Below are 144,179 nucleotides of genomic sequence, written 5' to 3'. Positions count from 1 at the left end.
GACATGAGCCGCACGCAGCAAAAGACTGCCCTACGCAGAGGAAGACCTGTACCAACTGCGGGATACCTAACCAATTTGCCACTGTGTGCTGAAGAAGGAACAGAGGCCGAGATCATAGGAACCAAAAACCCCCATCAATGGCGGTACGACAACTATCGGTAACAGAGGGGACACCGTCTGAAGAGGCTCCAAGGAACAGTCGGAGATACCAAGGACCAATCGAGGAATCGTCAGAAGAGGATGATGAAGAGGTATACCTGATATCTTTCACACATGAACTCAAGCGACGCCGGAGGCCACAGCCAACCTGCGTGATCCACATCAATAGCACAGAAATAAAGGCAGTCATCGACAGTGGAGCGACGGTGAATGTAATGGGCCTCCAACAATATCGACGTCTGCGGCCATGTCCACCAGTGACCCTGTCAAAAACCAAGATATATGCGTACGGAGCTGACACACCCCTCCCGTTGAAAGGGAAGATATCAGTCCCCATCAAAGTGGAATTACCTGGATGTCACAGCAATGATCCACGTGATCGACAGAGAGGCAGCAACCTTACTGAGCAGCCTAATAGCAGAAGACCTAGTTTGCCAGGCGAATCCAAACTCATCAAGTAGAGGAACTACTCGGCCAATTTCCTTAACTATTCCAGGGGCTAGGGTGCATCAAGTGTGACCCCATCAAGCTACACATCGACAAGATGTCACCCCAGTTGCCTTACGACACATAATAATACCATTCCATCTAAGGCTGCTGGTAGAGGAACAACTAGCAACCCTGGAAGAGCAAGGCATCATCGAAAAAGTCTAAGGGCCGACGCCGTGGGTATCCCCGATGGTCATCGCAGAAAAACGGAAGCAGCCAGGAGCAATACGCCTCTGCATCTATATGGGACTTCCCAATAAAGCAATCAAACGAGAACATCACATCACGCCAAAGATGGATGACATCATCACAGATGTCAACGGATCAAAGTGGTTCTCAAAAATCGATCTGAATGCAGGATACCACCAGCTGCCACTGTCAGAAGAAAACCATTACATCACCACTTTCAGCACTTACCTAGGGTTAAGGAGGTACAAACGGCGGCAGAGGTGTTCCAAAACACAATAAGTGCAATGCTATCAGGTTTGCCATGGGTGGTAAATGTCAGCGACGATATCGCATTCAATCAGCAACCGCAGCCGCTCACCACAAACACCTCCGCAACACATTGAAATGCCTAAGCGAGCAAGGGGCAATGCTTCACAAAGATAAATGTCAGTTCTCCCAATCATCGCTGGAATTCTTTGGATATGTGTTCAACCATTAAGGCATCCAAGTGGACCCGAGGAAGGCCAATGCCATGAAGAACTCCCCCGCTCCGACAACACCCACCGAAGTGAGAAGTTTCCTATGGATGGCCAGCTACTGCGGGAGGTTCATGCCAGGACTAGCAACCCAAGCAGACCGCTCAGGGCCCTCACCCGGACGGACACCAAGTGGCCAGAAAGAAGAAGAGGCGTTCCAAGGAATAAAAGACGTACTCCTAGAAGAAGCCACGCTAGCGTACTTCGATCCGACCAAGAAAACTGAAGTACTCGTTGATGCCAGCCCGGTAGGACTGGTTCAGTACTGGCCCAAGAACATGAACCTGACGGATGGGCAGCCATAGCATTCGCCAGCAAGTCACTCACTCCCACTGAGATGAGATATGCTCAGATTGAGCGGGAGCCGCTAGCCATAAAGTGGGCCTGTAGCCATTTTCATCTATACTTAACAGGACAGCCCTTCACCATGGTTACCGACCATCAGCCCTTCGTTCCCCTCTTCAAAGGGACTGCACCTCATCCCCCACCCAGAATTGAGCGATGGGCAGTACAGCTGCAGTCATATGAGATGGAAGTGGTATACCGGCCAGGGGCCAAAAACCCAGCTGACTTCCTGTCAAGACACCCCATACCGCAAGATATGCAAGAGGACACCGAAGGGACCGAACAGTACGTCCACATGGTATGCGCTGCTGCATGCCCACAGACCTTGACTCTTGACGACATCAGAGAAGCAGCCACTACAGACGCTGTGCATGTACGAACTCTCTGAGCCGTCCAGGAAGGGTCATGGACGGATTACCTACAACAAGCCAACGCCTGGGCTCTGTAAGACAGAGAAAATCTCACAAAGATATGGCGGATAAGGAACTAACTCTGCGCCACAGAAGACGGAATCCTGCTATGAGGGTCGAGGCTGATCCCTCAAGCACTGACACACACAGCATCTCAACTAGCCCAGGGAGGCAATCAAGAAGCAACAAAAATGAAAGCACAAATGAGGGAAAAGGTTTGGTTCCCAAAACTAGAGAAAATGGTCGAAGACTTTGTCTGCCGCTGCCTGCTGTGCCAACTTACAAGCGCCCCAGAAAGGCCGACACCGATAATTACCAAAGAAACATGCACCGCCCCATGGTCTAAAGTGAGTATTGGCTTCGGAAGCTTCCCCGGAGGGAAACACACTCTAATGCTGGTAGATGCATTCTCCAAATACCACCTAGTATTGTTTTTATTTTTTTTATTTAAAGAGTTTTATATAGCGCAGACTTGACCCCTGGGTATCAGAGCGCTTAACATTTACATTTTGAACATAATTTTGAGACAATTGAGATACATAGCGAAAAGCAACATTATTATAAATAATATTCCTGTACATGACTTTCTTATCGTTTTCAGCAAAAATAGATTTTACAATGTGTAACAGTATTTCTATCCACAAGGTTCTGATGTGCTTTCCGTTATTTCTACCGCAGAACCGGTTCATGATCAAACGTTTGGGTCATAGACATGATGATGAAGTGTGCATCAACTGCATTCAGCCATGTAGGCCCTGTCCTGGAAAGAGTGTTCACCATGTTTAGTTTTCTCCACGAAATCCGCAGTGACAACGGGCCGCCGTTTCAAGGGACAGAGTTCACCACATTCCTAAAGCAACGAGGAATACATCACCGCCGGGTCATGCCTCAGTGGCCACAAGCAAAAGGTGACATTGAAAGGTTTATGCGTACCTTAAACAAGATGTTCTGCATAGCGTTGGTAGAACAGGCTGACCCTGAGAAGCGACTCCATGAGGTTCTGAGAGAATACAGAAGCACCCCCCACTGCACCATGCAGAGAAGACCTTGGTCGCTAATGCTACAGGGTCCAAGGAGAGACCTCCTCCCCACCTGTCCAGGGTGGATGTCCCCGCCTCCAGAATCTGAGGAAACACAAAACCAGAGGGCACATCAGAACTGGCGAGCAAGCACTGAATGCTGGGCATTACCAAAAACACTCCAAACAGGGGCAACTGTCCCTCTTAAAGAACGCCAGCCAGGAGGGAAGATTAGAACAAACCTTGAACCAGGCACCTGGAAGGTCATTGCCAGCAATGAAACCATGGTAACTGACCAAAAAGGAAACAAAGAGGTGTCCCGGAACATCTCATGGTTCAAGGAAATACCAGCTGACTGTCCGACAGAACCTATTGAGGACCGACCAATTGGCCCAACCATCTTAGCCCCAGAGGATGCCAGTGCAAGATCAGGGAGCGACAGCGGCACAAGGGAGCCAGAAGTCAACATCTCGCCACCCACCTACCTGCCTCCCAGCAGAGTATCAGCCGACAGCACACGCCAATGAGTCTGTCTTCAGGGATGCAACCTGTGGCCCAATCCTCGCCCGAATTAACGTCTGCGAGACTTCGCCTGCTGATGATGCAGGGACCAACACTGATGCACAGTCTAAAGGTATCCCGAAACTGTGTGCACGTCACTAAGACTTACTGAGCTGTTGTTTGGGGCGAGCGCACTACATCCGCAGGCCAGGCGTGGCCTGTGAAATAAATAAATAAATGGAACCACTCACTCGGGTTGTACTTTAGGCACATCCACACAAAAGTGTTGTGTCTGTTCTTCGTGCGAGCACCAGTACCTGTAGGTCATAGCGGCCTCCACACTACCGCCAAGCGCATCACCACACACGGGGGCACTCCCTTGGAGTAACCAGGTGCTTTATGAATCTAAAACTCATTTATTCATTCATAGCTGTGGGTTCATTTTGAATGGTCTCTCATGGATGGCATAATACATGCTACATCCCATGGGAGACCCCTGGGATACCTATGCCTCGGGTACATGGGTACCATATACTCGGGACTGACAAGTATACCCCAGTATCCAATCTGGGATGTACCTAAGTACATAGCATAACAGTTTAGGGAGAAAGCAGATAGAGGGTCCTGATTAGCAGGATCCCAGTCAGACTAGTCAAAAACAGCATTACATCCTGTAAAAAGTGGGGGTAACCATAAGAAGCAGATCCTATTTTCCTACAGTGGTGATAACAGGAAACGAGGCATGACATACATTAAGTAGAGAACAGACTAGTAATAATCACTTTTCACTTATACTGTATGTTGTGTAAAGAATTGTGACAATAAACCAGAACAACTAGAAAATCAGCAAGAGACCTGGCTGGAAATTAGGGCTGCGAGACAGCTAAAAGTTAAAAGAGAGTGCAGACACACCAGGCGGTAAAGCTGAGACTTTGAGACAAAAAAGGAGGGATAAAGAGACTGAAAGAGACAGTCAGGTACAGGCTTGAAACACACGCCAAATAAGGTGTTATCATGCCCTGAAAGACACAACAAAAGTGACAGAGGAAGACTTGACCATAAATACTGAAAGATTGATGCAGTGGCAAAGAGGCTAAGTTACATCCAGGTAGAAATTTGCACAGCCAATGTGAGAGCAGAAGTAGTAAGAAATATGCAAGCGAGTGAGAGGCGGGCATATGGGTTTGCCTGTAGTGCAAACATGCACAGACAGGTTTCTATGGTCATGGACACACACACCGCTGCCTTACCATACTTCGGCTCCACAGCCTTGCACAAAGTGTTATGCGGAATGTCTGCTACCTTGGTCTATCTATACTACCTTTCCACTCCATCCTTCCTGTTGCGCACTTACTGTGTGTCTGTAAGTCGCCTATCGTCTCCAACAGGAAGCCAGCAGAGCATACACTGCATGGCCAAACACATTCAATACTACAAGCGGCAGCACACTGCCCTGCGTCACTGCCCTTATCATTGCAAGACCATACAGGGGCATCACTCTGTCTAGTATGAGAATATGAAAACATGCCCCTTTTATGTATGATGCCATTCCATGTTAAAATGGTGCTGGATCCCATGGAGTGTTAGTGCTGAATGCTGATTAATTCCGCCAGCGAAGCAGTAGAATTTATTAGTAATTCCGTACTACAAGTAATTCAGAACTGCTAAATTCCTTCAATTCCACCAGCGGAATCAAACCCTTTGTAGTATGGCCTAGGGCCTGCTTTGCGTGCATGTTATGTTAGCATGGCTTATTAGAAGTTTAAACGCCATTTTACCTTTTGCTGATTTTGCACACAACACTGCATAGCTGTTTTTGTAAGTTAGCCTTCACAAAGGTGTACACATGAGAAAAGGTTTGTTTTTGACATCTCTAGACTTACATTGTGCCACTAGTCTGCACAGTGAGTGCTAAAGCCGTCAAGGTTATCAAAACATGTTAGTTGTTTTTCGACATGTTCGGGTAACGTTTTCTAGACACAACATTTTGGCAGCTGTGAGCCAAGTAAGATTCTGGCGTCCTTATTATCACACACTAGCCATGATTTCAGGCACTTGGAAGATTTCCGTTTCCAGGGATGCAGAGAGTCTATGCTGATCCAGATGTAATTTACTCTTACTGAGCAGAAATGTAATGGGGTCCCCCAAAACAAGCCTTATAGATCTTCTATAGTTTATAATACATAGTTCCTATATAGAGGGTGTTAAAACTAGGCGCTATAGGACCTGTTTTCACCATCATTGTAATATGATTTCTCCTGTTGTATTTTATGGAATTGTAACCATGCTGACCATATTATTTTTAATCATATGTCTGCTTATGTTAGCTAAGATACTGCACATGAGATCACGTTGTTGAAATAAATATTTTAACCTTACCGTGTCTCTTATTTACTCCTATTGTGGACTGGTATGAGAGTATAACAAAAGAGTGTTCTCACTTCCCACCACTCCTGAGATGGTCCTAAGTCGCATGTTCTAGGTCGTCTAATCATTGGTTACTTTGCTATATGATGAAGAGCTAATATGACACTGATGCTAGATGGTTGGTGTTTTTCTAGGTATGGAGGTGAGTTTCTTGTACACCACAATTCACTGACGTCCTACGTCTCTGTGCATAGTTCTGTGTATAAGCAGGATCCCTGCAACATGACGCCATCAACAACCGTAGTCTTATTGTGAGACACTTGAGTAGTTCTTATATCAGTCTACGACCCCCTCACTATTGTTTCCGCTTGACAGTAGTGACGGATAAAACCTACCTATAGTAACATAGGTCTTTTCAAGCTTGATATTTTAAAACAGTTTTCTATTGAATTACTACCCAGTTGTGCCTTTTTCTATTGCATTGTACTTCTCTATCACTGTGTCTTTATGGCTGCGGTTGATATCCCAGCACACAGTCGCTTGGCTGTGCGGAATCGCTTGCAGGATTACCTAATTTCATTAGAGGGGCAGGCAGTAGTTTTTGTTGTATCAGCTGATGCAGTGTACCCGTTTGAGTTGTTCTACTTATGAGTCATGTTTCCTGCAGTGGATGCTGTGTCAGGTGTATTTCACACTTCCACCCCAGCTGCCGCGCCTGCAGAGTACGCTCCATATAGAACAGTGGCAATTCCAATTTCTGCTTGGCAGCATGCCGGTTGGTTTAATGGCGCCCTCCCACACGTAATAACAGCGGTCATACAAGGGCCGTTGTCAATCCCAGGCGCTGCTTGGCCTGTTTTAGCTGCTTATACCCCGCATCCTAATGCGGGGATGTTAACACCTCCGAGACCCCTTTATGCTGTGTCAGTTATTAGAGGTCTGCTTCATTACATAACCCGCAACCTCCCAGGTGGGGCCCCGGGTGGTGCAGCGCATCCAGTTGGAGAGGGCGGGCTGAAACTTAGTCCCATTATGGTTAATGCGGTCATGGGCAAGTGTCCCCAGGATAAGGATGAGATGCCTTTTTGGCTTGCCGAGAAATTCGACCAACTGGAAGCAGTATTCCCGAATACTACTCCTGTGTAAAAGCACAGGATCCTAACCATAAGTTTGCAGAAAGACTTGGTGCCTGACGTAAATGACTGTACAACTTGGGGTGTAATTTTTGCGGCAGTCTATACTAGGTGCTTCGGCACCCCGTCAATGGCTGTCCTGCCCTCCGTCATTAAGCGTGTTCAGGATGAACAAGGGCCGGAGGCGGCTGTGGAGTTGGGAATGCGACTCGTGGGAGCGGTTGACATGGTAGGCAATCTTGTCCTTGCAAATGTCGGTCTTACCGACAGGTGGAGGAGGCAGCGGCAGAGGTCGAGGCACCCAACAGAACCGTGAGCAGCCTCCCAAGCCTGGCAGAAAAGGCAAGCAAGACGAGTCACAGCGACAAAGACCCGAGTTTCAAAAGAAGAAAGTTGCTGCGGTAACAGTGAGATGTGCCACAGATAGTGAGAATGCAGCTTCTGAATCTGACATGGGCGCTGATGCTGTTGGACAGCGCGGCGGAGATTACCATTTTGTGAGAGGCCCTGCATCCACCTCTGAAGGTGACAGCGACTGACACCTTTGTTGTAGTTGAAACAGCAGACACAAGAGTGGCTCCCCCTGATAGACTTTATGAAATAGTCCTTGTAATTGAAGGTGACATAGAACGTACCATAAATGGGTATTTTGGGAAAATCTTACTACTACCTATGATATTTTGTTGGCGGAGGTCAACTGGCGTCCACCTTTTGTCTTAACTGCTCCCCAAGAGAAGGAGGTCATCCTCCCTAGTTTCGTGCACACAGTGCCGAAAGAGCAGGCACTGCATTTTGCAGAAGATTGGGCTAAGGCATTTGCACCAGCTTTGTACCGTACTCACTGTGGGTGGGACAAATTTTCCCATCGACATGAGATTCCTTTGCGGTCAATGCCACAGCCTCAACCCCAATACGCCATGTGGCGAGAAGCAAAGGCTTCCGTTGCGGAAATCCTTGAACAATTGGAATATCAAGGTGTAATTAAAACGTCTATGTCTCCAATGAATAACCCTCTTTTTACTGTGACCAAACCAGATGGTTTGTACCGCTTGGTATTGGATTACCGCCATTTAAACTCACATTGTCGTACGTGCGCAGTGCAGAATACTCACAGTTCTGCTCTTGTGGATAGTCTTGTGCGTAAACGGATCAAAATCACACTTGACATATCCAATGTTTTTTTTGCCCACCTTCTGTCCCCACTTACTAGTCAATGGACAGCTTTTACCAGTGGTGGCAAACAGCACCAATTTCGCCATTTGGCTATGGGCTATAAGAATAGTCCTGGTGTCTTTTCCACTTGCGTTGTCTCTCTCTTGGAGGGGATCGACACAGATGCATGTTCCTGTGTGGATGACATTTATCTCACGGATGACAAATTATGGCTGCATCTGTTCCGGTTGGACAGCATAGTTTGCAATTTTGCGGATTTTGGCTACAAAGCAAAACCTCACATTGCAGAGTACACAGTGTTGTTCCTGGGCTAAGAGCTCAACAATGAAGGTCGAGGTTTGGCTCCTCACTTCCTGGAGAAATGCGTTTTTTTGCGAGCTCCCACAACACTGAAGAAACTACAATCCTTACTAGGCTTTTTGAATTTCGGGCGTACCTAAATTCCTGAATATGCCCAGCGTATGAAGCCTCTTTATGCTTTGATACAACCTTCTATTTCCAAATCGTGCTGGCTGCCTGAGCATTCAGCCATCTTGCAATCTTTGCAGGCTGATCTACTTGAATCTAAATTCTTGTTGACACATGATAACCACACCATCCTTGTAATAAGAATCATGCCGGGGGAAGTGGGATTCACGTACCTCTCTTTTAATGAGGGTGACACAGTCCCTATCGCTTACAAGTCACACTTGTACACTTCGGCTGATTTGCGGTTTTCCACTGTGGAAAAAGTTTTGACAGCAGTGCAAATGGCAATTCTTTAGGAACGTGCACTGTCGCAGGGAAAATGCATTTTGGTTGTTACTTCGTATCCTGCCTTGGATGCAGTGACGAAAGCCAGTGTACCAAATTCGAAAGCTTTGCACCCTCAGTGGATACAATGGGCCACGTCCTTGACATCTCCAGATGTCACATTCATTTGTTATTCCTCGCTGCAGACTCAAGAATACTTGCAGTATGAATTTGTTCATCCTGCTCCTTTGACTAGGCACCCACTTAAGGATTTCCGTTATATTATTTACACTGACGGAAGCGCGCAAGCGGCTACGAGTTCAAAGCACACATATTCTTCGGCCAGCGCAATTGTGGTTGGTACTATGATGGATAGTGCATTCAAGTCGGATGTCGTGCATACTCAGACATTAGGGGGCTGTACTGCCCATTTGGCAGGGCTCAGTGCTCTGATGCTTGCATTGGAGTACACGGACCCCAGTGTGACCACTCTAATTGTAAGTGACTCTTACTACTGTGTTCAATCCTACAATGACAATCTACACTTCTGGACTCAAAATGATTATCGTGACTCCAAGGGGCGCACAATAAAACATAAAATGATCTGGGTTCGAGTGGCTGAGCTTAAAGAGAGGCTGCCACTTGTCTTTGTAATTCATACTCTGGGTCACCAACGTATCCGAGTTCACGCTGTTGGCAACTGTCTCACAGACGAGGCTGCAAAGACAGCAGTTGCAACATATGCAGTAGCGGCGGTTACATGTTCCAAAGGTAAGATTGATGATGACATCTTGGTAGCTATTGCCGCAACAGAAAAGGGAGGTAATTACCCTAGGGGTTTCCCTTCTAAATACTCTTATAATTTAAGCCCTGATAAAGTTCCTTATGTGAGAATTAACGACGTTGGTGACAGGTTAATACCCAACGCAGACCGCAGGCAGGCTTTGATTACAGCAGCCCACGCCGGGATGGCTTTGGCGCATGCCGGCGTGTCAGCTACTGTTTCTCTTCTCCAGCAACGGTATTAGTGGGGGGGGTTGTACAAACAAACGCTTGATTATGTCCTTCAATGTGGCATTTGTCAGCAAATTAAACCTTCTACTGCTGCACGTCCGCCCCAAACTCAGTTGTACATTTCTAATAAACCACTTGCATGTGTTTATTTGGATCACTGCGGTCCTTTCTCACCTGATACTGCGTATAATTACATCTTAGTACCAGTTGACTCTTGCACACGCTTTGTGTGGCTATGGCCTCAAAGGAGTGCTGATTCCAGAACCGTCGTAATGGATTTGCGTGTCTTTGTGGGAATTTTTGCGTGTGGTACCTTCCATTCGGGCCAGGGTCCCGCGTTCGCCTATAAGGTGTACAAGGATGCCATGGCTTCATTGGGGGTCCATGTCAAATTTTCGTCTCCATACCGGCCTAAGGGTAATAGTTTAGTGGAGCGGATGAACCGTGACCTAAAGCAATTCTTGACAGCTAAGGCATTAGGTACTGGCAGAGACTGGCTTAACCATCTCAATAGCGTACAGCGTGCACTAAATATTCTCCCTAGAAGGGCTCTGGGTGGGCGGACCCCATACGAAATGCTCTTTGGCATCAAATTGTTTGTCCCGGACCTTGATGCCGCTGCATCCTTTGACTTAGATGAACATTCTAATGTTTTGCAGAACCTACAAAAGACCAGAGACAGTCTTGCTAAGGAACACTTGCCCTCCACATCTGATGCTGCGTTGCAGATTCTGGTAGTCGGTTGGCTACCCCAAGTTGGAGAACTGGTCCGAGAGAAGATCGACAACAAGAAAGAATGTGGTCCTTCCTATCGAGCTCTAGTTGCCGTGCTTGGCGTGCAGGGTACAAGAACAGTCATTTTACCTCCTCTTCCTGGGTGAAAGGGGAAAAAGTACATCTCCATTGACAATGTCAAACTACACAGGGTGGCTGATTCTTCATAGTATGACTCCTGCCATTTCCTGACCAGCAACGGTGCAACACTATGTTTTTGTCCCGGATCCTGCCATCTGGCCTGATGTTGTTATTGAAATGCATACAGTTGCAAATCCTTTATTGAATTCAATTGCTGATGATCCTCTTAATGATACTGAATATACTTACCCCACTGACTTGTCTATGCCTGATTTGGAGACCTGTGTGGCTAATCAATCCAGTTTTTCATTTGACACTGGCTCTACAGCATCTAAGGCCCCTTCAAAAGTTTAGATTTTTGCTACCTGGTTTAAAGAGCATTTTTTGATTCTCCCTTGGACTTACATTTGGCTGGTACTTTTTGCAAGTTTTTTTATTCATGGTCATCGGATTTGTGGTGTATTTCTTTAGTTTTATTAATGGACACTACGTTCAAGAAAGAACTTCAATTTAGACTGATTGATGGAACTTTGGCCCCCCCACTCCTCTTCGCACAAAATGAAGAGGGACCAGACATTTGTGAATATAACTGCTTGACCCGTTTTAGATGGGATTCTATGGAATGCTGTAAAGTTCCAGATTCATGGTCCCACAGAAGTTATTGATGTTCCCAATGTACTCTGTGTTTCTATGGGGGATGTGGCTAAACAAAATATTCGCTCTGATGATTGGAATGTCCAGGCCGTAGAGGCTTTGTTTTCTGATTTGAAATATTATGCTGCCTTTGATGCTGAAGATTTATATTGAGAGTCTGCAAACTATATTGATTTGTATTGTTACCAGCATTTTGGCAATCACTTTCTGCATAAAACAAATTCATTTAGGACTGTGGTTAACTACCCACAGTGGGAACATTGTCCCGCACCAGTGGAAGGCAGCTCACAAATGCTTTTGAAAAAGTGTTTTTATTTCACTGATTTTAATCAATCCAACCCTGATGAATTTTGTTTTAAGTTGACTGAGAAGTCCTCTTCCAAGGTTAGACTTACCCACACTAAACTACTGTATTCGAAGTCCTTTATTGACCAGTTGGCTGTTGGGGCTATGAACTATGGAAAGATACAATTGATCTTAAATCTGTTTTGGGTTCTAAAAGTTGGCACTGAGGCTTTGCATCGTGCATGTCTGATCCCGAAGCATATGTTGTTTCTGAATGCTCCTTCATTTCCTGATTTGGGTGAATTTCCCCATTGGAATAATTACACCAGTTCTTCCCTAAGTGATATACAAGCCCTGTTGAAAAATTCCTCTTTTAATGTCTCCAGCATTAATCCCAAGGCTGGTTCCTACGGCAAAAAAGTGCAGATACCTGCCAGCACCGTTTTCTGGGCCTGACTCCTGGCTATACAGCGGTTAGAGTAGATCCCCGTTTTCAGACTCAACATTCATTTACCACCTATTCTGTAGGCAAATTATGTCCGAGTTGGCTCAGACACTCGACCTTAGCGCCTGTTAAGTTGCATTTGTCCATGCTGACTGACACCGTTGACTTAAATGATTTTGTTAAAGTTCCTGCAGCGGGCAGAGCGAATAGATGGATATATGCTGCTTACAACGAGGTTCGGAAACTGTCCCAGATTGAAGCTGCTTCTAGGCTCAGAGCTATAGATCAGGCCAATTTAGAAAAAGTGCTTGCCATTGTAGATATTAGCATTAACACCCTTTGCTCCCGCATTTACACATTGGATAATATCGTTCCATCTGTTGTTGATATTGTGCAAGAAGACGTTTAGGTACTGTATCATGGGCAGAATCAATTGCATTCTGTTATGCAGTTTGCTTGGACTCTTCAAACATTGAAAAAAAGGCAAGGTGCCTTTGGATTACAAGAACACGAGCCTGTTATTTTTGCCTTTTAATTTGATTGTTTAAAAACAATTTATGTCAAAGAAGGATGCCACATGTTCACTGTTGCATATTGAAAAGTTGGAACCATTACCATTTTCGGTGGCCGAGTCGAATTCTGCAGTTTGGCTCATCCATGGGTTGGTAACTCTACCTTTTCCCCTATTTAAATTTGAGTCTTGCATGAAACACTATGCCATAGGTAGATTTGGACCTTTGGGTAGTGCTTATCTTCATGAAGTTTGGAATCTCTCATTCACATATAGGTGCTTGAGGGAAGGAAATGAAGTTTGTTTGAAAGGTGAAGATTGCACATCCACACCAGAACATTCATTAGTCTGTAGAAATCTGCAATTGCACGGTTCTTGCAAAGTACAGGCACCAAATCTTGCGTGTGTTTTGAAAGGCACCCCCACCCCGGCTATTACACCAACTTTCACATTGCTTGCAAACGGTATGTATTTGTTATTAAATAATGAAGCTTGCTGTGGTATGCTTGCCGGTATTCTTATATTGGTACAGTTTCCCAGCGTGTAGTTTGCTGTAAGAATGTCTTGTTTCCTCTTCCACATGGTAGGCTCGATATTTCCATCTGGCCTTCTATCCTGACTTTGAAAGCAGAGTTCAACAAGATGAGTTGAATAAGAACTCTTTTGTCCTAGAAGGAAGCCCCCCTTACATCTGCCATGAGACATACGACCTTCACAGTGCAAATACTCGTACTGAGGTGAATGCCTTGTTAAACACAGACCTGCCCCTGCTTATTGGTGCTTTGATTAAAACAATCTTTAATGCCTCGTCGACCACGGGCCTGGCACACTTTTTTAAAGTAGTATGTTCTGGCCTTGTGACCTCATTTCAAACTATATTTGGTGTGATTCCTGCATTTTTTCATTACATTTTTTCGAGTGTCTTCAGCGGTTTCCCATTTATTCTCGCTTTAGGAGCGGGCATACTGCTGTTAATTTGTTTATTCCAGAATGGATGCACAGTCTGTGCCCCACGACGATTTACTCAGGCTGCTCCAGCTTTGTAACCGGATGCTAGAATACTATGGATCGCTACCTCTGGCGACTCTGAGTGTGGTGTATGGTTTATCTTTCTTTTTTTCATTTTTCACTTGCGTGCAGACTGTTTTCCATTGCCTGGATTGTGGATTTGAATGGGCCCTGGATTTGTGTCTCTACAACACGGTGTCTCCTGACCTGGATTTTAATCTACTAATGAGTCCCTTAGTGGCTCATGAAATAGATTGTTCTAGTTTCGGGATTATGGCCTGCGCATCGACTCATGGGGTTTTAGGCAATTGGAACATTTGGACTGCTGCCAATGACTCTCTGTCGCGCAGTTATATTGAAGTAAGCCAGAGTTGTCCTCTGATGGTACTAGAGGCTCCGGCAATTGAAGAGCATGTATGTTCATTTCCATTACTTAATTGGATGGCTGAAATGTTCATGGATGATGACAACAACTTCCTATTGGAGGCAGTTGCAACGTATGGTGCCTATAAGCTGTTGGATTGAAGTGTGAATTTTTCTGCTGACATATACTGAACTCGTGAAGAATTATTTTCTCCCCCTGGACTGCCTTAATGCTTTTCTTAAATTTTGAGGTATTTTTTCACACCATGGCCACCCGTGATTGTTTTCACTACCTTGGTTTCTTTTTAATTCGGATTTTACTCTCATTTCTCAAGGTTGGGAAAATTCCTGAACTTGGTTCTCTCTCATTCGAACTTGAACTCTGAGGTCTATGAATCTTGCCCCCTTTATTGTGCGTTCCCTGATCAAGGGAGGGTGGAGAATGGCCTAGGGCCTGCTTTGCATGCTTGTTATGTTAGCATGGCTTATTAGAAGTTTAAACACCATTTTACCTTTTACAGCTTTTGCACACAACACTGCATAGCTGTTTTTGTAAGTTAGCCTTCACGAAGGTCTACACACAAGAAAAGGTTTGTTTTCGACATCTCTAGACTTACATTGTGCCACTGGTCTGCACAGTGAGTGCTAAAGCCGTCAAGGTTATCAAAACATGTTAGTTGTTTTTCGACATGTTCGGGTAACGATTTCTAGACACAACATTTTGGCAGCTGTGAGCCGAGTAAGATTCTGGCGTCCTTATTATCACACACTCGCCATGATTTTAGGCACTTGGAAGATTTCCGTTTCCAGGGATGCAGAGAGTCTATGCTGATCCAGAGGTAATTTACCCTTACTGAGCGGAAAGGTAATAGGGTCCCCCGAAACAAGCCTAGAGACCTTCTATAGTTTATAATACATAGTTCCTATATAAGGAGGGTGTTAAAACTAGGCGCAATAGGACCTGTTTTTACCATCATTGTAATATGATTTCTCCTTTTGTATTTTTCGGAATTGTAACCATGCTGACCATATTATTTTTAATCAAATGTCTGCTTATGTTGGCTAAGATACTGCACATGAGATCACATTGTTAAAATACATATTTTAACCTTACCGTGTCTCTTATTTACTCCTGTTGTGGACTGGTATGAGAGTATAACAAAGGAGTGTTCTCACTTCCCACCATTCATGAGATGAGAGTCGCATGTTCTAGGTTGTCTAATCATTGGTTACTTTGCTATAGGACGAAGATCTAATGTGACACTAATGCTAGCTGGTTGGGGTTTTTCTAGGTACGGAGGTGAGTTTCTGGTACACCACAATTAACTGACGTCTTAGGTCTCTGTGCACAGTTCTGTGTATGAGCAGGATCCTTGCAACACCCCCTCCCCCACGCTGAGTATCTCTATGGTGTATTCTCTGGCAGCAGCACAACTCCCCTTTTTATCATTATCTTTAGACTTCAAAGTGCAGTTATATGTTAGAGGAATATTTCTGATAGTTTATTATGAAAAGTTCAGAGAAAGGCAGCAGACCTGCCTAATTGATTGTGAAAAGCATATGTTAATGTCAATAGGCATTTACAGGTGGATTTCGATTACTCTGTATCAAAACCTTCAAGGAGGCATTTTGTTACCTGGAATCTCACAGATTACGGCAGAAGCTAAGGGTTTTGGTGTTGGCAACCCCCTCTCATAAACCAAAATAATAGAATATTTTCACTTTGAGAATCTATGTTAAGAACTCTTGGGAGATAAAGTAGTTTGCTTTGCCAACTGTAATTTTGTATACACGTGTGATTTTCACTGTATGCCTCACAGATGCCTTGTGGGAAATCTTAGTCTCAATATAGAAGGCCTAAGTAGGTTATTGTGACAAGCCAATGATAACAAAAATAGGCCTGATTAGTGCAAAAGGAAGAGTTATGCCAGATGCAGTTTCTTATGAAAAGTTCGAACAACAATCAAAGCGAAGAAGCCTTTTACGGTGGATTGTAAGCACACTGTGTTACAGCTTGTTGACAGGTATTTGTTTACATGTAACCACATAGATTACCATAGCAGGCAATTGTTTTGATGTTGGTCACCCACTCTGACAAACCATGGAAGTAGACCTTTTTCTCTCTGATGAATCTTTTTAGGCCCTATTAAGAAGGGTGTATATTGTCTTTCCAACTGTAGTTCTCAATTTATACACACCTCAGGGGGCCTGCATGTCTTAAAAAGGCTATAAACCTTATCGGTTCACTGGGAAAAATTATTTCAGATCCATAAGGAATGTTCTGTTTATAATGAAACGTCAAGACAAAGTAAAAGGCCTGACTTATGTGTTGTGATAAACATATGTTTAATGCAATAGATTTTTACGGGTGTGCCTAAATATTTTGTAGGGGTATGCAAAATTCATGTCATTTGCTTTTGCTTAATTGTGTGAATTTCAGGCAATTACACAAAATTATGAGTAATTATGTGAAGTGCAAATCTGTCATTTAGCACCATATTTATCATGAACAATGATGCAACAACACAAAAATGGTGCAAAAAACTGCAATATGTATGTATAGGCATTTATATAGCGCACTACTTACCCGTAGGGTCCCAAGGCGCTTCGACCGCTGCGAAACCCTTCCTGGCTTCCCTGAGAGATGGTCCCTTAATGGGTATCTCCAGGGTGAGACCAGGCATCCCCGGCGGTCTGGTGGGGCCGTTAGTGAAGATGAGGCAAGCTAATGCCCAGAGTTGCCGAGTGTGAACGCTGATCAGAGTGGGCACCGAGGCGAGAGAATTATCGAGTCCGCTGACCCTGGTCCAGAAACCTGCCGCGCTGGGAATCGAACCCTGGTCCCAGGCCGTCCTCTGCTCTCGGGTCTGCCGCCTCTAACCAGTGAGCCACACTACTGCAAGTGCAGAAAACAACAGCTGCTCATGGTTAGTTGCATTTTTCCTGTGATATAATGTTACCACAAATGCAGGGTAATTACGCAAAGTTGTGTAATGGCATAATGTTGGGAATAATGTGAAATTCCCAAAACTACACAAACTATGCCAGCATTATTTAAATTTCACATGGGCCTAATTTGTTTTTGCACAGAAACTCCTAGATTACCCTAGTAGGCAAGTGTTTTCGTGGCCTACTCAAACAAACCATGGGGCTGAAGATTTGCACTATGATGATCCTAAATAGGATCTACCAGTAGGGATTTTTATTGGTTTGACGACTTCAATTTTGTACGTGTGTCATTTCTTTTGAGTCCAGGTGTTGTAGCAGGTGAGTTGAAAGTATTTTATGTCCCTGAGATTTCAATCAGGAGGTAAGCCAGCAAGCCCTTGTAGTCACTCTTGTTCTGTGTTGAGGAGATGCAGGTCCAGTCCTTCTCACTACAAGGCTAGGAGAGCATCATGCAGCAGGTCAGCATAGCAGAGCAGGAGTCCAGCAGATTAGCAGTCCAACAGAGTGTCAGTCCTTTCACCAGCCCAGCAGTCCTTCTTCTTGGCAGAGTATCCACAGGTCCAGAAGAGTAATGAGTTGGCTGTGGCAGTGTTCCATTATTTATACCCAGTGGTACCTTTGAAGTGAAGGAGTCTTCAAAGATAGGCCTTTTAAGTTCACAGCTGTCTTGCCCTTCCTGCCATGGCTTCAGTCTCACTACAGGGGCATAGTCAGCCCTTTGTGTAGGGACAGGACACAGTCTATTCAAGTCATCCTCCTTCCCAGGATGGCCCATAAGGATATGGCTGGCCCATCAGTCACACCTAAGCTGCCTTTGTGTGTGGTTGTCTAGAGGGAATGCACAAAGCTGAATTGTCATCCACCCTAGACATGTATTCAGAGATAGGCAGAAGACGCCAAATGGCTAAAATAGGAAAATGCTAACTTTCTAAAAGTGGCATTTTCAGAATTACAATTTAAGATTTAACTTCATCATAAGTTGGAATCTTAGATTGTGATTCCAGAGGTACAAAACGTGGGGGTTCCATCTCTTCTCAATTGGAAATTACACTTATAAGATGTAATAAGTTAATCAGAATGTTAACCAATGGGAGAGATAGACCTAGCAATAGTGAAAAATGAATTTCTAGAGTTTTTCACTACTAAGACATGTACAATTTAAAGGTATATGTCCTACTTTTTGAATACATTGCACCCTGCCGTTGGGTAGTTCAGGACCTACCTTAAGGGTGACTTATAGTATTAAAAAGGAAAGACTGGGCCTGGCAAGAGGGTTACCTTGCCAGGTCGACATAGCAGGTTAGATCTACACACACAGGCTCTGCAATGAAATACGGCCAGAAATATGTTTAAAGGGCTTTTGAAGTAGATGGCACAATCAGTGCTGCAGGCCGACTAGTAGCATTTAATTTACAGGCCCTGGACAAGTGTATCTCAATTTACTAGGCACTCATAAGTAAATTAAATACGTAAATTGTGGATAAGCCAATGTTACCATGTTTCAATTAGAGAGCACATGGATTTTAGCACTGGTTAGCAGTGGTACAGTCCCAAAGTCCTAAAACCAAATATAATGAAATCAGCAAAAAGGGAAGGAGAAAGACGAGATTTTTTAGGGTAACCCTTCAGAAAGGCCAATTTACAACACCTAGCAAACCTGCATATTTTTAAAAAATAGACACATAAGGGAATCTAGGGTGGGGTGACTTGCGTGGCTCTCAACCAGTTTTCTTACCCAGAAGCCCTTTCAAACCTTAAACATAGACTACAAAAGGACATGTTCCTCACATTTCTTTGATGGAAACTTTTGGAATCAGCAGGGAGCAACTAGTTTCCTTCAACCTACCATTTCCCCACATCTCCCAAAAAAATGGTACCTCACTTGTGTGAGTAGGGCTGGTGACCGCGACAGGAAAGGAGACTAAAAAAAGCAATATGGACACATGACCAGAAGCAAGTCACTACACACACATCACCAGCCAAACGCCTGCTCACACACACCGCCAACCAGAGGCCAACCACACACACAGCTAGTGCACACACCACCAACCAGATTCCAGTTGAATCACAGCAATCACACCTCCTGGAAGCTGGTGGAATGTATGGAATGGCATTTCAGTGGCGATGTGTGTGTGTAGTGGATTGCTGCTGGTCACAACACACACACTGGAAGTCAAATACCAGTCTACACACACTGCCAGCCAAACACACTGCCAGCCAAGCACCAGTCCACAAACACGGCCAGCCAAGCACCAGTTCACACACACCACCAGCCAAATGCCAGTCCATGCGCATTGTCAGTCAAGCACCAATCCATGCACACCGCCAGCCAAGTACCATTCTACGCACACTGCCAGACAAGCGTCGCTCCACGCACACCGCCAGCCAAGCGTCAGTCCATTCACTCTGCCAGCCAAGTGTCAGTCTACACAAACCACCATTGCATTAAAAAAACAAACAAGGAAACACAAACCAATTTGAAGGAGATGAAAAACTAACTATGACTACAAATATAACAGGGCTAAATAAATACATCAAAGAGCCACCAAGCGTGAAACTGAGCAAAAAATATAGAAGGATACTCACCAGTCATTTCGCTTTTACTCTCACAGTTGCTCCTAGTACTTGTGTTGTTGTATGTAGTATGATTTAAAACATGAAGGCCAACATAGGTCAGGACTAAAAGAACACTTGGGGCAGTGTATATGATTCCCCTTTTACACAATTCTTCAGGCAAAGGCTCTACATCTCCTACATGGAAAGTCTCTTTTGGGTGTCAGTGGAATGTAATCAGGGAAGTGGCAATCTTTCAATCTAGACATATCCTCCGCCACTCCAACTGTAGGAACACTTGCCTGCTGACTTACAACATGGCTGCTTATTACAGACTACTGAAACTGGAAATAAATGTAATCCTTAAATCTGAAAAATGATCCTTGAACGCTGCCAAATTAAACAAATGAATAGCAAACCTCTAATACCAAATATATGACTTACAAAAAGCACTGTAAGGCTACAAACTCTGATCTACTCCATCTGCAACACCCATGTGCTTATTTTAGTCTAAAATACACACAGGTTTGCGTACTTCAGAAACCTGACCGCAAACAGTCACAGGTGAAATAATTTCATCATGAATGGTTGTCAACATGTGAGCATCTTTCCTGTCTGAAAATTTCACAGTTAGAAGTTGATCACTATGCAAGGCGCTGCACTGTCCCCTCTGAAATATTTCCATACAAGTGCTTTAGAGTAACCTTTTCAGCTAGAGTGGATTGTGCCACATGCAATAGTATCAACTTTGAACAATACCTCAAAGAATTGCACACCAGAGTTGAAAATAATTTCTATAATTTGTGACCTCTACAAGTTACCACACAATTTTCACACAGGGTCAATAGAAGAAGCCCTATCAGTGGCCATCCTTAACTTATAGACATATCCAGTACTACTCTCTGACAGCATATAAGTCCTAATTCCACAGCTTGCCCTCTTGCTAGGAATGTACTGCCTTAAAACCAAATGACATTTGAACAGGACAAAAGACTAATCCACACGTATATTGTTCCCTGGAACATAGATCTCGAAAAAGCTATCTACAAAATGATCAAGGACAGGCTGAATTTTGAAGATATGGTCACAATCAAGGTGATCACATGGCAATGCTGAAGCATTATCAGCAAAATGCAGCATCCGAAGCAGAAGCAAATACTGATCACAACTCAATGTTGCAGGGAATATAGCAGTTGCCATCAAATGACTAATCGACCAAAATGAAGACAGTGATGGCTTCCTTATTAATCCAATCAAAAAAGTTAAACGCCAGAATGTCTTTAACTCTTTCAGATTGGTGGGAGGCCACCAGGTAGTTCTAGAGTGGGGCTTAAGTTTGGCACTGTTGTCCCTCAAAAACTGTTCAGCATACAAATTAGTCTGGTCAACAATTTCATCCACAAATACACCAATCATAAAAAGAATGAAAGAAATGTATAGGCAAAAGGTTTTCAGTATTGACTCTACACCCTGCAACATCATTAAAGGCAGGAAAAATATGCTGCACCAAATTTGGGGCAACTCAGAGTTCAGCATTTCGTATGCAAAGCCTGTCAGCCCCAGGCTGCAATCCAGATTCCTCCTGCTGCACTATTGGCTAAGCATGGGCGGATTTTGCGGATTGGCAATCCGCGAACTTGCGTATTTACGGATTCGCAATCCGCGAAGATCCGCGAACTCTAGCGGATTTGCGGATTTTTCCGTTTTTTGTGTTGGCGCGTGTTCGCGCCGATTTTGGGACAAGTTCGCAATTGCGAACTTACTTTTCGGCTTGCAACGGCCGCGACTATGTTGTTTCTACGTCTGGTTTATCATCACAGGTTCACAGCACCCTCTGTTTCACCACTGCCACCCTCTGGGACACCCATGCCACCCTCTAGTACATCCTCACAGGCACCTATTAGGTTTATTTATTACTGTAGATTATGGTGGTTGAAAAAAGCTAGCACACCTGCCCTTCTTCAACTGCCATCAATTAATTTGTGTTTCATTAATGTGTCAGTAATTTTGAAAGTTCCAGTCTGGCTGGCACCTGCTTCCTTCCTTATCTGTAATTTGCTTTTTGTTGCAGTGAAATTTTTTTTTACAGGACCTTTATGGTGCTATTCTATGAGCCTGCTGTGTGCTGTTTGGGTCATAGCAGGGTCATAGAATTGTTGCAAACTCTGGAGGGGCCCATCAGGAAGCACTACCTTGAATGTTACTAATGTTAAGTTTGAACTTTTGCACCTGCTCATTGCTTTCATTTTAGCTAAAATCGTTTTTTTTGCAATTTCGCGCGTTATTTGGGGCGCGAATCCGTGCGAGATCGATTTCGGAAGCCGCGAATACGTGCGAATACAAAATTGTTTTTGTTGCGACGTGTATATTCGCGTGATCTTGCTCGTGTTCGCGAGGCGCTTCTAGCTATTCGTTTGCCAAGTTACCCTATCGGTCGTACACGGGCGCGGCCATCTTGTTGGCGTGACGTAATTCCGTTTCCGCCCGCTATGTGTAATCTCGCAAAGTGTGCTGCTCGCGAGTACAAGTTCGCGCGTACTCGCAAGGAAAATCTCGCGCGAACTTACCCACGCGGTCGTGAACGGGCGCGGCCATCTTGTTTCTCATTCATTGCTATGGTTCTGGGCATGCTTTCTCTATCCTCTCTCAATCTCTGCCATCCTTTGCTTGTTTGAAGTTTTTTTGATCTAATTTTACTTATTATCTAACCCTCTATTTTTCTAGCTCTATATTTTTGTGTTTTCTGCAGCTTTTAGTTACTTTTAAACTACTTTTTTAAACTCTTTTCTTTTCTTCTTCACTATTCTATTTCTTCTTTATCATTTAAGTTTATTTCTGCCCAGACCATGGTAAAGGGAGCCGGGAAGCACCCTGAGAAGGGGAAGGGTCCCGCACCCCGTGCCCGGCTCCCGTGCGGGCGTTTAAGGGGGGAGCAAGTGGTCCCGAGGGAGATCTTCAGCGCGGAGGAAGTGGCGGCACTGATCTTCCATGTCCAGCGCCGCCTCCCCAAGACGATCCTGGGAGGCGGCAAGATCGCGACCGGCTATGGCATCCGGGAGCGCCGCCAGCGGTGGGAGAAGGTGTGCCGGGCCATGTACAAGATCTCTGGGGTCCGGCGCACATATAACCAGGCCACCCACCGCTGGACCGATGTCATGGACCGGGAGCGGGACTTGCTGGACGCGCTCGGCGTAGAGGTCCCCGGGCTTGGTGAGTAGTAGTAGTAGTCCATTTACTACTCTGTTTTATCCTGCTCTGTTATTTGCAAATCTTTGTTCTTTACCAAGAGCAATAATGCTGCCGATTACATTGAGGTAAATTATATTTCAAAATCTTCTATGCATTTCATTTTCAGGTGCACTGCTCTCCTTCTCAGTAGCCTTGCTTGCTACTATGCTTCTTTGTTTTGTATGTTGTGTTCAGAAGCATTTCATTGGCCTGAGAAATTATGTATCAGTGTACTGTAAAGAAAAGAACTGCGTAATGCTAGACAGTAAGGGTCATATTTTCAATTACCGGCGCATCCCTGCAAAGTAGCAGGGATGCGGCAGTAATTGTGTGCCATGCCACCACCACCCATTGGCCCAAAACGTCACAGAAGCCTTACGCATCTGTGCCGTAAAGGCAGCGCATTGCTGGAGTTGCGTGCCAACGATGGCGCAGCTCCAGCAATGCTCTGGGGTACCCTATCTCCCCAATGCTGCATCAAGCCGTACGTCGGCTTCAAGCGCGCAGGGTTTGAGTCATGCATCATTGTCATAAAAATGACTGATTGACATCTTGTAGATTTCCCTCAGCCACTTTTAGGATTCGTTCCTGCGCAGGTACGCCCTCCCTTGCGCCGGAACGCCCCCTGATGGTGCAGGGCTTTACAACGTGATGCATCGCCCATATGCCCATATGTGTTTTTTTTTTTAATATATACGCCGCACCAACACCATGGCGAGTCTTTTGTTCTGCCGCTGCGTCAGAAAAGGCACGCAACAATGGAGGAAAATCAGCCGCAACTTCCGCAAGGGACTTATAAATCAGCCCCAACAGACTGAAGTCCAGTGTCCTTCCTTTAGACAGTCACATGGCTATCAGAAGAAATAGTGGCGGTGGTGGCGGGTGGATTGATAGTTTGAGTATTCACTGATCTGCAAGCAGGATGGACTTTGTCTGTCACGTGTTGCGCACTACTGCCTGCAGTGCCAGGCCTAGGCAAACCTCTTTAGTAGTCTGTTTATTGAGTTACATAGGAACTTTCTAAGTCAACGTTCCGCAAATCAGGCAATACGAATAACGTAGTATACCACATGAGATAGATCCCGTGGAATAGTTGTCTATCTATTTGCTATTTTTCCAAAATATGTTGTTATTGTTCTTTTGAAATGTTTGATTTGGTTGAAAAATCTCATCCATGTTTTATGGTTTTTCTTTCTTTCATGTTGTACATCAGCTCCCCCCAAGGGCAAGAGGACACAGGAGGAGGGTGCTGAGGATGCAGGCCAGGATCGGGCAGGCGAGGGCTCCTTTGCTGGCCCCAGTAAGTTTACATTTTACTAAACAGTACCTATTTTTTCCTAGCGTTCCTCATTCGATTTTTTCTAAATCGTCTTTGATCTTCTTGTAGACTGGATATAAATTCTTATCCTGCCTCGAATATGACTCCCTGTGGTATTACTAGACTATTCTTATTAGTCTGTCTGTGTAGCTAACTAAGATTGGACATTTGGCAATTCCATTGGACTCCCATTATATTCAGCAATACCTCTATGCACTGTCTCCTTACTGACTAGATAGTGTGGCAGAGTCATTCAGCTCCCGAAGTCACCGATTATAGATCCCCAATGATCTCTAGATTATCGTACGCAGGACAAGAGAGTAGTACGGAGTCACAGCACAGTCAAGAAGTGTCAGAGGCACTCATGCTTGCAAAAATTCCAAAACCTTTAGCTCATCCACTCTAGTCTGGAGGAACAAAAACCACAGAGTCTATTTAAGTTTAAAAGCTTTATTAAAAGTAAACACATTTATTGAAATCTACTTTGTCATAAAACTATTTAACTGTAAACGGAAAAGTGGTTAGTGCTGACGATTAATTGGACACATTTCTTGTGGTCGAGCCGAACTCTCACCTACTTTGAACTTGATCCTGGTCGTGTTCTTAGGACTCAGGAGTCAAGCTTCTGTCTGTTAGGAGAAAAAGTGGTGCGTGTTAAAAATCAAAAGCAAGCATTCATCAGTTGTGCATAAAAGTGCAGCAAGACAACAGCCTTCCCTGGAAAATGGGACATTTTTACTATGGAGTAGACAGTCACAAATTATTACATTGTATTCTGTTTTTTTAACATTTCTCCTAGACCAAATATTATATAGTAGTGAGTGGTGTATTCTAACTTTCTTAAATGTACTTTGTAGGTGTAACATCTGGTGACGGGGCCAGCGCGGAGGTGGCTGATGTGTTGGACTTGGACTCGGAGGCCTCTGGGGAGGATGCGGCGGTAGAAGAGCTGGTGGCCGTTCCTGTGGGGGATCAAACGGTGGTGGCGGAAACAGGTAAGCTATATATTCCTTACTTATTGAGATTGAAGACTGCATAGTGTGCTTTCTGCACGGGTGTATTACAATTACAAATCAACCAGGTAGTAGCCTCCTCGAAATGTACTTCGACTTAGCTGTGAAGTTTTTGGTGAGAAGAATCCCAATAAGTTCTTAGACGAACGTGATGGATGGGATGAACGAAAAGCGAAAGAAGGGTGTAAGTAAGTGGGACGCGAACTTGTATGATGGCTGGCAAAGAAGAACGATATGTGTTTGCTTGGACCCAGAGGTGGCTGGGAAGGAAAGAATATGGTATGGTGCATGGCTGGGTCAATGATGAAGCAAGGATGGGTGGAAGGACAGCAGCCTGGGTGGGTGAAACAGAAACTGTATGTGTGCGTATACTTTGAATGAATGGATGCCTGGAGCATGGTATTCTCTGACTCTTACATAGCAAATGTGTATCTAGAGAGAGTAGATGGTCGCCAGGTGAAGTAAGTGTTACCTTGAAGAGCATGTACCACCGCACCCGCACGTCCGTCCCAGTGCAGGGAAGGCAAGGAAAAGAAATTGTAAATGTGTCCAATACTACCATGAATAGTAGCAGTACTTTGTATTGCGTTTGCATTCACAGCATATATCTGGTTATTACGGTGGACACTCCGTACCTCTCTTAATAACTTTAGTTTACTTGTAGTACGTCATTCATGTGTGGGTGTATCACTGTGTTCACTCAATATTAAGCAAAGCACCTAAAGTCATCTCATCTGTCATTAAATACGTCCCATGTGAAGTGATAGATAATCAAATTAGTTAGCTTCTTCAGTTTCCTTTTCTAGTACTCATTTGCACTGTAGGGTGAAAGGTAAATTAATTAAGCAGTAGCCCTTGTAACAGAGTATTCTCAGTGCCACCCGTAATAGAAAAGTAATAGCTTCACCACCTGCATGTACTGGACCGGTACAGTAACGCAAGTCTGTCTCCATCATCATGGTGTGCAACTTTTTTTCTCGGGTGCAACTTCACTGTGCTGTGTCCATGTCATTCTGCCGGCTTGCATAAGATAACGTACCCATTTCCCTAAACAAGAGAGAAGAAGAAGAATAAGACTGGTGTACTGTCATAGTCGACTGTAATGGAAGTCCATAGTGGTCGTAGAATTAGTTCATTAAACTACCACTACTGTTAGAGCAAGGATGCAGAAGTGGGAGGTTACATAGATACTGTCCTCAATAGTTATGTACTGTGCTTTCAATTTGCTACTTGTACTCTGTGACCCAACTTTCGGCTCAATCACTTTGTGTTATTAATAAGGAGCATTGGTTACAGACTATGTCTTTCTTTCTTCATATAGTTGCTCCTTCCAAATCAACAACAAGGAGGGAGCAGGCTAGATTGGCCCGGCAACGGAGGCTGGAGGCCACAGTCGCCGAGTATCGGCGGCTGGTGGCCCTGGAGGAGGAGGAGGACACGCAGTCGAGCGGGGCAACATCTTCGACTGTGACCACTGCATCCTCCTCCGTGACTAAACCAGCGGGACCGAGCCGGGCTAAGAAAGCCGACCGCCACCGCCAAGCACTCGAAATACCAGCTGCCCCCCACAGGAGCTGCAAGGAACGCCAACACCGCCTACGAGTCCGCATGTCCAACCTGGAGCAGGAGGTCCTGAGGTATAAGACCTTGGTTAAGGGCCTCCGCTCCGAGCTTGCCACCCTCCGCAAGGAGTATGATGCCCATGCCGCATCATGCACCAGCACCAGCACCCTCCAGTAGTGGAGTGTCCCTTGCCCTTTTTTTATAGACTTTTGGGGGGTGGGATTTGGGAGTTGGGATCGTTTTGGGACGTTTCAGAGACAATCGTTGGGGTTAGGGTGGGTGAGGGAGATTATTTTGTTAGGGATAAATAAATATATTTTTCAACTACTTTATCTGACCATACCTGTTTTTTACTGCTTTTCAGTCTGGTGGGTGGGGGGCGGGGGTGTAACAGTAACTTTGTTTTCCTGAACAGTCGTAGGACTTTAGTAGTACAACCGTCAATCTCTTGTCTACTCCGAAATAATACTCCATTATACTACCTCCCACCAAACGCTTATCTTACCTGTAATTTGTGTTAGAAATTAGGGCTAGGCCCAGGGCTGGCTCCAGGTGAAATGGGGATTAACGTTGTCATTCCTGGGCGGGTGACATTTCCTCATTGCGGTGTTACTAGTGGTGTGACACAGTGGCAGTTGCATGCCTATGGAAAAAAAGAAAACGAAACCTTGTTTGTACTCCTTACTGTAGCATTACAACGGTTACGGTACGATCGAGAAAATAGCAGGTGACAGTACACTAGAACAGTGCCATAATGTAGCCTAACAAATGGTAAAGTATTGCAAGTATAACTAGTACTTGCGTTGAATTTATTTGACATTGGCTACTACTACTAGAAGATATAGTACTGAAGCTGAGTAAGTCTAGAAGATATCCTCGTATTCCTTCACCAGCCTGTTGCTGCTATCACCTTATCCTCCCCAGCAAGTGTGTGGAATTATTGATGTCATTTTAGTCAGACATCAAGCAAAACAACACAGCCCGGGGGAAGAGGGTTAGGGTTTGTAAAATGGATGGGAATGGGGGTTTCTTTTTGGGTAGGTTTTGTTGAGAGAAGAAAAAAAAAGCAGAGCATGGACAAACAATAATTGAAGATACAGAGTTTACAGACAATCTTTGGTTACAAAGTAAAGGTAAGCACATGCAGTCACACTCATAGAATAAAAGACAACAATGGATACTGTATCTGTATTGCGTATGTTGTTGGAGTTGTCCTGTTGAAATTGGTAAGTAAGTTGCATGCAGCAAACAATTCCTCTTATTGGCGGCACTCCTCCATTCCAGCTGACGCTTCGTCCATCAATGTGGTGGTGACCACTGACAGAAGAGACACCCTGTCCACTGCCTGCCTGGCGGATGTTGACTGAAACCCGGCCTGTAATTATTGAACGGAAAACAGGAAGTGCTATTACAATACCACTGATAAATAAATAAAAGGTATGTACGCTGTGTGGTTCAAAAAGTCACACTTTGATTTCCCTAATAGACAGTACAATATTTTTGAAATTGCGTGCTCTGTCTGAGTCACCTTTTTAAGGATCAATAAGTATGGCCAAAATATTATAGCGGATCTTTCCCCTCAAGGTGGGTGTACTACTGTGTTTTAGAACAAAATTTGACCTTCCCAGCAATGCTCCCACCAAGACCCTTACTAAAGCCAGTCGCAAAAATGTAGAAGAACCCAATCATATCTCCAAAAACGATGCCTAGCAGAAAAATGGTTACAAAACGTACTTTGAAAGTAACAGTAGACCCAAATACAGACCGTGGATTGTATTCAAACCACTTGCCTGCAAGCAAAAGTATCCATAGCCAGCATCGCTCCAACAGTGCTCTACAACAACAGAACCGCGTTGCAATAGAACCCCCCTAAACACATGCAATCCTGCTGCTAGGGCTAACCCTAACGAACCCTAACTTACAAAAAGTGCAAAAACTGGTGTTTCCTTATGGATTTTGTCCAACAAACTTCTAGCCGGTATTAGACCTTCCCAGGAATGCCCCAGGCAAGACCCGCCAACCCACCCGCAAAAAAACACGCGACACAACACCACCAAACAGCGAAAAAGCTAAATCTCATACTTACAATGTCTCTCGGCCTTCGGTCCAAACGCGGCGCTGTGCAGCTAGGTCGTCATCATCATCAATCATCATAACTCCTGTTTTCCACCACGGATTTCCTGAAAAGCAAATGCAATCAAGATTAGACTGTCGCAGCAGTGCTTCGACAGAGACCCCGGCCGCAACCCACCCACGAACAGCAGGAAGCCCCCCAAAACGCTACATTGAGCAAGATGTCTGAAGAAATGGCAAAAAAAAGGCTGTTCCTTATGGATTTTGTCCAAAACACTTGTATCCGGTATTAGACCTTCCCAGGAATGCCCCAGGCAAGACCCGCCGGCGCCAACCCACCCGCAAAAAAACACCCGACAACACCCCCAAACAGCGAAAAAGCTAAATCTCATACTTACAATATCTCTCGGCCTTCGGTCCAAAGTAACGCGCTGTGCAGCTAGGTCATCATCAATCATCATAACTCCTGTTTTCCACCACGGATTTCCTGAAAAGCAAATGCAATCAAGATTAGACTGTCGCAGCAGTGCTTCGACAGACACCAAAAATTACACACAAACCCCCGGAACCCCGCCAAAGAGCACCTCAAAGGCAAGCAAGTCAGCAAAAACGGCAAGAAATTTCCACCTCATATTTGGTCCAAAACACTTTTGTCCATTATTAGAGCTTCACAGCAATGGGCCCAAAACCGTCAACTCACCCGCAAAGAAGTACAACACCCCCACAAGTGCTGAGTCTTTCTTCATTGTGCGTAATCCAGCACTCTGCTTGGAGGGAAATCGCAGTCTGGAGGAGGAGGATAGAGGAGTATGTTCTTCAGAACTTGTGAACCTGAGGAATGTAGACTGCGGCACCTTCAAATCAATAAGCAAACAAGTGAAGACAGTTCTGATGATGGTCTTGTTTTTGGGATTAGGTGATTAAAGTTTGAATTAAATTAACTGTGCAAAACAAAGAAAGAGAGACACAAAGCACACAGGAATAAAAGTGAATAAGGACGAAAAAGAAAGTTCTTGATTGATTGTCTCATTTTCAGGGCTCGGTGTCAGGGAATAAGAACAAGATTTCGTCATCATACTCTGCGAATTCAGGCTGGATGAGGTCAGTGGCACCGAACAGAGAAAAAATCCCCTCATCTACGTTGCTGTCCTCATCGTCTTCATGTGGCGTGCTTTCTCGCACTTTGTAATCTGGTGGTATGAGGTGCTGATTCATCTTGATCATTGTCAGCCGCTCCACATTTTTGGGCGATAGGCGGCTCCGTTTGGCAGTTACAATGCCACCAGCAGCACTGAAAACACGTTCAGAAGACACACTTGCGAGTGGGCAAGACAAATAGTTTATAGCCAGGTTGTAGAGCTGTGGCCACAATTGTTTTTTGCCATGCCAATACTGCAATGGCTCCTCATTAAGAAAGACCACTGTTGAGTCATTCAGATAGTCCTGCACCATCGACTCAAGGTCATCAACTGTTCCTCCACTTTGCTTACTTTTTGCTGTGCCTGTGACATTTTTTAGAGAACCATACCCCATCAAACTTAGCCAATCCTCCTCCCCAGCCACTGTTAGTGTTGTCATTGTGTGTGGTGCAGATGATCCAGTTGCCGGTGTCTTTAACGGCTGAGAGGTCACTTGTGCCCCAGCCACAGGTGCAGAAGTGGATTCTTGTGACTGCGGATGGCCTGCTGATGCTGATGCTGATGTACTGGCTTCTCCTTCAATAACCTGCCGTTCTTTTTCAAACCTCTTGGCTGACCAGGCTAACCAATGTTTGTACTTTTGAACATCTGCATCAGCGAAAGGAAAGAATGCGTTGTCTGCCAGCGCCTTTTTGTAGCGTGGATCCAGAATAGTAGCACAAATGTAATGCTGATCTGAGTTGATGTTTTTAAGACGTTTATCACCACGTAGGCGATGTAATAATTTCTCAGACAAAATGAAATGTTTTTTTTTTTTTCATCTTTTTCAAACTCAGAAGAAACCGCCATCAGTTGGTGCTCCAGTATGCACAACAATGGGATAGCTTTTCCCAAATTACAGTCCTCCTGGCTGACTGCACGCGTGAAGAACTCAAAAGGACGAAGCATGTCTGTCAGGCTTTTAACTATGGCCCATTGCGCCTTACTCATCCGCAGGTCCTCCTTCTGAGATGTAGCCTCTGTCAAGAAATAGTGATCGAGTACCGTATACTGCTCATGCAGACGCTCAAGCATGTAGAAGGTTGAGTTCCAACGTGTTGCCACCTCCTGGATGAGTGCTTTCACTGGCATTCCACGTTGAAGTAGCAGTCTCCGCAGATGCTTCCGGGCCTTAAAAGAATGGCTGAAATGGTTGCACATTTTGCGGCAGGTGGCCATTACCTCGAACGCTGGACTCTCTTTATCACTCAAGAATTTTTGAACTACCAGGTTGATACAGTGCGCCAAACACGGCACTCTAACATGGTGACCCTGTGACATGGCCTTAACTACATTGGCGCCATTATCCGTGGAAACATAACCAATCTTGCGTTTTAGGGGGGATAGCATTGACAACACCTTTTTGTCAAACTCTTCCAAAAGGTTTTCTGCTGTGTGACTTTTCTCCAAGGCAAACATGGCTAGTGTTGCATGTTTCCGAGCAGCTTTGAAAACTTGGTCCGGGTCAACACCTGCGTTTAGCTTTGCTATAACACCTGAAAAAGAGACCCAGTGTGCAGTGATGCACATGTAATCATCGCCTGGGCCACTGGTCCACATGTCTGTTGTCAGATGTATTGTGTGAACAGCACTCTTCTGCAAAGCTGCCCCAATCGCCTGCAGCACATCTTCATGTAGTGCTGGAACCGCAACTCTGGCAAAATAGAACCGGCTCGGAACCTTCCATTTAGGGCAGAGCGTTGCAACTAATTCAAGAAAACCTACCGCTTCTACAAAAGAAAAAGGTAGAAGGTCCACAGCTAGCATTTTAGCCAGCTTAGTGTTATACAGACGCGTCAGTGGGTGGTTGCGTTCATATGGCACGTCTGAAGTAAGCATTGTTCTAATGTTGGCCTGGACCAAGCATTTACGGGCTGATAATGACTTCGTTGACCCAATTTTGCTCGCTGGTGAACTTTTGTGCGTTGGTGTCTCACTCGCTCCAACACTCTTAGTGTGCCTCACATTGGGTGTGCTGCTGAGAGGGGTACTGGGTGTAAGGGAAGTGTTTGACACGTCTTCTTCCTGCTCGTCAACATCAGATGAAACATCAACGTTTCCTTGATTTTGGCCTTTCTTGATCGCAACTAGGTGCGCAAACCATTGGACAGCGTGCTTTCTGTCAAGATGACCACTCTGGCCGCCGGTACCATAGTTGCTACCTGGCTTACCACGACTAACTGCAAGCTTACAAAGGGTACAAATGGCAAACCTTGGATTTTTGGGACAAACAGTAAAGAAGTCCCAAACTGGGGACTTGAAGTGTCTGTGGGACCTGGAGGAGGCGGCGATACTGGTGGTGGTGGTGGTCATGAAGCTAATGCCAGATGAAGTGGAGGATCTGGATTGGCCAACTTTTGTACGTTTTCCACTTTCACCGCCACTAATTAAGGTCGAGGTTGACGCAGGTCTCTTCTTGCCAGAAAGAAATATGGAAGCGGGACGAGTTGGTGTACTACTTAACTCCAATGATTGTGGTGTTTCCACTGCCTCCTCATCGACAACATCATCATCATCATCATCATGCGCAGCAGCTCTTCGGGCTAGGGTCAAAATGTCTGTTTGCTGCATGCCCGCTGGGGCTGCAGTGACCTTTATGATGACTGGGTCGTCGTTGGCAGAGTCTTCATCAGCAGCAGTATCCGCCACTTCTTGTTGAGCCTCATCACACTCCATAAGTCTGAGACTTTGGACGAGCTTCCTTTTACGCTTAAGTACCTTTGTTGGATCATGGTGTGCCTCACTCTCAGACGGCTGTGGTGCTGGTTCCCAAGTTTGATCCGTATCATCAGAAGGAGGTGTGCTTGAAGAGGATGTAGACACCACCCTTGATCTCTTCCTTGCTAGGGTTGTGGAAGACAATGAAGGATCATCAGGAGGAGTGGCTTCCTCAAATGATACCTCGCCTTGATTGTCGATTTCCTGATGTGCCCCTACTTCGGGAGGAACAACTATTGTGGGCACTTGTTGTGACCCTCCATGCACCTCTGCATGCGCATCTCCTTGCGCTGCCTCTCCTTCCACATGTACTTGGGCTTGTACTTGCACATGTGATTGTTGTTGCCGCTGTGGTTGTTCAACACTCGTCAGATGAGCTACAACAACCTGTGTTGATTGAGGGACATTGCTGCTGCTTTCTTGCGATGAGCCAACATCACTGGTCGATGGTGATTGAAGAAGTATACTGGCTGCCTCTGCAGCACTCAAGGGCTTGGACTTAAGTTGGCGTGGTGGTGGTGGTGGCACTGAGCCCAATGGAGCGGGGGTGCTGCTGCCAGCTTGGTCCCCAGCAGATCCCGCTGCAGCTGCTGCAGGCATACTTTTTTTTTTACTCACAAAAAAAGGGGCGGGCGGCACACCAGTGTCCTTGGTAACTTGCTTCTTCTGCTCCTTACTGGCACCTTTCTTGCTAGAGGAGCTACGGGTTACTTTTTTTGGGGCCATCTTCTTCAGAGCAGGTCAGCAGGCAGCAGTTGCACGAGTTGCAGAGGGTTCTGTGTCCAGACGTGACGTCGCGTGACGTTATGCTGCACACACCGCTGCAGGACTTCTTCCTGGCACTGGTGGTTCTATTGAGTCTTCTTGTGCACCTAAAAGCAATGGAAGACAGAGGAACATCAGTTCAGTTATACACCCCAAAAAATCGACAAAACACAGAAAAATGAGCACAATCCCATGCCATCCATGATGTTTACATTGAAGACACCCCACAGAAAGACTAGGGACATGCAAGTATGCAACACTCACTACCCCTGGGCATAAGGGATGAAAAGTAGGCAAAATAAGTGCAGGCCTCAGACACTGCCTCTCCTCAAAATGGCCCCCTTACACCCCAAGCACATGTTGCCTGTACCAGCCAGCACTCAAGATGGCCACCACCACCACCCACATGGCCAGTCCACATCAACAGTACACCCCCAAAAAACAGAAAAACAGCCAGAAATCACCACAATCCAATGCCATCCATGATGTTTACATCAAAGAGAGTGAGACAACACCACAGGCACACTCAGTCCATGCACCACCACCACCCCTGGGCAAGCAAAAGGCCACACCAGCAGCCCCCCAAAAACGACAAAAAACAATAAAATAAGCACAATCCCAGCCCATCCATGGCCTCAATTATGTTTAAATTCAAGAAGACACCCCACAGAAAGACTAGGCCCATGCAACACTCACCACCCCTGGGCAAAGGGCCACACCAGCAGGCCCAAAAAAACGACAAAAAACAATAAAATCTGCACAATCCCAGCCCATCCATGGCCTCAATGGTGTTTAAATTCAAGAAGACACCCCACAGAAAGACTAGGCCCATGCAACACTCACCACCCCTGGGCAAAGGGCCACACCAGCAGGCCCAAAAAAACAACAAAAACCAATAAAATCTGCACATTCCCAGTCCATCCATGACCTCAATGGTGTTTAAATTCAAGAAGACACCCCTCAGAAACACTAGGCCCATGCAACACTCACTACCCCTGGGCATAAGGGATGAAAAGTAGGCAAAATAAGTGCAGGCCTCAGACACTGCCTCTCCTCAAAATGGCCCCCTTACACCCCAAGCACATGTTGCCTGTACCAGCCAGCACTCAAGATGGCCACCACCACCACCCACATGGCCAGTCCACATCAACAGTACACCCCCAAAAAACAGAAAAACTGCCAGAAATCACCACAATCCAATGCCATCCATGATGTTTACATCAAAAAGAGTGAGACAACACCACAGGCACACTCAGTCCATGCACCACCACCACCCCTGGGCAAGCAAAAGGCCACACCAGCAGCCCCCCAAAAACGACAAAAAACAATAAAATAAGCACAATCCCAGCCCATCCATGGCCTCAATTATGTTTAAATTCAAGAAGACACCCCACAGAAAGACTAGGCCCATGCAACACTCACCACCCCTGGGCAAAGGGCCACACCAGCAGGCCCAAAAAAACGACAAAAAACAATAAAATCTGCACAATCCCAGCCCATCCATGGCCTCAATGGTGTTTAAATTCAAGAAGACACCCCACAGAAAGACTAGGCCCATGCAACACTCACCACCCCTGGGCAAAGGGCCACACCAGCAGGCCCAAAAAAACGACAAAAAACAATAAAATCTGCACAATCCCAGCCCATCCATGGCCTCAATGGTGTTTAAATTCAAGAAGACACCCCTCAGAAACACTAGGCCCATGCAACACTCACTACCCCTGGGCATAAGGGATGAAAAGTAGGCAAAATAAGTGCAGGCCTCAGACACTGCCTCTCCTCAAAATGGCCCCCTTACACCCCAAGCACATGTTGCCTGTACCAGCCAGCACTCAAGATGGCCACCACCACCACCCACATGGCCAGTCCACATCAACAGTACACCCCCAAAAAACAGAAAAACAGCCAGAAATCACCACAATCCAATGCCATCCATGATGTTTACATCAAAGAGAGTGAGACAACACCACAGGCACACTCAGTCCATGCACCACCACCACCCCTGGGCAAGCAAAAGGCCACACCAGCAGCCCCCCAAAAACGACAAAAAACAATAAAATAAGCACAATCCCAGCCCATCCATGGCCTCAATTATGTTTAAATTCAAGAAGACACCCCACAGAAAGACTAGGCCCATGCAACACTCACCACCCCTGGGCAAAGGGCCACACCAGCAGGCCCAAAAAAACGACAAAAAACAATAAAATCTGCACAATCCCAGCCCATCCATGGCCTCAATGGTGTTTAAATTCAAGAAGACACCCCACAGAAAGACTAGGCCCATGCAACACTCACCACCCCTGGGCAAAGGGCCACACCAGCAGGCCCAAAAAAACGACAAAAAACAATAAAATCTGCACAATCCCAGCCCATCCATGGCCTCAATGGTGTTTAAATTCAAGAAGACACCCCTCAGAAACACTAGGCCCATGCAACACTCACTACCCCTGGGCATAAGGGATGAAAAGTAGGCAAAATAAGTGCAGGCCTCAGACACTGCCTCTCCTCAAAATGGCCCCCTTACACCCCAAGCACATGTTGCCTGTACCAGCCAGCACTCAAGATGGCCACCACCACCACCCACATGGCCAGACCACATCAACAGTACACCCCCAAAAAACAGAAAAACAGCCAGAAATCACCACAATCCAATGCCATCCATGATGTTTACATCAAAGAGAGTGAGACAACACCACAGGCACACTCAGTCCATGCACCACCACCACCCCTGGGCAAGCAAAAGGCCACACCAGCAGCCCCCCAAAAACGACAAAAAACAATAAAATAAGCACAATCCCAGCCCATCCATGGCCTCAATTATGTTTAAATTCAAGAAGACACCCCACAGAAAGACTAGGCCCATGCAACACTCACCACCCCTGGGCAAAGGGCCACACCATCAGGCCCAAAAAAACGACAAAAAACAATAAAATCTGCACAATCCCAGCCCATCCATGGCCTCAATGGTGTTTAAATTCAACAAAACAGTTGTATCATGCACCCATAACCAACCCTGGTCCTACTGGATACTGTGGCTACCCACAATATAATTTATTTAATTTTCTGAAAAAGTTCCAAAATTGTACTTGCAGCAACTGTAATGCCCCAAACAAACTTACTTGTGAAAGTTGATTTCTAATCCAAAAGTGATCCAAAGACAGTCAAAAAGGCCTCAAATCCAAATATCCAGCAGCACCCACAAAAAGTAATCCTTCCAGCTCCAGATCCAAATGAAAGTGACCAGGAGATGGACAAAGCACTGGGAGGAGCCTGCTGGACAGGAACAGGAAGTTGGAGACTGTGGGGCACTTCCTTCCTCCCCCCCCCCCCAAAATGGACTCCTTGCAAAAAAAAAGGCCATGCAAATGTCAACCTGAGGAGTGATTCTGATAAAAATCATAATTTTCTGAAGGTTTATCCTGTTTGCTGGTGATTTTCTTGTGCGAAATTGCAAAATCTCTATTTCGCAAGTGCGAGATTGTTCCTTTCCACAGCAACTACATGTTCGCAATTGCGAACTCTCGCGAGGTGTGCTGTGCAAGGTGGCAAGCCGCGAGTACGTATTCGCGGGCGACAAACTCCCGCGGGAACACGCAGCAAGATCTAAAATGGCGCGTCACTCGCAAAGAAAAACAACTCGGCAAACGCTAAAATGACGGAAAGTGAACGCCGTGCACCACGCCGCGCGCCGCAACCAAGCAAAAAATCCGCCGCGAGCGGATTCACGGATTTTCGACAAATTCGCGAGCGTTCGCGGATTGCGGATTTGCCGAAAATCCGAAAAATCCGCGAGCGGAGCGGATTTTACGCCCATGCTTACTATTGGCATATCAGTGTCCTCCTATAAAATAGGTACTTCCCTGGCACTGATAGAGGCTTTATCATCAGATTATTCCTTTTAGCCAGAAAATTCACTGCCAGAATCTTGGACTTTCTCTTCTGCTTCAGATGCAGAGTCAGTCTCATAAACATTGTCAGAGGAAAAAAAAAAAAAAAACAACAACCTGCTGAGCCGTTAACCTGCAGTTAGCCATAATCCTTGCTAATAAACATAACACCACCAATAAGTCAACAATAACCAACACTGTTTAAAATAAATAATAAACAAACTGTTACTTTATCATACAGCAAGTAAAACTACTAGCATATAGTAATATGGAAGGAAAAGTCAATCAATACAATGCACGCAAAGACCTATATACTCAAAAATGCTATAACTCACTTGGCAGAGACAGCAAGACTAAGAATCACCTGCACCTACTCTGCACGGACACAGCAAGCACCAAAGAAAACCCACTGGAAGGAAGAAAAAAACACATTACACATATCACAAGGCAGTACGCAAAATGAATTTGAAAGACAATCACACAAAAAGCTAAAGATTCAAACATTAGTACAGCAGTAAGAAAAGTAAATACACAAAGATGCACATTAGATGAAAAGATTACAAAATGAGTTGTTTACCAACCACAACTCCACAAACTACAGATCTGCCAATGCAGTAGCCACAAACAGGATTCACTCCAAGACATGGGAAATAATTGATTCTACAATTAAATACAAGAAAATGAAAACACGACTAAAAATGATAAGAAAACACCAGAAGACACTGATTTTCCCCCCGAAAAGGAGGCGTGATGAAGGCAGAAAACACCATCACATAGAACCAAACCTAACACCAGAAACTAACCCACATACATAAACGTATTCCCAAGTGACTCAAATGTTACCAATCACACTGAGGCCCGATCTACTAAAAAAACTAAAAATCTAAAAGAAATCTGCCTTCAAGGGGAAGGGTGGAATACAAAAATAATTCAGCCCCCACAGAGAGCAACCCTTGCCCAAGGGTATGCTCCAATACGAAATCTGTCTTTGAGGGGGTGGAGGGACGGAATAAAAAAAATATGGTCCCCAAGGGTCACTCCCCTTCCAAGCATAGTTCCCTGGTGTCTAGAACAGATTGGCCACAAAATGGTTGATATGTCCTCCAGGGGAGAAATACCAAAAAATAAGTTATCCCCCAAGAGGTGCAACCCGTGCCCAAAGGGTTGCTCCTCCTCTAAACATAATCCCTGGTTTCTAGTGGCCTTCTGCACCCCACCCCATCAGAAGGCAAAATGGCCTAAAAAGGGGTCACTCCCATTCAAAAGAATATTCCCTGGTGTTTAGTGGGCTTCTGCACTTGCAGAGGGAAGAGTGGTCTACAAATGGCTATTCTTCCCTGCTAGGGGGCGGAATATACAAAAAGTTATCCCCAAAGGGGGCGACTCTTGCTCAAGGGCTTGATCTCCTGAATTTCATAACAAAAATAATCCCTGGTATATAGTGAATGACCCCCACCAAGGTGGGCAGATCAGCTGAAAAGAAATCCAAACTAGCCCCTGGGGGGCCGTAACATGGATTAAATATATTGCAACCAAGGGTAGAGCCCTTGCCCAAGGGGCCGTGTCCCGAAATTTCATAAGCAATATAATGCCTGGCATTTAGTGCGTTTTGACCCTCTCCCTCAGATGGCAGCTCAGCTTTTAAAAAACAGCTGAACTAGCACCATCAGTGGGGCAAAACGTGGTTGGAATATGTTTCTTCCAAGGGAAGTGACCCTTTCTCAAGGGGTCACTTGCTGCAATTTCATAACAACATAATGTCTGGCAGCTAGTGGGTTTTGGCCCCTGGATGAAAGCTTGCCCCAAGAAATTAGCTGAACTAGCACCGAGGGGCAAAAACATGCATTAGATTTTCCCTCAGGGGAGCGACCCTTGTCTAAGAGGCTTTTCCCCAACAACACAGAAAGCCCTGTTGGTCAAGAGGATTGGATTCCTGCTCCAAATCACGACCCAACCTGTGATCATAGAACAGTAATCCACTACATATAGACATGGGGGAAAGGAAAAACTCTTTCCTTTACCCATGTGTCTGTATGGAATCTACCCCCCCCCCCTCCATGGAAGGACTTACCAACATATGTCCTCTCTCTTGGATGCAATGGAAACAATGGCTTCCAGGGAATCCCCAGCACCATCTGATGACATTGGGGCACTGTACATGGCATGATGTCATCAGATTGCCGAGGGGGTTAAGGGGAGGCAGCGGAAGTGCTTCCACTGCCGCCCTCTATGGAAACATCTTGCGGGGGCCATGGAGGGAATGAAAGCACTCCTAACACGGTCGGGTGACAGGACAGCCTGGAACTATCTTTAGCACATGATCACCATGGCTGAGGGTGGCTCCAGGTCAACCTGAGTAATCAAGGGAATATATTTGCAAAGGGCGATATGTTTGATGGTTATGGCTATTTACTATTGTTGTCTCAAAATCTAAGATACCCTCAAATTCAATTCAATAACAAAGAAGGCTTCTTCACATTATATATAGCCCTGCTACAATAAACATATTTTTGGATCAGTTACGATTTTTTTAAAATGTCCAAAAACAACGTTTTAGTAAAACGTTAGAGTGTTGAAGCGTATAAGCACTGTGAGAAATGTTGTTACTGGTAACCCAGGGCGTAGGACTACACTACGCTTGCGTAGTTTGCATAGTTTGCACAAGTACGCGCTACACGAATTGCACATAGCACAGTGCAAAAATGTGTAGTGTAGAGGGCATTTTTTGCTTGCTCGCTGGCCTCAACGTCAAGTTGGCAACCGTGAGCGAGCAAAATGACATCCCGGCGAGACTTTTTCCTCATTCGCGATCAGCAACATCAAGTTGCTGATCGCGAGCGTGGAAAATAAACCTCCCAGTGAGATTCTCAACGCGGGGATGTTAGGTTTCTCATTGCGAGAGGTCGCGTATGCTCGCGACCGCTCTCGATGAGAAACTACCAGTCCAGGTTGAGAAAACTGCAGCTCGAGTACAAATCTACCTGAGCAACCGGAAATGACCGCTTGCACTGTGCAAGATGCCGTTTGCAATGATTGCACAGTGCGGACAAGCATCCGGCACTGTGCAATCAGTGCGAACAGCATTTTCCCTACTGCACTATGCAGCTTGTGTAGCTACGCTTAACTTGCATAGTGCGAAGTGCACTTCGCGTCCCGTAGCATAGCGCTACTATGCAAACTATGCCCAGGATTAGTTACTGGTTGACTAGAGTGTGAGACCTTGGTCAAGCAGCAACCACAATCATAGTCAGGGTAAGGCACAAGCAAACCCCAAATAAACCTTTGCTCAACCCCTTGGTAGTTTTGCACAGAGCAGTTAGGCTTAACCTAGTGGCAGTATGTAGAGTATTTTTGCATCTCTTCAAACATTAAAATGTTGAAAAAAAACCACAAAACGTTACAACAAAAGTTAGAAAAATAAAGTAGAATTAACCACTTTGCTGCTAGGCCATTCCCCCCTGTGCTAAGTCTTTTTTTGGCTACTTGGGGTAGTTCACGCTTAGGCCCCTGTACCTTTTTGACCACATAAGGTATCCATGCCAGATTTGCGTCCTTTTTTTCCAACATCATGGGTATTAAAAAGGTACCCATGGTTTGTGGATTCCCATGGATGGGACCCAGAAATTAGCCAAAATACAGCAACATTTTGGTTTCTGGGGGAAAAATGGGAAAAAAGTGCTGCAAATGAAAGTGTTTTTTTTTCCTGCAAATGGTATCAACAAAGGGTGTGTGGGGCTGAAATCACGATTTTACTAGCTTTCAGGGACTGGTAGACTTTTGTCAGAAAACCAAAATTTATTACACAGTTTTGGCATTTAAGTGGGATATAGCCTGTTTGTGCTATGGTTTGTGCTTTCAACATTCTTGGTAGAAATGGGTATGAAAGGAATAATGGATCCTGTAAAGCTGTACATGTTAGAAAATTACACCAAATTCTGAATTCAGCAAGGGGTCATCTGTGTAGATCCTTCAAGGTTTCTTTATAGAAACTAACAGTTAAATATAGAAAAAATTGAAAATTAGTTGAAAAAAACAGCCATTTGTGCCATTATTTTCACATGTAACTTCTTCTAATAATGACAGGTGTTTGAAAGCAATATACCGTTACATCCACCGGACCTTTCTGGTTGTGTGATATATAGGACTTGAACCCAGAGCCAATGACTGAGCAGCGGCGTGCATTTTATTTTATTAAGTACCGGGTAATAATAGCAATTAATTTGGGAAAATATAAATATGGAAAAATCGGTATGAAAGACACCTATGTATTTCTGAAATTAGAACAAAATATAGAGTATAGAAACTGTAGATATTTGCACATTTCCGAAATTGTGAGTACCCATACTAGCATGAGAATTATAGGTCATTTTTCAAAGTGACTTCTTTTTTACAAATTGTCTTTCATTTGGAAGGCAGAAATGCATCAAAAGTCAAAAGGTAATAACAGTTGCTCTACAATTCTGTGTCACCCTAAGTCTCCCAATAAAAATGGTACCTCACTTGTATGGTTAGGCCTAGTGCCCGCGATAGGAAAAAGCTCAAAACTCAACACGGACAGACTTTATTTTATACTATGAAAGCTGACACTTTTTTTGCCAAGTGCCTACTGTAGATTTTTAACCATAGCTCGCTGGCACCAAGTGAAACCTATCACACCTATACATTCTTTTAAATTAGACACCCAGGGGAATCCAGAATGGGATGACTTGGCTGGCTCCCACCAGGTTCTGTACCTAGAATCCCTTAATAACCTCAAAATGTGTCCCAAAAAATAACATTTTCCTCACATTTCTGTCCTGAAAATTTCTGGGATCTGTGTGGATTCACAAAATTCCCGAAAGTCCTCTGAGAAAAATGGTAGCTCACATGTATGGGTACACCTACTGCCCGTATTAGAAAACGGCCCGAAACACAACGTGGACACACCTCATTTTCACAGTGAAAAGGGACCCTGTTTTTACAGAGTGCCTAGCTGTAGATTTTGAACCCTAGCTCTGCCGGCACCTAAGAAAACCTAGCAAACCTATACATTTTTGAAAACTAGACACCCAGGGGAATCCAGAATGGGATGACTTGTCTGGCTCTTCCAAGGTTCTGTTACCCAGAATCCCTTGCGAACCTCAATTTTTTTAAACACATTTCCCTCAGATTTCTGTGCTAGAAAGTTCTGGATCCACAAAACTCCATCCATCCCGCATTTTATGAAGAAGACTTAGCGTCAGATGACCTTGATGGATGGGTTGAACGAAAAGGGAAAGAAGGATGGAAGGAGGAAGGATGGGTGAGATGTAATATATATGACTGGCACAGAAGAATACTTGCCACGTGGGATGTATGCATGGGTGGCTGATAGGAATCATGCATGGGTGATTGAAGGATGGTTGGAGGGTGAAAGAAAAAATGCCTGCCTGGGGGAATGAAACTGTACGGGTGATAGCAAGAATCCTCTGGGGTGTTTCATGGGTCAAACTCAAAGGCAAGCAAGGAAAGAAGGGTGCATGGGAGGTGGTTTAAAAAAAATGTTTGTTGTTGTTGAAACAAACGGTTTGTTGAGAGGTTAAGAAGAATGATAGACATGTTTACTTTCAATGGATGGATGCCTGGATGGTATTCAACATAGAATAGGTGGAGACTGTCACTGGATGAAGAGTCTTTGAAGAGAATGTAAAAGGAAAAGAACTGCGCTAGAGTAGCAAAGCCAAGGAGAATAGAAGATGTATTTTGAGAATACTCCCTTGATTCAGAGTAGTTTGAAAGCACAGCATATATATTGTGTATGTATCAAGCACCTCCCTCTGACTCCGAGGCCCACTCACTACCTATGTTAATTTATTTTCAACTGTGTCAGCCTGCCATGGTTGGCCTATCGGCTGCATGGTTCAATCAAAATAAAGTACCTCATGGCGTCCCATATATATAAGCAATGATCATTTGGATCAGATATCATCTGCCTTGTTGTAGTAGTCAAGGCAGGGTGAAAGTGAAATTGAGCAGTTGCCCATGATGTAACAGAGTATGGCCAGTGTCACCCCTAATAGAAAACATAAGATGATTGTGTAGTCAGCTGCCTCACCTACAGACAGTAGTAAATAAAATTAACGTGAGTATGCATCATGAGTATGTTTGTCTTGGGCACAAGCTAACAGAGCTAGCATACACTAAAGTTACTTAATTTAGCTAAACAAGAGAGAAGAAAAAAACGGTGTACTCGAGTCCACAGATACCACAAATGTTATGTACTGTGCTTGCTAGTGCTACGGTGCCACTATTTGTAGAATTAATTTTGTGTTACTGTTTTGCTAACAGTTTCGGGTACATTATATATTTTTTTTCTTTTTTGATATAGCTACTCCTTCCCAACCAAAAAACAAAAAACAAAACCAGACAGAAAGGAGCTGGCAGCCATGGCCCGGCGCCGGAAGCTTGAGGCCATCCGCGAGGAGGAGGCGGCAGCAGCTGCAGCCTCCTCTAATGACTCGGGTCCCAGCCTTGTATGGGTGAATTTTGCAGATACGCGGTCCGCAAATTCGTGCGAAATGGCCAAAAAATCCACGAGCTCGTGGATTTTCCCGCAAACTCGCGGATTTGTTTGCCATTTGTGACACGTGTGTCTGTAACTTTGCCACCGTGCCGAAAGGCGCCGAGGTCCCTCGAGTGAGCTGTCCATCATAGTGAGGAAAGGGCGGGAAGACGTTGCATACCCTAGTGTGTGTGGGGGGGCTTCTATACGAGTTCACATGCCTCTTGTTTTGAAAGGGTCAGAGACCTATCACCAGATGAGGCGAAAGCAGCCTCCTGTTCACAGGAAGTACAAGGGGATTGCGCTGGAGAAACTCGTGGATGCAGACCTCCATCAAGGCTTACATCTAATTGTAGGTGGTAGAGATATGGGGAGGAAGCACACCAGCCTAGCCTCGACCGTGCTCACAAGTTGTTTGGGCGCCGAGGTCCCTCGAGTGAGCTGTCCATCATTGTGAGGAAAGGGCGCGAAGATGTTGCATACACTTGTGTGTGTGTGGCGGGCCTTCTATGCGAGTTCACATACCTCTTGTTTATAAAGGGTCAGAGACCAATCCCCAGATGAGGAGAAAGCATCCTCCTGTTCACAGGAAGTACAAGGGGATTGCGCTCGAGAAACTCGTGGATGCAGACCTCCATCAAGGATTACATCTAATTGTAGGCGGTAGAAATGTGGGGAGGAAGCACACCTGCCTAGCCTCGACCATACTCACTAGTTGTTTGGGCCCCGAGGCCCCTCGAGTGAGCTGTCCATCATTGTGAGGAAAGGGCACGAAGACGTTGCATACACTAGTGTGTGTGTGGCGGGGCTTCTATGCGAGTTCACATGCCTCTTGTTTATAAAGGGTCAGAGACCGATCACCAGATGAGGAGAAAGCAGCCTCCTGTTCACAGGAAGTACAAGGGGATTGCGCTCGAGAAACTTGTGGATGCAGACCTCCATCAAGGATTACATCTAATTGTAGGCGGTAGAGATGTGGGGAGGAAGCACACCTGCCTAGCCTCGACCATGCTCACTAGTTGTTTGGCCGCCGAGGTCCCTCGAGTGAGCTGTCCATCATTGTGAGGAAAGGGCGCAAAGACGTTGCATACACTAGTGTGTGTGTGGCTGGGCTTCTATGCGTGTTCAAATGCCTCTTGTTTATGAAGGATCAGAGACCGATCAACAGATAAGGAGAAAGCAGCCTCCTGTTCACAGGAAGTACAAGGGGATTGCGTTTGAGAAACTCGTGGATGCACACCTCCGTCAAGGATTACATCTAATTGTAGGCGGTAGAGATATGGGGAGGAAGCACACCTGCCTAACCTCGACCATGCTCACTAGTTGTTTGGGTGCCGAGGTCCCTCGAGTGAGCTGTCCATCATTGTGAGGAAAGGGCGCAAAGACGTTGCATATGTTAGTGTGTGTATGGCAGGGCTTCTATGCGAGTTCACATGCCTCTTGTTTATAAAGGGTCAGAGACCGATCACCAGATGAGGAGAAAGCAGCCTCCTGTTCACAGAAGGTACAAGGGGATTGCGCTCGAGAAACTCATAGATGAAGACCTCCATCAAGGATTACATCTAATTGTAGGTGGTAGAGATTTGGGGAGGAAGCACACCTGCTTAGCCTCGACCGTGCTCACTAGTTGTTTGGACTGATTATAATGCGTGACTGAATTTGAGCTTCAACTCGGGCAACTGCTTTATTTATATCATTCTGTAAGGGCTTCCTGTTGAGGTTTATTTTTTGTGACAGGAGCATTGTGCCAGAATGAATCCTGCCTGCATTATCCACGAAGATGTTGAAAAAAAAAAAATCCGCCCACGAGCGAATTTGCGAATTTTCACCAATTTCGCGAGATTCGCGGATCGCAAAATTGCTGAAAATTCACAAATATCGCGAGCGGAACTGATTTTGCACCAATTCTTAGTCCCAGCTAGGTCCCTTGACTGGTACAGCACCGCCGTCTGACAGGTGCCGGATGCACTTCTTCATCTAGCACTGCTCCCCCCCCGTGGATGCAATTGTCGAGCTTATAAGCGCCGCATGCTCCTCCGTATGCCGCGCCTAGAGGTGCAGGTAAAGGAGGTCCTGGCGATTAACCTGCAACTTTGATCATGCCGATAGAGAGATCCTGTTGGATTGTTCCTTTTTTAGGTGAGTGGGCATTGGGCTACATTGGGAAAAAGTTGGGGTTTAAATATTTATGGACAACTTTTTATTTTATTTTTATTTAATGGACATTGATTGGACTCTTTATCTTTTTGGACATTGGTTGGAGTTAGGGAGAGGGGTGGGTCAGGTGTTGTGGGATTTTTTACAATAGTTTATTTTGTTAGGGTATTACATTATATTTATACTTAGTCTTTACTTACGATGTAAATGTTTTGTGGGGGGGTTACTCTTTTACATCACACAGTTTCCTTCCTTTGCTGCTGCAGGGCCGCAGTCAGTTTTTGATAGAAATAATCTGCAGATTTTGTAACACACGAACAGATAGAACCCTCACTGAGTGACTTGTCCTACTAGTACTGTCAGTCTCCTCGCCTAGTCTACGCAGTCTGCAACTGGACTCACAGGTGTGGGTGTGTGAAGTAATGAATTAATTTACATTATTAAATATGCCTCCCACAAATTTCTTCTCTTACCTGTGATTGGTGTTTAAACCTAATCACAGCACTGGCTGCATGGTGATGATGGTTTGGTTTCCCAAGATGCCATGATTGTGGTGGTAGTACACAGTCGACTCTGGCAGTAGCATAAGAAAAAAAAGAAAATGAGACAGTCAGTCACCTGAGAGAGATTATGGAAGGAGTAGTAGAACAAAGTACAGTACATAACACAAGAAGACTGCCAAACAAGAAACCATAATAATGATGATTAGCAATGCTAAAGTAAAAGAAAACATAATAATGGTAGGGCTAGCCTTGTACAACAAGTTACAACTCACTGTAGTTGACGCGAGTCACTGACTCGACACAAGCATAACCTTTAGTGCTGTAACTTAGGAGGGGGATAATCAATCCAATCGATGGCAGCTATTAATTATGATGGATTATGTTCCTTTTGAAAAAAAATTGACTTGCAAATATACTGAGCATGGGTGGGCATTGGCACGCAGAAGAAGATCCTTACCCTGCCTTGATTGAAATTAAATTAGTGTTGCTTTCACTACATCCGTCCCAGTAAGTGTGTGATCAATTATTGGTGTTAATTAAATTTAGTCACACCTCAATGTATAAATCATACAGCCTAGGGGAAGAGGGTTAGGGTTTGATGAATGGTTGGAAAGGGGTATTCAGGTTTGACAAAGATAAACACTACACATGGACAACAACAACTGAACACACACAATCTCGGCAGACAACCATCATATATCTGTTAAGGGAGAAAAAGGAAATGGAAATGGTTGATGGTTAATGATGATAAGTAGCACTTACTAACGGGACTAGTAGACAGTACAGGGAAGCAGTATATATTATTCATTATTATTCTGCTATTTCCCTTGCCTGTCTGCCCTCAGACAGACCCAAATTACATACATTTTCTTTATGTTCCGTTGTAACGGGCTTCCTTTTAAAGCTAGCAAAAAAAATATCTGTAGGGATTAATTATAAGCAAAGTGCAAACATAATAACAACAACACACAGTCATATTGATTGAAGAGAAAAAATAAATCAAATTATTCAGAAGATGATGATTGATACTAAAGTTACTTTATGTTATACTGGTCAAATTGGGGAATTTCATCTCAGCATTCCTCTTCTTCCTCCCTTTCATGGACGCTGCGTCCATCAATCTTGGGTGCCACTGCCTGCCTTGCGGATGAGAATTGGTAAGGTAAGTGTGAGTTGTTTTTCCCAGTATAGCCCAGGGTAAAGGCCGGGTTGTACGGGTAGATGGAAAAACCAGAAGGGATATTGAAAAATCAAGGAGAAAATAAATGCATAAATTACGGAGTAGTGCAACAAGAACACTTCCAGAGGTGGCATGGATAAATCATTTCTACTCTGTTTCCAGCATTAACCTACAAAAGCAAAAGGACAGAGCAGGCCCACGGCGCCGAAAGAACCTCCACTTAGCTTAGATTTTGACTTAGTCTGACAGTCGTCACAGAGCACACTTATACAGCAACATAGCATTTTCCAAAGTAAATAACTAAATCAATGCTCAGCTGTCAGTCATACCACTACTACACTTGTGACTGATACTCGAATCCAAGAACAAAAAAAGGAGGGAGAAGGAGGTTAGGCCAAACCAGGTCGGCCTCCAGTCAGTATATGCAATACAGGAACCCAATATGAAGGGTCCAGAGACCTGGTTGGTGTTTAGTGGTTACTGCTTACTAAGTCAGTGTGTACCAAATTTTGTAAGAAAGAAAAATTTCTTTCTAGAGTCCCCTCACTCACCGGGGTTGCCCCACGGTGACATGCTTCATCATTGGGGCCATCCCAGTTCTCTACGAAAAGGGGCGTGCTGCGACAAGGCGACTACGCTGGAGCACTGGTTTTGTGAGATGACTATGTGTGGTGTAAGTGTGGTGATGGTGGAGTGGGTGTGAAATTAAAAATACCGTGCTAGTGGGCCTCAACAATTTATTTTTCTCCTAGTGTGGTATAAAATTAAAAAGGGGTAACACTGTATTCTAACTTTAATTGAGCTAGATCAGTGTTATGGTCGACATGTTTCAAGCTCCCCCAAGCTTTTCATCAGGACCATACAGGGTCCAGCCCTGTATTTCCACTCCTATATTCAAATGAAAAAGGTGTTTTTTAAAAGTAAATATTAATTATTTATACTGTACGCTGTTAATAATAAAACATGCGTATTTTTCTGTACATACGGTTTGTAATCTACTCGAAATGCTGTAAAAGAGAATAACAGTTGTTTAGTGGCAAACACCCCCTTTTCAAAAAAAGGGGGGGGGAACAACTCACATGCATCTCACTTCATCTAGGGCGTGGGTGTGCCCTGGGCACCATACTGGTGCGTGCTGGTTTTCAAACCGGTGTGGAAAAATAAAGCACTGTGAATCAAGTGGTTTAGTGGTTTCACACACAAGACATAAGACTTAATGTGACTAATGACACGACACACAACATATACACACATAAAGTAACATGGCAGATGGTATATTTACATAAACGAGTGTTTGGTTACACTCCATGGTCTTAGGCAAGGGCAGGATCGCCTCGTGGAAACATTGCTGAAAAAGGAGGTTCAAGGTAACAGTTATAGTGCTCCTTTTCTATGTTTCCCTCAAAAATAGCTGGTATTATAGCGATATAGCGTCATTTTGCACTTACTTCCTATCGGCAAACCCGCTCGGTACTACCTGGTAACTCCTCACCCGACCGCATACTGAAGCAGAATGGGATTGCCGGTGTATTTGGATACATCGCGCTTCCGGGTTGCCGGGCCTTGTCTAATGACTAGAGCGTTTTTCTTGGCGGCCATCTTAGGAGTATGTCATCGCGATTGATGCGAGTATTTTGTAATTCCGAATATAACATCGGAGTTTGGCCGAATTTAGGGGTGTAAAATAATTTAGAGTAATGCTTGGTAGAGGGGCATACTTGTAATTTAATTTAGAACACAAGTTTTTCCGGGGACGGACGGATGATATTTTTGATTAGTTCTTTGGAAAGGAGTTATTTTGAACTCAACCATATTTGTTAAAACGTGGTTTTAAACACTGGATTGGTGTTTTGTTTCATCATAAGTGTTTTATTTCAAAGGCAACGGAGGGTGGGGTTTGGATAATTGTGGACAAACTTACAAGGTTGTTGAGGAATAAGGTACCCTTCTTGTATAGTTTATATACAAACAGCTTGTATGTCAGTTTTTTTCTCTGGGAAAAATTTTAGAGTTTCAATAGCATGTTAGGAAATTCTTTCAGTTTAAAAAAAAAAAAAATAATAATAATTTTTATAAAACATTTTTTTGCATCTGTCTTTCATAGTTTTTACAGCAGGCCTCGAATCCACCACTACTACACAGACATATAGGTCTGCTGTGGTTGTTGTTGACTAGTTTAGATTTTATGCCACTTCTTGATTTGGAATTCCCTGAGTTATTCCATCAATCATCTCAGATCCAACTGACTGACTGCAAAGATACTATGTGGTCATCATCAAGGTGTTACCCAACTCAGTCTGTAGTGTACTGAGTGAGTCCAGATTCCATATTCAAAAATGCAATTGATCGTCCTGCAGTAGAAGTACAATTTTGTTATTAAACAAGAAGAAGGGCAACATTGACTTGAGTCACTGTTAGTGTGTACAGTAAGACTTCACTTCATGCATAACAAATAACAACAACAATAAAAAATACAATCACTCAGAGTCAGCGTCCAATGCATGCCAGTCAGTCAGTCAGTCAAAATACACTTTATTCGATTTTTGTTAAAATCATAAAAGGCAAAACATACATATATTTAAAAAAGACATTTTAAAAATACCCACAATTCATTTTGTTTTTACATAGTGTCCAAAAAAGAATCACTTAATTAGTCACCATAATACATACAATAAAGTAACAGTTAATATATTGGTTTTTAGTTTTTAAACAGTACGGTTCTAGGGATCCTTTTATTTCTACCTCTATATGCGGCTGTTAAAAAACTCGCTACACAGAAAGTGACATGTGCATCCGGCAATCTTTGGAGATAAAGCAAGGCAGGTCTCACTTGTATAAAGCCCAGTGTTTTCAGGAGGGGAATTAGATATTTTCTCCTCTCAGTATTGTAAAATGCACAGAAAAACAGGAAATGGAGAGTGTCCTGATCAGAGAACTGGTCACACTCACAGGGTGGTGCATGTTCCGGTTTACCCCACACAGGGAAGATACCTAGTGAATAGTGGATTAAATTCATTCTGAGTCTGGTTAACAAAAATCTATGCAAGGGTTTGGAGACATATTGCAGGTAAGGTTCCATCGAGGGGGAAGAGGACAAAACCAGGTGTGCTCTTACTAGCGGTTTATTAACTTCAGACTCCTCTCTCTCTAAGCGTGTCCTCCCCTGGAATTCCTTCTTGATCCATGCAATGTCCGCTTTCCTGATTTTTGACGGAGTTGTATATAAATCAGGTCTCCCGAGGGCAGTGAATGATGACTTTATGTATCTTAGCCAGGCTATTTTCATTGCCCCCTCCCTTGCAGTCACGTCTTTAAGAATTGTGTGGTTTAAAGACAACTCAGTATTTATCCAGGTATTGGCCCAAAAAAGTAAGGGTGCCATTTTCAATCCATCTATAATATAGGGTAGGCCAGCTTCCTCATGTATGGAGTAGGTAGGTGTGGAGTTTGGGACCGACAAAATTCGTCTAATAAGTTTATTCTCTACTATCTGCATACTATCCAGATTAGTATAACCCCACAGTGCTGCACCGTATGAGGCTATCGAAATGCATTTACTTTTGTAAACTTTTAACACAGCATCCATTGGTTTAGCCCCTAGTCTTTTGGTAAAATCCAACAGAGCTGCTGTGGACCGGGCTAAAGAAATATGTTTGGCCTTAATTTGCGGGGCCCAGGAGCCCTTCTCATCAAACAGGACCCCTAAGTAAGGAAAAACCGGGACCCTGGAGAGAACCTCGCCATTGCAAAAAAAGGTTTTAGTATGTGATTTATTTTTTTGTGGACCCACAATCATTGTGTGCGATTTAGTCACATTGATTTTTAGATCCAGTTTGGCCATAAAGGAGCCAAAAAGTTCCAAAAGGGTCTGTAGCCCAATGCCCGTACGGGCGATGAGAACAGCGTCGTCCGCATATAAAAGGGCCGGAATCTGCTTCCCACCTACCCGCGGGACATCGGCGTTGCCTGCTAACAAAGACTTCCCTAGATCGTTAATGTAAATGGTGAATAAAAGTGGGGCTAAAATACAGCCTTGACGGACACCCTTGTTTGACCTAAAGCTGTCAGAGCATCGCCCTTCCCTGGTTACCCGGACCTTCGCAGTAAGTCCTTGGTGCAGGCTTGCAATGAGGGCCACCAAAGGGTCCTCAATACCAAGCTCGCGCAGTATAGCCCAGAGCTTGGCCCTATTAACCAAGTCGAAGGCCGAGGAGAGGTCCATAAAGGCCAAATATAATGAACCCTCCCCGGCCACCGTGTACTTCGATATTAGAAGGTGTAAATTTGAGCATTGCTCTAAGGTTCCCCGTTTTTCCCTGAAGCCATATTGAATCTCTGCGAGATCCCCACAAATCTCCAGGTTTGTTCTCAGCTTCGTCAGTAGTACTCTGCCCAGGATCTTAAAGGCAGAGTCTATCAAAGAAATTGGGCGGTAACATCCCGGGTTCTCCCTGTCTCCTTTTTTAAAAATTGGTACTATGACAGATGTGTTCCAGGTTTCTGGAAAACATCCATCATTTGTTGCCCTGAAGACGTTTGTAAGGACTTTAGACCAGGTGGTTGGGGCGTATATGAAGAAGTCTACCGGGACTCCATCCGGGCCCGGAGCCTTATTTTTCGTGGAGTCCATTATAGCTTTATATACCTCCTCCTCGTTAAATTCTACTGCCACTAAGCCCCTGGTCAGTCCTGTCTCATTTCCATTCACAGGGTCATTACCGCCATATATATTTTTAAAGTGATCAACCCATTTCTCATCACTGATAATACAGTCGGAGATTGTGTTGATCTCCCCAGAGAAGAATTGGTTGTTTATGATGTCCCAGAATCTTTTACTATTCCGTAGTATATCCACGTCAAGCAAATCATTCCAGGCATTCTTTTTAATTATATTTTTTCTATTTTTAACAACCAGTTTATACTCTCGCCTTAATTTAGAGATTAAAGTTTTATCCCTCGGCTTTATTTTAAGGGCATTTTTCAGTTCTTTATGGGCTTTAGAGCAGTTTCTGTCAAACCATTTAAATGGCTTGGGTGGCAAATTGGAATTGGGAACTGTTAGTTCTTCAGCCGTTTGTGAGCAGATTAAATTAAAAGCTGAAACAATCTCTTCATTGGAGGCATTTTGGTCTAAACAAATACGCATGGGTTCCTCTATCTTTGGGCACAGGGAAGCCATAAAGGTTTCCTGAACCACCTTACCCCACTTGAGCCGTCTGCCCTGGTCACTGGGCACCGTCGATGTGCAAGCCCTGGGAAGACCCAGGTGTTTGCTCCATAAGTCACTCCAATGAACCTGTACAGAGACTGGGTTGTGATCACTATGTGGAGAGGCAGTTACCTCGTAAATCCCCATCTTAGAGGTTAAGCCCTGAGAAACGAAAATAAAATCTATCACAGACCCACTTTCAGACCCTTTGTAAGTGGGAGGCGATTCGTCACTACCAGTGCTAAGGGGTTCAGACATATTAAGGCTAGCAAGGAGAAATTCCAGCGCCTCCCCCGCTTTGGTGTGAGCAAAGTGCAAATTGCCATTTTCAGTTTGACCATCTAAGTTGCCTAAGTTGCATTTTAAAACACATTTTTGGATGTTAAAATCACCTAGGATTAAAAAATCGAAATTAGTGCAAGATTTGTGACTATAATCAATAAGAACATTTTCCAAATGATCCACATGGGCTGTATCTGTTAGTCTAGCCCAGGAATTATAAAAATTTGAGACCACTAGGACCCGCCCTGGTGAGATAGTCCATTCTACCATTAAGATATTTGGGGACCCAGACTCTAATTGTTTAAACGTCCCTGCCAGTTTAAGCGAGAAGAGGAGCACTAGTCCACCCTTGGCTCTTCCTGCGCTACTTGGAGTTGCTGGGATAATAAAACTTGTGAACCCATCCAGCCAGAAAGTTGGTGCGGTGTCCCATGTTTCTTGTAGGGCAATTACGTGGTTACTGGCTATGAAGTCTATCCACGTGGGATCTAGTCTTTTGGCTCTAGTCCCTGCCACGTTCCAGCTAAGAAACCGACATGGAGTCTGTTCCACCTCCCCTAATGGAGCTACAGATGGTGTCTGAGTATGTATTAGTTCTTCGTTAATTACAGACATAGAATCCTCCGCCCTACCTGGTTGGGTTTGCAGGGCCAAATGTCTTTGCACCACTAATGTTTCTGGTTGGGTGCCCTTTTCTGCGGTCTCCTTAGGGGCCTTATCTATTTGTCAATCCACCCCCTCTAGACTATTTAAGCAATTAAACCGGTTGTAAGTTGGGAGGAATGATGCCGTTCTACCCAAAAGTGGCCAGGGATGAGAAGCCTGATGGCGCCCTCTTCTTCCCACTCTCTCCCATCCATCATGTCGTTGGGGTGGATGTTGTAGGCCTGGGGTACTTGGGAAGAAGAAAGACACACGGAGGGTATGGATGGTAGATTCCCTTGATATGTTTCCCCCTTGACAAATGTGCGACACCGTGCCCTTGTCCCTAAAGCTTACCAAAATACAGTCCCCCGTGATCGATTTCTGCCTTCTCCCCACCCATGGGACCCTTCTTACCATTATAATCTCATTGTTAAGATGTCTCGGGAGAGGTCTGTTTCTGTTTAACCACTTAATGACCCTAGTTTTTAGAGTACAAAAATCCTCTATTTCCCCTTCATCAAGTTGAGGGACCCCTGCCATAACTACTGTAAAGTCGTTAGTCTCAGGTGGTAGATTAGGACGACGAGGTCTTACCGGGGGCATTTTTTGATTGTCCGGGATGTTATTTTCTGTCGTGTGTGCCTGAGATACTGATACAGGGGGAGGTTTAGGTGTGTTGGCATGGAGTGCATTGGTGGTTACAGGGTTTGGGTTTAGTGGTTTTTGGGGGACTACCCCGTTTGCGTCCTGAGGTGGAATTGGCGTTGGATTAACCACCCTGTGTTTTAACCCTTGCGAGGCTACGGGGCTAGTGATGGCTGTTAAGTCACTATCCTGTCGACCACTGCGGTTTTTCAGGCTTCCCAATGTGGCCTCCAGTATGGTTAATCTAATCTCGATCTTTTTTACGCTTTCGCTGATCGGGAGTAACAGAGACCTTAAGAGAAATTCCAAGTTTCCCAGTGGTACAACAGAGAGGGGGACTATATCACTACTAGCTCCTACATCTATACTCAAGGCGGGAGCTATAACTTCCTGCGTATTGGATTTAGAATGTGACTCTACCAATGGTTTTACTGTGGGTACCTGATGTTTTAAGGATTTCCCAAAGTCTAAGTGTAGAGTCTTGGGTTTACTGCCACCCTGTGCTCCCTTAGCCCTTCTCCTACGTTTTTTGGGGGGGGGTCCTGGGATTGCTTGTGTGGTGACTGCTTTCAATTTGGAATGTCTGTCGTTACGGGTTGTGGGCGATTGTGGCATTAAAACTGTAACCCCCCTAACGGGACTAATACTAATAGGTGGAGCACTGCTAGTGATTTCAATTGGGGAGGTGTTCGTCCCTTCCCTTAACAAGAGTGGAACATCCTCAATACGAGTTGACTCCTCCCTTAGAGTAATGGATAGATCTCCCATGGGGGTGTTTTTCAAGTTGTCCACTGATCGTCTCCGTTCCGCCCTTAGCCTTGACAAATTTCCCTCTTTATCCACCTCCCCCACAGCCCGGGTAAAGTAATTTTCAAGAGTCCCATTTTTCACTCCACCCGGCTTCTGAGGGGTACTCTCCTTTGTTGGTGAAGGCATGGTTAAACTCCAGGAGGGTCAGTCAGTAATGCCACCAAAAACGGGTGCAACAAAATTATATAACCTGTAAGTACCTGTACAATATGGAACACCAAGAGGGTAGGCCCAGCCCGGCCTGTGACGGCCTTGGACGGTCCCGCCCTTGTCCCGGGCTTCTCCCGGTCGCTCCCGCGCGCTCCCGCGCAGCGGGAGTGCCAGGTGCCTTAAATGGAGTTCAACTACGTAGGTCAAGTGGTGGGAGGGGTCGGGGAGAGCGGCCCAGGTGTGGCGAGTCAGGCAGGCGGGCGCTCCTGGGATATGCAGTCCCAGTGGAGCACACACGCACGCTCGCAGCCCCGAAGGTTCAGCCTCCCACGTAGATTCCGCTGGTTCAGACTGCAGGCGGCACTCCTGGCGCGGCGGGACCCGCGGAGCGGGTTCCGCAAGAAGTTGATGCAAAGAAGGAACTCCCGGTGGGTCCAAAACAAGCGGTTCAGCAGAGCGTCCCGCTCGCCTGTACTGCGAGCTCTGTGGTTAAGGGCTCGGTCAAGTGGTGGGAGGGGTCGGGGAGAGCGGCCCAGGTGTGGCGAGTCAGGCAGGCGGGCGCTCCTGGGATATGCAGTCCCAGTGGAGCACACACGCACGCTCGCAGCCCCGAAGGTTCAGCCTCCCACGTAGATTCCGCTGGTTCAGACTGCAGGCGGCACTCCTGGCGCGGCGGGACCCGCGGAGCGGGTTCCGCAAGAAGTTGATGCAAAGAAGGAACTCCCGGTGGGTCCAAAACAAGCGGTTCAGCAGAGCGTCCCGCTCGCCTGTACTGCGAGCTCTGTGGTTAAGGGCTCGGTCAAGTGGTGGGAGGGGTCGGGGAGAGCGGCCCAGGTGTGGCGAGTCAGGCAGGCGGGCGCTCCTGGGATATGCAGTCCCAGTGGAGCACACACGCACGCTCGCAGCCCCGAAGGTTCAGCCTCCCACGTAGATTCCGCTGGTTCAGACTGCAGGCGGCACTCCTGGCGCGGCGGGACCCGCGGAGCGGGTTCCGCAAGAAGTTGATGCAAAGAAGGAACTCCCGGTGGGTCCAAAACAAGCGGTTCAGCAGAGCATGCCATCATTACCCGTTCCTTCTCATATTAAGTTAAGGGGCAGTCCCTCTAGGCTCGGAGTCATCATGTATGTTCCACTTCTTTTGGAGGGACTCGATGAGGCAACAACATTTCATGTACTATTCTCTATACAATGTCTGGCTTGAAGTAAATGAATTTAGGGCGAGTCAAGGCTGGAGGATGGAGCAGGACTCGGAGGAGTGGACTTAAATGCACACAGCTGCAACTCCAATAAGGCAATAAAAAGAGAATATAATGGTGATGGATTTGTTGTGATTCGAACCAGAAAGACAGAGACACACACAAATAATAAAAGTAAATAAGCAAGAAAGAAAGTAACAAGTTGAAAGCCTAGTTATCAGGGAAGAAGAGCTCATCCTCAAACTCTGGTGGTTTAACCAGAAGTAGGTCATCTAACACACTGCTGTGCAACGCTCAACGCTTAACGTCACACGATTTCACTTCCGGGTCTGGACGCGGACGTTGGTCATGAAGGTCGTGAAGAAGGAACAGCCGGGAGGCTGCAACATTGGCATTCATTGCTCTAGGGGGGATAGTGAAAAAAAACAGAGGAGCACTCTCTTGCACAGAGAGAAGCAGTGGAGTGAGTACTCGGCTGGGTAAAGCCCCGGAGGGGGAGAAGGAAAGCGCCCGGTCACTGGTACCTCCGGAGGGGGGAAAGGAATGAGCCAGCATTTAGGAGGCTTGAGGCGTCAAATTACAGATAGCAAGGAATAAGCCCTGAAGAATGGTAACACGGCAAGCCTGACTGACCACACACAGCAGAGGTAAGTGATTTTGGAGAGAAATAAAAGCCGCACTAATGTGAATTTATCAACACTGAATTAATCGCTGGTGAATTGTTTCGGATTGTGACATAGCGGAGGTGGTAATCTCTGCTCATAATTATTGGAGGAACTAAGGACTTAATGTGAATAAAGTGGAGCATTACTAGGTTGGACTTAATTTGACTCATACATTTACCCCGCTCACAATCATTGTTTGATCCACGTATTTACACCTGTTTTACCCCTACGGTGTATACTACTTGATACAGTAGAAGTGAACGCCAAATGGCTCCAAAGAAGGCAAAAACAAGTAAAGTGAGAAAAGACCTAAGACCTCCCTATCCCGAACAATGAATTAAGGGAACAAAACATGTCACTTGTAGATATTATGTACAGTCAGTATGAGAATGTGCAAAGTAAGACTGCTAAGAAGAAACTGACACTCGATAAATTGCAAGATATTGGATTGTGTCAAAATCGCTCAAAGACTTTGTAGGTAAACATTTTAAGAAGACACCCCAAAAAATACAAGCCCGGGATATGGATCGGCCTATGACTCAAGAATTTGGCATACATTGTGCTTCAAGTATAGAAGAATCTCTGGTTGAGCAAAGTTTTGTTAGCCAAATTAACATTAATATGGAGCCAAGACTTTCCTCGTCCCCAAGGATGTTTTCTACGTCCAGTCCCGCTGAAGAAGAATACGAGGTCAATGCCTCAAGAGTCCTGCAAGACCAGAAAGATATTATGGACTCAGAAATAAGGTCTAGACTAGAGTAAAGCATGGGACAATCGATAGTTCAAGCTCCCAAATGTACAGAAGAATTAGAGCGTAATAGTACATTGGGCCTGGACAGTTCACCAACATCTTCAGCTTCAATGCTGGACATAATGTTATTGATGCAAAAAACCCTGCAAGACCTGCTAGACGTTACATTATCTAATAATAAAACATTAGACTCCCATGAAGTTTACTTAAAACAAATTGTGTGAGAATTACAAGGCATCAGTGGTTTAATGCCATCTGTGGTTAGACCGGTACCTGACATTCCTACTCTAGGAGGTGATGGGGAACCAGGGCAAATTAATATTTGTCATGGTGTGTATATCTCCAGATGCCCAATGTTAATCAGGAGACGGGGGAACACCCCTGTTATAGGGGGCCTAGCACAAGGTTTCATTTAAAAAGACAAGTCTACCCAAAGGGGGAAACAAAAGGGCCCAAAGAAAGATGGGAAAAATGGAGCGTATCCCTATGAAAAATCTCCTGAAAGAGGGACTTCCCTGTTTAACAGGAAGTTAAAAAGGGTGATAGAGAGTACCCAAAGTAAGAGTCAGATGGAAACTAGGGGGAAAAGAGTCCATTAAAAAAGATCTCCTAAAGTGGAAAGCGAAGTGAAAAAGTTGGGAAAGTGGGAAAACACGCAGGAGGAGAAGGATCGCCCTAAGAGATCAGGGAGGGGTGGAAAATCCCCAAAAAGCCCTTTAAATCTAACTATGAAGAAAGATAAAGGGAAAAGAAAAATGTGGGTGCAACAGTAATATAATCAAGTGGGAAACAATGGAGTTATTTTGAGCCCTCTGAAGTAGAGAAGGGGAGGAAAAAGTAAAGAAAGATTGTACCACTTAATCATTCAAAACTCCTTGTTGCTTTTTCAAAATGTCCTTTTCTGAAGGAAATAGAGACAAAAGACTTGAGGCAGGTAGGATTCTGCTTGAAAAATAAAGGCACGGAATTCATAAAAGTTGAAGTTTACTCAAGGTTGGTAAAAATAGCAATTTTAAAAGCCAAAAAAGAAATATTGAAGGAAGCAATAAGACTAATACCAGAAATAGAATTAGATAAAGAAAACCAACCAGACAGTGCCTTTCTGAAATGCCACACGGGTCTGGGGAAAAGGCAGTCAAGAATGATAGTAAGGGCATGTCGGGAAAGAGCTAATATTAATATAGTTGTAGAGAAACCTGGGCTAAGAAATAGCTGGGGTAATTGGAGCTCTATAGAAAGCCCCACAAGTACATCCTTATGAGGCATGAATGAGTCTGGCAGTGTTATTGAAATTGATTAAGGAAATGGGTTGTCGCATAGCACAAAAATAATTTCATGGAATATAAATGGACTGATAGGACAAACAAAGATTGAGTACATAAAATATGCCTCTGAGTAGGCAGATATTATCTGTCTGCAGGAAACTTGCCTATGCGACAACACCCCGCCAATCGAAGGATTTGTACAACAACATAAACCAGCTAGTAAAAAAAGATTTGGTCGACCTTCAGGGAGGATTATGACGCTTACTTCTACTAGAATGGCAAACAAAGTGAAGTGTATAACTACAGCTTGCAATGGGTGTTGGTTAGTGAGATAACCCTTCTAGTCTCTGAAAGGCCAAATGAACGTTTGATTTTGGTGAATATTTACATACAATGGGGCTTTAAGGAGGAAATGAACTCAGTCTGTGATAAATATGGAAATGATCTGTTAATTATTACGGGGGATGTCAACCACAAATTAAACCATAAAAAATCAGATCCCTGGCTAAAAGAAATCGTAACAGCATTTGATTTAATGCCAGCACCGTTCCCCACTTGTACTATGACTAAACAAGATGAAGCCTTAGGGAAATTCTTGGGTTCAAAGGGGTTAATTAGTTTAAATGGTAGGGTAGAATCTGATCATCCAGCAAAGCAGACATTTAGAAAAGGTAATCAACACTGCCCCATAGATTATGTGTTTGTGAACGAATGGAACTTTGATAGGGTAAAATAATTCACTGGTAATCCAGCAAGATGAAAGTGACCATAATGCCCTATATTATGAATTAACGAGGGGGCCCTTAAAATCTTGTGAAAGAGTTCTTTCGCAGACTATGTCATATACAAAACGTCTGACTACAAAATGAACAGATGAATGTCTAGCGACATTAGCGAGCTTCCAACAGAATGTAACCATGGAGGAAGTTATTGATCAGGAAGTTTCATGATTTGGGGATAAAATTAACCAGATTGTACAATGTCTTAGAGTTGACCTGAAAAGGAGGTAATCGGTTGCTAAAAATATAAGATCACCTCTCAGAAAACAAGTACGTTGGTTTGATCCCGTGTGTAAGGGAAAACAAAAGGATAATAAGGAGAGTAGAAAGGTCCCTACGGCTAAGGTATGATCAGGAGGGTCTAACTAAACTAAATAAATTAAAGAAAGAATATAACATATTTGTAAGGACTAAAAAGATAATTTTTAAAGAAACATGTTGGGAGAATTTACTGGAAACAATAGTAACAAAAAATGTGAGAGGGTTCTGAAAGTTGATCCAGGACGCCTCAGGTCGGACGCCTGGAACCCTAAGCTGTGTAATTGATGAGGCAGCCTAGGAGGAGTGTCTAGGCCAATTATATATGGCTAATCAGGTGCCAGAAAAAAGTAATGGAAGTGTCCTTAAAGGAAGGGAGGCAAAAGAGCTAATTTCATCCTTCTGGGTAGAAATAGTGAAGGAAACTATCAGGAAGTTAAATTGAACTTGAGCCGCCAGATAATCTACCTGCTGTAATAATTAAAACTTAGCTAGACTGGTGGGCACAATTTCTCTCTCAGATGTTTTTAGCTGTTTTAGATTCAGGAATTATCCCAAAATCCTGGAGGGGGACCGTTATTAGGCCTCTGCACAAGAAAGGTAATAGGAATGATCCTAAGAATTATAGATTAATTAATCTGCTAGATATTGGAGTGAAAGTATTCTCAAAAATAATACTGGGCAGATTAAAAGACTGGGTGGATTCAAATTCGATCATACCAGTCGAACAAGGAGGCTTCAAAGAGGGGCACTCAACAATAGACAATTGTTTTGCCTTATGGGCATTAGCACGTAAATCCATGGAACAGCAGGGTAAATTATACTGCTGTTTTGTTGATTTCCATGCAGCATTCGACCTTGTGGGTAGGGAGTGCCTTTGGAAAACGCTAAGAAGTCATAATATTCCAGAGGATCTCCTAGCAATGATTCAAGAGTTGCATACACAGAACTGGGCACAGGTCATTAAAGATACAATAGGGGGTTTGACTCAGGAAATAGCTATAAACAATGGCCTCAGACAGGGTTGCGTATCAGTCCCACTTCTTTTTTCAATCTTTTTCGCAGACCTACCATCTTCCCTGATGACCAAAAAAGCGCAAGTCCAAAAGTAAATGGGAAGCATGTATCCTGTTTATTGTATGCAGACAACTTAGTAATACTAGACCAAACAGAGTTGGGTCTGCAAAGAAAGCTAAATGCATTTAACGCATATTGTGCATTAAAACGCCTTACAGTGAATATGAATAAAACAAAAATTCTGTGCTTCAGGAAGAGAAATCAAAAGTTTAGTTGGTCTTTGGGGCAAACGAAGTTAGAGAATGTCAACCAGTATAAATACCTTGGAATATGGTTTGACAAGTCTCTAAAATGGACTACGCACCTGGAGGCCCAGGAAGTTAAAGCCCTAGCTTCAGCTTGTGGGCTGAAAAATTTGAATCGTTGCTATGGTGACATGTCCCAGAAACCACTGCTGAAGGCCTTCAAGGCAACGATCCCCCCTCAAATGCAGTATGGTGCAGAAATCTTATGTTTAGGAGGGAAAAGTACCTGGAACAGTGAGGAAGGGAAATGCTTAAAAGCACTGTTGTCATTACCTACCTCATCAATGTTACAGTCAATTAGATTAGAGCTAGATGTAATATTGTGGGATGTCCAGGTACAAGTGGGTTTGCTAAGATTCTGGAAACGGTTAGGATTAGGAGAAGAGAAAAAAGTGTCACAATGGTGTATGGAGGAGATTCAGCAGAGTGAACTTAGGTGGGCGAAAGAAAGAAGAAAGAAACTGTATTCCATCTATGAGAAGTTAAAAGTGGAAATGAACCCACAGTCTCTGCTTATTGCTGAATCAAAAAGTGAGCTTAAAATCCTAGGGAAGGATCTGTCTAGACTGAATAATATGAAATATCTATTAAAAAAAGAGGCTGTGCAACCCATGATAAATAACTGGAGGAAAGTAACTACTTTAACACCCTACCAAATCAGGGGCTTAGAATGGAACTTTAAAGGCTGAGAATTGGGATCAATCCAGCTAGGTCAAACGACAAAAAAATAAAAAAGTAATTGATGCGTTCAGATAGTAGATGCATATACAGGATCAGTATGAAATGTAATTACTTGCATATATTAATGGATTGTCAAAAATTATTTGTCCAGCGAAAACACTTTTGACAACAGATTTTCATAAAATACAGTACTTGGTCCTGTCTGCAAGCAATCGAGCTCCTTACTGATATGCATCACCTTGATATCGCCATAGCGGTGGCAAAGTTTATCCAGGCTGTTAAAAGGTTCTCCATGGAATAGGGAGAGTTAGATTGAGAAATGAGGAATAGAGATTTAAGTTTTATCCTTTTTAACGTTTTAAAACAGGTTTTAGTGCAGTTGATTTTCTTATGGGATTTTTTAATGTTTTTTAGTTACTGTATGAAATTGTCTTAATATAACTATGATAGAGGTTATGAAAATTCATCGTTTTTATGGAATGAGATGCTGCTTTTGTAAATATTTTAGGATTTTTAAAAAAATGTGTATTCTTTGTGGTTTAAAGATCAATGGTCTAAATAAACTTTATTCTGACTGACACTACTTCTGTCACTTAAGTCGCTGTCCTCATCTTCCTGTTGGGGTTCATGAATTTTGTAATACGGTGGGATAAAGTGGTGATTCATTTTGATCATGGTTAACTTCTCCACGTTTTTGGGCAAGAGGCTGGCCCTTTTCACTGTTACAATCGCACCAGCAGCACTGAAAACACACTCAGAAGAGACACTTGCGACAGGGCAATCCAGATAGTTTATCACCAGTGTGCTGAGGACTGGCCATTGGGGCCTTTTCCCATACCAATACACCAACGGGTGCTCCGCTTTGCTGGGCCTCTTTCGACTTCGCATCAGCACTGTACCTAACCAGCCCTTGCTGTAGATACCAATCCTGTGCCAATTTTACTGGGGCTGATGATCCTGTTCTTGCTGTTGTTGTTGATAGTGTTGGTGACTGCTGTGAGCCAAATGCACTGTCTTCAGGATCTGAGGTAGAACTTGACGCCGGATGCCCTGCAGTACTTGTTGTGGGCTGGAGTGGCGGTCCTTTAATTAACAGCAGTTATTTTTCAAAGTCACCGGCGTCTTCAGCTATCCAAGTTTTGCACTTGGCAACATCCACTTCTGAAATTAATGTCTTAGTGTTCAGTTCTGATTTGTACCGTGGATCCAGAAGTGTTCCAGAAATGTAAGGTTTTTCTGACATAATCTTAGTTTGCATCCTTGTATTTTCAGCTAAGCGAAGGGCTGAGCTCTGCACCAACTCATATGCTTCATTTTGTTTCCTCAACACCTGAGTATGTGTCAGACACCATTTTCAGCATGTTGCTATAGCATGTGCAGCAATGGGATAGCTTGGCCCATAGTACAGTCCACCTTGCTGACTTTACGCACGCGTGAAGAGCTTGAAAGGAAGTTGCATCTCTGTCAGGCATTTAACTACGCCCCATTGGTCCATCTAAACGCTCATGCCTTTCACAGTAGCATACCCTATTTTTTGCATGACATAGGCATGGATTGGTATGTGCTGCTCAAACAGATTTTCATGCATGTAATACGTTGAGTTCCAATGTGTTGGCACCTCCTGGATGAGTGCTTAGACTGGCACTCAATCAATCAATCAAAAAAAAGCTTTATTTGATTGTGAACAGCAATCATAAAAGCATAACATGAAAATTAACAAAAATACATATAAGGAATTATTATTATTTTTTTTAAAAGGTTAAAAAAGTAGTAAACAGAGCAAGCTTTCCTTGAATAAAACAGCAAATTAAGAAAGAATCACAAGTTTCCTTAAACGCTAAAAATGTTTTTTTATTACCATCCTGTAGACACCTTGCACATTATCTAATTGTTGTAATGCCAAAAAGGCAGGTCGACATTGCCGGAGCCCAAGCCATTTTAACACAGGGAGTAAGCACATTTTCCTGGCATCAGAGTAAAATCTACAAAAAAGTATGACATGGATAGTGGTTTGCTTTGAAATATTATCACATGGACACAGATGGAGATCTTGTGACCATTCATTCACTTTAGGGAATGTGACTGATCTATGAAGAATCCCCAATCAAAAGCGAACTAGGAGGAATCTATAATATTCGCTTGTTACAATGGTGAGGTAGGGTTGAATGTTAAAAGTAATTACAATCGTCTGATTGTATAGGACAGTGGGTTTTACAATGTCAGAGGACAGTCTGGCAGTATCTAACAAAGACAAGCCCTGTGTTTTTAATTCCTTCCTAGATATTTTCTGAATACTACTAGTATTGGTAAAGTACTCTAGATGATCAAGATCTAGTAGGAAGTTGCGCACATAGCTCAGCCATGGGATCCTCAGGGCCCCATCTAGTTTCAGAACATCCAAAATCATTTCTCTGTTGAGTTGTGTCTCTTCTTTTGTCCAAAGTCTGTGCCATAACAACACAGGCTTGAGCTTAATTAAATCTGATATAAAGGCGAGGCCAAACTCTGAGTGACAAATACTTGCTGAAGTGCCACTCGGGACAGACAAGATACATTTCAGGAAAGCATTTTCTACTCTTTGGATGGGAAGCACATCAACTGGCCCCTATACCCCATTCCCGTAGACTGCAGTTGTGACACATTTTGCTTTATATATCTTGATGAGCTCCTCAGGTGGTCTTTTACCTAATTTCCTTGTAAGAGCTCTATGGGCAGATGTAGTGCGCAATAATGTCAATTGTTTCGCAGATACTGCCTGAAACCAAGAATCATTCTGGCTGAAATTAATTCCCAGATATGAAAATGTCTTTGTGACCCCAATCATTTGTCCTGCCACAAACATATCCTTAGTTCTGTTAATGCCAGTACCGCAACACATAACAAAAGTCTTAGAAGAGTTAACTCTTAAGCCTAACTCATTCATAAAATTAGTGAAACTATTCAAAACCCTCTGAAGTCCCACTTGGGTGCGGGACATCAGGACTGCGTCATCTGCATATAAAAAGGGCTGGGATAGGGCGCCTCGCTACTTGAGGAAAGTCATGGTTATCTTTTAAAAGGGCCTCCCCCAAACCGTTTGTGTACAAATTGAAAAGAAACGGAGCCAGGACTCAACCTTGCCTGACTCCGCTTCTAATCGGAAAGGAGGCGGAGCGTTAACCCTGCAGATCGCAGTGGATGCGTGTGTTGGCACCCCTATAAAAACGTCTAAGAAAATAAATAATTTGTAGATCAACCCCCATCACCTCTAAAATTGACCAAAGTTTAGAATGAATCACGCTATCAAATATGGCTGTAAGTTCACCGAAGGCTAAAAATAGGTTCCCTGCCTTAGCCCTAGTATATCTGCCCACTAAAAGAGACAAATTCAAACCCTGCTCTTCGATCCAACAGAATGGAGTTCTCCTCTGCCCAATCCTGAATCTGTTCCAATATTATTCTACCCACTACTTTAGTTATGGCATCAAGTAGTGAGATAGGCCTATAGCAGGCCACATCATGCCTGTCTCCCTTTTTAAAAATGGTGACAATAGTTGATTCCACCCAAGTTGGTGGGAAGAGTGCACTACAGCTAGCATTTAGGACCTGTGTCAGGAGGGGTCCCAATAGAGTAACATCTGACTTGAACAGATCCAGTGGTACCCCGTCTGGTCCAGACGCCTTGCAACGCATACTGACAGACAGAGCTCGTTTAACCTCATCCAGGGTGAACGATAAAGCACCACCTGCGGGGGGAAATTCATGCTCCAGACATCCTGGGCAGAATTGTCCATCATATGTGGGTTTCCGTTCCCCTGACATACTTTTGTAAAATGCTCAATCCACTGCTCCTCGGTTATTGCTATTTCGATAGTTGGTCCGCCCTCTCTGGACAAGAAAGGGGCCCTAATCACTTTCCAAAAAGCCACACTATCATTAAGTACTGAGGCAGAATGTCATGCTTCCCACAACTTCTTAATAAAAAGGCTTTCCAATCCCTAATTGCTTGTTTGTAAGCACCGCTAGCCATCTTTACATCAATTGTATTGATCTTCATTGTATGTAACACCTTTTTCAGATGGGAATAAACTTGAGTGCACCTAGAGTCAAACCAACCATTGTGAGAGCCCTTATTGCATTTACGTTTAGTAAGAGACTCTCTAACAGCATGGGAAATGGTCTCGAAGGAAGGCAACATATCTTGTGGAGTGGCTGTCTCACTCAAACATGTCTCTATCACTGGTTTGCTGTTGCCCAACACAGTTTTGACCAGTGCAGCTTGGTCCACCGATGTCCAGTGCAAGGAATACCCATTAGTGCTCTCCAAAACTAGGTTTCCTTGCGAATGGTTATGCTGTTTAGAAGTTAAAATCGAGGTGGACGGTAGTGAGAACGCTAAACAAAGCGAGACTGGCACTCTATGCTCATATTGAATGATCCTCAGCCTCTTCTGGGCTTCAAAAGAATGGCTGAAAGGTGTGCATATTCGTCTGCAGGTGGTCAGTTAGTTGCTGACTCTGTATTCTTTTTCAGAAAGTCTTGAACAATTTCGTTAATGCAGTGCGCCAAACACAGGACCTTGAAATAGCCACCATGAACCATGGCCCTAACAATAATACTGCCTTTGTCAGTGCCAACAAAACCAATGTTAAGCCCACTTGGGTGTAGCCATTCAAAGACCTTGCTGTTAAACTCTTCCAAAATGTTTGCAGCAGTATGAGATTTCTCCATGGAGAACATGGCTACAGTTGCATGTTTCCGAGTGGCATTAAAAATCTCAGCAGTGTCAACACCTGCAGATATCTTTACTCTAACCCCCACAAAAGAGATCCAGTGTGCAGTGATGCACATGAAATCAGTGGCTAGGCAACTGGTCAACATGTCTGTTGTCAGGTGGATACTGGGAATACCACTCTGCTGCAAAGCTTGTCCAAGCAATTCCAGCACGTTGTGATGTTGTGCTTCAATAGCAACTCTGGCGAAATAGAACCGGCTGGGAACCTTCCATTTTGGGCAGATGGCTGTCACAAATTCCAGAAATCCCACCCCTCCCACAAAAGAAGAAGGGAGACGGTCCAGCTGTAACATTTTAGCCAGTTTTGTATTGTACAAACATGCTATTGAGTGGTTGTGTTCAAACTGCCCCTCCGACCTAAACATGCTGAGAATGGTACGCTGGATTTTTTTTCCCTTTCTGGTGCTGCTGATGCAGTTGACTTCTTAAACCCAAATGTTGTTAGGCTCAACGCCACACTTTTTTTCATTGCGGTACTCTGTTGTCTTGGTGTCTCAGCCTGACTCTTACTATGGTGCCACTGATATGTTCCTGAGGTTTTGACGATGTGGGCGGTAGTGGTACCACTGCACTGCTGGGGACAGGGCTACTTTGTGTTCCAGAGAAAATTTCTCCCTCTTGTTCACCTTCCACCGCAATCGTATCTCCTTCTACTTCTTCTTCACCACCAATAGCAATGGGTGAGTGTTTTGGCTGCTAAGGTGCGCCTCCCACTGGATCAAGTGGTGTTTTTTTAGAAGGGTTGTTAGGCCTCCGATACCATAGTTTGTAACAACCTTACCCCGAAAAAAATTGAGCATATATCAACCTTCTCCTCCTTACTGCTTACCGAAAAGAAGTCCCAAACTGGGGAGGTATACTTTCTTGCACTGCTGGAGGTGACAATTTCAAGCCTGGATGAACTGGAGGGTGGGTGTAGAATTTGATCTGTGCAGTACCACTACCTACTGAGGTGGTGCTTGTGCTGGATGTAGGTCCCTGCCAGGCCTTTCCAAATGCAAATATGGAAGCGAAGGTCATGTTGGTGTTACCTGTGTTGGTGGAATCCGTTCCACATCCCTCACAGCAATTTTGGATGGGGTAATGTTGGTCTTTATCTCCACTGGGGTGGGAGTGATGTTCATGATGACTGGCTCGTCATCATCCTTCTCTTCTACATTTACCTCCATAACTCTAAGGCTTTCTGGAACCTTCCCTTACTATAGCCTTGTCTCGTGGTATGTCGCACTCTCAGACTGAGCTGGTAGCTTCCAAGTGACATCTAGATCATCAGAAGGGGGCTTGAAGAAGAAGTTGATGGACTAACCCTCCTTTTCCTTGAACGGGGATCTGGAAGACAATGAATATTCTGAAAGAGCGGCTTGCTCTTCTTCCTCTGCAGGAAGCTCGATTTCCTGAAATGCCACCTACTTCGGGAGGAACAACATTGTGGGCTGTTGTTGCGTCTATTGTTGCGGCTGTAGTTGCGGCTGTTGTTGTGGCTGTTGTTGCTCACTTTCTGCTGAGTTTCCTCCTGCATTGATTGGGTACTACTTTGTGATAACGCTAAGTCAATTTCAACATCACTGCTCATTGGCGTTTGCGCAATTAGATTGGCTGCCTCTGCGACACTCATGGGGTTGGGCCTAGGTTGGTGGGGTGGGCCCTCTGATGCAGAGGTGCTGCTCCCAGTTTGCTCCCTGGACATCGCTGCTGCAGGCATCATTTCTTGGTTCCCAAAAAACATCCTTGGTCGCACACTTCTCTTGGTAAGTGCCATTTCTTCCTTCTTCTGTTCCTTCTTCTCACTGGCAACTTACTTGGTACTGGAGGACCTGGTACCTTTCTTTGGGGCCATCTTCTTTAAATGTCAGCAGGACCCAGTTGCACAAGTTGCAGAGATATCTGTGGTCACACATCACGTAACGTCTTGCGCAGCAGGACTTCTGTCTGGCAGTACAACGGGTGATGATTACACCTCCGATCAGTCTTTTGTGCACCTACAAGCAAAGAAGCCAGATGAACATCAGTGAAATGCTGCATTTGTTTTTGTGGTTCAATTACTACTAGTACACACAAACAAATATAATATATAACTTAGTGTGTGGTGGTCACACTTGTTAGTGCGTCATTCAGGGAGCTGCTGCTGGCAAAGGGGATAGAAGCAGTAAGCCAAGAGGAACAAAGGAAAGACATGCAGGGCTATCGGGCAAAATCAGCAGACACTAGTAAACTACCACCACAAAATGGCCACCAGCCAGATGGTCACTCACAGTCACAACAAGCAGAATGGAAAACAGTGAACTCAAGCAGGCCTATAATATGGTCAGACAAAGGAGACATGCTTGCTAAACAACACAACTTTAATGCAAAAACGAAAAATCCACGGGGCTAAAAAAGGTTGGAAAGTTACACAACACAAGTACAACCACACACACATACAGCAAAGGCATTTATTTAACACACATAAATAAAGTAAAATACCCCCCAAAACACATTTTGCAATTCAATCCAATGCCATCAATGCCCTAAATGTTGTTTAAATTCAACAGACACCAACAAAACAGTTGTTTCATGCACCCATGAGTAGCTCCGGGCCCATTAACTGAAAGGCCTATTGGCAGAATAGGCCACAAGCTTGCAGGCCTATGGCAAAGGTACACTGGCTGAATCCACAAAATTGCCACCAGCCATATGGCCTGGCCACCCACACAACAACATGAAATGGAAGACAGACAGTACTGGCCTATGGCAAAGGCACACTGCCTGGCTTCACAAAATGGCGGCCAACCACATGGCCAGGCCACCACAACAAAAAGAAAGGGAAGACATACAATGCAGGCCTATGGCAAAAGCACAATGCCTGGCTTCACAAAATGGCCGCCAACCACATGGCCAGGCCGCCACAACAACAAGAAAGGGAAAACAGACGATGCAGGCCTATGGCAAAAGCACACTGCCTGGCTTCACAAAATGACCACCAGCAACATGGCTAGGCCAAAACTACAAAAAACATAAGCCAAGAGGAACAAAGGTAAGACATGCAGGTCTATATGGCAAAAGCAGCACACTCCTAAACTACCACCACAAAATGGCCACCAGCTACATGGTCACTCACAGTCAGCAGGAGGTCTGGAAAACAATGAACTCAAGCAGGCCTATAATATGGCCCTTTATAAAATAAAACTATTAGAAAAATTACATACAAAGAAAACCCACTAGGCCCCAACTGAAACTACAGGCCACCCACAACAATACATTTTTAAAAAACTATGAAAAGTAGAAAAAAATGTAGGTTCAATGCCTCAATCAAACAAACACAACACCAATTCTCCAACTTACATGTAAAATGTCAAATCCAAAAATCATGTAATCCAATGATAATGATGCAGCAGGAACAAAGAGTGATCCTTCCAGCTCCAAATCCAAATGAAAAGTGAATAGGACATGGAAAAAGCACTGGGAAGAGCCTGCTGGACAGAACAGGAAGTTGGGGACTCTGGGGCACTTCTTTCCTCTTAAAAAAAAGTAAAAAAAGAAAAAGGACTCCTTGCGCAAAGAAGTGTAGCCAAATGTCAATGTGAGGAGTTTTTTTTATCCAAATCATCATCTTCGAGAAGGTTTTATGCTGCTCGAGAGATATTCTTCTCCAGATTGCAATTTCGGCGTTGCGTTCTTCACGGAACTTCCACCGGATTTCCGATGGCCCGTCCAAATGACGTGTTCGTGATCATACACTGTCGCGGAACCGCGTGGCTGGCAACCAAATCTCATGGTGCACGTGAACGCATAGGAAATCTCGTAGGCGTATGCAGGCATCCCAGTAAGTCGCTATCGCACACGTGAAAATGCATTTTGAAAGCACAAACAAGAAAAAATCTCCGCTCCACTGCAGAGCGCTGAGTTTTTGGTAAAGCTCATTTTCACAGTGAAAACTGACCCTTTTTTTGCAAAGTGCGTAGCTGTAGATTTTTAACCCTAACTCTGCCGGCACCTAGGGAAACCTAGCAAACCTATACATTTTTAAAAACTAGACACCCATGGAAATCCAGGATAGGGTGACTTGTCCGGCTCTCACCAGGTTCTGTTACCCAGAATCCCTTGCAAATCTCAAAATCTGACAAAAAACATATTTTCCTCACATTTCTGTGGTGGAAAGTTCTGGAATCTGCGTGGATGCATAAAATTCTACCCACCTCTCATTCCCCAAAGTCTTCCAAGAAAAATGGTTTGTCACTTAGTGGGGAGGCCTAGTGCCCACGACAAGAAAAGGCCCAATACGTAACGTGGACACACCTCATTTTAACAATCTCAAAATTTGTCAAAAATATCACTTTTTTCTCAAATTTCTGCATGGGTAAGTTCTGGAATCTGCGTGGATCCACACATTTCCTACTACCCAGCATTCCCCCAGGTCTCCAGATTAAAATGGTACCTCAGTTGCGTGGATGGGTCAAGTACCCGCGACAGGCATATTCAGGGGACATAAACTGACCTATCACAAAACAACCTGATTTTGCAAGGGGGGGTCACATGTGTTTTTGGTCCTGGGCTCAGCGGCCATCTTGGGAATCCTAGGTCATTTTGATGTCTCCTCAATACATTTTGGGCCCTTGCTTGTCGCCGGTACTTGGCCCACCCACACAAGTGAGGTACCATTTCTATTGGGATACTTGGAGAAATACTGGGTGGTAGGAAATCTGTTGTTTCTTTCTGAAACATGAAAATGTGGGCACAATAATGCAAGGATATTGTGACAGTCACATTTTGAGGTTTGCATAACTTTGTGGGTAAGATAACTTGTTGGGACCCCCAAGAGAGACATCACCATGTATTCCCATGGGTGTTTAGTTTACGACAATATCTAAAGTTGGTAGGTTTTTCTGAGATGGAATGAACACCTTGGCAGAGAGAACAACAGACAAATATTACTGCATATTCATACTACAAGGCACGAAATTACAACAGTCACAAAAAGGGACAAGGTACACCCTGCTTGAGAAAGACAGAAAAGACAAATATTACTGTACAACCAGCTATTCCTCAAGCACACATACATACAGGTTGGATTTGGCACAAGGGTGAGTGATGATTCAGTATATACAATTGTATTAACAAGAGATTTCCCAAAAATGAAATGCACTGTCAATAACTGAAAGGACTAAATACTGAACCAGTGACTCACAGCTCGTGAGCTTTAAAAACGTATCAAGCACCAACAGATTTGCAGGCCATTCACACACCTTTTGTACGTGATACACACAAGAGCATTCATACCACCAGGCATGAAACCAACACATTACAACATTCACAAAAAGGGACAAGGTACACCTGGCTTGAGAAAGACAGAAAAGACAAATATTACTGAACAACCATCTATTCCTCAAGCGCACATACATACAGGTTGGATTTGATACAAGGGTGAGTGATGATTCAGTATATACAATTGTATTAAGAAGAGATTTCACAAAAATGAAATGCACTGTTAATAATTGAAAGTACGAGAAACTGAACCATTGACTCACCGCTCATAAGCTGTAATGCCACGACAAGGCACCAACCTATTTACTGGCCATTCATATACCTTTCATACGTGTGACATATACAAAACCATTTACACCACCAGCGCCGGCCCATCACATTACAACACTCACACCGGCAGATAGTGCCATTCAAGGCCCATCACTTTCACACTTCCACATTCCTGACACAGCAACCACACCAGCTAATGGATTGCGCAGACTGGCGTTTGGCTAGCAGTGTGTGTAGTGACCATCAGCAAATCACTACTCACACACTGCCAGCCAAGTGCCAGTCCATGCACACTAACAGTCGAGTGCCAGTCCATGCACACTGCCAGTAAAGTGCCAGTCCACGCACACCACCAGCCAAGCGCCAGTATACGCACACCACCAGCCAAGCGTAAGTCCACGCACACCGCCAGCCAAGCGCCAGTCCACGCACACCACCAGCCAAGTGCCACTGCATGCACACTGCCAGCCAAGCGCCAGTCCCGTACACCGCAAGCCAAGCACCAGTCCACACACACCACCAGTCAAGTACCAGCCTACACACACCGCCATCACATTTAGGGTTTTTCATACAAAAAAGAAAACACAAACAAATTGCACATAGATACAAATCTACTAACACAAAATCTGAAACTAAACACATTGCACAAATGCCAACCTTGAAACTGAACAAAAAATATACAACAATAGAAACTAGGCAGTTCACTTTACCACTCATGGATGCTCCCAAAAATGATTTTGCATGTGATACATTCTAAAACAAGCAGGCACACACAGCGCAGGGTTAGAAGAACACTCGGGGCAGTACATATGAGTCTCCTTCCATGTACCTCTTTGCCAACAGACTCTACATCTCCTACTGGGAAAGTATTTTGAGGGCGTGGGAGGAATGTGATCAGGAAAGTGGTGATCTTTCAATCTAGCCACATCCTCCACCACTCCAACTCTAGGAACACTTGCATGTTCCAATACAACAAGGCTGCCTATTACAGATGCCTGAAACTTAGTTAAAGTCATATTTGACTCAGGACAACAATTCTTGAATACAACAAAAGCATTAAAGGTTGAGAAGTGGAAAAGATGGATAGCCAACTTCTTATACCAAATGTAAGCCTTACGAAGAGCAGTGTAAGGTTCCAGTCTTCTGATCTACTCTATCAACAACACCCGTGTGCCTATTATAGTCTAAAAAGCATACAGGCTTGCGCACTTCAGCAACCTGACCCAAAACAGTCACAGATGAAGTGATGGATGGATGGTAGTCAGCATGTACACATCTCTCCTGTCTGAAAACTTCCCAGCTAGAAGGTCCTCGCTACGCAATACACTGCACTGTCCCCTCACAAGCTTTTGACAAACAAGTTATTTTGGGAGACCTTTAGGGTTAGAGTGGATTGTGCCACAAGCAACAGTGTCCACTTTGGCCAATTCCCTGAACAACTGCTCACCAGTGTAGAAGGTATCTACATATAAATGGTGATCTTTGTTAAAAAGTCCTCTACCAAGTTCCCACACAATTTCTCAATCACTTCAAAAGTAGACGGACAACCAGGGGGGTTAATCCTAGAATCCTTACCGGTGTACACCTTGAAATTAGAGATATATCCAGTCCTACTTTCACACAGCATATACATCTTAATTCCATAGCGTGGCCTCTTACAAAGGATGTATTGCCTAAAAACCAAACAGCCCTTGAACAAGACCAAAGACTCATCCACTGCTATTTCTTTCCCTGGAGCATAGATCTCAGAGAATTGATCTACAAAGTGATTAATGACAGGCTGAATCTTAAAAAGATGGTCACAATCAGGGTGATCTTGTGGCAACGCTAAACCATTATTGACAAAATGCAGCATCCAAAGCAGAAGCAAATACCTATCACGACTCATGACTGCCGTAAATATAGCCATTGCCATCAAGGGACTAGTAGACCAATATGAAGACATTGATGGCTTCCTTAGCAAGCCCAGATAAAAAGTTAACCCCAAGAACTCCTTCAACTCATCCAGATTAATGGGAGTCCAGTGGGTAGCTCTAGAGTGGGGCCTAAGGCTGGCACTGTTGTCTCTCAAATACTGTTAAGCACACAAATTAGTCTGCTCAACAATCTCTGCCAAAAATACATCGTCCATTAACAACGGACGAACCTTTATCGGCAAAACGATTTCAGTATTTACTCTACACCCTGGAACACCGGTAAAGTCTAGCCATGCTGGCTGCACCATGCCTGGGACAACCTAGATGTCAGCACTTCCAACTGAAAGACTTACAGCCCCAGGCTGCAGCCCTGATGCCTCTTGCTGAACATCAATGTCCTCCTTTAAAACAGGCACTTCATCTGCACTAAGAGTAGCTTCATCCGCACTGAGAGTAGCTTCAACATCCGATGATTCATCGTGGACAGAAAACTCACTGCCTGAATCTTCCACTCCCTCCTCTGCCTCAGATGCAGAGTGAGTGTCTGAACCATGGCCAGAGGAAGACTCAAAAAGCATACCAACAACCTGCTGAGCAGTAACCATGCAGCTAGCCATTGTCCTTACTAAGAAAAGAGACTGGACAAAAAAGTCAACAACAACCAACACTGTGCCAAATATGTCAGTTTTTGAGATCTATATACTCAAAAACTATGCGATTCACTTGCAAGAGACAGCTACAAGCACCTGCACCTGCTCTGCAAAGTCACAGCAAAAACCAATGATATCTCACTAGAAAGCTAGAAAAAAAAACAATTACTCACAAGACAACAAAATACACATCCAACACAAATGCAAAAAACAGAAGCTAAACATACTGCTCTTATTACACCATTTGCAAAAACACATTCATCCAGGGAAATTAAACTCATTTACATTGTACAAAAAAAACCTCCTACCAAACACATGCAACTACACAAACAGCAGAACCACCAGTAACGAAAACGCAACCTGGAACAGTCTACAGAGCAAAAGTCTTGCACTAGAACAGAAAGGGAGAAATAAAGCATTACAATTGCAATTCACAAGAAATAAAACAATTAACATTATAACATGCTATGTCACTACTCAAATGGTCAATCTGCCAGATGGGCCTTCAAATACGGCTGACAAAAAATGGAGGGTAATCCTGCCCAAGGGATCAGGTGAGGTTGTCTGCCAAGCCGATCTGACCCCCAGGTGGGGCAAAAAACAGCAGATAGAAATGTGCCCTCCTTTCAAAAGAAATAAATGCCTGGTGCCTTGTAGGGTTTTCTGACTCCCCCCTCCCGCCTAGGGCAAAAAGGCCAAAAAAATGTGGCAGATCTGTCCCCAGAAGGGCAGAAAAAACATTAACCACATTTTACCCCCCGTGGAAGCAAACATGTGCTTCCTTTACACACAAAAAATATTCTGGGTGGGGTTTTATGCCCCCCCCCTGGGGGCAGAAAGGCCCCAGAAATTAGCTGAACCACTCATGGGGTGGGGGGGCAGAAAAAACATACACAATGCATCAGCCCCCAGGAAGCGTCCCTTGCCCAAGGGGTTGCTTCCATTTAATGGTTAAAATAAACAGCAGGCTGTCTAGTGGTGTTTCCAACCACCCCCAAGGGCAGAAAGGCTAAAAACAACAGGCCAATTTCGATTTAAAAAAACTCCCATGTGTCTAGTTGGGTTGTTCTGCAGAAAGGCCAAAAAAATGGGGCTATCTGCCCCCGGGGGGGGGGGGGGCAGAATGAACGTACAAAAAAATCTGTCCCTGGAAGCAGCCCTTGCCCAGGGGTCGCTTCCATTAAAATTTTAAATAACGTCCCTGGCGTCTAGTGGGGTTTTCTGCCCCCTGGAGTAGAAAGGCCTATTAAACGGGCTGATATGCCCCCAGAGGGGGCAAAATACACATATAAAAAAGATTTGCATCCTGGCCCAATGGGTCGCTTCCTTCTGAAGTTTTTTAAAACTCCCTGGCTCTAGGGGGTTTTCTGCACCCCCTGGAGGGACTGGGGGCTGAAAGGCCTAAAATAAAATAGCCGATCTTTCCCCAGGGGGGGCAGAAAATTAAAAAAACTATATTAATAATGTGCCTCTTGAGGAAGCGACCTTTGCCCAAGTGGTCGTTTCTTTTAAATGAGAAATCCCTGGTGCCTAGTGGGGGCATTACTGCTGCACGGTCGCCACATTATGCGCAATTGTGCAGCAGGAATGCCCTGTATTGAGACATCAGGGGAGAGGAAATACTCTTTCGTGAATGTAGAGCACCAGCACCAACCCCAATCCAGCCACCTGATGGTCCATCAGGCACACCTAATCCAACTAGTCTGTGACAGTCTGGGAGGAAGTCACAAAATCTAACTGTCAGTTAATGCCAGTCATGCGACACAAGACAGGCTGCGGGCACAAAGGGCTATGGGCAAAAAAAGTACATCCTTTTAAAAGTGGCGTTTTCACAATTGTAATTAGAAATCCAACCTTATCATTGAAGAAGGTTTATCAATAAAATGTCTTAAGTAGTAAACATGATACCTGTTCCCAATTAGAAATTACAGCTCATTAATTGTAATAAGGAAACACCAATGGTATCCTATGGGAGGGGTAGGCTTTACAGTAGTGAAAAATGAATTTAGGAGTTTTTCACTACCAGGACATGTAAAATTTAAAGTACATGTCCAACATTTTAACTACACAGCACCCTTCCCTATGGGCTACCTAGTGTCAGGAATTATGCCAGAAACGTAATGGCCTGCTTGATTTGTCAACATCCCCATGGTGCCTTCGTAAATCATGTTGCAGTGTATTCCCATGATTTGCCCCTTCAATCATGTTATAGCCTTGTTCATTATTTATTTTATTTGCCAATGCTTGAAACATGTTGCAACCTTGAACATTATTCATTGTATTTGTCAAAGCTTGGTGCCTTCAGATCTATCGCACTTTATAGTCCGGTTCTCTGAGTTATTCATATCTCTGTGTACTATTTTACAACCAAGCGTTTTAAAATCTTGCATCAACTTGTCTTCTCTGTAGTCAAGGAACGTTCTATTTTTGCTTACGGCTCGGAAGCCGTTCCACAGACCAATCACGCTGTCAGGCATCACAGCTCACGTTGCACTGACGCTAGGACAACACCCTGGACAACGCCCTGCTCATTGGAAATAAATAGCCACGCCCCTCTGACACGGCGCTTGGCTTTGTTTATCGCTCTCTGCAGCAGCGCGTTCCTGAAGCAGGTTTCATCGTCATCAAGGACAACGCTTAACTACGCCTACCATGTCTGATTTCTGTTGTCGAGCCGGTTCCAACAATGCAGGCAGTTTCATGAAGGACTTGGACAGCGTGAAGTCAGCTAAGTGAATCTTTTGCCAATAGTTTTATTTATGACAGTGTACCTGAGGACACATAGTTTACCTGTTGTTCCACATCTTGTACATGCCCTTGAGAAGAAAATACATTGTGAAACCTGGTTCCACATTTATACTTGTGTTTGAGAAGTAGCCTTGCATAGATTAAGACTGACATTAATCAATGTAAACATACAGGTGAGATAATTCAATATAGTAGAATTACGTTGAGCAAGAAGTGTTCACATCTTCATAGGTGTTTATTCTTTGTTTTTCAACCCTATATTGTTTTCATTGTGTCTATTGGACTAAGATTTTAAGAAAAGAATTTAAACATATTTACAAAGCAACTGTGAAGTGCCAAACCATAGCAGAGGTAATCATATTGCGATAGTTACACTAATACACGTTATATTGGTTCTATATAGTGGTTTCCAATATTGACATTTCTATATTCTAAGGTAAAGAAGATAAACAGATACTCTGCAATTCAGAACAAGGATCTTGGCTGGTCCAGGTGGCAGAGCTAAACTGTGTCTTCTTTTTCTCTGTCTTCTCGGTCTAATTCCCCTTCTCCTCCAAAACACCTGCCAGGACTCCTGTACTTCACAGTAGCATTGAGAGGTATTAAGGAAGGGTTGGAGAACTACTCATGCAGATTATCTTGGTTTTCAGTTGAGTGCTTGGTCTCACATCATAACACCTACGGCCTTTCTTAGGGTAGACATATATAATAAATGGGGAGTTTAAGGCTTGGCAAGGGGTTTAAATTGCAGATCAACATGGCTGTATGATACCGCGTTCAGGTTGCAATGGCAGGCTTGGGTCATGTTTTGGAGAGCTACTTATGTGAATGGCACAATAAATGCTACAGACCAGCTGGTAGCATTTAATTTACAGGCCCTGAGTACATAGCATACCACTCAAGCTACTTACAAGTAAATTAAATGTGCAATTAGGTATATGCCTATCAAACAATATTTCGGCGAGTGAGCACAAGCACTTCAGCAATGGTTATAAGTACTAACAGGTACAGATTCCTAAGACCAACAAAAACAATATTCATCAAAAATTGGAGGCATGTAGGCAAAAGGGTTTAGGGAAGACCATCCTAAGGCTGACAAGTCTAACACATGTCCTCCCAGCCGAAAGTGGGGAGAACTAATTAACCTCCTGGGAGTTCTCATCAATAAGAAGGAAGAACCAGGAGAGATCATCGGTACTGGAGTAGTCTGATCCAGGTCTGTGTTCCACCATAAAATCTATTCCCTCTAGGGAGATGGAGCACCTAAACAAATTTGGTTCTAACCCTCATCTACATTAACTACCTGAGGGGTCTGTGGTCTGTTTCAATCCAGAAGTGAGCCTCAATCAAGTTTAGTTTCAGCTCCTTCAATGGCCAAACCACAGCCATGGCTTCTCTTTCAAGAACACTTTACCTTTGTTCCCTGGGGAGTAACCTTCTAAAGCTACAGGCTGAACTGGGCCCTAATCATTGAGCTGTTATAGACCTGCCTATGTGCCATGATCTGAGGCATTTTTCTGAACTATAAATTCTTTGGAAAAATCAGGGGTTAGCACAGGTCCTGTGTGCAAGGCCTGTTTGAGGGAGTCAAAGGCTTTCTGGCAAGTCTCCGTCCAGACCACCTTCCTTGGCTGCTTCTCAGATGTCAGTTCGGTCAAGCAAGCAACAATGGTGCCATAGCCCGTCACAAACCTCCTGTAATACCCTTTGAGGCCTAGGAAGTGCCTCACCTAAGTTTGAGTTTTTAGGTGCCTCTATCTTGACCTGGGGGGGCTGCAACTTACCCCCTCTCACCAGGTGTCCCAAGTATAATAATATATATAATAATGTATTGTTTGATTACTTAAAATCTTACAATATAACAAATACATGTACATATAAAACATTTTTTTAAAAACACTAAAAACAGGATATTATAAAACTCGTAACTAACTATTGTACCAATAATAAATAATTGTTCAAGATTTTAAAATAATTTCATAATTCTTTCACAATGTTAATCTCCCAATTTTGCTTTAGCTCTCGATAAAAAACTTTACAAAGGCAGAATTCATACTTATGTCATTAGAATGCAGATCCCTTATCGGAGCTTGCCTACATGTCCTTATTCCTCGCATATTAAAAGGTAATTTGAGTATTCTTTTCCTTTCATCTTGAAGTCCAGGACAGATACATAACAGATGGACGATATTCTCCTCACCGGTCTTACACAGTCTGCATACTATAGACCCCTCCGTTTTCATCCAAGGAGGGAGATGACTAAGTCCCGAAAGTACACCAAATCTTGCTTTAATGAATATTTGCCTTTTTCTTTCTGACCAAGGTATTTCCAAATACACTTGTACCTGCTTTTTTTTTAACCCATTTATTATTGGCCATGCATGTTTTCTTTTAGCCAATATATCTTTATCTTGTACAATCGACAGTTGATTTGTTGTTGGATTAATTACCTTTTTGAATGATGCCGTTTTCATTGTATTGTTCCAAATTGGCTTGACAGCAAAGTCTTCCAGCGCACTATTAAAATAGTTCTAGGCTGGTGATTTTGTGTTGTTATTTATTTCTTGCCATAATAATTGGGACAGCTAGATATCCTGGTAATTTTTAATTCTGTTCCATGTTTTAATATATTGGCCCTTTCTTGCGTAGTGTTGGTTATTAAGGCCTAACTCCAGTCTAATTAGTGCATGTGATGCGTTATTGGGAAGATAAAAATTGATTTATACGTTTTGTGAGTGCATTATTTATTATTGCAGAATCTTTCCCAGTTAATGCCTCACTACCGTATGTAAGTGTGGGAAGTAATTTTGCCACTATAACCTTTAAAAGGGGATGGTAAGTGAGATTTCCGAGTGATTTCTGCAGAATCCTGAATGCTGATGTCAATGCGTTTGCCTTCCTTTGAATGTCCAATTTTTGGGGGCGATAGTTTCCCTTTTTGTCGAATATGACACCCAAGTACCTTATACTTCCACTTGCTCGAGTTGGGTGTTCTCCATATACCACTTATATTTGTGTTTTAAGGTTACATTTTTAGTGACAACCATGATTTTAGTTTTTGTCTCATTTATCACCATTCCATTTTCTTTTGAGTATATGGCTATTCGGTTTATTACAAATGTGGGGAGCGCAGAAACTACGCTCCACTCCCTGGTGCACTGCAAGAACTGGATAAATTATCCAACATATTTAACAACGTTCCACATGTCTCCAGGTTAATCAAATGATAGACAGTCTTTTCAAAATTTTCATTTTCTCCACATCCATAACAAAATGCATTTCGGAGGCTTTTCATATTTGCGTGTGCCCATCCGGACTTCTTCATAAATATGATCCAAAACGACAACTGGTAGTTCTAAGCAGCATCTCTTTATTTCAAACCCAATGCATTTCGGGCTGTAGCATCAGCCCTTCGTCGGGGGTCACTATAAAATTAATTACAGAAACATGATTGTAGTACAGTGGATTTTGAACACGAAGGGGAAATCTTTTTATTGTAAATGCAGATTCTTGCATATGTTGTGGAAAACGCTATTTACTAGGCAATGATGATTGTTTCTGTAATTAATTTTATAGTGACCCCCGACGAAGGGCTGATGCTACAGCCCGAAATGCATTGGGTTTGAAATAAAGAGATGCTGCTTAGAACTACCAGTTGTCGTTTTGGATCATATTTATGAAGAAGTCCGGATGGGCACACGCAAATATGAAAAGCCTCCGAAATGCATTTTGTTATGGATGTGGAGAAAATGAAAATTTTGAAAAGACTGTCTATCATTTGATTAACCTGGAGAAATGTGGAACGTTGTTAAATATGTTGGATAATTTATCCAGTTCTTGCAGTGCACCAGGGAGTGGAGCGTAGTTTCTGCGCTCCCCACATTTGTATTAATTACAGTGCTAGGGCTTGCAAATCCCTGGGTCGCACGCGATATGCTAAATAATGTTGACTATAAGATTCATCCTTCAAAAAAAAGGTGTGCACACCACCCCTCTCATGATTTAAATATAATAGCCCAAATTGTTGGTTCTGCACCCGTGATTAACTGAATAAAGAGTGAAAAAACTGAATATTCTGCATCTGGGAACACGCAAAGTTCAGGGCAGCAATTACGTTCAACAATTATGTTTTTTAGAGTAAAAACAAATAAGAACAACATATTTCAGACATTACATGAAGAATCACAATGATGTTTTTCACACTAACGATGTTTTTATATAGACGAAGGTTGTTTCCCTTCTGAAGTAAAGGCAGGCTGGGGCATGTAGTCCATAAGGAAGCACAAGTAGTTTTAGTTGACCAGGTGGTTTGTTAACGAGGGGTGGAGCATGTAGATTCATAATGGAGTTTGGAAACGTGGCCAAACACACGTGAATTCTTTGGTTGCAGGAAGCATTTGCTGAGCGACCATATGAAAAAGAGCTAGCAGGTAAAGTGTCAAGTTTAATCTTCCTGAATGCAGTTATACGTGCGCAATGTGAAATATTGCTCAGATAGACGACATTAAAAAGCATAGCGTTTGCTTGTACTGAAAGGGAGGGACCGTTTGGGAAATGGAAAAGTGTAAAGAGGATTTAAACTGCTTTGGGTTTGGGTTTGGAGTTTAACATGAATTAAATGCTAGAATATGGTGAAAAATGTGATTCAGCAAAAAATGTAAAAATAAATTAAACTATGCTTCATTTGGATAAAGGGTTTTAGCACAAAACTACTGGGGACATGGTATAAATATCTGTGCATATTGGATAATGTGATGTTGTGGAGCCTGCTGGGTGAATTCACAATGATGAGTCATGATTGTAGTACAGTGGATTTTGAACACGAAGGGGAAATCTTTTTATTGTAAATGCAGATTCTTGCATATGTTGTGGAAAACGCTATTTACTAGGCAATGATGATTGTTTCTGTAATTAATTTTATAGTGACCCCCGACGAAGGGCTGATGCTACAGCCCGAAATGCATTGGGTTTGAAATAAAGAGATGCTGCTTAGAACTACCAGTTGTCGTTTTGGATCATATTTATGAAGAAGTCCGGATGGGCACACGCAAATATGAAAAGCCTCCGAAATGCATTTTGTTATGGATGTGGAGAAAATGAAAATTTTGAAAAGACTGTCTATCATTTGATTAACCTGGAGAAATGTGGAACGTTGTTAAATATGTTGGATAATTTATCCAGTTCTTGCAGTGCACCAGGGAGTGGAGCGTAGTTTCTGCGCTCCCCACATTTGTATTAATTACAATGCTAGGGCTTGCAAATCCCTGGGTCGCACGCGATATGCTAAATAATGTTGACTATAAGATTCATCCTTCAAAAAAAAGGTGTGCACACCACCCCTCTCATGATTTAAATATAATAGCCCAAATTGTTGGTTCTGCACCCGTGATTAACTGAATAAAGAGTGAAAAAACTGAATATTCTGCATCTGGGAACACGCAAAGTTCAGGGCAGCAATTACGTTCAACAATTATGTTTTTTAGAGTAAAAACAAATAAGAACAACATATTTCAGACATTACATGAAGAATCACAATGATGTTTTTCACACTAACGATGTTTTTATATAGACGAAGGTTGTTTCCCTTCTGAAGTAAAGGCAGGCTGGGGCATGTAGTCCATAAGGAAGCACAAGTAGTTTTAGTTGACCAGGTGGTTTGTTAACGAGGGGTGGAGCATGTAGATTCATAATGGAGTTTGGAAACGTGGCCAAACACACGTGAATTCTTTGGTTGCAGGAAGCATTTGCTGAGCGACCATATGAAAAAGAGCTAGCAGGTAAAGTGTCAAGTTTAATCTTCCTGAATGCAGTTATACGTGCGCAATGTGAAATATTGCTCAGATAGACGACATTAAAAAGCATAGCGTTTGCTTGTACTGAAAGGGAGGGACCGTTTGGGAAATGGAAAAGTGTAAAGAGGATTTAAACTGCTTTGGGTTTGGAGTTTAACACGAATTAAATGCTAGAATATGGTGAAAAATGTGATTCAGCAAAAAATGTAAAAATAAATTAAACTATGCTTCATTTGGATAAAGGGTTTTAGCACAAAACTACTGGGGACATGGTATAAATATCTGTGCATATTGGATAATGTGATGTTGTGGAGCCTGCTGGGTGAATTCACAATGATGAGTCATGATTGTAGTACAGTGGATTTTGAACACGAAGGGGAAATCTTTTTATTGTAAATGCAGATTCTTGCATATGTTGTGGAAAACGCTATTTACTAGGCAATGATGATTGTTTCTGTAATTAATTTTATAGTGACCCCCGACGAAGGGCTGATGCTACAGCCCGAAATGCATTGGGTTTGAAATAAAGAGATGCTGCTTAGAACTACCAGTTGTCGTTTTGGATCATATTTATGAAGAAGTCCGGATGGGCACACGCAAATATGAAAAGCCTCCGAAATGCATTTTGTTATGGATGCGGAGAAAATGAAAATTTTGAAAAGACTGTCTATCATTTGATTAACCTGGAGAAATGTGGAACGTTGTTAAATATGTTGGATAATTTATCCAGTTCTTGCAGTGCACCAGGGAGTGGAGCGTAGTTTCTGCGCTCCCCACATTTGTATTAATTACAATGCTAGGGCTTGCAAATCCCTGGGTCGCACGCGATATGCTAAATAATGTTGACTATAAGATTCATCCTTCAAAAAAAAGATGTGCACACCACCCCTCTCATGATTTAAATATTCGGTTTATTAGACACTGTAATCCCACTTTGGTTTGGCTTAAAAGGATGGCGTTGTCTGCATATAGCAGATTAGAGATATGTTTGGAAGCTAGTTTTGGCGGGTGTGCATTTGTTTCGTCTAAGCACACCGTTAAGTCTGCTAGAAATAAATTAAATAGTAGGGGGGCCAAAACACATCCCTGCTTGGGGCCTACCGTTGTTGAGATTTCTTTTGATAATGTTTGGCCATCCCCCATCCTCACTCTGACCCATGTTTTGCTGTACAGATGTTGAATCAGTTTTAGCAATTGTAGAGGTATATTTTTTTGCTGCAGTTTCGTCCATAGGAGATTTCTTTGGACGCAATCAAAAGCGGATCTAAAATCTACAAAACATAAATACAAGGGCTGTTTAGCCCTAATTGATTTATCAATTAATAATGATAGTACTAAGATATTTGTTGTTGTTTCGAGGCCTTTAATGAAGCCGGTCTGATTTGGAGGTAATATCTTATTTTCCGATGCCCATTCTGTAAGATTGGGAAGCAAGATCCCTGCAAATAGTTTTGCATCTGTATCTTGTAAGGTGATGAGCCTATAATTTTCAGGGAGTGCCCAGTTTCCTTTTTAATAAATGGGCGAAATTAGAGACCCTCTCCATGATTCAGTAATTACATCTGTTCGTACTATGTCATTAAAGACTTTTACAAGGTATTGTGACCAAAATTCCAGGTTTTCTTTGTAGAGGGCAAACGGAATTCCATTTGGTCCTGGGGCCCCATCTTTTTTGTTTTTAATTAGTTTCATCAGTTGAGTTTTTGATATATCAATTTGGCCATCACTGTCATACTCTGGTTTGTCACTTATAGGCTGGGTGTCCTCCTTTATATTAATTTTCTCTTTTAAGTCCAAAGTTAGTTGTTTTTTGAGGAATATAACCCATTCTTGGCAAGATAATGTTGATGACACTACCAATTTGTTTGGTCGCACTAAGCCGTTAAAGGTTTTCCACAATTCTCTTGCATTTGTTTGATTGTTGGCAAAGAATAGTTTAGACCAAAAAGCATGTTTAGCTAGATTTCTTTCATTCCATATCAATTTCCTTATGTTTTGATTTAAATTTTTTAATTTACTTATTATTTCCCCATTATCCGAATAGTTTGTAGCTTGTCTTCTCAATTTATTACGTAATCTTTTCAGTTTTGTTATTGTATATGGAAGATTTATATGTGGCTTCATGTCCCCTCCCTGCTTAGGTTAATTCTTCTTCATTACTGGGAAATGGGCTTGGGGTTTAACTAACTTACGTGTAAAGTTTATCCATTGTTCAGACGGTGACACCACACTTGTGTCATTGAAGCAATCTTCTATAAGTTTCTGCACCAGTTCATTCATACCATCTTTGTTGTGTACCGTCCAAATTAGTTTCTTATAATTGATCGTTCCTGTGTGACCTTGTATTGATAGATATGTTTGGTATTAACTACTAGTCAAGTTTGTAGTAATTAACTCTTGACTATGGTCGCTGTCTGAAATCTTCCTTAGTTGGTATGAAGTAAATTAACAAAAAATGTTAAGTGAAGCAATCGTGTAGTCTATCCTTGTATTAGTGTTATGAGAATGTAAATGTAAATGTGCTGGACTTGTAAAGCGCACAGCTGCCCGTGAGCATCCCGGCGCTTGCTTAGGGAACCCGTCCTGGTATTCCCCTGTGAGAAACCCCGGCAGGGTGTCCACAAGGTGAAAGCCAGGCATCCCGCCGCGAGGGGCCGTAGTGGAGATTAAGCAAGCTATTGCCCAGAGTCGCAGAGTGTGACCCCGTGAGTTGAGTAGGCACCAGAGCGAGAATTGTCGAGTCCGTGGAATTTTTGAGCCCGTGACCCGCCGAGGCGGGGAATCGAACCCTGGTCCACGGTCGATCTCAGCTTCCGGGTCTGCCGCCTCTAACCACTGAGCCACGCTTCTCCAGAATGGAATGTAAATGCTGGTGGGGTGTCTGACATAAATCTCCCATTTAATATTCGTAAGCCCATTGCTTCTATATCTTTTACGAATTTTATTCCGATTTTATTTCTTGGCAGTTTGGGCTGGACTGTTCCCATGAGGCACAGGGTCAGACTGATTTGCATATGGCCATGTCTGAACTGGGGTGGCAGAGTGGGCTATAGAACGGTGATGGACTAAACCCAGATCTTTTGACTGGGTGTGAGTGTTTGATTGGCTCAGATGCTCCGTCCATCACCACCCCCTTTTGTACCACTTTGGCCGCCATAAGTGTGGCAGGGTATGCTCAGACGTGAGTCCCTTGCTCACTTTGCCACTGGATTCAAGCAAGCCGGGCTGAAGACGGCTGTAATGCCAGAAACCGGTCCTCGGAAGCTTGTTTCCGGTCCAGGGAAGGCATGGCTTGGCAGTTCGGGCTGGACTGTTCCCATGAGGCACAGGGTCAGACTGATTTGCATATAGCCATGTCTGAACTGGGGTGGCAGAGTGGGCTAAAGAACGGTGATGGATCAAACCCTGAACTTTTGATTGGGTGTGAGTGTTTGATTGGCTCAGATGCTACGTCAATCACCACCCCCTTTTGTACCGCTTTGGCCGCAATAAGTGTGGCAGAGTATGCTCAGACATGAGTCCCTTGCTCACTTTGCCACTGGATTCAAGCAAGCCGGGCTGAAGAGGGCTGTAATTCCAGAAAACGGTCCTCGAAGCTTGTTTCCGGTCCAGGGAAGGCATGGCTTGGCAGTTCGGGCTGGACTGTTCCCATGAGGCACAGGGTCAGACTGATTTGCATATGGCTATGTATGAACTGGGGTGGCAGAGTGGGCTAAGAACGGCGATGGACTAAACCCAGATCTTTTGACTGGGTGTGAGTGTTTGATTGGCTCAGATGCTCCATCCATCACCACCCCCTTTTGTACCGCTTTGGCCGCCATAAGTGTAGCAGGGTATGCTCAGACGTGAGTCCCTTGCTCACTTTGCCACTGGATTCAAGCAAGCCGGGCTGAAGACGGCTGTAATGCCAGAAAGCGGTCCTCGGAAGCTTGTTTACGGTCCAGGGAAGGCATGGATTGGCAGTTCGGGCTGGACTGTTCCCAAGAGACACAGGGTCAGACTGATTTGCATATGGCCATGTCTGAACTGGGGTGGCAGAGTGGGCTAAACAACGGTGATGAACTAAACCCAGATCTTTTGACTGGGTGTGAGTGTTTGATTGGCTCAGATGCTCCGTCCATCACCACCCCCTTTTGTACCGCTTTGGCCGCCATAAGTGTGTCAGGGTATGCTCAGACGTGAGTCCCTTGCTCACTTTGCCACTGGATTCAAGCAAGCCCGGCTGATGACGGCTGTAATGCCAGAAACCTGTCCTCGGAAGCTTGTTTCCGGTCCAGGGAAGGCATGGCTTGGCAGTTCGGGCTGGACTGTTCCCATGAGGCACAGGGTCAGACTGATTTGCATATGGCCATGTCTGAACAGGGGGGGCAGAGTGGGCTAAAGAACGGAGATGGACTAAACCCAGATCTTTTGACTGGGTGTGAGTGTTTGATTGGCTCGGATACTCCGTCGATCACCACACCCTTTTGTACCGCTTTGGCCGCCATAAGTGTGGCAGAGTATGCTCAGACGTGAGTCCCTTGCTCACTTTGCCACTGGATTCAAGCAAGCTGGGCTGAAGAGGGCTGTAATTCCAGAACACGGTCCTCGAAGCTTGTTTCCGGTCCAGGGAAGGCATGGCTTGGCAGTTCGGGCTGGACTGTTCCCATGAGGCACAGGGTCAGACTGATTTGCATATGGCCATGTATGAACTGGGGTGGCAGAGTGGGCTAAGAACGGCGATGGACTAAACCCAGATCTTTTGACTGGGTGTGAGTGTTTGATTGGCTCAGATGCTCCGTCCATCACCACCCCCTTTTGTACCGCTTTGGCCGCCATAAGTGTGTCAGGGTATGCTCAGACGTGAGTCCCTTGCTCACTTTGCCACTGGATTCAAGCAAGCCCGGCTGATGACGGCTGTAATGCCAGAAACCGGTCCTCGGAAGCTTGTTTCCGGTCCAGGGAAGGCATGGCTTGGCAGTTCGGGCTGGACTGTTCCCATGAGACACAGGGTCAGACTGATTTGCATATGGCCATGTCTGAACTTGGGTGGCAGAGTGGGCTAAACGACGGTGATGAACTAAACCCAGATCTTTTGACTGGGTGTGAGTGTTTGATTGGCTCAGATGCTCCGTCCATCACCACCCCCTTTTGTACCGCTTTGGCCGCCATAAGTGTGTCAGGGTATGCTCAGACGTGAGTCCCTTGCTCACTTTGCCACTGGATTCAAGCAAGCCCGGCTGATGACGGCTGTAATGCCAGAAACCGGTCCTCGGAAGCTTGTTTCCGGTCCAGGGAAGGCATGGCTTGGCAGTTCGGGCTGGACTGTTCCCATGAGGCACAGGGTCAGACTGATTTGCATATGGCCATGTCTGAACAGGGGTGGCAGAGTGGGCTAAAGAACGGAGATGGACTAAACCCAGATCTTTTGACTGGGTGTGAGTGTTTGATTGGCTCGGATACTCCGTCCATCACCACACCCTTTTGTACCGCTTTGGCCGCCATAAGTGTGGCAGGGTATGCTCAGACGTGAGTCCCTTGCTCACTTTGCCACTGGATTCAAGCAAGCCGGCCTGAAGACGGCTGTAATGCCAGAAACCGGTCCTCGGAAGCTTGTTTCCGGTCCAGGGAAGGCATGGCTTGGCAGTTCGGGCTGGACTGTTCCCATGAGGCACAGGGTCAGACTGATTTGCATATGGCCATGTCTGAACTGGGGTGGCAGAGTGGGCTAAAGAACGGTGATGGACTAAACCCAGTTCTTTTGACTGGATTTGAGTGTTTAATTGGCTCAGATGCTCCGTCCATCACCACCCCCTTTTGTACCGCTTTGGCCGCCATAAGTGTGCCAGAGTATGCTCAGTTTGCCACTGGATTCAAACAAGCCGGGCTGAAGACGGCTTTAATGCCAGAAACCGGTCCTCGGATGCTTGTTTCTGGTCCAGGGAAGGCATGGCTTGGCAGTTCGGGCTGGACTGTTCCCATGAGGCACAGGGTCAGACTGATTTGCATATGGCCATGTCTGAACTGGGGTAGCAGAGTAAGCTAAAGAACGGTGATGGACTAAACCCAGATCTTTTGACTGGGTGTGAGTGTTTGATTGGCTCAGATGCTCCGTCCATCACCACCCCCTTTTGTACCGCTTTGGCCGCCATAAGTGTGGCAGGGTATGCTCAGACGTGAGTCCCTTGCTCACTTTGCCACTGGATTCAAGCAAGCCGGGCTGAAGACGGCTGTAATGCCAGAAACCGGTCCTCGGAAGCTTGTTTCCAGTCCAGGGAAGGCATGGCTTGGCAGTTCGGGCTGGACTGTTCTCATGAGGCACAGGGTCAGACTGATTTGCATATGGCCATGTCTGAACTGGGGTGGCAGAGTGGGCGAAAGAACGGTGATGGACTAAACCCAGATCTTGTGACTGGGTGTGAATGTTTGATTGGCTCAGATGTTCCGTCCATCACCACCCCCTTTTGTACCGCTTTGGCTGCCATAAGTGTGGCAGGGTATGCTCAGACGTGAGTACCTTGCTCACTTTGCCACTGGATTCAAGCAAACCGGGCTGAAGATGGCTGTAATACCAGAAACCTGTCCTCGGAAGCTTGTTTCCGGTCCAGGGAAGGCATGGCTTGGCAGTTCGGGCTGGACTGTTCCCATGAGGCACAGGGTCAGACTGATTTGCATATGGCCATGTCTGAACAGGGGGGGCAGAGTGGGCTAAAGAACGGAGATGGACTAAACCCAGATCTTTTGACTGGGTGTGAGTGTTTGATTGGCTCGGATACTCCGTCGATCACCACACCCTTTTGTACCGCTTTGGCCGCCATAAGTGTGGCAGAGTATGCTCAGACGTGAGTCCCTTGCTCACTTTGCCACTGGATTCAAGCAAGCTGGGCTGAAGAGGGCTGTAATTCCAGAACACGGTCCTCGAAGCTTGTTTCCGGTCCAGGGAAGGCATGGCTTGGCAGTTCGGGCTGGACTGTTCCCATGAGGCACAGGGTCAGACTGATTTGCATATGGCCATGTATGAACTGGGGTGGCAGAGTGGGCTAAGAACGGCGATGGACTAAACCCAGATCTTTTGACTGGGTGTGAGTGTTTGATTGGCTCAGATGCTCCGTCCATCACCACCCCCTTTTGTACCGCTTTGGCCGCCATAAGTGTGTCAGGGTATGCTCAGACGTGAGTCCCTTGCTCACTTTGCCACTGGATTCAAGCAAGCCCGGCTGATGACGGCTGTAATGCCAGAAACCGGTCCTCGGAAGCTTGTTTCCGGTCCAGGGAAGGCATGGCTTGGCAGTTCGGGCTGGACTGTTCCCATGAGACACAGGGTCAGACTGATTTGCATATGGCCATGTCTGAACTTGGGTGGCAGAGTGGGCTAAACGACGGTGATGAACTAAACCCAGATCTTTTGACTGGGTGTGAGTGTTTGATTGGCTCAGATGCTCCGTCCATCACCACCCCCTTTTGTACCGCTTTGGCCGCCATAAGTGTGTCAGGGTATGCTCAGACGTGAGTCCCTTGCTCACTTTGCCACTGGATTCAAGCAAGCCCGGCTGATGACGGCTGTAATGCCAGAAACCGGTCCTCGGAAGCTTGTTTCCGGTCCAGGGAAGGCATGGCTTGGCAGTTCGGGCTGGACTGTTCCCATGAGGCACAGGGTCAGACTGATTTGCATATGGCCATGTCTGAACAGGGGTGGCAGAGTGGGCTAAAGAACGGAGATGGACTAAACCCAGATCTTTTGACTGGGTGTGAGTGTTTGATTGGCTCAGAAGCTCCGTCCATCACCACCCCCTTTTGTACCGCTTTGGCCGCCATAAGTGTGGCAGGGTATGCTCAGACGTGAGTCCCTTGCTCACTTTGCCACTGGATTCAAGCAAGCCGGCCTGAAGACGGCTGTAATGCCAGAAACCGGTCCTCGGAAGCTTGTTTCCGGTCCAGGGAAGGCATGGCTTGGCAGTTCGGGCTGGACTGTTCCCATGAGGCACAGGGTCAGACTGATTTGCATATGGCCATGTCTGAACTGGGGTGGCAGAGTGGGCTAAAGAACGGTGATGGACTAAACCCAGTTCTTTTGACTGGATTTGAGTGTTTAATTGGCTCAGATGCTCCGTCCATCACCACCCCCTTTTGTACCGCTTTGGCCGCCATAAGTGTGCCAGAGTATGCTCAGTTTGCCACTGGATTCAAACAAGCCGGGCTGAAGACGGCTTTAATGCCAGAAACCGGTCCTCGGATGCTTGTTTCTGGTCCAGGGAAGGCATGGCTTGGCAGTTCGGGCTGGACTGTTCCCATGAGGCACAGGGTCAGACTGATTTGCATATGGCCATGTCTGAACTGGGGTAGCAGAGTAAGCTAAAGAACGGTGATGGACTAAACCCAGATCTTTTGACTGGGTGTGAGTGTTTGATTGGCTCAGATGCTCCGTCCATCACCACCCCCTTTTGTACCGCTTTGGCCGCCATAAGTGTGGCAGGGTATGCTCAGACGTGAGTCCCTTGCTCACTTTGCCACTGGATTCAAGCAAGCCGGGCTGAAGACGGCTGTAATGCCAGAAACCGGTCCTCGGAAGCTTGTTTCCAGTCCAGGGAAGGCATGGCTTGGCAGTTCGGGCTGGACTGTTCTCATGAGGCACAGGGTCAGACTGATTTGCATATGGCCATGTCTGAACTGGGGTGGCAGAGTGGGCGAAAGAACGGTGATGGACTAAACCCAGATCTTGTGACTGGGTGTGAATGTTTGATTGGCTCAGATGTTCCGTCCATCACCACCCCCTTTTGTACCGCTTTGGCTGCCATAAGTGTGGCAGGGTATGCTCAGACGTGAGTACCTTGCTCACTTTGCCACTGGATTCAAGCAAACCGGGCTGAAGATGGCTGTAATACCAGAAACAGGTCCTCGGAAGCTTGTTTCTGGTCCAATGAAGGCATGGCTTGGCAGTTCGGGCAGGACTGTTCCCATGAGGCACAGGGTCAGACTGATTTGCATATGGCCATGTCTGAACTGGGGTGGCAGAGTGGGCTAAAGAACGGTGATGGACTAAACCCAGATCTTTTGACTGGGTGTGAGTGTTTGATTGGCTCAGATACTCCGTCCATCACCACCCCCTTTTGTACCGCTTTGGCCGCCACAAGTGTGGCAGGGTATGCTCGGATGTGAGTCCCTTGCTAACTTTGCCACTGGATTCAAGCAAGCCGGGCTGAAGACGGCTGTAATGCCAGAAACCGGTCCTCGGAAGCTTGTTTCCGGTCCAGGGAAGGCATGGCTTGGCAGTTCGGGCTGGACTGTTCCCATGAGGCACAGGGTCAGACTGATTTGCATATGGCCATGTCTGAACTGGGGTGGCAGAGTGGGCTAAAGTACGGTGATGAACTAAACCCAGATTTTTTGACTGGGTGTGAGTGTTTGATTGGCTCAGATGCTCCGTCCATCACCACCCCCTTTTGTACCGCTTTGGCCGCCATAAGTGTGGCAGGGTATGCTCGGATGTGAGTCCCTTGCTCACTTTGCCACTGGATTCAAGCAAGCCGGGCTGAAGACGGCTGTAATGCCAGAAACCGGACTCGGAAGCTTGTTTCCGGTCCAGGGAAGGCATGGCTTGGCAGTTCGGGCTGGACTGTTCCCATGAGGCACAGGGTCAGACTGATTTGCATATGGCCATGTCTGAACTGGGGTGGCAGAGTGGGCTAAAGTACGGTGATGAACTAAACCCAGATTTTTTGACTGGGTGTGAGTGTTTGATTGGCTCGGATGCTCCGTCCATCACCACCCCCTTTTGTACCGCTTTGGCCGCCATAAGTGTGGCAGGGTATGCTCAGACATGAGTCCCTTGCTCACTTTGCCACTGGATTCAAGCAAGCCGGGCTGAAGACGGCTGTAATGCCAGAAACCGGTCCTCGGAAGCTTGTTTCCGGTCCAGGGAAGGCATGGCTTGGCAGTTCGGGCTGGACTGTTCCCATGAGGCACAGGGTCAGACTGATTTGCATATGGCCATGTCTGAACTGGGGTGGCAGAGTGGGCTAAAGTACGTTGATGAACTAAACCCAGATCTTTTGACTGGATGTGAGTGTTTGATTGGCTCAGAAGCTCCGTCCATCACCACCCCCTTTTGTACCGCTTTGGCCGCCATAAGTGTGGCAGGGTATGCTCAGACATGAGTCCCTTGCTCACTTTGCCACTGGATTCAAGCAAGCCAGGCTGAAGACGGCTGTAATGCCAGAAACCGATCCTCGGAAGCTTGTTTCCGGTCCAGGGAAGGCATGGCTTGGCAGTTCGGGCTGGACTGTTCCCATGAGGCACAGGGTCAGACTGATTTGCATATGGCCATGTCTGAACAGGGGTGGCAGAGTGGGCTAAAGAATGGTGATGGACTAAACCCAGATCTTTTGACTGGGTGTGAGTGTTTGATTGGCTCAGATGCTCCGTCTATCACCACCCCCTTTTGTACCGCTTTGGCCGCCATAAGTGTGGCAGGGTATGCTCAGACGTGAGTCCCTTGCTCACTTTGCCACTGGATTCAAGCAAGCCGGTCTGAAGACGGCTGTAATGCCAGAAACCGGTCCTCGAAAGCTTGTTTCCGGTCCAGGGAAGGCATGGCTTGGCAGTTCGGGCTGGACTGTTCCCATGAGGCACAGGGTCAGACTGATTTGCATATGGCCATGTCTGAACTGGGGTGGCAGAGTGGGCTAAAGAACGGTGATGGACTAAACCCAGATCTTTTGACTGGGATTGAGTGTTTGATTGGCTCACATGCTCCGTCCATCACCACCCCCTTTTGTACCACATTTCTATACGTGTCCTCTCATCATCTTCCTGATCCAATTTTTGCTGGTTTACCGGTGTTATTCTTTCTTCTTCTATTTGTTGCATTTTCTGTAATTTTTTCGGGGCTATTTGTTCCAAACTGTCCAAGTTTTCAAGGCCGCTGACATATTCCTTATCAGTATTCATATTCATATGGGGCTTTTCCTTTGTCTTTTTGTTTTCTTGTTGTCTTTCTTTTCGTAGATTCTTTTTAGCATCTTCAATTATGGGGTACAAAACATCTAGTATTGTTGATAATTTGTCTATGATAGGTGCACAAAAGCAATCTGTGTTTATTTTGGCACTATCGCTTTGAGCTCTGACTATCAAGCCATTCAGCTGCGCAAGTTTTTGGTCAATCCCCGCAACTGTGTTTGCCATAACTTTCAGAAGATCTATTTGTATATCCATCTTATTTGATTGATACATTAGTGCTTCTAACGTTAAAGATGAGGTTTGGTAGAAAATATCCCAGATCGTGCCCTTGTCTTGTTCTCCTGTTGTTTGTATCTTTTGTTCGGGTATCTGGTCGTCACCACTATACATATTTCCTTTATGTTTTATCTTTGAATATATAATATCTTTGGGTGGCTTGTTCTCATTTTCTACCATCAGTGCGTTGAGTTTATCATTCTCCATAAGTTTCCTGATATCCTGCTCGCCTATTTCTGCTCTAATATCTTGTGTCGATAGTTTCCTTTGTTCTTCAATACGCGATTGAGTTGGATATTCCCTTATGGGCTCATTGTGTATTTTCGGATTGGTCCATCCATTTAGTTCATTCAGGTTTTTGCTTAATACTTCCTCCAAGTTTAGTATGTCCTGTTATAGTATGACTTTTTTTGCGCCTTCAAGGTCCTCTTTTTCATGAGTAGTAATTCCCGAGCCACAATTTTGGTAGACTAGTTGGTTAGGTATTGTGATCCCAGTAGTTGTCTGTGTTCCTTTCCGAATTTCTACCTTTACTTCTATAGGTAACATGGGCCTTGGAGGCAGTTTTCTTTCATTTCTTCTGCTCCAATATATATCGTCATAGCATGTACCTGTCCTGTCCATTTCCTTTTGGGTTTCCTTTTGATTTTCGTCGGAAGGTGATATTATGCTTAGTATCTCATGGTCAGTCAATTGGAATTCATTGTCAACCACTTGGTCCGTTTTATTTTGTGAGCGGCACTCATCCTCATGCTGAGTAATTCGTATGCCTTGTATATCTGATCTTTCATTGCTGGTGGGTTTAATTGGGGTTTGTAATTTCATTGATTCTGCTTTTGTTTGCATTGTCATTAAGGCACCTGATGGATCCTTCATAAAATCAAATTTATCTGGAATTTTTATTGATTTTTCGAACATCCTTGCTATCGGTGATATGAGTGACTGGTTTAGTCCTATGCAGTTGGCTTTTACCTTTTTTATTGCTTTGGATATTTGTATTTTCTTTGTACGTCTTGTAGTTGGACCCATCACCCTTGCATTGCCTGAGCGCATAATTCTCCCTTTATTCAGTGATTTCATAGTCTGCTGATTGCTTATCGCTTATCTTGTTGTCGCACCGTGCTCTTAGACTGTAATTCCAGGGTTCCCCTAAAGCAACCACTCTACGAACCCTTTAGCAAAGTGAAGTGAAGCAATCCAACTGTTAAAGACTGTTAAAAACAAGTTGACCAGTAAGTGGTATCTATTCCAATAAAAGCTCAAATCTCAGGCTGTACCCATTCTTTCTCCTCCATGTTACTTTACTTTTCTGTTTTTATTTTTTCCTTCTAATGATTCCCTCTCATATTCATCCACTGTCACCACTGTCACCAAAGCAGTAAGATAGTGCAGGTCACAACTCACAGGTGACTTGTAGGTTGTAAGGAATCTTTATTCACACTTTTAGGGGGCTCAATTCAGGTTGCAGCCCTCTCCTTTCGCTGCTTAAAGCCACCAATTGCAGCACAGGTTTGGGCTCCCACTCCAATTCAGCCAAACTAGACAGCCCAGGCAGTTCACACAGATGTTCACTCAGCTGCTCCAATTCCAGCGACCAGCCAACACGCTGGGAGGAGGCAATATGCCTCCTGTTTCAATCTAGCCGCACCGCACGCCAAAAGTACACAACAAACCCCTGCCCTATCTGGCACATGCTGGCCTTGATAGTCAGGCCTGCATGCTGCAGGGCCTGAAGCACTTCCTGCAGGTGAAAGAGGTGTTACTTTCTGCTGCTACTGAAGATAGGTATGTCATCCTGGTAAGCAATACTGAAGGATAAAAGCCAAAAACCAGTTCACCAGCCTCCGGAAGGTGTCAGGGGCATTTTTCAGTCTAAAGGGCATGCATTTGAACTGCAAGTGACCCTCTGAAGTAGAAAAGGCTGACCTCTTTTTAGCCCCTTCACTCAAGGCAATCTGCCAGTACCCTGAATTGAAGTCAAATGCACTCAGGAATTTGGCAGGCCATAACCTATCAACGTGCTCATCAGCTCTGGGGATGGAGTAAGCATCAATTTTAGTAACTGAGTTGAGCCACCTGTAGACCAGAGCACATTGGGGTTCTCCATCATCCCTTGTTCCAACACCTTAGAGAACTTTTCTTTTATGCTGGCCCTTCCTTTTGTCAGAAAGCCTGTATATTTTGTTTTTGACAGGGGGGCTGTCTCCAGTATCAATGTCATAGGTACACAGATGTGTGTAAGCACAGGAGTGAGAGAAAACACAGAGGCAAACTGCCTCAAAAATTGGTGACAGTTCCTCTGTTGATCTACTCTCAGCATAGGGGAGACGTTGATACCCTCCAACGACCCTTCTTTCTCTTTTGATGACAGGAGATCAGGTAATAGTTCACTCTCCTCCCCATCATCTGTCACCAACAACCTGGTGACCTCAGACCTCTCAAAATGTGGCTAGAGAAGGTTGATATATGGAAGGCTCTTAAGTGGTTATGGGCAGTCTTAAGGTCCACCAGGTAGGTAGGCTATCCCTTTCTGTCAACTATCTCATAAGACCCAGCCCATCAGTCTTGCAGGGCCCTGGGCTCCACAGGCTCCACCAACCTCACTTTTTGTCGAAGCTGGAATTTCACTGGGAAAGCTGTCTGGTCATACCAGTGCTTCATCACCTCCTAGTAAGCATCCAAGTTCTCATAAGCCTTCATTCAGTATTTGGACATCTGGTTCTCGTGAGCTAGCATATAGCAAACATATCCTAGGGAGGCTTCATGGGAACTTCCCCCACCACTTTTTATTTAGACGAGAAGTCCCCTAAAAGGGTGACCATACAGAATCTCAAAGGAGCTTAAGCCAAACCCCTTCTGTGGTACCTCTCTGTAGGCAAATAGCAAGCTGAAAGCATGTTGAAAGTACATCCCACTTCTACATCATGGGCTCAGGTAGGCCATAATCATGCCCTTCAGGGTTGTGTTGAACCTCTCTAAAAGCCTATTTGTTTGTGCATGTTAGGTGTGCAAAACCTTTAAGCAACATCCCACTCCTTCCACATTGACATCATGTATGCCGACATGAAGTTAGTACCCCTGTCAGAAACCACTTCCTTGGGGAAACCAACTCTGGTGAAAATCCCCATCAGAGCACAAGCCAATGTAGGTGCAGTAGCAGTCCATAAGTGTACTGAAGAGTTGGGGTGAAGGTCCTATTTTTATACCATGGTTCCCTTCTTCTGGAAGGTTGGAGAAACGTCTGGAAGTGCAGGGATTTTCCCGACGTCCCTGCCCTGGCTTCAGGCTGGCTGCATTGATAATACAGATGCGGTAGGCCTTTTGTGTGAAGGCAGATCACAGGCATTCAGGTGTAAGTGGGGCTTGGCTGAGCTTCAAGCCCGTCCTGCCAGCAGATGGCTCATTCTGGCACATCTAATTCCACAATTGTGTGAATGTCTTGGAGGAATTCATAAAGTCTGTCAGTTACGCGGCTCAGTCATGTGAACCAAGACAGGCTGCAGGCACTAAGATCTAAGGACAGGAAAATGCCTTCTTTCTAAAAGTATGAAGTTATTGGGGTGTGGGGAGCACACAAATCTTTGTTATGGTGATCCACTGGTGCTGCGTCTAATAAGGGTAGTCACTCCTTGGAAAAGACGTAAAGTTATTTCAGGTTTAAGCACCTGAATAGACGTGCACTGTTCACTTGGTGCTAAGCACCTTCTACATATAAACACGTTTTTCAAATGTACAAGAAAAATATATATATCATCAATTGATTTTTTAGTATATCATTTTATCATTTTGTTAATTGAACATATAATCATTAATGCAAATAGTTTCAACATATTGATATTACATTTACTTTTTCATGTAATAAAATGTTTCATCAATGTACATTTCAATCATCTTGTGAACATTTTTATGACACAATTTTATTTTGCTGCCCAATGCATTTCGGTACTCTAAGGTACCTTCATCAGGGGCCGATCTGCAATAAAAAATGAAAGACAAACGGTGTAAGTGCAATGTATTGTTTGGGGGCCCATGGGTGTTGTATAACATGTGATATATGGGTTTATACCTGTGTCTACTGTTCACTTGGAATACACTGTGAGTAATAAAAGAGAATATGAAGTATAATCAGTCAACAACTAATCTTACGATAACGGTATAAACAAGACATTCTCGATTCCCTTATGAAATGAAATGAAATGAAAAATTGCACTTGTATAGCGCTAACTACCCGGAGGCCGTGCAGCGCTTGTGACTGATTGCTTAACGCGGGCTCAGGGCAGTTTAGCTTATAGGATGCTTACCAGACTCCTGAGTGCTATGCTGCTGTCAGTAAGCTGCGAATAACAAGTGAACCAAAGTACAAGTGAAAAAACCTTTTATGCTATTCGGCTTAGGTATCACAACAAGCTTGCCAATGCTCGCTCAATAAATGGTAACACGATGAGTGCATACCTGTGTGATGATCACAAGTATCTGATTATCCTACAAAAATAAATTAAACCATTATCAGTATGTCCAATATGCGTGGACCGAAGTTCTACAAATAACAACTCAAAGGGAACGTACCTCTATCTTTTGAATTGACGATCTATGAAATTATTCAGAAAAACACGGTAAGCGTCCAAATGCCACTGCTATTTCATCAAAACAAAACTTATTCAAACGTCACGCGGTAACACCACGGTGTCCGTGTATTACCTGAATATTTTCATTGTTTGCTCACGTAATCCCTGTTACTCCAAACAAATTACAGCTGGAGTTCAAAATACCTCCAATCTATGTAGTTTTCATTTTGTGCGTTGTCGTGCTTTCACGGTGATGAGAGACGACAACGGACTAACATAGTATATCGCGTTCTGAATACAATAAGCCATCCGCCATCTTAGAGTGACACGAAAGTCATTCTTTTGCTTTCACTTGGCTGTAAATACTATATATAATATTAAATCGCTTAATAGTCCTCAAGAAACGAGTGGTAACACTAGTTACAATCTTAATCCTCCCGAGTCACACAAATAATGTCTACTTATGAAAAATATTCACGTTTTACATTTGATTAGTGATATTATTTGCCGGTGATGAGTGTCACTAATCAAAATAAGACTATGTTGTAAACTCGTGTTGAAATGTCTGCAATGCAGATGTAATTTTTGCTGTTCTGTTGTGTAATGTGATCTTATGTTATGATGATACACTATTCATAGAAACCAATATATGCATCGTCTACAGGTTACACATACACTGTTAATGGAATTTATACTGAGGGTTCACATATTCATAAATTACATGACATCATTTTGTATCCACAATCTATAAAAAATGGTGTTAGGTTAAGTTGCCACACTTTACATTGATTTATTGCATCCTATAGACTGTGTATGAAATTCTTTTTTTTTTTTTTATTAGAACCAGCGTTAAGCAGAGGATAATACATATTCAGCGAGATACAAAACATTCATTATTTACATTTAAATTAAAAAAATTCAGAAAAATTCAGAGAGAAAAAAAAACAAAAAAAAAACACATTTACAGAGCAAGCAAATAGAGCTTCCAATTTACTTTAACCAATTCCACATGGACAAAAGCCTTCTTTCCAAATTGTTATAGGGTGCCATAGCTCTTTGCCACGAAGTTTTGTTTTAATTCCCCTGGTCGCATATATAGCAGATTCAAAATTAAAGACTGCGAGAAAGCGAGCTAGCCAAATTTGGAAGCTAGGGGGAAGACTATCCTTCCACCGTGCAGACAAAATTAATCTCAGTACAGCTGTACCTATAAATAACAATCTTTGTTCCGATTTACTTAATTTTAACGAACCGTCAAATCCCAACACATACAAAGTATCGGACTCTGGAAGTTTGTGATGAAAGACCTTCTCCCAAAATAAGGCAATCATATTTTTTAATAAACGTAGCTCGGGGCAGCTGCTGAACAGGTGAATTAGCGTCGCTGGACCTTGTGTGCAACGTGGGCATAGATCGTTTTCCCTTTTACCCCATGCAAAAAGTTTTGCAGGGGTAAAATATAAATCATAAATGGTTTTGTACAATTGTGCCCTTAAATTGCTAGCCATAAATAATTTATTGCTCATTTCTAGTGTTTTGTCTATATCGATATCGGGATTATTTAATTTTACCGCCCATTTAGTTTCTGTTTTCTCAATATCATCATTGACATTTGTTATTAGGATATTATATAGTGTTCCTATCCTAGTTTTTATGAGATAGCATGCTTCTATTAGGTCGTTCTTCTGAAGATTAATTAGATCTTTTTTAGCTTTTAATTTTGCATGCAATTGAGAGAATTTCAGAAAGTCCCCTTCTGGGAGACCAAATTTTATTTTAACATCTTGAAATGTAGTCTGTGGCCCATTCATCCAAACCTCGTTAATTGTTCTTATGCCCAGGCTATACCATTTCTTGGCTGTATGTTCAAAATCAAGATCAGAGGTAATGGTCGAATGAAATAGGGGCGTATATCGGTTGAGTTTGCCAATATGTATATGTTTACTTATCTGATTCCAGATCAGCCAGGCACTTTTAATGATCTCACCCTTGATTTGCTTATAATGAGCATTTTCAGTTTTTCTTAATAACATTCCATTGGCTTCATGCCCAAGCATTAGTTCATAAATTGTGGGAATAGTGATGTTAATAGTATCCATAGCAGGGGGAGTTTCGAGAATCATTGGTTTAAGATGTTTTAAAAAAGCTGCCCAATGATAAAGAATAATATTCGGCGCAGTAAGCCCACCTCGGTTAAGAGGAGTGGATAAGTAATGTAGAGAACGTCTGATCTTCCCATGTTGCCACACAAATTTAGAGGTGAGTTTATTAATTGAGTTAATTATCTTAGAATCTATACTTAAAGGGATAGAGCGAAAGAGGTAGAGACATTTCGGTAGTATGTTCATCTTCAAATAATTTACTCTGCCTATAATGGAAAGATGTAAACCATTTACCCTATCCAAGTCTTTCTTAATTTTATCTATTAGTGGATCAAAGTAGTTTTTTACTAACTTCTTTATATAAGTGGAAAGGATCACACCAAGATATGTCGCAGTTTTTGCTCTTCTAGTGTCTGAGCATATAGTATTGTCAGTGCACAGTACAACGGTCTTTCCCCTATTCAAGGAATAGCCCGAATATTTACCGTATTGGAGAGAGTGCAGTTCGATTTCATGTAGTGCTTCTATCTGGTGAGATGTTAATACCGCGATGTCATCAGCATAGGCTAGAACTTTGGTTTCATAATGATTGTATAAAATTGGCTTTATATTATTATTTTCTATTAGTTTTAAGATAAGGGGGTTGATATAAAGGGCGAAAAGTAAAGGAGAACAAGGACACCCTTGTCTTGTGCCTCTTGTTATATTGATGAAACTTGATTCTAATCCTAAAATTGAGACTTTTGCTTTGGGTTGATGATACATAGATTTTATAGATTTAAGAAATTTGGGGCCGAAATTATGACGTGCCATGGCAACCCACAGAAAACTCCATGAAACACAGTCAAAGGCTTTCTCAGCGTCAAGCAGGATCATAGACATCTGATCCCCCGTGACAGACATGGCATCGAATAAAGCGATAGTACGGCGAATATGATCAGTTGTCCCCTTACCCGGAACGAAGCCATGCTGCCACGGAGAAACCAGATGTCCAATGACCCTGCTGAGTCTGAGAGCCATCACTTTGGCATATAATTTGGAGTCCGAATTTATCAATGAAATAGGGCGATAAGAGATCAGCTGTTCGGGTGATTTTCCCTTCTTAGGAAATACTATAATGCTAGCCTCATCCCAAGAAGGTGGGGGAATGCCGTTATACTGTACGCCGAGAAATAAATCCAATAATAAAGGGCTTAATAGAGAACTAAGAATCTTATAAATCTCGATTGGCAATTTATCCGGGCCCGCTGCTTTACCCGAAGATAAAAGCAATAAAGCTTCTACGACTTCATCAATAGTAATCTCCGCTTCAAGTACTTCTCTCATCCCATCATCCAGCAGGTTAGTAGCTGCCGTATTGTTAAGAAAACCAGCCAAAAACATATCGATATCTTTTTCAGAGTTATTCCCTTCGTCACAGTATAGATTTTGATAATACTATTGGAATTGAGTAATAATATCTGTAGACTGAACATAAATGCGTCCACCCTCTACAATAGAGGTGATATTATTATAGACATTTTTTTGACGTGTGCGCAAAGCGAGTTGTTTACCTACTTTTTCACCCGTCTCATAGACCTTCTTTCTAAAAGCTCTGTAAGTTTGAGCAGCTTTTTGACTCAATTCAGTATTAAGCTCAGCTTTCAGGACCGCCACCCGAAGCCATTGATTATTGGATTCTTTATTCTGTTCTATTAAACAGGTGTGCTCTATTTTGGCTTTCGTTAAATCCTTTAGCTTTATTTCATAAAGGTTTCTAGCTTTAATTCGTGCTGCATATTAAAAACTAAGGATCTCACCTCTTAGAGTAGATTTATATGAATCCCAGACTATATTTCTGGAGGCACTAAAGCGATTTATATTAAAAAACTCCTCAGTCCATTTTTTAATATGTGAAACAAATTCAGTATTGGAAAGTAGTTTCCGATCAAATGACCAGGACCTAGATTGAGTAATAAGAGGGTTAAATGTAATTGTACAAATTAAAGCATTATAGTATGAAATTATTCTTGGAATTTTTTTTATAATTGAGAATGGAAGAAGGTCTGGAGTAGCAAATATGTAGTCAATTCGAACCTGCTTTTGATGGGGATGAGAGAAGTAGGTAAAGCCTTGATCATAAGGATTGTTATATAGCCAGATATCAAATAATCCGAGATTACTGATAAATCTGCTTAGGGTTTTATAAACTCTGGGTTTACGTCCTTGGTATTTTGTTTTTGAGGGGACATTAAAGATCGGTGGTATTAATGAGATGTTAAAATCTCCGCATAAAATTAATGGGCCTTGCCATGTAGGCAATTCGATCTCAAGTTCTTCAAAAATTGTGGGGTCGTCCAGATTTGAACCGTAAACTGTACAGATGTTTATACCACAGGGAAGTTTTGAAATAGCCCATCTGCCATGGGGATCTGATAAGTGTCGTACACTTAGACCCCAAAAATTTTTTCCAAGAATTGCGACCCCCCTTATATTTGAGGTCTGTGTGGAAACCGCCAATAAATTGTACCCATTAATATTTAGCCATGATTTTTTATCCCATGGCAGATGCGTTTCTTGAAGACAAAGTATGTTGTAGTGTAGTTCCTATCATCCCAATAGGCTCTGCGCATTGGAATAATATCTTCAATAGTATAGACCTAGGGCAGAGGTTAACTAGGTCTTCTACCGACGATATTAGACTTAAAGTTTTGTGTTTGCCAGCTAGCTCAGAGTTCACTAGAAACTTTCTCGAATAGGCAAGGAGGATTTTAACCTCCCTGGATAGACAAGAAGGGATTTAGTTTCTGACAACCATAGAACATGACAACTTTGCTCTCCCCTAATCAAGAGTGTATCTCTAGAGTCGTGTGAAAACAAAAGACAACTTATTTTACTCAGTCAGTTCAGTGCATTCTTAGTTTCACCAGATTGTAGAGAAAAGAAAAAGACGGGCGTGTTCAATAAAAGATGTTATTTATTGATCAGTCTCCATTCTCATACAAGAGAAATGAATCGCTATTATTGTAATACTTATAGTTAAGTAAAGTTTATACAGTAAAGACAGAATTATAAAATAATACTGTAAAAGCATTGATATGGTTTCTAAGCCATATGATACCTTAAAATGGATAAAATAGATACATACATATATACATTTGACTAATCATACTCAACTGGTGCTTCTAACCACGCCTACCCCAGTGTACCTAACCTAAGCCTAATACATGGGCAGGAGTAGATAAGTAGCTGTTTAAGTTAAGTTTGTTTGCCAAGGGACTGATTCGAGAATTCTCTGCAAGGGGTTATTCAGTTCTGTACCTGAGATCTAGAATGATGGAGGGCTGGTATCTCTTATCCCAGGTCTTGATATTCCAGCTGCCTGCGAGGGCTGCTTGGAAGCGCCGGAGCTGGATTTCTCAGCAGGAGAAAGGCAGCGTCTCGTTCTCAGCGCGTCAGGAAGGCGGGGCAGCGCCTGTGGGCTTCGCTCTCTGCTGGGCTCCTCGGCACGTCTCGCTGCTCCGATCTCGTCACCACCGCATGTGTTTGCTTAAGGCAATGTCGGTAATATTTATACCTGAAAGGTGCCGAGATTGACGTAAGGATGGACATATATACGTCAATAAGGATGTCATATGAACGGGCTCGTTCGCACATTCTTTGCTGAAGTTCTCTGTCAAATCAAAACAATGGCTATGGGAATTTCCCAGGTCGCTGTAGGTTTGATTTGTTTTGAGAACTCCGTATGCCTTATCAGGGGCTGGAGGAATATCGCTTGTCTAATTAGATGGCATGCGTTATGACCTAATCAGATAACGCGCTTCTGTGCCGTGGTGTGGCTTAATCAGATAACGGTTTTTGCACCGTTGGATGGCTGCTAGTTAATTATTAACCAAACCAGGGTCAGGAATAGGGGAATCGATACAGTCCTATAGGAATACATCACACCCACTCCACGTAGACTATGTCCATATTTACAAATCTAGGCATAGTGAAACCAGTAGCGTTTGTGTATACCGTACCACCCCAAAATACATTCATATGTATCTTGAAAAATTGGAACTACGAAATATACGAAACACAATCACATGTACTATCACATGTACTATATGCACAAGCAGTCTAATAATGCTAAACATATAACGCGTATTTTAAATTTATCATGAAAAAATGCGAATAAGACACATGAAATGGCTCTTAATACAGAAAAAAAGTGCGAGACCATTTCATCACAATCATAAAGTTATGTATAATAGTGCTAGAGGATAGCGAATGTCTCGTGACTACCTAAAAATAGAAATTTAGTTCTCTAAGAATAATGTCTACTTTAAGCAGAAGATAAGTGTCCCAAAAAATCGTAAATATTTTTGAATTGGGGAGAAAAAAAAAACTCTTGCAGTCTGAAAAAATGATGAGAGAAAATATTTTCATATCGCTTTTTGAGAAGTTGAAGGCCAAATTCAGCATGTAGGGAACTCCGAGTACTAGTTTGCTCAAAGTTATTCCTGCTGCTCTGGTGAAAACATCATATCATTTAGACTGTTGAAAAAACTGTCAACAGCTTCTTGCGTAAGTTCCACTAATTCGGAAAAGGTTGTTACCATGCATTCATGAGCCTGAGCATGATTGCCTCCATTGATGTTTTGATCAGCATAGCTGACTGAAGGTCGTACCTGATCGATGCTGCTTTCTTCTTGTGCTTCACTACCCCTCAATCGTAGTGGTGAAGTCTCCACGAATGCCGTCATCAGGATTGGTAGCCGCTGGGGACAGCACAATGCATGAGCCGTTACCGGACCCAACAAGGTATCTGCGTCCATTGGCACATCCGATAGTAGTGCCAGACAGGTGTCCAACACGCATTCTTCGCCGCATAGCAAGCACCTTAATACAGGCATAACACAACTTTGCCACATTGGTCTAAATGAAAGAGACCAAGTCATGTTCAGGTCTCTAAGCCGGGATAGTCCAAGGATTTTAGTTACCCGGTCCCGGTAGCCAATGGCTAGGATCATTTCTTCCCTTGTCGCAGGTGTTTTGTCTGTGACATGGTTTGCCATAGCGAAATAACAGGATCAAAAATAGAATACCCGCTACTAGTCCCAAAAGGAGTGGAAGTCCGCCAAAAATGGAATGGACAAAGTCTGGAAAAATACCCAGGATGGCTTTGAATGGAGTTAAAGCACCCGAAAACACTGCTTTAAATACACTGGAGATACCAGTGGTATCAGAAATATTTAAGATTTCGTTCAGTATTTCTGCGAAATGTATGGGGGAATTAGTTGATAATGATGAATGAATCTCTTCTGTTGTCCTTGCAACTTGGAGATCATACGTTTCTTTTGATGACGTGAGCCTGGTCGGCGTCTGTAGGAGCACAGTCTTCATTCTGCTTAAAGTATCTATTCGAATAGAAGCAATTTTCAAATCGGGCCATAACCTTGCCTCCCTGTCTGGAGAATCGTTCGGGAACAATACTCGTTCACAGTTACTTTCCAAACTTCGTTATAAGCTGCATATATAGAGGCCGCTATGAAACGTTTTTGACGCTGTTTGCGTGGTCCCAATATGAAATCACGCAAGTCAGCACCTTCTGTAAGTAAAGTTAGGTGTTGCTTAATTTCAGCCAGTGTGGACGTTTGTAGCCATTGAAGGCAGAGCTTGCCCACGCTGTAGGTGGTTACTATCCCTGGATGTTGTCTTTGGGAATATCTAGGGTCTGGCCTAGTCAATGTGAACCCCTGTTTTTTGTTCAGGAATCTGTCTTGACAGTTATTTGTATCTGTGGGCCAGATCAACCATTTTTTCCATTCAGGATGTGTTCTGTTTTGGTTTAATATATGGTTTACGTCTATCTCATCATCTATAGAGCTATTACTGTTGACTGTTGGCTTTGGAATAGACGGTTTGTTCAAATCTTTGATTTTGGCTAAGCCAAGACAGGTAGTTTGTTGAATAGTGTCATTCAAAAATATAATTTGTTCTGGGATCATGCAGGCTCTAAACAATGATTCTATACCTTGTACTTGCCAATCTCTTGTACCCCAAACAGTTTTTGCTTCAATATTATTGTTCCAGAAATCAAACCCAAATGTATTCATTTGTTCAAAGAATGAATCGGAATATATCAATTTTGTGTTTGTAAGCATGGTCTTCATACCTGTCTTATTTGACAATTTGAAATAAAATGTTTCTGCATTACTTGTGTTAAACCCTGAAAAGTATGAATATTTATCATAAAATGTTTTTGAGCTGTCTTTTGGAGGAATAGCACAATGTTCCCATTGGTTATAATTTAAAACATTTCTAGGTTGAGCAGATTTATGTAGATAATGGTTACCATAGTGGTTGTAGCAGAACATCTGATCATAATTAGACGAACCCTGCAAATAATCATGTTCTGTAAATTTAGCAGACATCACAAGATCAGACATCATGTCATTAATACTTTCAAAGTCCCAATCATCAGCAAATGAGCTCGGTTTTACAAAGTCACTCAATGAGATCTTGAATTGGTGTGGATACTTCAGGATTGCAACCGGACCATAGATTTCATAATCAGTTTTGTCCCATGCTACACCGCCTGGTATAGGATTGGCTGTGAAGTTCACTGAAGAAAGTTCTCTTTTCTCGATGTGTGAAGATGTGTGTGGTTTAAGGACCAAGTTGATTTTCTGTCTTGCTGTGTCCATTTTAGCATATTTTCCTTCAATGAAATGTCCCAAGCATAGTACCATGATGAGCCAAAGAATGAGGATAAATGCACCGAAGGCCACCCAAAATTCAATCCATGGAGAAATCAGATAGGTTTCTTTCAGCTGTTGAAAAAGTTCCTTAGCTTTGTCTTTAAAAGTTTGTGTTGATGGCTGTTTCTTTGCTTCACTCAGGTCTTCAGATGAATCATTGAAGTTGATGAAGTAGCCGGATGCTGTTCTGTCAATTGTTCCAATTGTTTTTGGATTTTGCTTTGTTTCATTAGCAAAGTCTGCAGTTACATCATCATAGGTTGTTGTTTCTTGATGAAAAGTTTTAATTTGGGTTTTAAGAGGTTCAAGTTCCATTGCTTTGTTGCATAGTCCTTGTTGATTCACTGTAGATTTTCCAAATGTGATCAGTCTTCCAGTTTGAGCCTCTGTATTCGTAGCAAACATTGGTGTTCTGCTACTTCTTGGGAGTCCACTTGGCCTACTGTTTGTTATCGGCCACATGATTGTGGTTTAACCAGGTCGATGGATACAACTCGGTTCTCCTTTTTACCAGCAAGGGGCGGTAGTACTACTGATCTTGTCCCGTTGACAGACAAGACAGGAACTGCTTTTCTGTAAGAAGGCCCAAATTCCTTCTTTACCGCGATCTTCTCTCTGACTAGATCCCCGACTTTTGGAATCCAGACAGGCCTTGCTGGGACAGGTGGTTTCTCTTCAGTGGTTGTTGGCTGTTGTTTCAACTTTATGTTGCCCAGGTCTTTTCTTGTTTCATTTAAGTCCTGTAAAATAGCCAAACGATCTTTGATATCAAAGCTTTTGTCTTTAACCACTGAAGTCTGACTATCAAGATCTTGGATCATCATTCTAGTCCCGAACAATAGTTCGTACGGACTGAACCCTTTCAGAGAATTCCATGGCAGGTTATTTAGACTACGTTGGACACTTATTAAATGTTTGACCCACCCAGCTCCCGAACCTAATACCTTTTCCGTTATAGATTGCTTTATGTCTTGGTTTTTTCTTTACACCATCCCGTATCCCTCAGGAAGGAAGTGAGAAGAGTCCCGCTATGCTATGCTCATTTGGCCATGCTTCCCTATAAGCCTGAGGGCTAAAGGGAACACATTATTCAAAACGTAGCATGCTCCTAGCGTATATGCCATTATAGACTTGCAAATCCTTGTATAACAGTCCAGACGTCAGCCGAGCGCTGGGGTCTACATCATAAGTGAAAATTAGTCTTTTTATGTTAATATAACGCTTTTTCGTGATGGGTACATTCTTATTGTTGTTGTTTTTCTGGAGCGAAGTGCCATGGCAATAGTCCTCCTCGCTCGCCACTGCGATCTCTATTGCAGTCTGGGCAGTTTTTTACAAAAATGTGATGATGCAGGCTCATGCCTGGCCACCAGTACACTGATTGTAATTCTTCCAGAGAATCTTTTAGCTTAAGGTGTCTGAGACCCTCACCCATATGTGCGTCCGCTATTAACAAGCCTCTCCTGTCCGTGTTTGGAATTACTCTATCCCCCACTCCAGGGATTCGAGCAAAAGGGACTGAGTTTGCATCGATTATGTATGTATAATTGAGTGGATAATTGATCGGTAGCGCTGAGCAGTCGCCTTTTGATGACGTTTTCACCGCCAGCACAGTTTCACCGCCAATGTGTTTTACTGCACGCTTTTTTGTAGCTACGGAAGCCGATTTTGTTGCTACCGCTGTGGCTGTCTCAGCCAATGAATTCCCTGCAACGTGAACGCCATCACGCTGATGACTCAGTGAATGTATCACGTGAGTTTTTGGTAGTTCTTTCTTTCAAAGAACTAATTGTTCCCAAAGCGCTTTCTGCTTTATTGTGGCACCTGTGTCATCTTTGTAACCGTTCTGAGTCCATTTCTGTAAGTCGTTATTGTATGATTTGACGCAGAAATACGAATCGCACACTATAAGTGTCGGGAATTTGCGATCGGCATTATCTAGCGCCATTTTTAACGCTATTATTTCAGTTTGTTGTTCTGAATTATTTTCCACTGAGTGTGTTTTTGTAAGTAAAGGGCTTAATTTGCCTCCGCGCCACACTTCTTTTACAATTTCGCACGTGGCGTTGTAAGCCAGCTCTCCCCAAACTGAGGGTTGAGCATGTCCGTCTGTATATATTACACAGGCGTACTGTCGTAAAGGCAGAATGTCGATTGGCAGAGGGTATTCTCTCTCATATTTTAGAAATTTTAATTCTTTCATTTCCGGGTCAAAATAGTATTTTACTTTGTCTGTAGCAACAGAATTTACCCATTGTACCCATTCTGGATTTAGTGCAGTTGTCGGTAAATTACATGGTGTTGTTAATGCCTCAAAAGCTGATTCTGCTATTCTGACTGTAACCTGTCTACCGTCTGCTTGGCATTTTTCCTTTGCTACAGCTGTTTGAACCGCATGAACAATGCTTTCCTTAATGCTGAACCTTTTTTCAGCTTCTGTGTACAAATGTGATTTGTATGCTATTGGTACCTTCTCTCCTTCATTAGAGGTCAGGTATGTGAATCCGCATCTTCCTGGGATGACTCGAATCACAAGGTTGCGTGTGTTGTCACGTGTTTGTAGTTTTGTTTTAACTAACATATCTGTTTGTAAAGATCTCAAAATGTATGTGTGTTTTTGAGTCCAATTGATTCTTTTAAAATCTGGTTTTATTAGATCATAGAGAGGTTTAATTCTCTCTGCATAATTTATAATGTAAGTTCTTCCGAAATTTAGGAAGCCTAGAATTGATTGTAAGTTTTTCAGTGTTCTAGGTGCTTGGATTACAGCACATTTCTCTAGGAAATTGTCAGCCAGGCTTTTGCCTTCACTTGATAGTTAATATCCTAAAAACAGGACTGTTAGATGGGCAATTCTTGACTTTTTAAAGTTGAATTTGTAACCCTCTGCTGCGAACCCAAGTATTATGGTGTTCACTCTCTTCAAGTGAGTATCCAAGTCATCATCTGTTAGATAGATGTTGTCGACATAAGATAATGCCTCGTCATCATATGTTTGTAGTAATTCAGTTACTCTCGCTGAGAATAATCCTGGGCTGTTCTTGAACCCCTGGGGCAAACGACAGAATTTTTTTTGCGTGCCATTTATGGAGAACGCCGTTAAATATCTGCTCTCTGGTGCTATATTTTGACAAAAGAATCCATTAGAAATGTCTAATGTGGTTTTGTAATTTTTGCGCACTATGTTATTCATTAGTGCAGCACTATGCGAGTTTTGTACCGCAAATGTTTTGCAACATGAGTTAAGGTGTCTGTAGTCCAAAACAAGACGATATGAATTGTCTGGCTTGGAGACAGGAAACAAAGGGTTGTTCATTTGTGAGGTGCAAGTTTCAATCACCCCCTGGTGTTCAAGTTGATCTAGGATCTCTTTTACCTGTTTTTTAGCTTCTTGCTTAATCGGGTACTGCCTCTGTGCAGTAGGTTGTGATTTTAACTGGATTTTGTGAGGAGGAGAGTCCTCATCCCATCCCACATGATTTTTATATAAGGCAGGGGCTTGAGCTACTGCCCACTTTCTTGCAAGTGTATATTTTTTATGAATTGGAATATGGTTTGAGAAGGCAGGCATAATTATTTCTTCGCCATGTGGGCACTCCCTGACAAACTCTGGAGGCCAGTCTCGTTCAGCTAGAAGGATGTCATAGCCCTTGGAGAGATTATCCCAAAATAGACCCCTTATTTTTCTAGTCTTATCCCCCTCTATACGCAATGTTATTTCATATATTTTATGAGGTTTGCTAACTCTGGTATCTGCAGTTTCCACCTGAATGTATTCATTCGTGTCCACTGTCTCCAGATGATTCATAAGGACTTTGCGAGCTATGCTCACTTCTGCTGCGCTGTCTAGCATTGTCTGAGCCCATTCTCCGTTTTTCAGCTGTGTCCTCAGTATTCTCTGCATTGTTAATTACTTTAATACTGGCTACCTTCTTTTTTGGAAATTGTAATTTTTTATTCTGATGAGCAGGTTCTTTGTCTTTGGACTTGACGTGCTCTTCCCTGTGTTCTGATCGTCCTCTTCTTTCCGATTTCTGCGAGGAAGTCTGAAAAGATTGAGAGGGACGTGTATCAATATCTTGATATCTATCAGGTTTTTTTATATTATCCCTATTTCTAAGGTTGTATTTTTTCACAGAGGGCTCCCTTTGAGGAGACTTGCATCCTTGATCAGGAGATCTTTCTCTCCGCCGAGGAGACCTTCCTCTGGACTGGAATCTTTTTTCTTTAGGATTGGATTGTTTATTTCCAGCCCAGCTCTTTTTTTGAGTGTTTAAATTATTTTTTATAAATACCTTTTCAGGACTTTCAACTAGTTGAGGTTTCACTGGTATTCCACCCAAACTATCTCTTCCTAGTTCTTCATAGGATTTTTCTATGATTCTGGCAATTTCAGATGGTTGGTCTGCTATATTTGTCTCTTTTAACCTCTGGCGAATCGCCACATTTGCTGCTTCTCCCTTTATGTTGGCTAATAATATTGCCGAGACCTGCTTGAAATCTTTCAGTAGTTTCATACCGAGAGTTAAAGCGGGTTCTGGACCGTATTCATCTTGAATCTGTTTTAGCACATCTGGTATTACTGACATGGATGGTACACCATGTGTTTTTGTGTAAATGGAAGCAAAGACTGTTCCCCAAGTGTCACAGTCCTCCACATGTGGTGCGATTCCCATTGGAAGACAGATAGTCAGAATCCTATGTTTCTCAACAGGGGTGGTATCTGGAAACACCGCCTCTATTTGAGTGGTTTTTTGTGCTAGCCAGAAAGGAATTTGTTCCCGTTTTGCGGGTACTTTACCTAGACAGGACTGTATGTTTTGAGGTGTAATTTTATTTGTGTTCCCCTGATGAGTGGTCAGCTGTGGAATTTTAATTGCTGGTTGGATTGTTGAAGTCCGCATTACATATTGGACTAATTGTATATGTATTTTTATTAATTGTTTTAGCTGTGCTAAAAGCTCTGGTGCAGGCATTTCTTCAATGTCTGGATGTGGTGTATATCCGGCTAGGACCGGCCACGTTGCTCCTGGTCTACCTAGTGGACCCAGCCTGGTGATGTGATTATTATGTTTTAGGGCGCCATGAAACAAGAGCAGGTGCTCTTGGAATTTGAGTGGTATTTCCACTTCCTCGAAAGGAGTGTACTCACTAGGAGGTTCCTCTATTTTGTAATAGTGGAAGTCCTTTGTTACAGCGTTTGCTGCTGGAAAGTTTATCCATGAATAGAATACCTCTGTCTGCCGATATTCGTGTGCCTCATTTACCAATATGACTGTACCACCTCTTGGTGTCAGTCCATTTTCTATAAGTTTTAGGGTTATAGATTTCCTTATGTTGACCGGGATGAGTATTGCATCTGGGTCATTTTCCAGCAGAGTATTGTCTGCTACTAGGAGTTCAGCTGCTAGTCTAACTGTCTCCCTTTCTTCTTCACTTTCTGTCATTTTACTGACAGGAAGGTTATTCTGTTTGTTTGCAGATCAGGTTTCTATGGAAACAAAGATTAGATGCACAATATTTTGGAACAGTGTATCCTTCAACGTTGAATAAACCAAGAACCATACATAGGAGTCTCCTCCTGCGAGGTTTGGCGGATATGACCTTTCACCCACTCCAGACGTCTTTGGAGTATTATGGGAAAAAAGGGGTTCTGTGTGAAAAAGCACGACTGAGTTACTCTAATGTCTTGCGTTAGTTTTATCGCCTATCCAAACGTTGGGCGCCATGTAGTGTAGTTCCTATCATCCCAATAGGCTCTGCGCATTGGAATAATATCTTCAATAGTATAGACCTAGGGCAGAGGTTAACTAGGTCTTCTACCGACGATATTAGACTTAAAGTTTTGTGTTTGCCAGCTAGCTCAGAGTTCACTAGAAACTTTCTCGAATAGGCAAGGAGGATTTTAACCTCCCTGGATAGACAAGAAGGGATTTAGTTTCTGACAACCATAGAACATGACAACTTTGCTCTCCCCTAATCAAGAGTGTATCTCTAGAGTCGTGTGAAAACAAAAGACAACTTATTTTACTCAGTCAGTTCAGTGCATTCTTAGTTTCACCAGATTGTAGAGAAAAGGAAAAGACGGGCGTGTTCAATAAAAGATGTTATTTATTGATCAGTCTCCTTTCTCATACAAGAGAAATGAATCGCTATTATTGTAATACTTATAGTTAAGTAAAGTGCATACAGTAAAGACAGAATTATAAAATAATACTGTAAAAGCATTGATATGGTTTCTAAGCCATATGATACCTTAAAATGGATAAAATAGATACATACATATATACATTTGACTAATCATACTCAACTGGTGCTTCTAACCACGCCTACCCCAGTGTACCTGACCTAAGCCTAATACGTGGGCGGGAGTAGATAAGTAGCTGTTTAAGTTAGGTTTGTTTGCCAAGGGACTGATTCGAGAATTCTCTGCAAGGGGTTATTCAGTTCTGTACCTGAGATCTAGAATGATGGAGGGCTGGTATCTCTTATCCCAGGTCTTGATATTCCAGCTGCCTGCGAGGGCTGCTTGGAAGCGCCGGAGCTGGATTTCTCAGCAGGAGAAAGGCAGCGTCTCGTTCTCAGCGCGTCAGGAAGGCGGGGCAGCGCCTGTGGGCTTCGCTCCCTGCTGGGCTCCTCGGCACGTCTCGCTGCTCCGATCTCGTCACCACCGCATGTGTTTGCTTAAGGCAATGTCGGTAATATTTATACCTGAAAGGTGCCGAGATTGACGTAAGGATGGACATATATACGTCAATAAGGATGTCATATGAACGGGCTCGTTCGCACATTCTTTGCTGAAGTTCTCTGTGAAATCAAAACAATGGCTATGGGAATTTCCCAGGTCGCTGTAGGTTTGATTTGTTTTGAGAACTCTGTATGCCTTATCAGGGGCTGGAGGAATATCGCTTGTCTAATTAGATGGCATGCGTTATGACCTAATCAGATAACGCGCTTCTGTGCCGTGGTGTGGCTTAATCAGATAACGGTTTTTGCACCGTTGGATGGCTGCTAGTTAATTATTAACCAAACCAGGGTCAGGAATAGGGGAATCGATACAGTACCTATAGGAATACATCACAATGTCTACTGGAGTTAGCTTAAGCACTTCAGCCATTCGTCTTCGTTTATCTCCTGTTAATATGCCTCCAACATTCCAAGTCTGAATATTTAACCTACCCATTATTAAAAGAGAATGATTGTCGCAGTGCTTCACGCAAATAATATTCTAGCTCTGTTACTATACTATTTGATCTCTCTTTCCTAGTTTCCACTGCAATAGAAGCTGGTTCATTTTTTTCTTTTTTTCTTTTCACCTCCCTAGGTGACCCACCCAAGCCTCCCTTTGGCAACCCGACCCCCCTCCCCCTCAAACCCCCCTCCCAATTCAGTGGGCAAACAGACTCAACCAGAGTCTGAGTGATGTGAGTACAGCAATGTGTCTGAGCAACCGCTTCAAGAAAAACATTAGATAATAAAGAATAAAGGAAAAGTAAAAGTAAGAGTCGAAAGGGTAAAAAGAGGAAAAAGAAGGTCAAGATTAGAGAATAGCTTTAATCAGTATCAATGCAAATATAGTGTATATATAGTGTATATAACTTAAAATATTCCCATAATATTCCCGTTATAATTATAGTACAAATAATAACAAATATGACGTATCACTTAAACATATATAGGAGCGTGAGGCTATTAATTACACAAAGCAATTTTTCAGTTTCATTAAAAATCTACTAAGCATATTACGAAATCTGGTCTAGGTACGCTTTTGCTTTGATCTCCGAAACGAAGAATTTAGTAAGACCGCCATGTACAATTTTTAACTTTGTGGTGTTATTAAGATATGCTTGTGCACCTTTGTCTTGAAACGGTTTGATCAGGGATCTCAGTTGCCAACGTCTTTCCACCGTTACATGTCAAAAATCTGGTCTTGAAAAGTAAGCAAAATCGTTATATTGTACCTTGTGATCTGGCCTAGCCTTCTCAGCTACCACCTGTCTCACTAGAAAATTACCAAAATAAACCAGAATGGCTCTAGGGTATATGCCAGGTTTTGTTGGAATATTAAATGGCATCCGGTGAGCCCGTTGAACCTCTACATTCAAATTCCATTTTTTGAGTGCAGGTATAGAATCTTCTAGTAATTTAACCACGAATGCTAGTATCACCCCCTTCAAGTTTCTCTGGAACACCTAAAATGCGAAGGTTGTTCCGACGTTGTCGGTTTTCAAATTCCTCTAACTTCCATTTGATATCCACTAATTCGGCATCTTGAAGCTTAACACGTTCAGCAGTCGATGTGGTTTCTTTTTCATTGGACATAACCCTAGCTTCCATCTCGGTGACTCTTTCACCTATTAGATTGCAGGATTTGGAAAGTTTTCTGACTACTCCTTGCATTTTTCGGAGTGCAGCTCTTGATTTTTTACTGTCTTGTGCAGTCTCTTCTCTGTGAGCCGCTATAGCCTGTAAAATAGTCTCTACAGCTGAATGAGCAATCTCTGAACTTGCTGGGATATTAGATATTGTTGCAAGCTGCGGAGATGGATCAGGGGCAGTCTGTATATCCTTGGCACCCTTTTCCTGTATTCTGATAGTTGTTTTAGATTTAGCTCTAATTGTGTTAATATTAGAATCTTGCTCATCTGTACTTTCATCATACAAGCTAAATTGTAATTCAGAATCTTCAAGACCCTCCAGTGAGTCAGTATCGTCTGACCACTCCGCCGGTACATTTAAACCGTTTTCATCAGAGAATGAAAAAAACTCACTGGATTCCTTCTCCTTCTCCTTTTCCACACAAGTCCGACTCTTTAATATGCCTTCCCCTGACATTGTTAGAGTCAGTGAGCCGTCCCCCTCTAATAAATCTAAATCCTCGGAGGCAACTGTTTGTTGTATAGGGGGTTGTGTAAAGAAAGGGTGTAGCTGTAGTTGTAGCTGTATTTGAGAGCTCAGTTAGAGTTGTTGAGAGTCTACTAGGGGTCAGATCACTATATTGGACCGTGCCTGGTAAGGGTGAGGTTGAGTCTAGTTGCACCCCCCAAAATGTTTCCCCCTATTCCAGAAAAGGACATGGTTTGTCGTGCAGACTCTGAAACATGGCTAGCGCTAGTCGGAGCCTCTGAAATACGTGGGACAGGGGTCTGGATAGAATCATTAATAGTACTTACAGTTTCAATGTTTTCGGTAAGAGGTTGCAGCTCATAAATAATACAAGTTTCTGTAGTTGACTGCCCCGATTCAACATCAGCGTTGTAGAAGGTAGTGAGATGCAGAGCGGGGACACTCGCAGAGATTTGGTTGTTGGTGCTGCTGAGAAGTCCCTTCTTAAGAAATAAATCGAGAGCTGTGCCCCCAGTTGCATTTAGTTTCCTACGGGCGGCATGAAGCTCATGTCTTGCTGTAGAATCCGATAAAGCCTGTTGGCTTCTTGTCTTAGTCTTATCCTTATTAGGCGGTGGCCGAGATCTTCTGTCAGGCTCCTCTAGCTGTTCGTGCTGCTCATGTTGTTGTCTCTCAGCCTCTTTGAGCAGAATCCTGTTAGCCTTGGCCACCCGTGCCTTTGCGGGCATTTTTGTAAGTGAGCGTGAAGCTGTGACAATTATTTCCTTCTGGCTCTGTATTTTATTAAAATGCACTAAGGAAAGCCCTCCAAGTTCTACTTTTTCCGACCTGGAGCCGCCGTGTGTAGTGGAACTTGATAACACAATGTTTCCACAGTAGGTGAAACACTGTTGCCGCTCCACAGTCAGGCTCGACCCCTGAGCTGGAGCCCCGCCCTGCTGCTCTGCGTTTGAAGTGCACACCGCAGCTGTGGCAGGGAGAGTCAGAAAGAACGATAGCGGCGCTGCAGCAGAACCGAGTGAAGCCTCCGGCAGCGTGGAGAACGGACACTGCCCAGGGTGATCGTAGATTTCAAAAGTGAGCATGGGTCTTTTTCTTCCCCCTCTTAAATCACAGATTTCCACAGGTTTTCCGATCACCAGGCTAATCCGTGCTATGCAGGATAGTTAATGTTGAATCCATTTGCAAAGCCGAGTAAAGCCGGGTGAAGCCTCCGGCACTAAGGAAGACGAGCGCCGCTCAGGTTGTTTCTTTCTCGTCAAGTCATACAATTCTGACAAATATCTGACCGCAGGGCTAGTCCATACTAAGCAAGATACTTAGCGTTAATACAGCGTTAGTACAGCCATTAAGCCATCCATGGATCAATGACTCCTTCCGTGTGCCGGTTTTCTTCCCAAAGCGGTGCGGAGCTCAGACAGTATGCTGCTTGCATGGTCTAAGGACAGACCGCCATCTTGCCCTGTCGGGAAACAAGACTGTGTATGAAATTCAAAGGTAACAAGATAAGTCATACCTATCATTAAGACCTATTGGGGTCATGGTATTTAGGAATTTAATCCAGTACAGTTCACGCTGTAGTAATCTCTGATGAATGTCTATACCTGGACGTATTGCTACTTGCTCAATTACAAAAACTCGCAGTTGGGCTACAGTATGTTTTGAGTCCCTCCAGTGTACAGCTAAAGGTGACGCTAGGTTAGTATGACGTATCCTGCTTTTGTGTTCTGTTAGTCTAATTTTCAACTTCCTTTCAGTTTTACCTATGTACATCCTTCCACATGGACATTTGATTCCATAAACTACGTTCTGTGTATTGCAGTCACTGGTATGTTTAAGTTTTATGGATGTTCCCGTTGTGGGGTGAGTGAAAGTATTTCAAATTAACACGTTGTTGCAGTGTGTACAGTTATGGCACCGTATTGTGCCTTTGTATGTTGTTGTTAGTTGTGCTTGTGGTTTCGGTTTCAATAGTTCTCTTAAGTTAGGCCCTCTTGTGTAAGCGTGCATTGGTTTTGCCTTAAATATCGTTGGTTGATAATTTTCTTAATGGCTTTCGACTGTGTAGTGTATTTAGTTACAAATACCATGTTTTGACTAGCTTTCTTACTTTTAGGTCTCAACAGTTCTTGTCTGTCCATCAATATTACCTGTTCCATTTTTTCTTGCAACGCAGCTTTTCTAAAAGTGGCATTACCAAAATTGCCATTACAAATCTGACTTTACCATTATAGAGGGTTTGTCAATACAATTTAATAGGTACTAAACATGAAATATCAACCTGTTTCCAATTAGGAATTCCAGCCTATTAAATGTAATAAGAAATTCTCAATGGAATGCTATGGGATGGGTTGGCCTCACAGTAGTGAAAAACAAGTTTCGGAGTTTTCCACTACCAAGACATGTAAAACTTAAAAGTACATGTCTAAGTTTGTGGGGCAGTGAGCAAACTCTCAGCACCCAGTATATTTGTGTTTCTGTGGCTTGAGTAACGCAGCGGAGACCCAGGGCGACCCGATGCCAGACATCGCAAAATGGCACCCTAACAGAGAGAGCCCCAGAGCAGACGGGACCGGGGCCGACGGAAAAGACTCCGAGATCAAGAGGTCTGGTGAGCCCGTCGGCGGTGCCCAGCCCGCCTCAGACAGCTACCTGATCGAGTTAGTAGAGGCCCTGCAGGGCAGCAGAAGCCCGATTGCGGCCCCCGGAGGGCGGCAAGCAGCAGGTGGGCCACAGCACATGCGGGGGCACTGAAAATGAGACCGAGCATGTGAAGCCTACGTCTGAGGGTCAGAGTTCTGGGCGGTGACCCCGGTGGCCAACAGCTGGAGTCCTTGGAGGTGTGGGAGTGGAGCGAAGTCTGTGGCCTACAGGAGTGGTGAGGAGGCGAGAGCGGCCGAGCTAGGGGCCTCAGCGCAGATCCTAATGCCAGCTAGGGCCTGGGCGAGCTGCGCCATTTTGGAACACTAAGGCCTTGGATGGTGCAGTGTGCTGGGGTCTTGCACTGCAAGGGTGCTTTTTCCTGGGGTGACCCCATCTAATAGAACATGATCCCACTGCACAGATTCAGGACGAAATTGGAAGACTGGTCAACACTGCTAGAGAAGCAGGGATACTTGGACCAAAAGAATCTGAATATCTGGTGAAGCGGTATCCACGGACTCCCCATTTGTACTTCCTCCCGAAAGTTCATAAGGACCCCTTGACACCTCCAGGACGCCCGATAGTGTCCGGGTGTGATTCTGTGTTTGAGACCATCTCCAAATTCGTGGATGTGTTCTTGAAACCCCTTGTGGTTCAGGTACCATCCTATCTCAGAGACACCATGGATTTTATAAACAAGGTGGAAGGGCTGCCATTCGATTCCTCATGCCAATTGCTAGCTACCATGGATGTGTCATCCCTGTACACACAGATACCACAGCAAGATGGCCTGGACGTTATGGAATTATACCTGGAGAACCGACCACGTCCACATAGGGTACCGACTGAACTCATCATCTCTTTCGCAACTTTGGCTTTGAAGAAGAACTTCTTCACCTTCGAGGACGAGATGTTCCTACAGATCAAAGGCTCGGCAATGGGCTGTCCTTTTGCCCCTGAGATGGCTATTCTGTTCATGGGCCAATTCGAAGAGAAATATGTTTTGAATAACAACCCATACAGAGGTCACATCGCCCAATGGCTCGGTTTCATAGACGACGTGTGGTGTGTGTGGAACGGGACATCGGCACAACTTGAGGAGTTCCACGTGTGGTTGAACGATAGGAGTCCAGACATAAAATTCAGCCTGACGCACAATGAGAAGTCCTTACCATTTCTTGATGTTGAGATATCTGTGAGAAATGATGTGCTCACATGCTCACTTTACCAGAAGAAAACTGATAAGAATAATGCCTTGCATTATAAGAGCTACCACCCGCGGAGTTTAAGAGACAATCTCCCCTATGGACAGTATCTCCGGGTGAGACGGAACTGTTCCACCATTCAACAGTTCGAGTTACATGGACAAGGACTGACTGCGAAATTACAGGAACGTGGATACCCTCGCAAGCTCCTAAAACACTCTATGAAGAGAGCGAGATGGACACCAAGGGAACATCTTCTTGAGAAGAGACTGAGACCGACGACGGAAAGGATGGTCTGTGTGTCTACTTTTGGTCCCCATACCAATCAGCTCCAAAAAATAATCAGAAAAAGTTGGCATTTGGTGCAGGAAATAATGCCTGACATAGGCACACCACTCTTTGCCTTAAAAAAGAACAGGAGTATTGGCCAAATGATTACATCAACCCGCCCTCCTCCAAAAAAGGATTCACAAGGTACGATTTTTGGAGCCAATCCAGTTTTGGGCCATCGGAAGTGCGGGACATGCTCGGTCTGTAACCTGACAATAGAAGGTTCCCTGTTTACAGATGGCAAAAAGTTCTGGCGACACAATGAACACACGAACTGTAAGACAAAATACACTGTGTATGCCATCCAGTGTCCGTGTAAAAAACTGTACATTGGTAAAACCACGCAGGAGGTCCGCCAAAGAATTATTCAACACCGCTCACGGATCAATAACAAGATCTTGACTGCTCCTCTTGTCTCTCATTTCTTGCAACAGAAACATTCCAGCCAGGATATAAGATGGACTGTCCTGGCGGTGATCAGGGGTGGCAGTGGAGATCCTGACCTTCGCCTTTCCCAAAAAGAGGCGTATCTTATCCTGAAGTTCGATACATCCAATTCTGGATTGAACGAGATGTCTGAAACTGTCAATTTATGAATCCGCCTCTGATGTTGTCCAGTTTGGCTGTGCTGCACTACCATAACTTTCGCTGTGTACTTATTTTCTATTTCTTACTCACTTTTTTAACAATATCCATTGAGTCGCATAAGGTCTAGTATTGAGTCATCTTGTATTTTGAGTCATGGCGGTGTCTATGGTTGCAATGCAATTATTGCTGCTCAGAACTCTGAACTGTACAATGAACTCAGAATTTTCATGTGCTAGATGGGTATATTGGCATGTACTACTGTAGTGAAAACAATGTGTATGAGGACGTGTAGTGATATTGTGTAAATATTGCTCATTTAGACTGATGAAAATGTCTTTTTTAGAGTGGCCTTGTAAATATGCCCATGCGCGGGGAGGAATGTCGCATTTGGATGAGTATATGTACATGCACCACGTTGGGGAAAACAAGGGATATGATGAAATATAGTGCTATTGTGTAAATGTGGCTCATTGTATTGACCTTGTAAATATGCCCATGTGCGGGGAGGAATGTCATGCAAATCAGTTGAGTAAGCAGTTGAATTACGAAATGGCGATGCTTCTGGCAGGCCTCCAAGCATAATACCAGCCGAGATGCTAGTCTTCAGTTTCCTCAAAACTACAGATCCCAGCATTCCTCAGGGGCATCACTCCGTTTTTGAATCACACCCCCTGTCACTGTGAACCGGATCCAAAATACCACTGGTGTCCAGGCGCCCCATCTACAAACTGCACGCCTGTAGAATTATGAAATTGCGAGGCTTTTGGCAGGCTTTCATGTATAATATCAGCCGACATGCTAGTCTTCAGTGTTCTCAAAACTACAGATCCCAGCATTCCTTAGGGGCTTCACTCCGTTTTTTGACCACACCCCCTGTTACTGTGAACTTGATTCAAAATACCTACTGGTGTCCCGGCGCTCCACCTACAGACAGCTTGTCCCTGGGAGAGAGTGAGCAACACGGACCTTACTGTGGCTTGATTACTTCATTCACAAAAGTAAGCATTGCTATGCGCAGCGGTTTGTAACCAGCTCCGCTGCTGCCTTTTGACCCTGGCGCTCACAAAGGGTTTCTCTTTTTTCAGCGGGCCAACTTTAACTGCCGGCCTGAACTGAGGCCAGTGACCGGCCGCTTCCCTCCCTGTGGTCTGCATAGCCAGGTAGGAACCTCGCGCAATTCGATCTTGGCGAGTGGGGGGGTGTTGTGCTGTGCACCCATGCCTAGAGATATATATTCCATACATGATTTTGTATCATCCATTTAGACCTACACGCGCAAAAAATAATGTGAGCCGCCCTGATACCCGCAAGCTTCTGAAGCCTGACACCACGCCTTAAGTCCTGCTCTGCGCCTATTGCAGGTATGATTCATACTTAGGACAGACCGTTTGCCTTTCCTAGTGCGACCCTTTTAATCCCCGTGCACTGAGCACCTTTACATATGTCTTTTAGGTGTGAACACGATATACCTACGCCACGGCAATCTTTGTGCCCGCGTGCAGGTAAATATTTTCTACTTCTCATGGAGTCTGAGTAGGCATTCTACAGTACGTTAATGTACGTCTGACACCAAATTCTGTACTTTTTTGCAGAATCTGTTTCCCAGTCCCTGTCCTGAAGAGAACCTTGAATACTTAGGTTCGAAACGCGTCGACAATACCACCCTGTGGCTACAACAAAGGGTGCCGCTAGGATGTAAATCATACCACCACTCTGTATCCTAGCCTCGCAACCCTATTTAACATTACACCACAGGCTTTCGTTGACAGGCAGGCTTGTTTTCGATCTCAACCCCGCCTGTCACTTGGTTTTTTCAATCTCTAGGACTGGTGCCCGTTTGTTTGCTTATGGACTAATCTCTGCACTGTATATAATTGCAATTTATTTGAATTATTATACATATGTTATTGTCTTTTGGTGTGTCTAACCAATTTTTTGTTTGATTCTTTGTTGTAAATTTGTAAATGTGTGCATTTGTAGATACTGTATATATGAACCTTTTGAATTGACAGTGGTTTTGTTTGTGCTTGTGTTTCAAAAAATTGCTGATAAAAGTAAAAAAGAAAAATAAACTTGTTTGGAAATTAAATCCAGTGGTCACATGGTACAGATTGACTGTGTGTCTGGGGAATTGTTTCACGAATAATCCTGTCCAGCCACCTTGTTCTGTTTTTCCTATTGTTGAGATCCGGGTTGGTCAGATGTAGGATCCGATACCTTTACTGTTTCACAACCCATCTAATAGAGACAGCAGCACCGGTGTGGGCCCCGGGGAGCCCATACCTGGGGTCTGGCCGAGCTGGTGTCTGGCCCCCGCGCATTGGGCCTGCAGCGCAGACGTGTGGGGCCAGGGGCGGGACCGGCCAGGCCACATCCAGGTGAGAGGCGGCACAGACAAGAGGAGGCGGTGGACCCAAGTGAGCCGGTGGCAGGCTTGGGTGTCCGGGGGTTGGTGGTGGCTGCTTCCCATCCCCCCACACAGCCACACAGACTCCAAACACGGAGAAGAATCTCCCCTCAGCCCACGAGGAACGCCTCCCATCCAAACTTACTGCCAAGCTTTAGCTGAGACACAGAGGGCAGACCCCAGACGCCCCCACGAACAGGGAAGGCACGGAACTGAAGAAAGACAGCCTAGCATGGCCAATACAAGGAAAAAGGGTGAGCGCACGCTGACCGACATGCTCCTCAAAGGCCCCCACAAGGGAGTTAAAGGGCCCCCTTACCCAGTTGCATCGAAGCACCACACAGACCCGGGGGATGGGGAGGTGCCCATCACCAAGTCATTCCTAGAGACCCTGTTCAACTCCCTGCGGGAAGATTTCCACACTCTTAAGCAGGAAGTTGCCGGGGAGGTCAGAGAGATACGTGGTGAGGTGAATGGATTGAGCAAGTGGGTGGCAGGCATCAAGGAAAGGAAATCGAGCAGCTTCAGCAAGACCTTCTCCGCCTCCGAGACCAACAAGTAGACTTACAAGTGCACGCCGAAGATCTCGAAAACAGGTCGGGTCCAAGGCGTCCCATCTAAGGCAGAAGGAGCAGATATCACAGGTACTTGCTAGGCTTGTTCCGGGAGATCTTGGGGGAGCCAGCGGACTTCGACGTTCGTATAGACAGAGCGCACAGAGTGGGTTTGGCGCGCGCGGGCGCCTGCCCCACCCACGGACATCCTAGCCTTTTTACCGGACTTGCCTTTAAAAGAAATTTTCTTCATGAAGCCGACGGAAGCAACCTCTTCAATACTGGGGTAAGGGTAGCCCAGTGGCACTCTTCCAGGACAAGGGGTTTTTATACTCAAGGGGACATCCCTTTTGTCTGATTTTCAAATGGAACAGAACATTGCAACAATTAAGATCCCTTCAAGACACCTGCACCTTGCTGAGTATTGAAGACAACCAAGGTTCCCCTAGACTATCCCAACAATCCTCACAGGGAGGGTGGCAAAGAGTCGGGCATACAAGGTCGCCCACAGCGGAACTGAAACCAGACCCAGCCACTATGTCACAAGAACGAGTCATGGCCATCCAGGTGGTGTCCAGGGACACATCGCCAACGGAATGACTTGCCTGAGCGATGGGGACTCTTTTGCACTACGACAACGCTGGTCCGGGGAAGGGGGGGTGGGCGGGGGTCGTCAAGGTCGCTACGACTATGCGCCCAGCTAGGAAACTTCACTACAGGCCTGCGATATGGGTTTTCAGGCCTGGGACTATGACACATGGTTGGGGGTTTATAGTTGGGGTTAGGGTGGGGGTGGAGGGGTGAGAGTCCAAAGTTAGCATGTTGGGGAGAAGGGGATGGGGCAGTTTGTTGGGTTAGGGGGTTGGAGCGGGCGGTGGAAAGGGGAGGGGGGTGGGGAGGGCACTGGTGTGTCGCACAGAGAAGAGACAACTCAATTTTTGGGAAACCATGTCTGCCAACACCCTTAAAGTCATTACCCTGAACGTAAAGGGGCTCAATAACCCTGTCAAGTGGAGGGCAGTGCTATCTCACTTGGAGAACTTGGGTGCTTAGATGTGCTTATTGCAGAAGACGCACCTCCTCTCCAGGGACTGGAGCAGAATGAGCTCCAGAGCTTTCCCTCGCCAATTCTACTCTTCCACTAATGAGAAAAAAGCGGGGGTTGCCATTCTGTTCGCTAGTCACTTTAAAGGCCAAGTGGGAGACAAGGTCGCTGAAATTAAGGGCAGGCTCCTAGCCTATACTGTGCGGGTGGAGGACATGTCCATGGTCATCGGATCTATATATGCTTCAAACTCCAGGCAAGAGTCGTTCCTCAAGGGGGCCCTGTCAGACACCATTGCATTTCCGACACGTTACACACTAGTGGGTATTGAGCTCAACCTGGTGCTGGACCATGACAAAGATAGATCAGGCCACCAATATGGCGCCACTGGGGTGATTTCCCTGGAGGGAAGGAAGTGGTTGGCTGGCAGAGGCCTTTCTGACATCTGGCGGGAGGCACACCCCCTCACCAAGCAATACACATTCTATTCTCACGTACACCACACATACACTAGACTAGATCATTTTGTGGGGTCCCCTGATCTTACCGCAACGATAACGGACATAGACATAGTCCCAGCAGCCCTTTCAGATCACGATGCGGTAATACTCACAATGACTGTCCCGCGTATATCCACTCAGAGAGGCCGATGGCGCCTGCAGGAGGCCCTCGTATACCAACAAGGGGTTACCCAACAACTGCACAAGCGCATCACGGAATACCTAGCACTTAATGACACGCCTGACATACCAGTGACAGCGGTTTGGAGAGCACTAAAGGCGGTGGTGCGGGAGATCTCATTGCGATTTCGGCGGCTGAGGCTAAGGACCGTAGGTATCCACGGACAGGAGCTCCAAGACGACGTTAAAATTGCAGATGCCTTTCGGGCCTTCTATGCCCCGATCTACATTGCGGATCCATCTCTAGATGCCGACGGGGAAAATTACCTCAACGATGCGGCGGTCACGGTGCTCAGTGAGGTGGGCGCTGCTTCCTTGGAAACACCTATCTGGACGTAGGAAGTGATATCCGCGATAGCGCACCTGAAGCCTCTGAAAGCACCAGGGCCTGACGGCTTCTCCGCCGGGTTTTACAAGACATTCTGCCCCCTACTGATGCCCCTCTTGACTAAGCTATTTAATTATTTTCAAGGGCCAGGCTCCATTTGCCCTGACATGCTTGTGGCCGATGTCATAGTACTGCCCAAGCCAGGCAAAGATGCTACGCAATGCGCCGCTTACAGGCCCATATCTTTGCTCAATCTTGACCTTAAGCTTTTTACGGAAATCTTGGCGGCAAGACTAGGACCATGTTTACAAGGCATCATAGAGCCTGATAAGTCGGGGATTTATCCCAAATAGGCAGTGCAGTGACAACACCAAGTGACTCCTCCATGTCATAGACAAGGTCCACTTCAACAACTCCGACGCAGTGCTACTTTCTGTCAATGCTGAGAAAGCATTTGACAGGGTGGACTGGGGATTTCTGGACAAGACGCTAGTGCGATTTGGTATTAGGGATCGCTTCAGAGCTTGGGTTGCCAGCTGCTATGACGTGCCCCGGGCTTCCGTCCGGGTCAACGGCATAGATTCGCAACCCTTTGACATCAAACGTGGCTCCAGACAGTGGTGCCCACTCTCGCCTCTACTCTTTGTGCTATACATAGAACCACTTGCGTAAAGAATCAGGGATAATCCTGATATAACTGGCATTACTTTCGGAGGCGAACCACATAAAATCAGCCTTTACACTGATGACATCTTGGCGGCTCTGGATAATCCCAAACAGTCGGTGCCCGCTTTTTTTAAAGAAATGGAGGCCTTTGGGAAAGTATCAGGGTTCAAAATGAATGGGGCAAGTCGATGATCCTCCCCCTATGGCGAAAAGCTCTCAAGTCGGCTGGCGGACCATTGACATACGGGGGACAGTCTTCTCGCACCTGGATCCCCTACCTGGGTATAATCTTTACACCAAGTACAGCGCAGACTGTCAACCAGAACTATTAGGATCTCTACTCCCAAATTCAGGGGGACCTGAGGAAGTGGCGACAACAACCGCTCTCGCTGTTGGGTCGGGTAGCGGCAATCAAAATGTCCCTGCTGCCCAAAGTTCTATATATTTTCCAGACCATTCCGTGACTCCACCGATAGGAATGCTAAAGAAGTTGCAAGATGCCATACAGCAGTTCATATGGGCCGGGAAGCGTCCGCGGATGCGAAGAGATCCTGCTCAACGGGCACTACAAAGGGGGGTCTGGGGATTCCTAATCATTCATTCATTCAAATAGCTTTATTCGAGAAAAGCTCATAATAGCATAGCAAAACATGCATAATGGAAACAAAAGTTCCAGAGTTACACAATACTACGTTAAAAAAACAACATGATCAGCATAGTTTGATTCCAGTATACATGATTTAAGAAAAATGGAATAGTTTAAAATTACATTAAAGTTAAAAACATTTAGCCAAAGGGTAAAATTATTAAAATCAAACTAAAATCAATTGATATGGGACCAAGATTTAGCAATGGACTAAACATGTGCAAAGTAAGCAATCAACTATGCCCTTAATGATTTCTGCCTTAGGGCTCACACCCATCCTAGGTATTTAGCTGCCGCTATTGAGATAACTGGCAAAGTGCTAGTGCATATCAGCTTTTCGGCTTCGGAACTTCTATTGGTTCCCAATAGTTTACACATTGGAGTGAGCCAAACACGCCTCGGGGTTGCATATGCAGGACAGGCAAAGAGAAGGTGAACAATCGTTTCCCTTTGTCTGCCACATACTGGGCAAAGGTTAACACTCTCAGCAGACCACCTAGAGGTCAGTGACTTCAGGGGCAGTGAACCCGCTCTGAGTTGGAAATACAGCTTCCTGTCCCTAGGCTTGGTGATAGTATCCCAGTAGGGTTCGAGCCTGAGCGTAGGTTTTGCCCCTAGAAATACCCCCGCCATGGATGATGAGTCAGTGGCGCTCCAGTCACGATATGTCGCCTGCTTCCAGTAGTTATCCTTTATAAGATTCTTAGATGGAAATGTGGCTTCATCTGGACTTTCCCACAGTGTTTGCATGCCCAGAGCAACCATGCTATCCTTAAGATGTCTTAGCCACCAGATCTTATGGTAGGAATACGTTTTTATAACATCCATAAACCCAGCAGCATAAACAGAGAGCTCAGGGGTCGTCCATAACCTACGCCAATACAAAATATGGGGTAGCTTGGCGATGTCTGCAATTGCCTTCCTGCCCAGGTCGTATCTCAAGGGGAGTAAGGGTGTGCTCTGGGGGAGACTAGTGAAGCTACGAAAAAATTTATTTTCAGAGAGTGTGAAAGAAGCCGTCTTCTCAAACCCCCATAATTCTGCGCCATATAGCGTGGAGCTAATGGCTTTACAATCATAAACTTGGAGAACAGGCTTGATTGGTTTAGTTAGCGACTTTTTGTGCTCCAAGCTTAATGCTCCTGCAATCTGGCGATGCTTGAGGACGGGTAAATCTACATGGTGATCCCATTTGAGATCCTTTCCTAAATGGACACCCAGATAGGTAAAGTCATTGACCATTTCAAGGGGTTTCCCATTCATATAAAATGTCCCCTTAAAACTAGGATGCGGATTGAAAGTCATCAATTTGGTCTTTGTCACGTTAACTTCAAGGCCTCGCGCTATGCAAAACTCTTCAAAAATAACTAAAGCGCGCTGAAGGCCACTTGGGGTTTTGAAGACAATTAACGTGTCGTCCGCAAACATTGAAATTAGAATTTTAACACCGGCTAAGGTAGGGGCATCTGTGTTAACTGGTAGCAAGTAATCAACAATACCCTTGATGTACAAGGAGAATAAAGTTGGGGCCATGGCGCAGCCCTGCCGCACCCCACGTTCTACCGGGAATTGGGTGGTAACCCTGCCCTGGCCCCCCCATTGGGTTTTGGCATAATTTGCCTCATGTAGCCTCATAACCATGGTCAAAATAGCTTCAGAGAGACCCAATTTCTTAAGTGTGGCCCATAACTGTACACGGGGGACAAGATCAAAGACTGCACGTAGGTCGACAAAGGCAGCATAAAGGCTGCCCTTGCTTAGACACACGGTCTTCCAATAAATACAAATAAACCGTAAGACTTGATCAATTGTGCTAATGTACTCACGGAAGCCAGCTTGAAACGGGGACAACACACTATTCTCCTCAGCCCAATCCAAGATTTTATTCAGGGTCATCCTCCCAATTACTTTTTGAATTGTGTCAATTAGGCTAATAGGCCTATAATTTCCTGGTTGTGTTCTATCGCCTTTCTTTTACACGGGAATGATTACCGCCCCTTTCCAAGAATCCGGTACCGGGGCTCCTTTTGCTATTGCATTCGCCACCAACTGGATATATCTACCCCATCGTGGCTTGTCGTAAAGAAAAACGTCAGCAGGGACGCCATTCGGGCCCGGAGCTCTTCCTCCTGCCACTGCGTTAAGAGCAGCTAATACATCAGCATAACTAAAAGCATCATCTATGAAATAAATAAATCTAGGGACTTCCATTTGACTTTCTAAAGGGTTACGCAGTACTGCGGTTTAAAGTAATTTACCCACCCTTCCTGAGAAACCAAATTTTCAGGCTGATCAGAGTGGCCCCCTCTACCCCACTTAATAATGTTCCAGAATAATCTGGAATTCTTATTACCACTAGCTTCTTTTAGCTCCTGCCAGTGGAGCTCGTCCCATAAGTTCTTGGCCTTGGAGATAGCTTTTTTATACGCCTGTCTACCATGGCGGACAGCTGCTAAATTTCCAGCCCTAAAAGCCTCACTCAAGAATTTTCTTGCTCTCCTACAATCCTCACTGTACCACCGTAGCGGTTTGGGAGTCGCGTTAGTCTTGGTTTTGGCAGGGGCCAGGAAATAGGCACTAATACATTCAAACAGAGTATCATGAATTGGGGTTACCCTATTCCAATCAGTGCCTGAGACATTAACTTGCTCTAGCATCCCCAAAACACTGTTCACCTCCTTAGTTATTTGATTCAGTACCTCCTCCTTAGGTGCTATACGTGCCCAGTTAAGTCGCCTCATGTCATTAGAAGAAACAATATCTGGGAGGCACAATTCAGGGCGGGGGCATCTTCCTTCCACCACTTATGGGTAACACACAAAGGGTTATGATCGCTTTCTATACGAGCGACAACCATCATGTCGATTATTGTATGCCAGAGCCTCAGGCCACAAAGGACATAGGGGCAGATTTATGAAGGCCTTGCGCCGTCGGTGCGTCACTTTTTCCCATGTTAAAAATGACGCACCGGCGGCGCAAGGCCTTCATAAATCTGCCCCATAGTCTATTCGACTTTTACTACGCCCGTTGCTAAATGTTACAGCCCCAGCCCTGTCCTTCGAAGTCCTACCATTAAATGCCCTAAGTCCCCTCTTGTAGCAGACAGAGTTAATCTGAACGATAACCTCTGTCCACTTCTTAACGGGTTTTAGTTCTAACATGGGCACCCCCCAGTGGCTATCCTCATCCTCATTCGTAAGATTCCATTCGGGAGCAGCCAGGGGCTCGAAGGTTGTGTTTAAGTCGCCCGCAATGATCACATTATTGGCTGCCGAGTGATGCTCGATGAGGTAGTCCAAGGCCGCTATAGCATGAGACTTTCCCCCTCAAACTCCCCTTGCATAGACATTATAAAGGTCCAAATAACCCATAGGACCTACGTCCAGTCTTAGGACCTGAATATCTTTACTCCCTGAAGTCAGTTCTTTAACAGTAAAAGAGAGTTGTTGGCGCACCCAAATAGTTAGGCCACCTATCGGACGGCCCTTGTCCCCCTTGGTTGCCGGCACAAAAAAATGTAGGTAACCGGAGCAAAACTGTGGTTCAGAAGCCCAGGTCTCCTGGAAGAGACAAACATCAAACTGACTAATGAATAATAACCAATCAAGCGATGATATCTTAGTGCCCAAACCTGCTATGTTCCTAGAAATTAATATACCACCTCTATGGACACAGTCATTAAGGAATGGAGTACAGTTCCTAGAGTTTGCCTCAAGCCGTCTAATTGGCTCGAGGCTAATAGGGGGACTTGCCGGCCTTAAACTAGGAAATGACCCCCGAGGAGAAGGAGTGGTTGGACTTGTGTTATCAGGGTACATTTGGCCCTCCTCAGAGTTTAAACAATCAGTAAATGAACTAACTGGCCCTTTATCAGGTACTCCCATGGGGGGGCCACCCTCCTCAACACTAACAATCAGGTCCTCAATACTAAGGCTGTCAAGGGTGTGAGTTTCAATATCGATACTTTCCCCAGTAGAGTTCACAATACTATGAATGGGCAAAGCTGGGGAGGATACACATAAAAGTCAATCATTCTTTTCCAGCCCAGAACACCCAATAATGCCCCCTAACCTCTGATCACAGGACAAGTGATTCTGAGATAAGGGGGAAAACTTCCGAAGCTGTATACGGGAGTGCACTGGTGGGGCTGGATCTAAACTCTAAAGCAAATAAATTCTCGGCCAACAATTACAACTTCAGGGTCAATTCGATACAGTCATGCTGCTCAAATACAGAGGTAAGCCTAAGTGCCTTAGTGATGTCATCCCTAATTATGGATTGGCACCCTCTGACATGGCGTAGCCAATGAATGGCTTTTTTAGTCAATGAGTCCCCCCATTGTTAGCTTGGGGACATTTGTCATAAAGATTTTATTAGTACTGGATGGCATACTGGGTTCCATGCCCTTACTTCTGCTAGAGATTATGCCTCTGTCCTGTGTCCTATTAGTGGCCCCCGACCTGAAATTAGGTGTCAAATGCCCCCTCCCTGGTCTATTCATCCAATGGGCCAGCCTGTTGTCAGGAGTTATTAGGGGTTCGTTTTGGGGGTTCCTGGCCGGTACCAAACTACTTGCCCTGATCTGCCCACTGTACGGAAGTTTGGTTTTGCTTGTGTCCCTGACTAACCTGCCTCACTCAATGGGTTTGGCCTACCACCGGTAGTCTTCAAGGGGAAAGCATTAGCGTTTGTTGTGCTAGTATTTAATATGGTGCTTAACCCCCCTTACTTGGTTGAAGTCCTACCCCCGCGGATACATTTAGTATCAGAGTTTTCATGGTTGCAATCTCATCCCTCAAAAGAGATACTAAATTCACCAGCTCGTAAACATTATTTGGAAGATTAGTACCCATAGTATGAAGTTCCGGTGAGGATAGTGGCACATGATTCGGGAAAGGGCTATAGGCAAAAAAAATAGGGTCCGAGCCAGTGTCAATTAATTGCGATGTCACAGGCCCTCCACTGTGAACGTTTGCTAGAACAGAAAACCTGCTGACACAAGAAATAGATTTGTCACATAAAAATGGGTAACTACCATCCGTCAGGGCAGTGCTATTGTTAGCTACAACGGGAGTACACTCTAGTTCTACAGTTGAGGACCCTCTAGGGGCAGAGCCAGATTCATTTAGACCCTTTTGTTTTGTGAGAAACATGGCAGGTATGAAAGGCGAAACAACTCCCCCACTCTCAACCCCCACACCACCCACATTCTGCTGGGAAATGCCCCCGGATGCATTAACTCAAGTCTCGTTGGCCAAGATACTTTCACATTTCTCAACCAGGCTGTCAATTCGATCAAGGACACAATTAGTGGCTGCATGCCTTACTACATTCCTATATAATACAAAATAGAAAAACGCCAATGCTGCCAAAACCAATACACCATAAATTTGACATCTCACAGTTGAATAAAACATAAAGTGAGGGGATCTAAGTATCTGGAATAAATCTTTACTTTAATTTCCTTTTTGTGGAGTAGTGTGGCTCACTGGTTAGAGGCGGCAGGCCTGAGAGCAGAAGTCAGCCTGGGACCAGGGTTCAATTCCCGACGCGGCAGGGTCGTGGACCTTGGTCAGCGGACTCGATAATTCCCGCTTCGGTGCTTACTCTAATCAGGGGTTCCACTCGGCAACTCTGGGCATTAGCTTGCCTAATCTCCACAACGGCCCCACCAATTCTGGGGATGCCTGGCTCCACCTTGGGGACTCCCAGCAAGGGACCATCCCACAGGGAAAGCCAGGACGGGTTCCCCAGAGTTATACAGCGCCGGGACGCCCCGTTGCTGGGGCAGCTGTGTGCTTTACAAGTATACTACATTTACATTTACATTTACTTCATTTAGATTTTTTGATCATTTTTCAATTCAAAAAAACATATGACATACAATATATGTAAAAAAATCTGTACATTAAAGCACTCCCTTCCAACACTCATACCTACACTCACTTGTGAATCACAGTCAAACACTCTCATATACACTCAACATTACACCATTCTTATTTACAATTATTTAAAGTTCACTGTTTCATGTATAATGCCATAGATTATAATTCACATCTATTTATATATTTGACACCAAGCTCATTTGTTAATTGATGTTCTTATGGCATGGGAAAACACAAGGTCTACGTGTTTCGAACTCCTCTTAGTATCGAGTTCTCATCAGGACCACACACTCTAATTTTCTGCAACAAATGAATTTGTAGAAGTCCTCAAGCCCACGGCGCGGAACAACCGGTGATCGCAACTGAGTTGGAACCCCAGAAGCCGGCGTTCTCTGATGGCAGTCCAAAATTAAGGGCACCATTTTTCAATCCAAGCCGGCTTGCCACATTGGCTCTCCTTAAATAAAGGGACAGCAGTGAAAATTAATACCTTCCAATACTATATGAAAATAAGAAAGCATAATAGGGAGATGGTGTGAATAGCAAGACACACTGGTTGTACTGTACTTTGAAGTAAAAAGGAAATAAAAGTAAAGATTTATTCCAGATACTTAGATCCCCTCCCTTTATGTTTTATTCAACTGTGAGATGTCAAATTTATGGTGAATTGGTTTTGGCAGCATTGGCGTTTTTCGATGTTGTATTATATAAGGCTGTGGCTTGGCCTTGCTGCTTGGGAGCCCATACCCAGTGGTGTTTATTTGTTGTTACTACATTCCTGGCCTTCTTCCTCTTACGCACTTTGGAAGAGGCCCCAAGCTCAGTACCTCCCCCCTCCATTGACTTGCGCTTCCCTATTTAGCGCGCCTTCTTTTCAAAATGGTAACCACGAACAATGTCAGGGGCATAAAACAGTACCTTGTCAAGGGATATAGTAAGTTATTTCATGCTCCACAAAGTAAGATGTCAGAGGGGTGGCCCTGCCCTGGCTCCTCCTGGCGGTGGCGGGCGCAGACGGGCCCGCCCTTGGCACGACCGTGCGCAGGAGTCCCGGCTGGGCTTTAAGCGCCTCCCGGTGCAAAAACGCGGCGTTAGCAGCTAAGGAGTCTGGGCAATGTAGTCTCCCCCGGAGTAATGGCCCCCGGCGCCTTCAGCGCTCAGACCGGCGTCCTCACTCCTTCCCCAGCGTGAAGATGGTGGCAACAGCAGGTATGTGGCAAGTGGCTGGCGCAAGTGGCTGGTGCTAACGGACTCCACAATCCACAATCCTCAGTCCACCTCTCCTCCTCACCTCCTTTTCTCCTCACCTCGCCTTCTTTATCCCCAACAAATTCTTGCCACTGGTTATTTCCAGATCTGGTCACCACTCTCCGCCTTTTTCATTTCTTCACACAATATGCTGCTATTTTCGAAGCTTTTTTTGGGGCTTTACCCGCATTTCCTCATTCCGCCAGCAGAGGGCCACCAAGGAAAGGAGATACACTAGATGAATGCCGGACAGGGCTCCAATGATCCTGCCTGCCTGCCTGCCTGTCCGTGACTCCAGCCGATCCTCTCGTCTTCCCTGGGCTCCTCTGAAAAGCTCAAACCGGCGTCACCCTCAACAGATACCAGAGCCGGCAACTAGAGACACCAAAGACCGCTATGAAATGAAAACGCACCGCGCCGGTCTTTCATCCTCTATAGAAGCGCTCTGCCGAGCTTAGCACCAGGTAACTGCCGCCATTGCAGGGGAGGGCGGAGCATTTACCATTTCACGGAAGTGCAGCACATTCCTAATCTGCTGAGATATTTCTAAGCGATGCAGCAACGCAGCTACGCTATCTTTTAGAATGGAATCGCCAGAAGTCAGAGAAGAGATGGCTCTTCCAGGACAGAGCGATGGCCCAGATTTCGCTTTGGAAGATTCCCCTCCTGAAACGCTCGGATCGACCGGCATACCTTAATAGGTCGCCCATCATTCGCATGTTACTCAAAGTGTGGGACGCGGTGGCAGTCAGAGGGGGACTCATCACCTTCCCTTCACATATCACACTGCTCTTTGATAACCCTGCCTATGCACCAGGGATGGAGCCTCAGACATTCAAGCAATGGAGGGTTTCGGACTGCAGGTCGGCGGGACACCTCTTCGACTTGGATGGCTTCATCCAACTCGATGACCTAAAAGACATGTATAACCTATCTGCCCCAAGGCACTTTCAATATTTTCAGATCAGGCACTGGTTGACACAGCCCGACACGCGGCCACTAGTATGTAGACAACTCACGGGCTTCGGGAAATGGCTCTTAACGAAAAAGACTGATAGACAGGCGATTTCAGACCTCTATAAAATGGTCGGCCCTGAGCTGCCTCCACACGGCTCGGCGGGCCGAGAAGGTAGGAAGTCGAGTTAGGGAGACGCCTCACAGATAAGGATTGGAGGGCACTCCACACAGCCAGGAACATGCCCAGTAGAGAAACAGGAGTTAAGTTAATGCTGGAGGGGCTGTGATGAACCTGGGACTCTAACCCACCTACTTTGGGATTGCGTAGAAGTGAGGGACTACTGGACGGAGGTTCTAGAAGACATAAACACACACTTTGACATGGACATTCCTAAGTTTCCAGCCTACACACTGCCAGGTCTCCCGAACACACTCACCTTCCCACTAAAATCTATTAGAGGAAAGCAAATGGGGTTGGCAATGGGGGCGGCTGTCCAGCACATCCTCTCGCTCTGGGGTACTTTAAGGCATCCCTCACACACAGGATGGCTTCACAAACTCTGGTATATATTGGACATGGACCGAATCCAGGCAACTCTCTTGCAGTCCACAGCGTCCTTTACTGCTATTTGGCAGCCATTCCTGGCAACCAAAGAATTCAATGAAATCACGTGCCCGAAGTACCTACACCTTCTGCGGCTCACTGACATACCCTCCACAAAGGATGTTCCCATGTGATGGGTTAAAGGCAGTCACTATGTTCCTGCGCCCCGACACGGCACAGAAGCGACACACCGGGTGGGGCAGAGGGGAGTTGAGGGTTTTGGGGGTCTTGGGGGGAGGGGGACGTTGTCAATTTGAAGGAGTGGTTTGGTACTCCGATTGCTAAGGCCTGCCCAAACATGCACTCATGGATACAGTACCTCCTTATGTTTTCCGAGCCGATATAACTCTCCCAACGGGGTGGTGGGGTACTTAAAGAATGAATGTTCAACAGGAGCATGTAATTATTGTACTGTACCGTACCTAATGCAATCAATAAAACAAAGTTAAACAAAAAAAAGTACGTCTAATATTTTAACTACACAGCACCCTGCCCCATGGGCTACCTAGGGCCGACCTTAGGGGTGACATATGTAATAAGAGGGGAGATTAAGGCTTGGCAAGGGGGTGTAAATGCATGGTTGACATAGAAGATTAACTCCTGCATTCAGGCTGGAATGGCAGGCCTGGGACATGTTTGGAGGCCTACTTAAGTGGGTGGCACAATAATTTCTGCAGGCACACTGGTAACATTTAATATACAGGCCCTGTGTATATAGCATTCCACTCAACAAGGGACTGATAAGTAATTAGGTATATGCCAACCTAACCATGTTTAGGGGAATGAGCACAAGAACGTTTGCTCTGCTTAGCAGATTATGCGTCTGCATTTGCATATTGTGTCATTAAATGTCCATACTATGGTAGTATCATGGCATTTCATGTTTGTACCTTGGCATATGTTGCTTGTGCCTGTGCAAATTACATTTGGGATAACTGATGAATGAACTTGGACGTTCACATCTTGGTAGTAGCTGAGTGTGTTACCTAGTGTTACATTACTGAAAGTCATAAGTGTGCGGTTTCAGATTAGCTCAGCTACCTCCATCGGTGCTGGAAGTAGAGGTGTGTGGGGTGCGGCAGCACCCACAAAATAATCATGTTAGACTTCAGAATGTAAATGAGAAATAATGAAATTTCGTTTTAGCCTGTCACATTTGCTGTGCGTTCAAAAACAGAGATTAAATATCTTATAAGTGTCTTCTGATGAATTGTGCTTACTCTTTTAACATGAGGATTAGTCTTTACATTTCTTTCTCTTACTGCAAAGTAAAAGGATTTTGTAAAATGAACTATGTGAGAATCTTGCTGGGGTACTAAGCGTTTGAAAGGAAAGTCTGTAATTCTTTTCTAGCAGATATCAAAATCTAAATGCTTGTAAATTAACTTTACAAATATGTCAAAATATATCAGCAGCTTGGAAAGCACAAATGAAGCGCATTTTTTGTAATTCTGATGTGTGATTAAAACAAAGCTTTTAGGAGGATCACAATATTTCAAGACATATCTGCAAAAGTGCTAGGTGGTGGACCAGGGAGTGCCCCCCTCCGTATACTTTGCAGGGGGGTCCCCTGAAGTTTTGTTACCCAACTGTCTAGACACTTTACTTTGTGATGCTCAAATGAATACATTTTCACTGGAACCTTATTAACAAACATTGGGGCATATTACCAACAACTAGCGATAATTATCGCTATGTTGGCTTAGCGGCAATAATTTTATCGCCGTGTTGTGGCGATTTTTATCGCTTAGGAGCCTTGCTATTATCAAGGGTTTATCTCCTAAGCGATAAAAATCGGCCGAAATGCATGAATATCGCTGTAAAGTCAGCGATATTCATGCATTACCGAGCTAATGCTCTTAGCCATGTTATCCACCTCCCATTGGATAACATGGCTAAGAACTGCTCAGGGCAGGTTTTAGCTTTTGGGGATATTCGCGCTTAGCGCGAATATCTCCAAAAGTTGGTAATAGGAGATAGCGATGTTAGCGACTGTTTCCAGTCGCTAACATCTTGGCACGCCCACTTTGCATGTCATTAGTGATAAATATCTGTGACATGCAAAGCGGGGCCCAAGATGGTCGCTATCTCCTACTAGCTGTCGCTAACTGGTGTTAGCGACAACTAGGTAATAGGGAGATAATTTTATCTCCGCTTTCTTGGCTTTTAAAGCCAAAAAAGCAGAGATAAATCCCTTGATAATATGCCCCATTGTTGTTTGCATGCTGTAAAGCTTTATCTCTAAAACCTCATTCGTCTGAACATTTAGTGACCATTTCAATGGGAAATGTGCTGTTTTAAATAACAGCGTGCCACCACACCATGCTTTAGTACTATATGTGCGACAGAGGGCTCCAATATACACCATGAGCTGCACACTACACCCATACCACTCTTCTGCTGAATGGGCATGGCTTATTTGCTACACTTGTTCTTTGTGTGAGCTTGGATTTGTCATAATCATAATCACTATGACTTCAGCGTGTAACATTCATTGCAGCATCCCACTCTGAAAACTGTTCCACAATCACTGGCTCCCGCTGAACTTTTTGTGGATGGATGTCACTGAATTTATAACGTATAGCTTCGAAAACGAACAGACAAATATATAACAGCAGCGATCATTGATTGCATTTCCATAACGGATATTTAACATGCGAAATTGCACCGAAATGTAAGGGCAGATTTATGAAGGCCTTGCGCCGCCGGTGCGTCATTTTTAACATGGGAAAAAGTGACGCACCGGCGGCGCAAGGCCTTCATAAATCTGCCCCGTATTTTTTAAAATTCTCTTCAGTAGACGTCTATAGCAGGAGGATTAACCTGTCACCATGCCTCTGATTACCTTTTCAAAACATTTTTGGAAGGCAATTAATCAATAACAAACTTAAATGTACATAGGATTGTAAAGCTTAAAATGGCATGCAAAAGACCCAGCCATCTTTACTTTAGAGTCTAGACCCAGAGTATGTAACATTTCTAAGATACTTGGTTAGTCAATGTTCTTCTAAAAAATGTATTTAAGATGTTACCCGTTTTTCATAAACTTCATGTCAGCCATTACATCTTTCATGTTCCTTTATTGAAAACTTTGATCTTGCTTCTAGCGAAAATATTATTTGTGAGATCAGAAAGCTTATCCGAGGATGTCTGTGATTTCCCTTCGCTGGCAAACTCATCGGGTGTCTGAAAATGTTAATCGCGCTTATATTTTTATTTTTCCTTGACAGAAGAATCGCATTAGGCTACTTCTAACAGTGACTTAGCTTTAGTTCTTCAAACTAGCAAAACGTCTTCATTTTAAATCAATTAAAAGTATTCTTTTATATCTGACTTTTTCTATTTGCTGACATTTGTACGTCTAATTTTTTGATCCAAGGGAAAGTTAGATTTACAGATGCTGGAACATCTTTTTTTGCCTGTCAGGTTTTTGCAAACCTTTGTGCTTGTTTTGAAAATCTCATCTCAATGAATGTATTTGTATCTCACAGATAGGCGTAACATAGTGACATGGTACATATAAAACAAAGACATACTTGCAACCCTCACTATCTCGTTCTTTCTCTCTCTCTTAGTTTTGTTCATGTATTCTCGGTGTCCTTTGTCTGTTTCAGGGATAATAGCTTCACCAGGAGAAGGAGAAAGATGACGGAGGGAGATTTCCCGTGAGGAAAGGGATGCTGATATTCGAAAGGTACTGGAAAAAGAGACAGTTGGCCTCATTTACTTACTTGGGGCATAGGGCAGCGCCACAAGCCTTCCTACTGTGCTGTCCTATGGCAAAAGAGAGGGGCAGAAATGTGCTGTAACTAGGAGATATTCCTGTCACCTTTTACTGCACTGGCGCACAAATGGCTGCCTAGTGCCAATGCAGGCACCCTTGTACCAGGGTGCAAGGCTGCCTGCATTGAAATCAGGTTTTTTGCGTGCAGGAAGGGACACCTTTCTTCACAAAAACGACCATTACGCCACCCTTAGGGAGGCGTAGACTTTTGATGCATTCCCAGGTTTACAATACGTTGTAAATCTAGGAATGATGTAACAAATACTATGGGTGTTAATTGGGAACACCCACTGTAACGCCCAAGGCACGCCTCCCTCACGTAGTGTGAGGCAATGCAGCGACTCACGCTGCAATGCCTCACACCATATCTACGAGGCCATGAAAAGCCAAGCAGGGTGGCTTTACATGGCTTTGTAGATATGGTTCTGCAGTATGCGCTGCCGGAGCAGCATTAAAAGTGATGTTCGGCAGCGCACAGGGCTTGTAAATGACCCCAGTGTATTATATGACGGATCTTCAGGCCGGAAATTATTTCTGGTTGGTCTACTGGAATGCTTTCTGGTTTTATTGTATTCCTTTTAAGTAACTGCCTATATATTGCCATCAGGGTTAGAAAGGCCATTCAGTCAGAAGATAACCACTGGTAGAATTATATCATGAATGTATTTTATTATTTTCTGGTTTTATGTTTAGGGCAAAATAAAGAATCAATATTGATATATATGCTTGATTTCTAATTACCAATCATTATAAAGCAAGATTGTGGAAACCATTTTGTCTATTTGCGACAAAAATATGTGGTAGAAAACCTGATAGTGTTCTGTCGCTGCTGTTTATTATACACAGTAAAGAAAAAAATAAAATTGTGTTATAAGTTCCATTTTTGTAACATCTGGATACTTGGAACATACAAATCAATGCAAAATGATTATTAGCAAGAACTGAGAGTAGGTTAGTACTATACTCTTTATTAAATGTGAATAAACTGCACACCTCTGAAACGTGGAACATGATTTCTCAGTACACGCAGAGATCATTTAAATGCCCCTGTCATGGGCAATTGTTTAATATTGTTGCAACATTTCCCCACACTAGTGGGCACATTTATGAAGCTTTTGCAACGTCCTTGTGCCACACAAGGGCAACGGTAAAACTAAGGAAGATTTATCAAGCCATGCATGGACTCCTTGCAGGGCCCTGCATGGCTTGATAAATCTAGAGTAATTCAAGGAAGCGCAAATCACTGGGAATACATCAAAATGCTATGCCTCCCCAGGTGAGGCATAACGAGGAGAAATATCTTTATTTTTCTAATTTGTTTCCTTTTTCTATGTGTGCTGCATTCTGCAGCACACATAGAAAGAGGAAAAGGCCTCTCAGGTATTTTTTTGTGCAGGAAGAAGTGTCTTCGTGGGCAAAAACAATCCTGCTTACAATGTAGGCACCCTTGCTATATGACACAGGGGTGCATGCATTGGCCCTATTCAGCCAAAAGTACGCAATTCTATGAAAGTTCAGGAATGCATTGTATAATGTTAAATACATCACATTATTTCCCCTTCTCGCAGGGCAGGAAGGCTTGCGGCGTTCCTCTGCATGAAAGATAGATAAAAATGCTCTAAGAGCTGCTTTTTGCCCATAAAAACAGAAAAAAAATTAACTGAGGGCTAATTATTTTTTCTATGAAAATAATATTCTGCATCAATATTCTGGACCATGCATCATTTGCAAATATATTTTTTGCCTATCGGATAATGTACCTGTCCCAGCTGAATGCTGGGGCGCTACCTTACCAGAAATGAACACGTGCTTTATAAGTAGGATCAATATTCAGAAAATTAGGAATCTTCATATGTGTGACATTCTGCAGTCAACCAATGTTGTGCTATTAGAAAACATGTGAAGCTCTGGTTCCCGTAGTTCATGCACAGCACAAAGTGAAAGACGGGTAATGGCCAGACACCGTCCTCTAGATCTATACTGGCAAAAACTCAAGGTAATTATGTCTATGAAGATTTGTATTTACCTACAGAAAAGCAGAACTAATTGGATATGTAACTAGTAAAACAAGCTAAATGGGAAGACATAAATTAGATTTATAAGCCAATATAACATGAAAAATGCTAGCAAGCTCGAAAAATCAAATGGACTGGAAGATGCATCTTCTTTGCTAACAATGCCATGGAGAAACTCATTATTATATAATAAAGATACAGCTTGAGGCCTTTCTTGTGTTTAACAATGTGCTTTGTTGGGTTTAGGGCTCAAAGTCTTTTCACATTTGTCAACAGATAATCAAATACTTTTAAAGTTATGCGAAGATGGTTGATGCACTGGTACCTTTCCCTGATTTTTTTACTTTTCTGTATGAAGTTTGGCCTGAAGGAGGACACTTCACAGCTTGGACGCTTGTCTTTTCTGTGGGCAGTTCTTGTCCTATAAACCACACACCATGGTGCTAACCTTAACCTGCCTTGTAAGGTGGTGCCAGCTATTACCTTTTTTATTGTTACATTATTTTAGAATACACTTTTGCATCAAATTAATAGCTGAGTGGCTATTTGAAGTAAATCCCTAATTGCTTATGATTTAAGTTGTGGGTGTTTTATATGGTTAGGGGTATGAATGAATTAAGAGGTTCTTTAGTTTTTTGCCAAACTTAGCAGTTGCATGGACAACCTCTCCATACCTACAGTGAGATTGTATAGTTTTTACTGACCAGGACACAAGAATCTCGGTCATGCAATGAAAAATTAGATCACCAAACCTTCCGGAAAAACCAGAACAAAGGTGTAGATTTCAAGGGTCAGTTGTCTGGTGTCCTCTTTGCTACAGGGGCACACAATCTACAAGAGACCATTTCCTGCAACTCCCAGCTGACCAGTATGAATGAGACCTGAATTTGGACCCTGCTGGTAGCCTATCCTGGAGATAGTGTTGACCCCCCACACTGGTCCTGAGGTCCTGGGACTCTTAGCTGTATGAACGTCTCCTAACCTCACCTAAAACCTGGGTCTTAGAAATGTTTTGGACTTCAAGACCTCTGGAGCGGGCAAACCTGTCAAGCAAATCCACCCAAGGCACGACCTTGCTGGCTGAATAAACAGGTTTCCCTGTTCCGAGGTTCTCCACATTAGCAAATCTGTTTCAGCAGGACCTCAGTGAGAAGGCATCCGGTCTCCTGTATCTTTTGTTGGGCACATCTCACAACCTTGCCCTGCTGGAGTAATCTGCGCTCTGAGAAAGAGACTTAGTCTGGAAGTAGAAATCTTGACTCAGCAAATGCTCCAAACATATCTGGCTAATGAGAGTACTTCCTCAGGCATTGTATTCAAATG

At 44.2% G+C, this 144,179-nt stretch overlaps 1 long non-coding RNA gene across 1 annotated transcript; it reads left to right on the top strand.

Annotated features, from left to right (window-relative positions):
• The first annotated feature begins 82,141 nt into the window (after window positions 1-82,141).
• Window positions 82,142-84,368, top strand: LOC144772509 (uncharacterized). Its single transcript, XR_013599782.1, has 2 exons — window positions 82,142-82,459; window positions 82,953-84,368. It is a non-coding gene; the product is annotated as an uncharacterized LOC144772509 (long non-coding RNA).
• The last annotated feature ends 59,811 nt before the right edge of the window (window positions 84,369-144,179 follow it).

The sequence above is a fragment of the Lissotriton helveticus genome, chromosome 1_1 (assembly GCF_964261635.1).
Source record: "Lissotriton helveticus chromosome 1_1, aLisHel1.1, whole genome shotgun sequence".
In the NCBI taxonomy this organism is placed as follows: domain Eukaryota; kingdom Metazoa; phylum Chordata; class Amphibia; order Caudata; family Salamandridae; genus Lissotriton; species Lissotriton helveticus.
Note: the sequence above shows the minus strand (reverse complement) of the source record. Positions and strands in the feature narration are given on the sequence as shown.